General features: G+C 36.5%; 10 protein-coding genes and 1 long non-coding RNA gene across 12 annotated transcripts; 6 read left to right on the forward strand and 5 right to left on the reverse strand.

Moving 5' to 3' along the window:
- The first annotated feature begins 1011 nt into the window (after window positions 1-1011).
- Window positions 1012-1670, forward strand: LOC116167394. Its single transcript, XM_031482750.1, has 2 exons — window positions 1012-1144; window positions 1200-1670. The coding sequence occupies exons 1-2, from the start codon at window positions 1088-1090 to the stop codon at window positions 1566-1568; spliced, it is 426 nt and encodes a 141-aa protein (XP_031338610.1). The 5' UTR covers window positions 1012-1087; the 3' UTR covers window positions 1569-1670.
- A 30045-nt stretch (window positions 1671-31715) lies between these two features.
- On the reverse strand, window positions 31716-42306 carry LOC116181462. Its single transcript, XM_031501844.1, has 2 exons — window positions 42097-42306; window positions 31716-32882 (listed from the first exon to the last, which is right to left on the reverse strand). The coding sequence occupies exons 1-2, from the start codon at window positions 42104-42106 to the stop codon at window positions 32101-32103; spliced, it is 792 nt and encodes a 263-aa protein (XP_031357704.1). The 5' UTR covers window positions 42107-42306; the 3' UTR covers window positions 31716-32100.
- Window positions 42307-51220: 8914 nt separating this feature from the next.
- On the reverse strand, window positions 51221-51909 carry LOC116181468. Its single transcript, XR_004147255.1, has 3 exons — window positions 51834-51909; window positions 51602-51791; window positions 51221-51558 (listed from the first exon to the last, which is right to left on the reverse strand). It is a non-coding gene; the product is annotated as an uncharacterized LOC116181468 (long non-coding RNA).
- A 12319-nt stretch (window positions 51910-64228) lies between these two features.
- LOC116181452 (NADPH oxidase 5) lies at window positions 64229-69616 on the forward strand (the record flags this gene model as incomplete). Its single annotated transcript, XM_031501831.1, has 16 exons — window positions 64229-64347; window positions 64399-64510; window positions 64563-64660; window positions 64835-64955; window positions 65035-65185; window positions 65238-65448; window positions 65495-65721; window positions 65766-65954; window positions 66004-66197; window positions 66243-66564; window positions 67310-67796; window positions 67845-68068; window positions 68120-68259; window positions 68412-68621; window positions 68671-68874; window positions 68920-69616. Coding segments are annotated over 16 exons (3207 nt in total), but the record flags the coding sequence as incomplete, so codon positions are not given.
- A 253-nt stretch (window positions 69617-69869) lies between these two features.
- LOC116179276 (UPF0160 protein) lies at window positions 69870-71450 on the forward strand. Its single transcript, XM_031499032.1, has 6 exons — window positions 69870-70020; window positions 70085-70244; window positions 70293-70432; window positions 70481-70811; window positions 70855-71096; window positions 71147-71450. Exons 1-6 carry the CDS (start codon window positions 69959-69961, stop codon window positions 71310-71312), a joined length of 1101 nt encoding a protein of 366 aa, XP_031354892.1. The 5' UTR covers window positions 69870-69958; the 3' UTR covers window positions 71313-71450.
- Window positions 71451-76584: 5134 nt separating this feature from the next.
- Window positions 76585-79199, reverse strand: LOC116162424 (brachyurin-like). Its single transcript, XM_031476042.1, has 5 exons — window positions 79194-79199; window positions 79076-79147; window positions 78927-79030; window positions 77191-77357; window positions 76585-76985 (listed from the first exon to the last, which is right to left on the reverse strand). Exons 1-5 carry the CDS (start codon window positions 79197-79199, stop codon window positions 76585-76587), a joined length of 750 nt encoding a protein of 249 aa, XP_031331902.1.
- A 2447-nt stretch (window positions 79200-81646) lies between these two features.
- Window positions 81647-83733, reverse strand: LOC116162433 (brachyurin-like). The gene is given in 7 exon segments (XM_031476054.1): window positions 81647-82050; window positions 82103-82269; window positions 82321-82418; window positions 82478-82525; window positions 82528-82555; window positions 83550-83654; window positions 83705-83733. Coding segments are annotated over 7 exon segments (879 nt in total).
- Window positions 83734-87931: 4198 nt separating this feature from the next.
- Window positions 87932-88939, forward strand: LOC116162443 (brachyurin-like). The gene is made up of 5 exons (XM_031476065.1): window positions 87932-87979; window positions 88029-88106; window positions 88166-88263; window positions 88317-88483; window positions 88536-88939. Exons 1-5 carry the CDS (start codon window positions 87932-87934, stop codon window positions 88937-88939), a joined length of 795 nt encoding a protein of 264 aa, XP_031331925.1.
- Window positions 88940-92890: 3951 nt separating this feature from the next.
- On the forward strand, window positions 92891-96847 carry LOC116162453 (brachyurin-like). The gene is made up of 9 exons (XM_031476076.1): window positions 92891-92984; window positions 93038-93115; window positions 93177-93274; window positions 93326-93492; window positions 93545-93675; window positions 95246-95338; window positions 95397-95497; window positions 96223-96389; window positions 96444-96847. The coding sequence occupies exons 1-9, from the start codon at window positions 92937-92939 to the stop codon at window positions 96845-96847; spliced, it is 1287 nt and encodes a 428-aa protein (XP_031331936.1). The 5' UTR covers window positions 92891-92936.
- A 1430-nt stretch (window positions 96848-98277) lies between these two features.
- Window positions 98278-99398, reverse strand: LOC116180484 (chymotrypsin BI-like). Of its 2 annotated transcripts, XM_031500490.1 has the most exons (5): window positions 99292-99398; window positions 99154-99231; window positions 98999-99099; window positions 98754-98917; window positions 98278-98702 (listed from the first exon to the last, which is right to left on the reverse strand). In XM_031500490.1, exons 1-5 carry the CDS (start codon window positions 99334-99336, stop codon window positions 98323-98325), a joined length of 768 nt encoding a protein of 255 aa, XP_031356350.1. In that variant the 5' UTR covers window positions 99337-99398; the 3' UTR covers window positions 98278-98322. The 2 variants fall into 2 exon arrangements, with proteins under 2 accessions (XP_031356350.1, XP_031356357.1); XM_031500497.1 differs by lacking the exon at window positions 99292-99398 and having other exon boundaries at window positions 98995-99099; window positions 99154-99215.
- Window positions 99399-107712: 8314 nt separating this feature from the next.
- LOC116158960 (probable cleavage and polyadenylation specificity factor subunit 2) lies at window positions 107713-112509 on the forward strand. Its single transcript, XM_031471839.1, has 10 exons — window positions 107713-108013; window positions 108061-108326; window positions 108379-108624; window positions 108675-109086; window positions 111004-111156; window positions 111206-111483; window positions 111588-111865; window positions 111912-112056; window positions 112109-112299; window positions 112350-112509. Exons 1-10 carry the CDS (start codon window positions 107865-107867, stop codon window positions 112440-112442), a joined length of 2211 nt encoding a protein of 736 aa, XP_031327699.1. The 5' UTR covers window positions 107713-107864; the 3' UTR covers window positions 112443-112509.
- The last annotated feature ends 28127 nt before the right edge of the window (window positions 112510-140636 follow it).

Below are 140636 nucleotides of genomic sequence, written 5' to 3' on the forward strand. Positions count from 1 at the left end.
CTTTAAATAACAAACCTGTATATAGCATAAGGAGGTAATGTTCTCCAGTGCATACCACTTTATTTTTTTTATAAATTAAATGTTACTAAAATAGTTACTAAATACTAACAGAAGTAAAAAAAATTATTTCACTTATCACGACTGAAACAAGGAAAACGGCGCAAAGCATAGTAATACATGTACACATTATTCAATTGTGCTTATGAGCCAAACTTCTGATGGCTCAAGTTGTACGTATAAAACGCTACTTCGGTTTCGCTCCTCCCACCCCTCTACTCCCCGCGGAAGTCCACACTTGTAGGAAAATACGAGCCAGTTTCAGTTTGGCACGGCTCGACCGTATTTGACGTCCACGGATAAGCACAAATGAATTCTTCTTGGTACCTAATTTATCAAATCATTTATTTTTTTGTTTTAAGTTTTAAAACACAATTATGTACTCTAGTGAGCACAATTAATAATAGTTAATTATATTTTAAGAATTGATAATTAGCAGGTTCCTTGAGGTAGTGCCATGGCTCCTTGGCTCTTTATAAAGAGCCGCCCCTGCGGACAAACAAATTTCATATGGCGCCATTTCGGAATTATTCTAGATTATATACCAGATGGTATTTTTCGTGCTGATTTTTAAATTTCATAAAAATCGATGGGTTATATATAGCATACCACTTAAAGATTTCCATAACCTTACACTTTATTCAATGATATGGCCTTTACTGGGTTAAATGGTCTACCGAAAGCAATACAATACAAGAATACGATATAAAGTTTGGAGTATCTGTTTGAACTGCATGGACCAATTTGTTTTAATAAAACGATCAAGGAGAGAACCTTGAAATATTTATGACGGTAAAAATTACTTTTTTGGCAATGTGATCAAGCTTTGATAAAATATTAAGCAAACACCTTGAGCAACAAGCAAGTTTATTCAAGGGTATTGGTCGTAGTTATCTGATATACTAGAAACAAATAAAAATTTTAAACCACGCACCTAAACTCTTATACGATAACCTATCACTATCTTCGATGTATATACAGGTGTCAACTACTCTCACGCTAACCCTCTACAGAAAGCAAAAGCTACAGCATGCTATTGACAGTGTTGTGTTTGATGCTATTGGCTACTACTGCCACTTCACAGGACGTAAGGTTTTACTTTTGAACCGTAACATCAATTACGGTTTAATATTTGATTTCAGAGTTTCGGAGATGTGATTGCAAATATAAGACACACAATCAAGGATATTAAAAGCAACTGCTTCCAAACCGAAGGTGTGGATGAAAACGAGCTGGAACGTATACTCATGCTAGGAAAATATGACAGTACTAATCATGACTTAAAATGCGCCGTGAAGTGCCTGTATGTAAATACAGAAATAATGAGCTCAACTGGAGAAATTAATGAAGCAAATATGAAGACAAAAACCGGAACTTCAAATGTGGATATTCAAGATGCAGTAGTTGCGAACTGCAAAGGTTTTACGGATTCAGATCTCTGTGAAAGGACTTATAAAATTAGTAACTGCACCTACCATACTATCAAAAGTGGACTTACTGGACGCGAATAATTTTTATGAGAATAGTATTTGTGTATTTGTTATATTTGGTTTGCTTTTTGGATCCTTTTGTTCCGCTGTAGTTATTGTACCTTTATTATACATATTATTTAATATTATTTTTGTTAGAGTGGATTATGTCAATTTCATATTAAGTTGCGCACATATTTTAACAATACTTTAAAAGGATTTCCCGTTAAATAAATCAAATAAAAATGACGATTATTACTACCCAAGGATGTTATATAATACAGGATTGCTCGATCACTAAATTTTTTCGCCGCGTGTAGTGACGTCACTGGCGGACCCAGACGCACCGCATGCTTTGATTTTTCGATTTGTGCACCACTTTCATTTGTATTTTATATTATGTAAAATTCTAAGAGCTCCTTCTCACGATGCGTTTTGAAACGCTGCAGAGTGGAAATTTTCTTCGAAAAAAAGATACGCTTATGCGGAAATCCATTCCTCCCGATGAGAAATTAGCTTTATTTCTCAGATGAGTAAGAACTGAAATTTATTACAAGTCTTTTCAGTTCAATTTATGTTATAATTTTGGAGTTTGCTACACCGTGCTACAATGGATTTTACCACACAATATGAAGCGTTTAGCCTAACACGGCTTCGTTCGGTGGAACTACAACCCCCACATATCATCAGTAATAACAATCTTAAACATAACAAACTTAACTTTATATACAAAATATCAGTACACAAATATGTACGCTCTTTACTAAGGTAAATGATACACAAGTAAATGAACTCTCTTCAAACCAGACACCATTTTTTAAAAAAACGACGCCCCTTCTTGGTACGTGCGTTTTTGTTGCGTGAAGGCGCTTCTGAAAATCGCTTCGTGCTACTTATGGCGCTGCAAATCGCACCGTGTGAAGGGGTCACGCTACCAGCCGCTTCAAAAAACGCGTGGTAAAAAGGAGCTCTAATACATCCAAATGGATGTTATAGGTAGATATTTAAATTAGAAAATCTTGTCATTCCTCGTCTACAAGTCTACAAATTCTCCTTCGGTTTTTCGTATACTCAAAATTTCGTGAATCCATTTCATCCTGCGTTTTTGGTTTTTTTGCTCTTCATCATCCATGGAAATTACAGCTAAATCAGTTCATTTAAACTTTGTCCATTTTAAAATACCGATTTCTCGACGTTCTTTTTGCAACTGGCTAAAATAAGCACCAGTTGAGTGTAAAATGTGAATACTACCCTAAATTGTTATTACAGTCCAATACTGCACGTCGGCGTCCAAGCATTTTTGTTGCAATATAGCGTACACTTATACCCACAGTTAGGTATATCGCTAATGCAAAAACGTTGACAACTTAGCAAACTCAAAGAGTATGGTTACTCTTTGCTATAACTGTCAATTCTGACCCCAGGTCCGTTAGTGACGTAACATATTACTTAAACGCGGGCAACATTACTAGTATAGGGATCGAGCAATCCTTATATAGCATCCTTGATTACTACCCTACGAACTACGACTATCTATTGGCAAGTTGGTCTGGATCCTAAAAATCGCGAGAAGACAGCCTCTAGCATGGGATCGTCGGGTTTATGGCAATTTACCCTTTGCATTTTCTGTTGTTGGCCTGCCACGTCCGGAAAAGACTGCATTTGCCACAGTTGTCGCACATCTTAGCTTCAAAGAGCCATGGTTACAAATTCATAAAAGAGCTTCAGCTTCATCAATGAAGAAAGATTTTGTGTTAGCTCTAAACTGTCGAGTAAGATCCAGACTAAGAAGATTCACAGATGGTGGTCCGTTCAGTTATGATTTTATTTACATACCAGGATAAGAAAACCATGTTTCCAACAATTAAGAAGTCTAAAATTGAAGGAATTGCACGATCACATATAACTGGCGAAGTCCGACTCATGACAAACTGTCGCACTTGTGCAGATGTAAAGCCTAGGTTTTAGTTGATTTTAAGGACCCTGTCCCTATGAGTATACTAAAATATTGCATCAGTTGCATTTAATTTGTTAATTGTTGAATACCATTTTTAATGAAGATCTGCCATTCTGAATCCACATCTTGGAAAAGGAATTTTTGAGAAATATTCACTTAATCACAAATACAGTTTATCTCCAACGTCTGTACTCTATTAGAAACGTTCTCTGCTCTCTGCACTTCTCGGTTTATTCCAAAAAGCGTAGGTTTTCCAACCAAAGCAAATTAAATAGATACGGACAGACCTACGAATGATCTACAGTGTGGAACAGGATGAGCTGAATATGGTTTTTCCCTAGTAAAATTTTCAAAAGGTAGTTTTGTAATAAATCGATCAAGTGGGAGACGAACCATCATGGTTGCTTAAATGTAGGGATTTACATTGATTTAAATTAATGACGTCGATCTACTACTCCTGATTGACTTTACTGATTTCTAGTTACGCATAAGATAACACCGACACATCCTATCTAATAATTTTTGGATATTAATGAGCCAAGCTGCTGCATTTGTGTTGATAACATCAAACCCATTCGTAAGTTGACACCTACTAATCGCTACAGTTTCTCCGTGACATGTTAATTTCTTATCTTTATATTTAATCAAAAAGTATTACGGAGACATCTATTAACATGCATAATGTGGCTTCGTTTACATCCAGTGATCAATGGGAGATGATTTATTTTCCGACTAATACGATTAATTTGGTAAATATACTTGAAACTTGTTGTATCCTTAGAGGAGGCCACGCCACACCTTTATCCTTTGATATAGTATCGTTTTCAGTAAATGATTTTTGCAATAAATCTATAATATCTACCTATGTTTTTAAAAATGTTGAACTCGACAAATACTTTTTTACATTTAAATAATATTGATAATCACCTTTTCCTAGATTTTCCAGTTTTTTTCTACTTTTACATATGAAGAAGTGATTTACCTCACAACCGTTAGAGCCCCTACACTTACGAATATATTAGTGTACAAAATGCTGTCTCGCTTCAATAACAGAATTTATTTAAACAATTCCATTTTAAACAGATTCTAATCAGTAAAGGTTGTCGTTGTATTTAATAACACGTGTACGCTTAATTTATTTAAATTCAGAAATTTTACTTTCCATACTTTTATTAATTTCTTTAAAATTGAGGAAAGGCGTCTGGCACGCCCTCTACGGTATCATGCAGATAGCAGTGTGGGGCTCCCACCTACTACGTTGCGCTCTCTATCTACCTCGTCAGGTCACATTTTCTCCCCTGTAGCGCTTACCATTTCCCTTCCCTTACCAGTTTTGGTACAATTTCCCATTTCCGTTCACTTTCAATCATGATTGCTACAATATTGGGTTCCTCTGTTAGGTACCTCTCCTATCTAAAGGACCACCAGCAACCTCTTACTCTCCCATCTTGAGCACTGAGTACGACATGTCCTCAGTCGTCGCGTTCCCACAGTCTCTACATTTATCATCAAACCTCTGTTTGAATTTATTGAGGTATACGCTGTTTTGACCGTGGCCTGTGAGGAACTGTCACAGTAGTTGATGGTACCGTGTTTTCCTAGTACCTCTGATTTTGAGTCGCCTGTAATTGTCTTGAGCCAGGACTGTCCCTTATTCCATTCTTGCATAATTTTCGCCTTTGTGTTTCCTTCTGCTCTTATGTTTAATTACTGGTAACTACCATAAGGTCCTTTGCAAAGGCAGTGCGGTATGCAGCTGCCACCGTTAGCGATGTTTTCATGTGTCATTTATCAGTTAAGTCTCTGGCGGTTTGTTTGCAGATCGCACCACCTTCATACCTTCTTGCAATACCTCACTGTTATCGACAGTCGCGTCTAACAACTTTTTCTGCCCCTCCCATGGTACGCCTCAGTTCCACATAATCTACCCATTTGCTCTACGATTTTCCCAGCCTTCTCCACGACTTTTCTCAGATGTTCGGTATATGACAAGCATTTATCGACCGTTACCGCAAGGATTTCTACTTTCTGTTCTAACTTATTTTTTCTCCATCTATGATGATTGCTCGCGAAACAATTATTCTTCTGCTGGCTATCAGAGCGGCCTTGGTTTTACTGCCCACAAGCCTCAACCCTCTCACAACCATCCATTTTGTGACCTCATTTGCAGCTATTTCAATTTTTTCCCCGCACTTTCTAGTCGTCGATCTACCGCCATTATTGTTACGTCGTCCACGTACGCTATCATATTTATTCCAGGTGCTACTCCCAGTTTTAGCACCCCGTCGTATGCGAAATTCCATAATAGCGGTCCCAAAACGGAGCCTTACGGCACTCCCCCGTAAATCTGTATGTTGCTGTTCATGGTAGCGCAACATTTTGTCTTTCTGTTAGATAGCCATGTAGGATGACCTGAAGGTAGTTGGGTATTCTTCTCTCGCCCATCTCTTATAATAGCCCCTGTGTAAGTGTATGTAGGGAAATAAATGCCTTCTGCACGTGCGTCCTGACTTGAACATTTTACTTTACGGGGGCACAAACAAACAGAATAAACGGTGTGTTTGGAGCATTTTATGTGTTCGCCACGTCCCCGGATACTTTTAATTGCATTAATTTCCAGTATTCTGGCAGATTTGAACCATGGATGATGGCAGCCTTTGTGCTGATCCATTCACTAACAAAGGAAAAGAAGATAAATACAAAAATATGACCGAGGCGCCTATTTTCAAGGCATGAAATAGTGCATTACTAACAGGACAATGACTATTTCATTTTTCTTAACTTTGTTATAATATAAAGCATGTTTGGGATTCCATAATACAGGAAATGTCTCACAGAAATCAACAATTTCAAACATTTTTCTTTATTCCATTCCGGTGATTCACTCATTTTCGGACTGCGACTAGTCTTCCGAGCTAGTGACCACATGATATGTGTATTTTTGATCACTGAGCGTTTGGCACTCCTCCACCTGCCATCATGTTACTCTACAGGCAACCTACATGGAACACGTATAGGAGAGATGGGCGTGTTTCCTTCGTTAGGTATTGGGAGATCTACAACAAAAATGGGGGTTTCACAATACACATTAAAACACAACAAAAAACTTAAAAACCATTAAAAACCCAACTAAAAACTAAAAACAAGCAGACATCTGTGTAAACATAATGATCAAGCCTTCATTAACCGGAGTAAGATTAAAAATGAGGATGATCCTGATACACATTAAAATCTGATGTATAAAGAGTATTTAGTTATATCACAGCACACATTATAAATCACGGCTGACTAGATTGATTCATTGGTTGGCCTCTTCCTTTTTCGGCAGTTCGTATGACCGCTTTAACGTTGGGACACGCCATTGACCACAGTGCGTAACCGTCTTCTTCACGCTTGGGATTAGTGCATTTTTCCTTGAAGTGTCCTTTCTGACCGCAGTTGATGCACAGGTTCTTTTTGTTTTGTTCCGCACATACCGTTCCTTTATTGTGCAGATTCCAGCAATTTTGGGCATTTTGTCACTTATATCATCCGTAGATCGCACCTTGCCAGCCCTACCCATACCCGCTTCATTTTTCTCTCGAGCTCCCTGTGAATCAGCTGCTTTGCGGATTGCTGTCCACTCTCGCTGGCGCGGACGAGCTTGCCCTGTATTTTAGTCTTTGGTCTACACTACATCTGCCATAGCCTACTGAATTTCTTGCTCACCTGACAGCTCCTCCAGGTCCCGATATAGTAGGCTCTGTTCTCCTCTCTAACTTGACATGATACCTCGCCCATAGCATCTTTCAGTGTCTTTTTGGTTTTCTTCACATCCCCTTTTTTTCCATCCAATACGATCTTTAATCGCCCATTTCTCGCCTTCGTGACCCCTCGAAGTACCTTTCTGTCCACCGACCTTTTATTTAACTGCTTTCGTAAGTGTGCCTTACGGATGGTAATGTGCCACGGGTAGCGTGACTCATTCGTGGAGTGTTAGGAAATGCTATATTCCCTTTATCTATGCCACTCAAGCGTTACAATAGTTTTAATAGTGAAAGCGAAATAAAAAGCGCAAAATAAAAGTTGACTTAACTTTTTAATTATCGCATTCTACACTTTGCGATAATCACAAAAAATTGCTCTCCGATGTTCAAATTTGAAAAAAACTCGTTAATACGGTAATTGAGGATTACCTACTTTAAGCGGACACTTTTGCCAGAGCGCATTTAGTTTCGCAGCCGATCTGCGCTTTACTTTTATTTTCCGCTAAAAGGGATTCTCAAATTACATAAATTATACCACATAAATCAAGCGAACATAATTACTGAATAACTTTTAAGGCGACTTTTTACACCGCTTTATTTAATTTAATAAATAAAACTTAAAAGCTCAGGGCAGTAAAAAGAGCATAAACTGTTTATATAGGGTACTCACGATCCTATTATCACAACTTGTAATCTCCAAAGAGCTTAAGTCGTGTTTTAGCAAGCGGTTCCTAATTAGTAAATACCCATTCCTGCAGTGAAGTCTAAAAGATGCACTAAATGGAGAGAACTCTAGTAATAAATTAACCGCGTCCAAAATACATGTACTCATTATTCTAATTAAATGTATAGTACTTATGGTAGACGATTTTAGCGTAGAAAGCGAATGAGCTACTAGGTATATTAAAAAACGCCGTTGTAAATTGCGTCTGAATCTAGCATACTAAAAGATGTCTTACTATTTTGTGTCTTTAGCGTTTATTTTTTATATTCGAAAAAATCGGCTGTGCAGAAATAGGTATTCGAAAACCGCTGGCGATGCTATGTGGTAACTATTACCTCAAAAATCTGAAAAAATATATGAAAGGCAAGAACAAACTAATGCCTGCCCACTATGTGTTGTAGTTTTCGGGGGGTTGCTTAGTGTGACGTCGAAAAACACTAGAAATGTTATGTGCCAACGGCCGAATTTATGTTTATTCACTATTGCAGTCTTTTTACAAAAAAGAAAACGTGCATTTGTCGCAAAACAAATATTTTTCCCCATTCCGGGAATTCTTTGGGGCACTGGTCACAATTAACTTCGACCTATTTGTGAATAAAATGCATATACTATCAAATATGGTCCCCTTCAACAACACTTTTAATGAAAATAATAAAAATTCACCTTAACTCATTAATTAAGCACCGATTCTGTGCAAAGCCTCGTTGATTTCCAAAGAAGTCATTCAGAGGTGGTGAAAACTGTTCCAAAACTTCTATCTTCATGATTTTGATAGTTGTATTGCTTTGTACACTGAAATTACGTGGAGATTGATCTTTGAATACTTCAGTATCGGAAATGAAAGAATTAAGGTAGTTTTAAAAACAGCGAATATGGATGTTCAGAAATGTAGTGTTCATCTAAGCGTGTACGATATTTCAATTTGAGTGTCTGGGTGTCTAGAGGGTTGCCCAATACGTGCGGTACCAATTTTGGTTCTCCCTTACATACTACCAAAGTGGTTTTTAGTATTTTGCGATACCTTTTATAACAAGAAAGTGCCAAATCCGCCACATTCGCAATATGATGTACCTACGACAAGAGCCGCTGGGCACAAAAATTCCACTACAGATTCCCGGATTGTGAAATGTGGGGAAATTAATTCGACTGGTCTTGCAGGACGTGGTACATTGCTATACAAGCGTTTTCGGACTTTCAAAACGGTAACTTTCCAAAATGCATCCTTAGTAGTAACAACTTTTACCGTGGGCACTGGGAAATCAACCTAAATAATTATAGGCAGGTCATTAACATAAATGAAGCTAACTCCGAAATAGCCCACATTTACCTGTAATGACGATTAGATTGTCACCGTGTAATTATTGACATTCATAAATTAAGAAAACAACCTTCAGTCGTTTTATATTTAATTAGATATTTATGGGCTTTTAATTCATCACAACCTTCAATCAACGCGCTTTTCTAATGTTCGCTACCAAAAATTGGCGACAGGTACAATAGGCTAATGTACAAATTTGAGTAACTAAAATTAGCTATATCTGCAATAAATTATTTTAAAAACAATCGCATCTACCGTCAGACAAACAAATCAATAACCCTCTTCACGGATATATTCAAATATTTGACCTTTGCTATTTACCTAAATAGCTATTTCGAAAAAGTCTGTCCCTGTTAGTTTTAACCATTAATTGTAGGTCTTATACCAATATCGAGGCATAAATTTAACCAGTTTCTCTTACCTTCGGTAACGCAGAAGATGGTTTTAAAAATGTCTTTGAGTAACGAAAGTAATAACGTACCGGGGTTGGGCGCAAAATTTACAAAGCAAACCGCATCGCGATCGGCAAGTTGCAATATTGAGGGTGGCGCATCGTATCACGCGAATATTATAACAACGATACGAAGGTGTATATCGTTTAAAAAGGCGCATTGTGAAAAATGCAATAAAAGTGCGGAGTGCAGAAAAAGTGGTGAGCGTTGTAGATCGTTTGAACCCCTGTCGTTAATGGAAAAAGAAAATTTACGTGAAAATTTGTATATTACACCCTTGCGAATGTGTCGCCAAATTGTGAGCAAAGAAAAGGGATATGATCTGGATTCGTTTACGGTACTTCTTCATTCAAAGGTAGGTAGCATTGTATTCATTCGGATTGTTGTAACCACACTACAGACGAGTTCGGTGCAAGCAAAAGTTTGAGTTATGACTTGGAAATTGAGCGGTGGAAAGAGGACAGTCATCAAGAAGTCGCAAGGAGTGTGTAACAATCGATCTGAAAATATATGCTCCAAACAAATTTGAATTAGAAAAGAAATTACATCTTGACGTTTCATTCCTCAGCTATGAGGTATCACCCGTCACTAGTAAAATAATAGTCCCACAATTACAGAATATTTTCGACAACTTCAACTATCATGGCTTTTGGGCTATTTATGTACTCACGCATATGGGAACTAATCAAAATACTAGAGTAATATTGAAAAAAGTGTTTAAAATGACGACAGTTGCCCTGATATTATTGGCACTGTCGCCATTTCATTGAAAGCCGTAATATACCTACTACTTGTTACTGACGTCTTCCAAAGCTTCCCATATCCGAATATTGCCACGTATGGAACTCAAAAAACCATTTAATGTAGTCTTTTTGGATTTTGACTTCTAATTTATCAGTATCAATAAAAATTCATATCAATTTTAAAAAATGAACTGCTGGATCCGCAGGTAAAGCTTAAATCAAACATGTTTTGGGCCATTCCTCGATATTGGACCATTTGATGTCTCGTTTTCGGTCACCGTTGCGTTAAGAGAGAACTCAGGCCGCCTGAATGGAATGTGTAAAAAATTTAATGTAATTACAATCAAAAACGCCCTCTACTTGGAGGATTTTTTGTGTTTATTGACATATCGACTAAATATCCTTATTAATGAGTGACAACGAGTTTATGATTTTGTCCGTCTGCACGTCCGTCCGTCTGTGTACATGATTACCAGAGATCCGGACCGGACCGAAACCGGTATTTTTTCAGGACCGAAAACCGAACCGAAACCGTTATTCCTTTTATAGTAATGGACATTTATTGAGAACCGGAACCCACATATTTTTTTCTGTTCTTTTCGGTTTTTTACGGTTCTTAACAGGTTATTGAACGCGCCGGCAAACACGTCTTGAAAGTGTTGATAAAATATTACTCTATAATTGCCATGGTGGAATTATAAATTTTTAATGAGGTGTCGAAATTGAAGGCATTATGGGTGGCGGTGGCGGTAATTTAGCCCCTACTGTAAATGTAAATAATAAAAGGAGGGACGAGGTGTTAGAAAATAAAAATAAAAAACAAAAACTCCATACATAATTTTTTTACATTAGTGTCTGCGTATTTTTTCTGGATTTTTATTAGTAAATTAGATTTAAATACATATTTCCCTCTTCCTCCTTTATTCCTCTTGTCGTTGTAAATTTGCTACACTGACGAGACGTCACGTTTTGGTATTCATAACTTTTTACTTCTTTTTCATACCTATTAATTAACAAATCACTTTGTTATAATGAATTTCTTTAATGCCATACCTTCTAAAAGACTAGAACCGTTATGGACCGAAAAAAATGCGCAGAAGCAAACCGATATTTTTTTAAGAATCGAAATCGAACCGGAACCGTTATAAATATTTTCGCTTAAATATAAACAGAACCGGAACCGATGTTTCATTTGGGTCCAGGTCCAGGTCCAGGTTATCATTGATAACTCACGAACGGTTTCGAATTTTCCAGTTCTGTTTTCAATAATAGGTACACAATGGTCAAGGGACTAAGTGATTCAATTTTGGTCGATACTCGTCAACCGGAAGTGACCTTATCGCTCGTTGTCTGTATTGGTGCAGTTTATTTACGTACGAACGGAGATACCCGATAAATTATCATGCATAGCCAAAGGATGAATCTGTATAAGCAACATATGAAGACTTCATTACCTTTTTCCAAAAGTTACCTTGAGGGTATTCCAGATCCCCCGATGCTACACTCTCGTCCATAAAACGTTTAACCCTCTGAACACTTATAATAGCTTTTTTATTATACCTGAATCACAATCTCCGTTTTAAACACTCAAATGCGTGCGAAAAAAGGCCTTTAAAACACACGTGCTTTAAAGTTGCTAACTAACGACACTTCAAGTATGACTTTTGAAACTGTCATCTGGGTGAAATAAAAAATCTTCCTAAGTCGCTTTCTGTAAATGCAGAACATTTCTTTGGCTTGTATGTACCTATCCTTTGGTTGAAGCTTTTACAAATATATAATAATATATATACAATTTAGGGTATGCTTCCAAATCTGTTCCATATTTTAGTCCCAGCAATAACTGAAGTTTTGAATGGATGCACCAAAAGATAGAAGATTTAAATACCTTTGACATTTCCTTCATATATGCCAGCATTATCGATGCATTTAAGACTGTATTCGTAAGTAACTTCCTATTCATCCATGGAAACAACTTTTCATATGCTTGATAATAGGCTTTACTGGATTGAGATTTTACACCTACCAACGCTGTTTAGATTTTACAACAAGCGATTTAATGGACGGTGTATTATCTTTTTCAACGGAAATCGTTTTATTCACAAAGACGACAATTTTTATAAGCAAACGTCAAGTGACATTTCCATGGTAATTGTGAAATTACGAACACCCAGCCCACTTAATTAGACATGTATTCGAGTATAACGTCAATATGATTTCATTGAATTTCCTATTTTTAAATTATACTGCAGGTATAATAAAAATACTATAAGATACACGTGTATAATTGGTCTTTAAAGCACTTGCAACGTTAAAGGCACTCCGCTTTGCGTCGTGCCCTTAAACACGTTGCGCGTGCTTTAAAGACTTGATTATACACTTGTATCTTAATATACTATTTCTAAGACTACCACGTCCTCTTCTACTAAACAGTACAGCAGCAAACGTAGCACCGAGGGGTCTGGGGGTATGGAATACAGCCCCCCCCCCCCGTAAACGACGATTCAGTTATGTTTTTTCATATTACTATGAGGGTGCTAAAGTAAATAGAGAAGACATAATCTAGGCTTTCTTTGTTTAGGGTAGTGCTGTGTGGTTGGGGGTATCATCGAGTCCTTCATGAGAGTAGTGCTGTGTGGCTGGCGGTATTCCATACCCCTAAAACCCCCGATTCTATGTTGGTCCTCAAAAATGTCTAGCTTTAGCACTCATACCATAATTTGCGAGAAAACACTATCAAACTTCTCAACATGGTCCTTAGATGTATGGAACCCTCTACACTCTACAAGAAGAAAGATTAGTCTGCACGTTTTCAAACACTAGTATAAGAGTATTGAAGGTTGGCCGACCTTGAGAAAGAACGTATTACCGGGGAGTCTGGGTGATGTGGAATACCCTCCAGCATACGAAGACTTGATAGCCGAAAATCTATTAACTACCAAATGTGAATTTTGGCAATAAGTCCTAAACGGCTTGAGATATCAAAAATCAGAACAAATTTTGATTTTTTATATTACGCTTTTAACAACATTAAAATAAATTACAAGAGAGCTGCACATAGATTGACTATAATCCCATAATTACTAAGGAACGCAAAACTCGAAATCTCCTTTGGCACTAATTACGAAACATTTTAAGCTTTGACAGATTGTATTGAATTGTGTAACTGGTGGCTTCATAGTAAACTTGAACGAAAGTATGTCTGGGGGTAAGAGCGACAACGGCGCACATTTCGAGCAGATAAGCGCTAGCTCGATCGTATTGCCATTCGCAGCCTAACTTTGAAAGTGCACACGTACATATTGGTGCGGTCATTAATTTCCGATCCCGTAAAGGAAAAAATGGTTCTTACTTTAATTCTAATCGTGATAAAGTGCCAATTCTTGACGACGTTATTTTTTCAAAAAGAACGAGTATAGGTACCGTTTCTAGTGTTCTGGAGAAACACTGTGCCAAGTTCGTAAATCGCGGGGTGAGATAAGACGGTTTTGGGGTCTCATTTAGAGCAGGGCCGTCTGGGTGATTAAAGTATACGCGAATAAACACTTCCGGGTCTTCGAAACGCTTTACACACGCAATCAAATCAAGTAATACATCACTGTGATAAATAAAGAAATTCTCTCTAAGCACGGGGTGTAACGGCTAGTTAAACACGTAAATTCGCCGAAGGTTAAGGATATCAATCCGAAACGCACTGTGCCATAAATAAGGCTCGGTTATCAGCACCATGCTGTAAAAATGTAAAAACGAGGTGGTCTTTTCTTCCTGTGCATAAACAAGAGCTCGATCCATGCTTTCTAGAATCTGGTCCAGATTTTTCCTTGTTCGCAATAATACGGACAGGTTTATACTAAAATGTCCACTTAAAAAGAAGCTGGTCTTACTAGGGCTGTGCAGAAAGTTCAGCTGTACAGTCAGCAATCACGAACCGATCTGTTTCCATATCTCCACGTTGAAAGATCGAACATTGCAGTAAGGTATTTTTCGTGCTCGAAATTACTGAATATCCCGACTTGAAGAAGTCGTTGTTGGTCTCTTACCATGATCCATGTGTATTAAAAGATCGCAGATTGAAGTATTTGGCGAATCCTCCACAGACACTGGAACAACTCCAGCACCAATTGCAATTCCTTAGGACAATTTTATTTTGGCAATATAATAGGCTACTACATATTTCCCTGTCATACCTACAGTGAAATTAGGCGAAAATTCACTAACATTTCGATAAAACTACATTAATTTGCACTAGTGTTAATTACTGATGTAGGTATTACAACTGGTGTCCCCACAACGCAAGTAGGTACAACATTTCTTTATCCAAGTTACGGTTTCACTTAAATGAGTTAATTATGGTTCATGCCTCCCTCAAACCAACCCTGAATGAAATTTCCACTTGAAAGCCAAATTCACAAGCCTCCCAAGGTTCAGAAACCGGTCATCGAGGTGAAAAATCTGCTCATAGGAAGAAACGCTGGAAATGGAGTAAATGCACCGCCAATATTTTCCTGAGGGCACCCCAATCTGTTACTTTCACTCTTGTGGTTACTACCACAATATACTCGAATTAAACGCAGTGACTGCATCCATTACGTAAGGGTACCGACGATCTCAGGAAGGAGTAGTTAATATTTGCAATTAATGATAAACTGAGAGATGAGTAATAATAAACAAAGTGGTATTTACCCATTATTTGACATAACGACGTAATGCATACGATTATAAACACTTTTGAGTGGTGTTTGCCATGACATAATATTTTTTTTATAAGAAGAGAATAACTAAACAGAATTAGAGGCATTGACATGTAATTGAACATACGGACTTCCATAAAAATCTAAAATTTTAATTTCCTAATGTTTATTTAATGATTATTGCTGAACTCCTAAACGGGAAATTAATTCATTTTTTTTATAATGGTTCCCGCCATGTTTTCCATCTCTCTTACTTTTTGGCATGGGAAATACTGAATTATGTTTTATTTATTTATGGATAAATACGGTGAGATTTCAATTAATTCCACGAAGGCAATGCATACGTTAAAATGTTGAAAGTCTTGAATTTCGTCAGCGGACTAAATTCCAGGGATTCCTATACGGATTTTTGATTATATGCTACTCCATTTACTGCTCGAGGGGTTTCATTAACCTACCATCATTTCAAAATTCCTCCACCCATTCTTCTAAAGATTACGTAAATCTATATGCACTTACCTAAATTGAAATTTAAGGTATATAATTTATCAAATTCCAACTGCAAATTTATTTTCGTGCCAAGGAATTAAGGATAGTTTCAATATATTTTCATCCTGCATCCAACTTGCTAGTCCAAGATCACACAAAATTCAAGATATAATTGGCTTTACACTTTAAAGTAATTAATCATGTTAATAGCATGTCATAAGTTGTATAAAGTAATGTAGACTGCATGTATGATTGTACGTTGTAAATCACTTTCTTATTAAAATGATGTAAAACACATAGGGACATTATGAATGATTTAAGGAACACTCGAATCGGTGATTTACTTCACAGCTTTGCCTTAATTAGAATGTGAATTCTGAGTCAAAGTGGGCGTGGTGTTGGAATAAATTAGCGTAAATAAAAAATGTAATAATTTATTAAAGGTGTTAACTTTTTTACAGTGAAATAAGTACGTTTGCCTTTTCACAAAGGTCTCTTCCACTTACATCTCTCCAAGATTCGATTAGGTCCTCGCGTCAGTACCATCATTTTCTTCACCCTCTTCAGATAACACCCTTCTCGTCCCAAATATAACATGTTTTGACCATACATTTAAGAGAATTTCGAAATCAAATGACAAATTCAGCTTCATCCCTGCTCTGGTACGGGGGTTTTGGGTTGCGGTAATGCGGTAGTTTTGACTACCAACGTATCCTGATAAATGGACCAACGCTTCGTCATCCATAAAAATTAGATTTAAAACTTCGTTGTTGTTTAAATGATTATTAAACTAGCGACAATAGTTGCGTCTACTTTCGTAATCTCGTGCATGTGTAGTTGTTGTCATCTCTATTAAGTTACACCTATCAGCCTGATTCGATAGTTTGCGAATTGATTTCTTAGGGCTCTGCTCCATACATTGTTGTACATCTTCGATCGCTTCCACACTTCGAATTGACGGAGGACCTGTTGGTTTGACCTTACAAATATACTTCTTCTTCTCAAAACGTTCGATAATTCGGTGCTTATGTCAGGATATTCTTCGTTAAATTGCTGAAAGCAGGACCTAGTGGAATATGACCATCTTCTAAACGTATTCGGCTACGATAGCGCGCCATTTCGATTCTAACTAAAAACTGGGGTTATATAATTCTTACAAAGTGTCTTCTTTTACTACGTACTTTTGCAAAATGTTGCACTTGCAGGAGCTCTGAATAGAACTATTTGTTCTAAAATGCAAGGTTCGTGGTATAGAAATAGACGCAAGAAAATAAAAACACACGTCGTAAAAAAACGACGCCATGGATTGTTGTCTGTGATTTGGGGGAAAACCGTGACCGCCAACGCCTTAAGTAAAAAACGCTAAAATTTTCAAACTGTCTGAAGTCATTTTGGATCATCCGGTATAATTTTCCAATGCATTCATGTTAAAAAATGGTGGCTTTAAATGTGTAATAAAAAAAATCATAAATTAATTGCAAGACAAATTAATGTAAATTGTAAATATTAAAACACGCTCGTAGAATCTAAAAGGATATGGGTGAGTAATTTTATCTTGCTCATTTGGTGACTTGGTGGCTTTTCGAATTCCTTTATGGTCAACACTGCTCCTCTCTTCTATACGATTTTGAAAAGATTCAGTATGTGTACTACGTTGACTATAGAGATTGAGCACCAACAACCTCCAATTTAAATTTTAAGACAGTTATTTGTTATAATTGTCGTCGTACAAGCCCATTTAGTATGGCGAAGCCACCATAATAATCCTCCATGAATTAGTGGACGAATTCCTTCTTCGCCCACCATATTCCATTATTACCGTGCAATACTTTTGCTCCAAAATCGACTAATTCGTCGAATCTATGAAAAAATATTAGCCTTTTCAAAAACACGGATGGTTTGATTGCAAAGGCATAATCGGTAACCTCTATCTCTCGTTAAATTCAGACCTTAATGATCGCGTTAATTTTTTACTTGATTACATCAAGTAATAAATTGCGTATATAAGTATACGGATCACTTAATTAAAGCTTTTTTTTTCAAATATCATTTAAATGACAATTTATTCATGTATCCGATAGCATCAAATTTATTGCGAGCGGTTGCTTTGGGCGGCTGAAAAACTTCGTTTGTTCTCCTTCATTAAAGATTTTAGTGTTCAATTACACAATTAGACCAGATTTCGTAAAAAGCTTTAAGTGGTATTTCTCACAACAATACTGACTTCAATTACAAATTGTAAGCCCAGACTTGGGAATGACTTGGGTAAAGTGCGGTTTGAAACATTTATCCATTTATGTATTGTATAATGTCATTCTGGATTATTGAAAGAACGGAATATCCAGTTTGTCATTGGGTGCGTTCACCAGAACGTGTTTGCGCTTTGATTACGTTTGCAAACACAAACTGTTTAGGCGCTGGTGAACGATAGGGTGCGTTTGCCAGAACCAACTGTTTGCAAACCGTTTGCGCTTTTTACATAAGTACGTTTACTGAACGCGTTGCTGGTTGTTAAACTGTTTGCAAGCGGACGCCATTTTTTGAATCGCAATTTAAACTCGCTGAAAATCACAAACATGTTTGTAAGGCATGCATATTTGTTTAAACCATCGGCATATAGGGTTATGCGTGAAATTGGAGTAAATTACTAGTACCTATATACATCACGACCAAAAATTGGATAATTGCATATTGCACACAATGCGCTTTAAAGTTGTAAGAGATAAATCGAATAATTTAATTATAAATGAAGAAGGGAGCATTCCATGTATACAGGCTGATTCAAATTCGAGGGCCACCATGGGGATCTCGGTAACTGTAAGAAATAGAGGTTGGCAAAGTTGAGTAGTTTGATACTTAACAAAATGTCGTTTTGAAACTGAAAAAATTCCGACTACTTTCGGAGATATCCATAAAATTAACGTCATTTTGCAAAATCGTTTTTATTTGTTAAGTTATTTAAAAAGATATTTCAAAATAAACCGCACATAATTGTGACCACTTTTTTCCATATACAAGATGCTAGTTTTAAATTTTTAGTCTGACGTTTCGTCTCCGGTTAACCATCATCAGCTTTGTTTTTTCTTATGGAAGTCATTTTTACTTTTTGTGTCATTTGATAGAGCTTTTTCCTATCAATAAATGGTGCCGTTAATCCGTAAAAACGCAAGAAACTGCGAACGTGCACTGCCCACGACAAAGTTGCCAGACAAAAAAGAAGATATTTTAACAGTATTACTAGGCCTCCCACGACCAGTTTTCTTTTTATTGTGGACAAGGGTTTCATAATTATTCCAAAATTTCCGATCCAAGTCTTCATGTGACACATCATGCCCTTTTTCTTGAAACACGTCTTATATTTCTGACCAAATATTTTTTTTTCCTTTTTGGATCTCGAAAGTCAAATTTTAAATCCTCGGCGAGAACCTAGTAACTTTGTAGTGAAATCGTTCCACACCAAACTTCTCTTCGAATCTAATTAGAGCACATTATTCGTATACTAATGATTAACACAAGTATCTCCTATAACCTATAACTGATACTGGCTGAGTGCTCTCGATTTCATTTGGACTTGTACTGACCCCTTCATATGCGGTTTATGAAGGCTCCAAAACGGCACGAACGATTTGCTCGTCTCCTAGTAGATTGCTAGCCATCAAACTCTGCCTTGTAACACTATAACCTATAACCAACTATAACCATTTACTCAAGGATCCAGTGAATACGCATTTAATACTCCCACCTTGATTTTCTATAGGACAATTCAATTCATCTCGTATAGCAGGATGTATTTAAACTGTAGAAAGGTTGCCATATTTTTATTGAAATGTACAAAAAGAATACAAAACGGTTTTCTCAAAATTCACTCAAATTAAATTTGACGTGTGGTTTCCAGGCAAATTGCGCGCTTAGAACAAATGCGCATGCCCGATCAACATGTTTGTGATTTTCAGCGAGTTATGATTAAAAAAATGGCGACCGCTTGCAAACAGTTTGACAATTAGCAATGCGTTCAGTAAATATGCTTATATAAAAAGCGCAAACGGTTTGCAAACAGGTGGTTCTGGTGAACGCACCCATTATTTCTGTTTACCGAAAAAGGAGAAATTGGTCTTCGAAACTACACTTTATCTCTTCTAACTTTTTTATTAACCTTTTTCGCAAATCTGGCACTAATATCGTTGAACCACTAGGTGTTTTTATAGCCAAGTTCAACACCCTTATTTATTCAAATGTGCGGTACCTTAATACTTGATACTTTGGCATATGCCTGGCGTAGCTGCCTCTCTTTTTGACATACACTCTATAGTCTTAGTTCTACCACCTACCATAATGGACATAAGGTGCAATCGTAGCAGCTACTCCATTGAAAAATGCATGTCGTTACCGTATCCCTAGAACGTTAAGATGTCAATCTATAAATAAAAGTTTAATTTACTTATCTTGTAGTTCTTCGTTGGATTGGATTGGATTGTATTTGTTTGGCATTGGCGCAATATCATTCTACTGAACATTGTTGTGTAAACTAGGTACGTCATGCGCCCGTTATGTTGGCTTTAGCACCTGTAATAATGACGGACCACCCTGGATGTTAATAATTTCAATGCTTAAATCTGGTTGGTTATTTTGATTAAGCACGGGGTAAAACCGTTTCGTTTTGAATTTGAATTTCAGTGTTTATTTTTCTTTTGGAATTTTTAGACATGTGTAATTTTGTTTGTTTAAATTTATACCTAATGTTAAAAAATGTTTGGCATCTGGTCGTATTTGCGCATTTTACTAAAAAGTTAATCTGGCCAATGCGATAAGAATATTTGTTATCGCGTTGCGTAAGGTGAAAGTTAATTAATTTCATAATAACACACGTTTATCTCCGATAAGAAAACACACGTGTTTGTAACAAAATCACTGTTAGTTTACGAAATCTATATATGTGTGCTTAATCGAACCCAAAGTGCGTAGAGTTTTCGTGATATAATAGAAAAAGAAAATTCTTAATTTAAAGTGTTATTTGGTTTGAGCTAGCTACACAGGTGTTTTATGGATGGCTTAGTGACAGTCTGCTATTACACATAGAAACGTATATGTTCATAAATCATGTTCAATCACTTATTCTCTCCAAATTAAGTGATTAAATTGTTGAAAGCTATTGTCACGGATTTTACAATTACTTCATCTACTTCGTCCTCCCTCTGGTTTATCTTCCTATATCTTAATTAAGTTGGGTGTGGTTTTTGCGATGTAATTATATGTATTAAGTGCTCCGGCTAGCTGTCAATCTGGCCTCTTAAGGAAAGGAGAAGGGGATAAATAATACACTTGTAACAAGTATAGCAAACTAGCATTATTTTCTAGATTATTTTTGGCCGTCCGCCTGTGGACATAACTCGCGAACGATTTCGAATTTTCCAATTCTGTTTTCAGTATTAATATGTTGATCATCACCCAAGGAGGAAGTGATTAAATTTTCAGTGACCCAGAAGCTCATTACCTATATTTGTTACAGACAGATGGACGCCTGGGTCACTTAAAATCTGCTTCCTTGGGTGATGATAAACATAATACTGAAAACAAAATTGGAAAATTCAAAGCCGTTCCCGAATTATCATGTACACAGACGGACGGACGGACAGAAAGTCGCTTAAGAGCTCGTTCATAAGTTCATAAATCTTTATTAAAGTATGAAACGGTTCTTATTTTCTTTAAGACGGAACAACCCTGTAAAGCAAATGAGTAATGAATGTATTTTCCCATGCTATTTTTCTATGTCCCACTAGAAACTCTTTTCACTATATAAGTTATACAATTTCCAATTACTGTATGTCGAAATCACTGCATTTTTAATTCGAATAGGTTTACCTTCAAATTATGCATTAAAAAAATTAAAGAATTTTTAATTTACAAGTAAATGACCTCTACTTAATCTGTTCATATTGGTAATTACTTAATGTCGCTACTAAAGAATACTATTAAGATGACATAGGTAGGTCAATATAATTTAATTTAAAAAAAAATATTAGCTAGCAGTTTACATATATTTAAACTAAGACGTTGCTGTTTTGACAGGTTTGGGGTTTGCATAAAGGTTTCATTAAGCCGCGTTCTTTTACTATTTGTGCATTTTACGATCGCATGAAGCGAAAACTAGCTGGTCTCTCTAATACTGATCTTTATAATTAATAGCTTTCAGTCACGCTAAGGAAATAAAATTTCAATAAGCCGTCAGAGGTGTTAACTGGTTAAAAACTTGTAAAGAATCGTTTACGTAAACCGAGCAAACGTGACAGTTGTATTCTGATTTAGTAGTCGTTTAAATAGTTAAAATGTAGTCCACATATTTTAGGAAACATGTACACGAAATGTCATCGGTAGAAACCTTCGAATACATAAACAGTAGCAAGGCAATCATCTCCCCAGTAATTCTGTTGAATTATTATAGGTATGAATTCGGTAGCTACCTTACGAATGTTGTACTTTGTTAAAGAGGGGAGCTCCACGATTGTCCACGGAGATCCCTGGCTTTCATGGTACACTAGTGTTTTGGTAGGTAAAAATGGGCAGTTCTGATTTTTTATGAAGTTTTTTTTTATATTGACTTAAACTAACATAACAGTGGTTCAAGGAAAAGGTACCTACATAGAATGTACTCATAAAAAATGTAATTATTATATACATGCAATCAAATAACCTCTTTTTTCTTTTGTTTCAGGTATGGTTTCATATCCTTCATTAGGGATTTGCACCTTTGGTGGGATAATGGTGGCATGACTGGCGTAGTTATTTGTTCTTCAGCAAGTGCAGAGAACTTGAAAAATAAATGAAAGGAGGCACACCATCGCCTTCAACAGGGGGTAGCGCATAGGCAAGTCAGAGCAAAATTTCAAGGGGAAACCTTAGTAGTGAAAGTTTCATTCTTAGACCCAGACTGAAAATTCCGAATCTCTGTTAATATTAACGCCCAAAACGTGAGTGCACATTAGCACAGATCGAGCACAATTTAGATAGGATTTTTATCGCAATCCGAAACCTTCGTTCTTAGTATTAAATTGTGAAAACTCGGGCCAAACGAACACCAATCAAGGTCTTTTTAGTTTTATGTTTGGAGAAATTACTTCATACGCTCTCTTTATCGCCGTTTTTCAATGTACAACATTATCCGACGAAAGTAGAGCTTAGTTTGCTGGTGAGTCAAATTTACACCCAGTGGAGTAAAATATAACTTCGAAGTTGTATAACGTTTATTATAATTTTCCTATGGCTATCGATTTCGGCAACATTGCCATCATCAGGCCTAGCTATAAATATATCCTGTGTTATATAAAAGATAAACTTATAATGTGCTTACCGTCAATATTTAAAAGGCAGCATATTTATACATAGCATGAAGTGCGTGTTATTGATAGAAGTGGAAATTGATATGAATCTATTGAATTATAAACATTAGTAAAACTGAAACATCACAAACAACCAATAATATATAATATATAACCACACTTTAACACATTATATAACCACACTTTTTACACGTTTATACCAGTTTCTCATTTATGTAAGTTTCTTAAATTTAATTAATATATTATTGGTTGTTTGTGATGTTTCAGTTTTACTAATGTTTATAATTCAATAGATTCATATCAATTTCCACTTCCATCAATAACACGCACTTCATGCTATGTATAAATATGCTGCCTTTTAAATATTGACGGTAAGCACATTATAAGTTTATCTTTTATATAACACAGGATATATTTATAGCTAGGCCTGATGATGGCAATGTTGCCGAAATCGATAGCCATAGGAAAATTATAATAAACGTTATACAACTTCGAAGTTATATTTTACTCTACTCACAAACGTTTATCGAAAAATGGAGACGTACATCAAAAATATTACACCCAGTGAATGAACGATTTTATTTAATTGGTACATAAACAATACGCAAATAATAAATGGTTTCAAAATATTACAAATAGAAACTGTGTATAAATATTACCTTCAGCGAACAACTTAATAATAAGATAGAAATGCGACCTTACAAGTGAATAAATAAATGTATATTGTATAGTGTATGAAGTATGAATAAATTCATCGTAACGACAAAATTGAACGTACGTCAAATCGAAGGTACCGATGTCGAAAGAGATCTCGTTACTTAGATTTCAGCATGCACCACGGGAACTCCGTCACCGGACAACTAGGTCAAGACGGCGGGCGCATGGAATTTTTCTGTGTGTTATAATTCAAATTCTGCGAGGATCTTATAAAAAAACCTAAGAAATGAAATATTCAAAGTTAATTGATTATTGCGTCATCTGAAATCACTTACCCCAAATGAGGCTTTAACGCTTGTAAATATATCCGAAAATGCGTAATTAATGCAGTAGTATAACCACAGCGTAGTTGAAATGAAGCAATATAAAAAAGTTCAAATCTATAATCTAATTTTTGTCGATCGATGAATATAAATATTATGGGAAAATTGATACTTTCTGAAATCTTCCACGGATAAAACACATTTGCCATATACCCAAAAAAGGTAACAGCGGCAATTCATTCTGTATCAGATCTCCTAGCTCCCCACCCATCACGAATTTTTAGGGCAAGTGCGTTAGGTAATCTTTTCTCGGAGATAGGACCGCCAATTCACATGCATGGGAGGGAGAGTAATGAAAAATAGTAATAGTAAATGAAAAAACATTGGAAGAAATAGAAGAATTTAAGATAGAAGTAAGGATAGAATCGGATCACCAACCGATGGAAATCAGCTTAAATAGGAAGATAAGAAGAAAAGGAAAGAGGCAAGAAAAATGGGAGATACAGTTACGGACAAGAGACGCTGTGGAGGTGTATAGAAGGTGCTACGGGGGTTCCTTCTGGACTTGAAAATTACCATCGGTTCCGCCCGGCAAGGCAAACCGTCTTCTTCTCAGGCTGCTCAATCGATAAAAATAAATGCTCCGGCTAACTCAAATCGGTGGGCTTTTAACTCTTTTGAAACTGCGTAACAAACCTTAACCTGCCGCCTACCAGTCTCCTGCCTCAACTCCTACTCCTCCCTTTCCTTCCCCTCGTTCTTCGTTAAAGACAGGCACATTGAAACCAAATAGATAATATATTGAAATGAGATTAGCGATACAAACAATTTACAGGGATCTAGCAGTTCTTCTCTTCTCCTTGTAAAACACTAGCTTAACAATGACAACTAAACTAAATAAAAAATCCTAACAGGTGAGACTAATTTACTCAAGGGGTGGCCATCCTCTACAGTTTGAAAATTGTAGCAACAGGTAATCGGTTTTTAATCCAGCATGGGCTGGGACTTATTTAAATAAACACAAAAATTTATCCTACTCTTTGGTAATCGTTCATTGGACTTTAATAAACAATCAACTCAAAAATTTTTTTACTATAGCTTAATTACCAAAAAGTGGAATGTTACAGAATATTACAAATTTAATTTAGACTAACCTTTACAACATTTGTACAGCCGATCTTGTGAACTGCTCTTTCCTCTGGTACAGGGTGAATGTGATGAAACCTGACACTTAGGTCTCTGTGACTTCCTAGGGGGTGGCTTGAATTTAACACACGGAAACAAAAATCCACGGTGCCTATCCTTCCTCGGAACGAAAGCAAAGTTTAGTGTTTGAACGGAAACTTAGTCCAGGAAATCCTTCGCGTGGCGAGTGGGAGACGGCTAGTTGCCAAAGTTTCTACACAGCACGTGTATTTAATTTTATTTTATTAGTTTATTAGCTTTGACCGCCTGCGGGAGACGGATTTTTTGAGTTAGCGGTACGGCAGAACACAAACTTTTACGATCACTATCCGACGGTAAACCGCGATGGTTCAAAGTATTATTTCACCAGCTCTTCTTGGGGCAAATATCTCTCCGAAACGCAGCGCTCCTTCGACAAATGACCTTACGGCACTAGTAGGAAATTCCACCTGGGGCGGATCCCGAAATTCTGCGCCTTGAGGACTAGGGCAGCACTTTGACTTATATATCCTCGAGAAATCACAACGTATCCTAACGCGATTCACTGCATCCAAAGTAAACTGGGGTGAAGCTCAAGGGTTCGCCAAAATATCACCTGATTGGAACCTGGGTCTTCTTCGCCAAAAAATCAACGCGAAAAGAAAATAACACTTCGGAACGGGTGCAAAAAGCACGCAACGGGGAGCAACCGAAATAAGCCGGTGGCTCAAACCGCCAAGTGTACCAAAACGATCGCTCAAGGTACGTGTTGACCGCTTGACGTACTAACCGCGAGTCTCCTCAAAAACGATCCCCTTCTTCAGAATTGAAATGAAAAAACCACACCCAAATTACCATAAAACAAAAATGGCTCCCGCTAGAAATTCTCCCATTGGTTCAGATAAAGAAGACTTAACCCACTCTAACTTCGTCGTCAACCTCAAGGAACTGCTGACTAAACTGATCTCACGGTTTTCTGCTGATGACGTGAAAACTCCTTATCTCTTGACGGCTCGGTGCTACATCCGCTCCTTTTCTCGGTCTAGACGGCGCCAAAGTTGATAAACCAACGACAAAAAACTCGCATTACTCATGATGACGTCAATCAGCTTTGCACTCTTCCCACGACGAAATTAAATCTGAGCGAAATTAAATCTATCGGACCATAGTCTTGAGCGAACCGAAATGCCCAAACACAAAATTTCTAACCGGAACAAATAATGAAATATACAGGGTGACCTGCACTATCATGACAAGGAATTTCGAATTTTGTAATGAAATTTGGCGCGAAATAAAACCACTCGTTACAAAGGAGACTAGAAGAAAAAAAGAAGAAATAGGAGGGAGCACAGAGGAGAAGTGGAGTAATATCAAGAAGAGTATCTAAAAGGGAATTACGTGGAAACAAATAATTGAAAGGGAGGGGATAGAGAAAAGAAAAGAAAAGAGTGGTAGGACAGGTAGTGTACAGAAGAGAAAAACAGATATACGAGTATAAGAAATGACAGAAAAGGAAAGAAGAGGAGAAAGAGTTGAGAGAACAGAAAAATGGCATGAAAGAAAATATAAAGAAAAAAGGTTGAGAAACAGAAAGTGATTAACAGAGGAAAAGAAAAATAAAACGAGTGAGAGAGAAATACATTTAGATAGAATTAAATTTAAATAACATTTTATTAGTACCACCAAGAATGCAGGAGAAAGAGCATGAAATAGGAAATGAGGCTTGGATTTTCCCCACAGATAGGGTAAGGAAGCTAGTAAACAAGATATAAAAAGGAGAGGGTAATAGTGCTGACTTTCAAAAGGAGCGATAAGGGCTGTATGTAAAATTGTAGGGGTATTACGATAATGACCACGGCATATAGAATGAAAGACTAGAAAGAGACAGAAAAGAAGAGAATGTTGGAGAAAACACAAATTGGCTTCAGAAAAAGGAGAGGAACAATTGACTGTATGTGATAGAAATAGGATCGGAAAGGTGATTGCGTTTTTCATGGACTTAAAGACAGCGGAAAGACAACATTAAGAGAAGGAATCGTAAGTGTTGTGGACGTGTAAAGTACTAAGATTTGAAGTTAGCCCAACCTTTAATTTGTACATAAGAGACATGGGAAAAATTTTCAGACAAAGCCGAGGTGGGGGAATCGTAATGAGAAGAAGGAAGATATTGTCTCTGGCATATGGGTACGACGCCGTGACAATGGCAACAGAGGTAGAACAGATGAAGGGGTATTGAGAAAGGAAAGGAATGGAATTAAATGTAGAAAAGTTGAAGACGATGAGTGTTGGGTTGGGAAAGGAAAATTGGAGATGTAAGGAAAAATGAGGGATGAAAGAATAGGGGAGGTAAAAGAAGTTAAATACTTAGGGTATCAAATGCATAAAAATAATGGGGCAAATGCGCAAATAACAGAACTAAGAAGGAAGGGAGTAGTAGCGATGAGAAAGGCATAGGAATAGGAGAGACGAATTTCAAGAATGTCTTCAGAATAAGGAATAAGTAGCTGTTTGATGCAATTGTAACAAGGGTGATTATGCATGGAACGGAGATGTGGGGATGAAAGGAATGGGATGAACAAGAATACAAAGAAGGTATTATAAATAGGCATTAGGGTTATACAGATACGGAAAGACACCAAATTATATTGTATAAAGGAGGAAGCAAACGTGGAGAAGATAAGGATAGTGGATAGGGTTTGGACGCACGATAAGATTCAAGGAAGGGAATGGAAGAGAAAACGAGTTAGTAAAAGAATGCTTGGCGACGAGGAATAACAAATGAAAAATACTATGAAAGCACTAGATACGGACGAGCTGAGGTCGACCGGAGGAGAGAAATATGTGAAAGGATGGATGATGAGTTGAAAAAAAAGGAGATTGATGCACAAGTACACCAACAGAGGGTGAAGATGGAGAGATCACGAGGAAGTTACAGTAGTTACAAGGAACTATAATAAGCGAGTATGTATAATCTGTGAAGAAAAGGAAAACATATAGCACATGTTATAGGACTGCAAAAAGGTGGAAATTGCAAGGGGAAGCAGGGGTGAGATGCTGGAAGAGGGGAGAAGAGGAGAGAAGTGGATTAGATGGATCCAAGAGAAAAAAAGAAAAATTTAAATATAAACAGTTTTGTCAATAAACTTATTGGCCTATTTTCCGGTCCATATGCAATTTCATACATGTTTCTATACAAAACTAAGCCAGATTTACACACAAATTCGAATACCAGTTTCGCCTGCATTAAATGGTAATTCATGGACATTTTCATGGGAAAATTTCTTCCAGTCTTCGGGTTGCTTAATCATGTATTTAATCTCATTTTATTATTTACTCTGAATGCCGTTTAATGGATTGTGGCATTTGGCGCTCTGGTTAATATAGCGATATTCCATATTGTTGCTATTGGCGATATCGGATACTGTCTATGCGGTACTTACTTAACAGTGCGCAATTGTTTTGTCAATTTCAATCTAAAATTCTTACACATCTCCTTTGAGTTTGCAACACGAGCGAGCGAGTGGAGCCCGTGATCCCGGGTGAATAAGGCTTATTTGTGTTTACATATGGCGTTTATACGTTTATCATTTTCAACGTTTCCGATGGTTGCATGGATTGCGAAATCTGTGAATTTTTTTAATTAAAAAACTCAAAAGCTCAACTCAGAAGAAAATTCACAGCCTCTCAATTAATTCGATGTACCTACCCAAAATAAAAAGTTCTTTACGAATATCCAAAAGATAGAAGATAGAACCTTCAATAATGACAAATCTGTAAGCGTTTCCTTTCTATTTTCAATAAAATTTAATTGTTTTATCGCTTGCGCTCCTTTCGCAAATCTCTTTTATTCCCAAATGTGACTTTTGTAATTTTTAAGTGTTATTGACTGATTAGTCATTGCAAACAATGAGATTTTGGTACTTGCTGGTTTAATAATGATAAATGATCCACTGCTATAGTAACAAAAATAGAAAGTTAATAATTAACGAAAACGATACATAATCCAATGTATGGACAACTTTTTTACAAACGGTAATCAATCAATGAATTACATGAAATTAACTCAGATTAATTAAATTAAATCTTGCTGTACAGTTTCATTAATAAAGCTACCATCAGTTGAAACGATTACGTATAGTGTTTGGTACAAATGGCCAAAGTGTGTACACATTCTTTATCTATTTTTCAGCCTACTAAATCTACTTAATATTATAAAATTAGCTGTTGATAGGATGATTTGATGTAATGTATCTTGACTGAGCCATACAGGTAATTAAGTGTTTGTTAATATCAAACCACAACTAATAATTTATTAAAGTACGTTTATCATTGACAGCATGATTGATACATTCAGATTTATTCGTAATGATAACCAAAAGGTTAACCGAAGACTTATTTAACTACTATACCTGTTCGCGGCATAGTTCCATTCCTTTTTTAAGAATGTCACTGTAATCCACCTGTACGGTTTCTTCATGCGAGACACGAAACAAATGACAGCGTGTATCAATCATCTTCTTCATACCGCGAGGAAAAAGAAGAACGGCGATCTTCGCATACGATTGCTGATGGCCGGATTCATACCAGAGATTTGTTATTTTTTACAAAATCAGTCGTGTTGCACGCACGTAATTATTTTCAAAAGTTGGCGTTGAAAGCGTGTAATTCTCACTTCCACTTAGCTTTTGCTGTTTAATTCCCTTGCAGGTCACGCTGCGTGACTTCCTCAGGTCAATTCGTGTATTACACATTAATTTTAAATCTGTTCTTAGCTTCGGCATGATATGTAATTATAAATTTTGTTAATTAAAAAGGATTTGTGACCTAAATCTTATGTGCCCTGAAATCGAAATGAAAATGTAGAGTGAATGTGGTGGACTTACTTTTAAGTTTCAATTGAAAATAGGTTGTCGTAGGTACGTCAAAAATAGAAAGGATGCCCTACTGTCTGGCATACGATACAACAGAAGCTAATTGTATAGGAGTATATTAACAGCGTTTATGTAACCGAGTTCTTTTAAGAAAACCGTTCATGCTTATTGATTTATTACCTCCTTCAAAGCAAACCGATATTTAACAAGGTTCGTTTTAGCAATTCACTTAATCTGTAACGCGTTTTACATAATTAAACAATTTAGCAATGTCATGCTCATGATACTGCACTATTTTCGTTAGTTAATTTTATGCTACCAATCCTTAAAAGTTGCACGTATTTAATGTCTTCTTTATAAACGTCTCGCTGGATACAAATCTCGCTTTTGCTTAAATTTATACAGTCTGCGACATTTTGAATTATTCATGTTCCCGTTTGCTACGGAAGGTTAAGATTAAATGACGCAATTGTGTTATACTTACTTACTGTTAACATTCTTTGAAGGAGATGTATTAACATTCCTTTTCCTAGCGCAAGTCCTAAAATGGGAATGCCTTTGTGCGTTGAATTATGAGAGAAATTGCAATTCGCCGATCAAACTACTTGATCCAATGAAGTTGACCGGTAACCAGGTACAAACAAGGTAACAAAGGGGAAGAAAAAAAGAAATTGGATTTTCTCCCCAATAAATATGCCGATGTAACCCTAGAAAGAAAATTGAAAGTGTACTCGTTTTTATTGAAAGTATCCAATTTCACATTAACCCTGTAAAGGCATACAAACTGTTAACGCACAAACTTGAACTTATAACTATAGCACAGCTATAGCAAAATAACTTCCGGTAGCTCTTCCTAATCCAAATTTTAACGACGGCTCCTTGAACTGTCAAAATAACTAGCCTTCGGTTTATAGAACGCGATTACAGGTGATTTACTTCCAACATCTTTAGGCTTATCTTATATAGGATACACATCCCGCATCGGCCCTCTGACTAGCCGGTTTGCTACATTTTTCAAATAGGGGTTGCGTTCACATTGTACTTTTTCATTATTAAAGATCACCATAAAATATCGCTCTTACACTTATTTCCCCCATTCTATGAAATATGTAGGGTAGGTAATTTACAGTAGTCTTTTGCATGCCAGCACCCTACAGAAGTAATAAGGATTCATAGAAATTAATAAGGGAAAGTAAAAATGAGAAAAAGCATAGGATGACACAAAATAAGTAGAATTGACACGAGGTACTTACCAGAAGAAGTACACTTAGTAAGCTTACTTTTGGGCTTTTTTTGTCTTAGTAACATTTACAAGGACCGTAAACCTCACTTGCATAAAATATAATTGGACCTCTACGATGCTGGCAAAAATGACAATGATTTTTTTAATTTATCCACGGCTCGCTCAGTAATAAAAATATTTTGCGGAAGTTTGACCCTTCATCTCCTCTTTAAACCTGAAATTCAAAATCTAATGCTCTGGTTTGATGGAACTCGAATAAATACGCATATGACTGTAAGTGATTGAAATATATCACCACACAACACTGAATGCTAAATAAAATAACCTATATACCTTATTTGGATTCGATTCTTATCAACAAACGCAATACAAATCTGTTCCATTGCAAGTAATTTTCAGTGGTCGATTCCTTTAGGAATATTAAAATGACTTCTAACAAAATTAATATTCCTAACAATAATTGACCACTACTTTATACTTACTTATCTTGCCAATATGTGGCAAAACATGCTTTCTTTGAACAATCTCCCTATTATAATAATAATAAAAGTAATAACTGCCAAGGGCGAGATTCAGGAGTAGAAAGTCTACCCCTGCTCTTTCATCTAACCCATAATGATTATAACTTAATAGACAATGTTTTTTTTTTTTAGTTATTTATATATTTAGGAGCCCCTCAATTACATAGATTATTGGTGCTCCGGCTTGGTAAGTACAAATACGTGAATACACTAGTTTATGCAATATGATGTGGTAAGAAAGATAACATTATGAACATTGTGCATGATGGTGAGTACAGTAGAGGTAATGATGTAAATTACAGTTAAACATATTTCACATTGGTAGGTACATGATGTGTTGGTCACAGTCTGCCGAACAAGTTGATGGTTTTCAGGTAGGTTAAGGCTTTATGTATGTTGTCGTTTCCTAGACATTCCGTGAGGGTAGGCGGTAGTTTGCATGTTATACGTTGTTGGTCGAAGCTTCTACATTCAGTCAGTATGTGTTCAATGGTAAGTCGAGTACCGCATGTGGTGCATTGCGTTGGCTCAATTTTTTGGAAGATGAAGTCGTGTGTCAATAGGGTATGACCGATCCTTAACCTTGTGGCCGCTACTCTTTCTCTTCTGGTTCCGTTCATTTTCCATGGTTTTAAGCTTGGTTTTATTTTCCTTAACTGATTATTGGTAGTTTGACTCCATTGGTGTTGCAGTTTTTCTTTCATTTTTTGTTTAACTGTATTAACGAGATCCCTGGATGGTATAGGGAGGTGAAGTATGTCAGTTAGAGTTGCTCCTTCTTTTGCCAAGGTGTCTGCCTCTTCATTCCCTCTAATGCCGCAATGAGATGGTACCCAAAGGATAGTTATGGTATTGGATTGTGTGAGTGATTGATGTATACTGTCCTGTATTTTCTGGATTATGGGATTAGTGGGATACGCGGATTTAATACTTAGGATGGTACTTAGGGAGTCTGTACATATTACATAGTTATTTTTAGTTGCTTGATTAATGAACTGTACCGCTTTTAAGACACAAAATGCTTCTGCTGTATATGTTGATGTAAAGTTGGGAAGGTGGAATTGTTGGTTTGATGAATCCATTACTAGTGCTGCGCCAGTTTGGGAGTTTCGCTTTGATCCGTCTGTGTAGAGAAATGTGGTCATTAGTAGGTATAGCAACACGGGTTTTACAAGACATTGAATCACAGGAAAGATATAAAAATAGATATATAAGAAACAAAATAGAATAATGCTCTAATAATTATTTTTGCCGTAGCAACTCCGAAATAATGCGAGCTTTAAATGTTTTGAAAGTGTACTTACTGATGTCCATATCTAATGTATTAAACCATTACGTTAAATTATAACATCTCAAATGCCGTTGCATGAATTGGTGGTGTAAGTAGCCCTTTATAGCGTAAATTTAAGGTATGAACATCAGTTCGAAATTTTAACTTGTTACAGAGATAAGGGGGCGTTTTATTCATTAATAGTTTATAATAAAAGCAGGCTGCGTGCAAGTAAATGGGAACTAAATTATTTAATCTACTTCCATTAAATATTACAAGTAGTATACAACAATTTAAAAAAAACTAGTCAAGTGGTCCTTACAAAAGAGGGCATTTTACAGTATTAACGAATTTGTACAAGAGTTTCAAAACTCATTTGATCCTAATTAATCTGTGATATGTATGTACCTGACGCTTCTATAATTGTAACAACAATTTTTAAAGAAATAGATATTATTATTATACAAAAAAAATTTATATTGAGGTGGGTAATATTCTTTTCTAGTAACAAATTGATTTTTCTCTCCTTGGAAAATGCCGCTTCCTTTATAAATATGGAAAGAGAGGGATTCGATGGTACAGTTGACTTTTTGGCCTTAGCCCTGCCCCGGTAACGTTATCTTTGTGGGTTTCGTTGTGGGTAAATGCACCGATTATACAACATTTTATTTATCGCTCAAGGCGCTGTCCAAATACTTTAAGGAACTTACGTTTAACCAGCCATTACTGTTAGCTATCCGAGTACAACACCTCTTTTCTTATCGCAATGCCAGTTTATATAATCCCGTTTTTCATTTAAAAGGCGGTTCTTCGATTCGAAAATGTTCCTCGCTCGCTTTTCCTAATACGGTTCGTGTTATTAACAGACATACTTTTGTTCATGTTCGCTATAAAGCGGTATATGTATACATTTTCTCCTACTCTACTCTAAAATTTCCCGATAAGGGAAATCCTGAACAAGTGCAAAAACGACATTAATTGAGTGTATCAAAATATAATCAGACATGGAATGCATTAGACATTTTCACTAATCGTTTCGACAATGCAACTACGCAAGCAAGACATTCATTAAGGATATTTCAATAGTCATTGGGAGCTCTTATATATGTATTTAAAAACTCTTGAACTTTAAAATTCACTCGTAAATGGTTCGCTAATTGTTACCGGCGAATTGGTAGCCGGCTCCTGCCAGGCACAGTATTGTACCTACGTTTTAGTTTAGTCTATTATGGAGGACTCTACATCTGCGTATTTACTTGAACGATGATGACGGAAGGAGCATGCCATTGGTGACATTCCATTACAGTAACGACACCATTACTTGAAATTTTGTGAGATACATGATTGGAATTCTTTCAGTTATCTGAACCCGGCCCGTGTGGCGCAGTTCAGTTGAGGCTGGACTGTGGCGCTTAAGGGTCCCGGGTTCGGGCATGGATATTTGTTAAAGTATAGGGGGTGGGTTGGTAAAGCAGCTTAGGCTGAAACCCCATCCACTCAAAAATAAAGACAAAATAAATAAATAAAAAAAGAAAAAATAAATAAATAAAACTGATGAAAGAAATACAGATACGCACCTACAACGTTTTGAATAGTAATCGTTTACAGTTTACAGCAATTATGATTGATGAGCGATGATGGTTTCAAACGTGAAGCTTGTCCACTAAAATCCATTAAAGTGACAAATGCATGTGCACTAAAGGTTCCGATTTGTCGACTTATTTTGGCATTATGCCAATTCAGTGAATTTGCATTTAAATTCCATTATAATACCACGCATTGAATTAATTTGTGAAAGACACCAATCACTAATGACACTACAAAATATCTTTACGTAAAAGGAACTGAACAATTGATGCAAGTTAGATATAAACGACTAGTGCTAGTCCCACATTGTTTTATGTAAACATTGTACAACATCGCATAGTACATAGTTAACTATGTTGCTGGGTGTAAAAGACACTGTTATGCAGGTTAGTGCCGTGAAGGATTAAGCTATTTGTTGATGTGTTTTAATTATACTTTCAAAACTATGTTAATGAATTAAGCTGCCGACCATTAAAAACGTTTCTTATTAATTAAACTTTGACTGCCTAAGTAACTCAATTATTTTTCAGAAAGATTGAGAAGTGGACGATTACCATACAGAGCCGAAAAGCGATTGATGAATGTATTTTTTGGTATACTTTATGATATGTCACTTTATTTCCATATGTTTGGTGAGACATCTTGATATAATTCTAATCGTGTCTAATTCAGATTTTATAATTGAGATAATTAACTTTCAAGACTAAATTATTGCATACTTATTTATGGTCTGTTTTTATCACACTCCTGACGTATACAAGAAAGAAAGGAGTACCTTTACCTGCAATACGCGCCTTCAAGGATGGTAACTAAAACTGGAGCAGCGCATTTGTGCCAATTATTTATTGTTATGGGTTTTGTGATTTAATAAAAACGTATTGCCACACCTTGGTGATGGTAAGCGTAAAAAGTTGCCCATGTAGCCGCTCAACGTGATAAACTTCTTGATTTAATAGCAATCAACTTGTGAACGTATTAGCTCAGTTCAAAAAGCCTATCATTAACGTAAAGACACTTGATATTTGTATGTATTGAAGGGGTAACTACAAATATCAAATTCTTCACAAGAAATGTCGTGCCCATTGCCGAAGCACTAAGTAGTTTTTAAATTGTCTGGAACGAAATGATAGTGTCAACTATAAATAATTTGCGGCACCACCAATACGCCTCAATTTAACGTATAATGTAGGTTTGGAGCAATGCATATCTTAACATTGACAGTTGCAGATGCAGTACACGTAAAACAAGTTTCCAGACTTCTGTACACACTTTATGTCTCTCCCATAATCGACTAAGTGACAGGCAGAGGTATCAGCAGGCGACATATACGTGTAGGAAAATTTGCATAACTATTTCCAAATTGACAACCTCGCGAAATACGAACAATATTTGACAGTAATTATTTCGTTTTCTAGAAAAAGTCAGGTGGAACTTTGATTTGAACTTAGATCACTATAATTTTTGCACAATGAATCTATTTGGGTCAAGAAAACTTGTAATTACTACTTTTCTTATTTTTATTAGAATGTTTATACCTGAGATCATAATTACATATACGAAATCATGCTTTGAATCGTTAATTAATTTCTTCTCGTGAATGACATAAAAAGATGAATTACAGGGTATACGTAATTTATTTGTTGTTTCAGAACAACGAAATATTTAATATTACTATATGGCAGGTGTACTTTTGTCTATCTCTCTACTGTGGGTTCTCACTTTAGTTACTGTGGTCTAATCCTTTCCATTCGACGTGCAGATACCGCATTTCGTGTGCTTTGTGTAAAATTATTCAAATCTCGATGTGAAGCTATTACGAAGTTGTTTCTGACACGGAAATCTACGTGTGCGATACAATAAATATAATATCTATAAATCTGATAGAATTAATACTTCAAAAGTAAGCATTTATACATCTGAAGTGTTTTTTCCTGTCTACTATAAAAAATTTAAATTCGAAATTTTTTAATATGTGACGCAAAAAGCAAATCTTGCTGAATCTTTCCCTTTTCTACACAAGTTCAAAACGAAATGTTATGCCCAATTAAGTTACACATGCAGACATTAAAAATCTAGATATGACTTTTGGCAGGTTTTATCAATAAAACTTAATGTATAAATAAATGTTTAGTTATCTTTTTCTCAAAATTGACGTCGTCAAGGTAAAACAACAAGCTGCTATCTTGCGTATCTAGAGTATGCATTTCTACGTTTTCTTAAATAAAATTGGCGCATATTAATTTTGAAATTTTTGGTCAATTCTATTTATTCATATACACAGATTCAAATCTAGATCTCTCTATTCTGGAGCGATCGGGAAAATCATAGATGTCTATTCGATGATAGTTTTCGAAAACAGAATGATTGGGAGACACAAAAGGTTGATCAGACGGTCGTACGGTGGAATAATTGGAGGGCATGAAAGCTAATTTTGCGTTATAAATTTATTGGCAAGTATTAAATCGTTGATCTTTTTTTTCCCGTAATTTGATTAGTTGATTTATGAATTTATTTTTTATCTGCTAACATATCAGCACCCATAAATCTTGAAATGAAGTAATGTAATTTTACTGACGAGTTTTGTATTAAATTTTACCCGAAATATTATTTCAATTCTTATATAGAACTTTTGATGTTCGAAATGTTTGCCAACACAGAAAATGTCCTAGGATGACCTTCAAATGTGTGGGGTCAATGACCTGTGATGATAGTAAAAATGTAATTTGACAATCCAAAAAATGGGGACAATGTCCTCGCATGACCTTGAAATTTTATTGAGTCAATGGACCTAGTATGATTTTGCAATTTATGAGGTCAATGACCCTGGTTAACATTTAAAAGTAATTTGACACCCCAAAACAAATATAATCACTTGCCCTTTGAGCTTTACCACAACCTACTTTTCAAGGTGACGTGGCACACGACTTTCACCTTGACCTAATTTCCAAATTCACCGCTCACATGGAACGCGACTTTCACCTTGAACTAAATTCCAAGGACACGGTCACGTGCCACGTCACCTTGACCTGGGGGCGAGCGCCCTTGAACTGGGCTAAATTCGGTATAGTGTATCTACTGTGTGGTGAACATAAGCATTGTCACAGTCACAGGTGCGGCCAGTAAAGTGACAGGCGCGGCCGGTAAAGTGACAAGCGGCAGGAAATGTAGTCTGCTCTGCCTCTGTCATGAAAACTAAAATTTCCTGTCAGAAAGTAGGCATGAAAATGGAGGTTTCAAGTCGATTTTGGGTAGCGTACACTTACGGTTCATGTACGTACATTTCACGTACGCGGTACGGTTTTTTAGCACATTAGTACATTTTGTACATGCTAGGTACTTACTCTGGCGTTCGGCGTACTGTTATGTATGTACTTTTCTTGCTCCCGTACACAGTACGTAGGTACGACAAAGTACGTACCTAGTATGCACAAACTGATGCAAAACAACGTACCATGTACGTGTGAATGGTACGTGTGAATGTGCTAATTCGCTCAATGTGCCCTTTCCCGGTCAAGCGGGAGGAGGAAAAACTGGACCGTCTCCGCCTCGTCGAACCCAGCCTACTCACGAAGATTCAGCCTGTTATTAATCACTGAAAAAACCAAGGGGGTGGCTGCTGGATGTATGAAAGTAAAGACATACAGAGTATAATGAACTTTTACGATGTCAAAAACAAGCGTCCAAAATATATTTTATTTTATTTTGGCTTTATTTTTGAGTGGGCGGGGTTTCAGCCAAGGTTGATCTACCAACCCAACCCACTATACATTTAGAAATATCCATGCCCGAACCCGGATTCGAACCAGGGACCCTTAGCACCACAGTTCAGCTTTAACGGAACTGCGCCACAAGAGAGGGCAAATACAAGGTACATTGAATCTTAAAATCCCAAATATAACAGGGGCGTATTAAGGAAAAGAATGGTTCGCAAAGTTAAAAAAACAAGAGAAGTAGTTTTAAATAGGAGAGACGGACGTTAATCATTACGTTTTTGGTGGTGTTTTTTTTGTGAATCGCAATCAGCAATAGTTCACCGTATTTGGTTACAAGACAGCCGTCTTGTCAGTTGTACAGTTGTTATGGAAGAATGCGGAAGAAGTTCTTTAAAAGGATTTTACTTCGTCATTAATTGCAATCAAACTGAAGCGTTTGTCTACGATGAACCCTTCCCATATTCGTTAAAGTTTTTCCACAATCAAAGAGCAAAATTTACATCTGTAATTTAAAGAATGCCAGTGTCGTGTAAATCGAGATTCAAGTGCAAAGGAGGTTGAATATTTATCCAACACCGCTGAGAAAAGAGTTAGGTACAATAAACACGCTTTTAATGAACGTAAAACTGTTACTTATAACTTGAATAATTTAGGTAAAAACTATTAGTCAATATTAATCAAACTGGCATACATAGTTACTACTATTGTTCTTTTCTTTCAAGAAAATAAAGTCGTTGAATGCACACAAATAACTCCAAGTTCCCTCAACAAACGAGAAGTGAAGTTAGAAGAATTTGGTGTCTGAGTCTGTGCATCAGTTATAGAAAGCGCAATTGGCCGAATATTTTGGATTATATACACGTTAAGGTAATTAAGATTTCTATAATTAATTGTTTCAATCAGGTTTCAATCAATCGCGTGGGGTCTGGTATGTGTATTCCAGCCCTGGATGCCTATTTTTATTTCAGCCTTATATCATTGATTTTGTCTAATAGATTTGTTTCAAATATAAATGTTCTATGTTGTGTTTAATCGAGCTCAAATTACGACTAGGGCTACGCCAGGTATTGAAATAAACATTTGTGATACAATTTGTTGGAATTGTGGAGTTGCTCAAGGCTGTCGAGTTTACTCAAATTAATAAAATTAAAGCCTTATCGAGATTTTTAGTTGTCGTGGAGACTGGACGTGCCCTGGAAAAATTATATTCCTTTCGAATATAAGATTTTATTAGTACCTGCGTTTAATTGAATTAGCTGAACAGGTACTGCTAGCTTGAGGTAGATGAAGGTGGCTATTTTTTGGACATGTCAAAATTTCATCAAATGTCGACGTTTTAGGCCATTTTAAGCATTTAAGAATTAAATAAGGATGTAAGACTGCCAAAAAAGTTTTTTTTTTAATATCTAATATAAGCTAAGAAGCTATTCTGTCAAGAATTTGGCACCTGGTCTCGAAGGCTACACACCTTTTTGGCTGACATTTGATAACTGATTCTTTGTTTGTAAATCATTTAGGTATAATAACGGCTGTATCATAAAACTATAATAAATAATAAAATAGACTTTCGGTTGACTCTAAAATACGACGTAGGTCAGCCTGTCCATATCAAGTTTGGTTATAAATTTTTCATACTTTCTCGTACTTAAAAATCAGTAGGAAATTTTTAACTTTGATGCAAAAAGTGGCGCATTTATCAACAAAGATGCTTATCAAACTTCAAGGAAATGATTAACACATTCTTCCACATTAACACTAAAACAAATTAGCGTGTAAGGTTGTATAATAGTGGATGTAAGTATCTAATAACATTGCCTTTACTTCGCCATAAATTTTAGCATCACGATTATGCAAAGCCAAAGTCATTTCTCTAGCATATTTAGCATTTTTTGTACATAACGATTTAAATTAATAACCTCATGGCCATTTAAAAGAAATGATGGAAATATTTCTTCGGTATGTCGAGTCAATGAAACACCCAAAAAAACCGGTAGCATTTCAAAATATATCCACGATTTGCATACTGAGACACTCCTAATCAAATTTATGATTAGTATTTAGGTTGACAAATGTACCAACAGTGTTTTTTCTGTAACTAATAACATCTTCGGTTTACCAACCAGCGTTTCTAGTCGTTATGTTTGGGAAGCTAGTTTTTTTATTCAATGGTTAAACTTACCAACAGATACAAACGTGGCCACGGTTATTCGTTTCGAAGATAAGGGGGACTTGGCAAATACAATTTCATCTACTTCATCAGTTACGTTATTTTACCATATTATTCTACCATAAAAATAGAAAAACCACGGTTTCGTACTCAGCAAAGCGTTACATACTCTGCGAGTTTGATGACTCTATCTAGTTTTCTGATGTCAGATCTTGCTGGATATAAATTTATTGGATTCTAGAGAATAAAATTTATTACAATCTCACACACTTTTTGATCGTCGGATATGATGAAATAATTTGTAAGCACTACCTAACGTTGAGCTATTTTAAATAAGTTATAGCTCCTATACGAGTAGGTGAATGGGTTCAGCTTCAATGCCTTTTATGCTCTGCTGAGCAAAAAGCGAATATTGTTGACATACACAGGATTTGGAACATGCAAAGACATAAAGATACATTAACTCAATCTCGTTGTATCAGCGGGTCCACTTCTTTCTCTGATGTAAGGTTGTAAAAGTAGCAGTTTAAATATGAACTGTATCGGGACAGAAAATAGAAACGGAAACATTTACATGAATATGAGGTGTATCTATCCACGGCATAGTATACTCTTAATAGTAATAATCAACCCATATGTTAATTTTATAGTCTAAAATGGGGATAATGCGACAGTGTGATGTTTCTACTTGATCTCGGCATGCTGATGCTGATGAAAGGCTATTTCACTTGATTGACAATTACGGCTTATTTATATTTAATTTACTTGTGCATGGTCGCTTATTATAATAATTATATTAACAAGAATCGATTAACACACTACACGCCTTTTTTAATTTTGCTGGTTTACTATTGACAAATTGTTATTAGAATATGTAAATTTCCAAACCACAAAATCAATGAATAGCTAAACGCCGCCGCCGTCAAAATATATTGGTGAATTAAAAATAGCTTCACGACCAAATGCAGCTTTAACCAAAAGATTATTTAGGCGAGTTATATTATTTATAATTCAAAATAAATATTAACAAAATACGACTCAGTAGGGAAATTTTTAACCCGAATTAGGAACCGCGACTTTTAATACGGCTCATATTCAATAGCACTGATCCTTAAACTCGTACAAACCACTTGGCGAAGGTTGACATCGCTGTCTCTTTCGTTGTCGAGTTAGACGAGGAACAGACCGACAGGCCAACGGACAAAACGATGACAATCTGGAAATTTCTTTCGAAAATTTCTCCCCAAGAAGCTCATCGTTTCGGTTGGCCATTCTACATGACAGGTAATGCAGAAAAGTATGCGTGTAAGGGAAAAGCGCTATAGGTAAGTTGCAATGTGAGAGAGTGCGTATATCGACAACTGTCTGTGTCCGAGGACACCGGTGTAGTTATTGCTTCATTACAAAAGTGCTATAATAATAGCTAACGTTAAAATTTGTTTGGCCAAAAACTAAAGAGTCTACTAACTATTTACAAACTCAACAATAAGGTGGGGAATTATGTTAATCTAGTAATAAAGTCATTGAAAACTGGGTGCAGCTTCGGGATTAAGACACACCTTAATCCATTGGTATACAATATAAATATACTATTACGTACCTGTTACCATTAGCTAATATACAACATGCATCCATGTTTTCAGGTATTTATCAGAAGGAATGACCTCGTAGGTAATACGTTAAAGACCAAAGGGAACAAGTAATTTAATTTACGTGGGGAAATTGATTTAGAAACACACAAAATACACGTGTATTTGATAACTAGCGAATGTATCTTTGTAACAGCATTTTTAGCGCATTTTCCATTGAAATTGGGGGGAGGGGGGGGGGAGTGTAGCCACTTTCTCTGTCCGTCTAGTTCTCAATATATTTACTTCGTTCTTTTTGTATTCTGTAGCTCTAAGTTAGGAAAAATCTTGACGATTAATATGCGCACGCAAGCTGTACAATGTTAACTTTCTTATTTACGTATGACGTATTTCCTTAGTAATAGTGAGTTCATATTAGATATTGGTCACCTGGTAACAAATGAAACCGCTCCTTTGAAATTGTTCCTCCAACTGCATTTTACACGGACTGGCTACAGAATCCTATGTGGTGTTCGGCCGTGCATTTTCAACTTTCTTGGAAATGCTGCGAAAATCTTCATCCGCAGTGTGACGGTGGCGATGAAGTATAAATGCGTGCGACTGCGATTCCCGTAAAAAATACCGTAAGGATCAATAGGTGAAAGGGTGATAGACTGAGATCAAACTTTCCTTCTCTTTCTTACATTGCATCAATCACGATATTGCTTGACAATTTTTACCTGCGTACACCTTAGCCTGTTAAGTTCCCAAACTTTTAATTAATTGATTTCTTTATAGAAATGTAACAAAAACAAATTTTCGCGGTGAGTAAGAACCACATATGGTGATGGTGGTACTACTTTGTTGATCCAATTTTGTCTAATATCTAACCGTGAACTTTACGAAAACCTGGAAATAGATTGTATTGTCTGCCCGTTACAATGACATTGGGTGTGCTATTCATCAAATGGTTTACTGTTACCCTTTCAGTTTTCCAACGAATCCTTTTTCCTTAAGCGCACACTTGTCCGAATAAGTCTCTTTGTCCCAATAGTTTGCTCGAACTTCCCATATTTTAAAGATCATTGCCGGCTAATCTTGGAGACCTGTTTAGTCAACTAATCGTCATTAATTTCTCAAACTAGTCCTGCGAATAGTTGATTAATAGCTGCAATAAGCGTGCCATTTTTGGAATGCCTGATCTTGGTCGAGTAATTTAATCTTCAGGATTTTACTATACTTCAATATCTAACTGTCGGGAAATATCTCATTAGATGTACAAGTTTTACTCGATTATGAAATACGTTAGACCAGAAGGATATAATCAAATCCCTATTACGGCGATAAAACCAATTTCTGTAGCATGGCGTACGGATTAATTTATTATAATCGACAGGTAATAAATATTTATTTTTCTACTCTATCCTATAATTAAACCTCTTAAGTCAAACTGTCTTTTAAACGCAAATTATACCTAAAAAGCCGAAGACTGATTTTGTACGTACCGTTCTTGGTAGAACTACGTACTTATGTGCCAACAATTTCACTATGCCAGTTTTTCAGAATGCAAATTGTTTCTCTCAACTAGACCATGTAGTTAGTTAATTACATCTTGTCCTACAAGCAAATTACGCACTGGCCTGCCGATTACTTTTAGTGTTTAACTATATCATTACATGTAATAAAATTACATTTCATTGCCAATGCAACAATGAAGCTTGTAATTAACTTTTATAATCCTCTCTTTTAGTGCTTACAGTATAACAAGTAATAAAGTTGCAAACCCATGGATAATCAAAATTTTAAATGGTATAACAGTGTGATTAATGACTGTGTCCGTTTTAATTAAAACGTGACTAATTACCGGCATCTATTAATTGTATACAATGCTTTAATTACACAAAATGTTAGATTTAGTATTGCATGTTTCATTGGAAGCAGATACTATATGTCCATTAAAAAATCGCCCAACTTTGCTGTTTCGTAACTGCACATGCCAGTTGCTACTGTCGTCCTTATTGAAAGACGTGATCAACGGCAAACAAATTATCTACCTATGTCTTACTATAGAATTATGCTTCGTTTGTGTTCAGAAAGATCTCTTACCGTAGCGTTCGGTTGTAGAGGTCCAAAGTGTGGTCCTTGAAGTACCCCATTTAAAATATCACCATATAACGGTTGGCAGAGTTGGCGCTCCGTTTCCTCAAACCCACCGAATAAACAGCCAACTAGCTCAGGGTTAAACAAGAAAATACAAGCTTCTAATCTGTCACAGCGGTAGTTCGTTTCGTTCGTTACATTTACCAATGGTTGAGCGCCACTCAATTTCTATCTTAACTCTCCCCGTATGAAATTGAGAAGATACAAAAGTAGTATTAGCAGTAAAAATCAATTTAGGTACCAAAAGAAATACTGGTTTATTCAAACAAATGACAAAACTAAAAATTCTCTCCACAATGGGGTAGCGTAGCACACAAATATTCAAAATACTCCCCCAACTACTCAAAATGATAACTTATGTTACAAAATCTTATTAAATTCACTAAACGTACAATTTGAAATTCCTCAGTTTAGCAAACCCCCAAATCAAGAATGAACTAAATGGGTTACTGAATCTTAAAACAAGTTTCCACAAAGAAATTGTTATAAATTCGCACGTATAGGACCAAGTACAAGTAAAACATATAAGGCAACCATTACCCTGCATCAATTATACGTTGACGCCAAGAAGTGAGCTCAGTTCTCGCATCCAAGTCCTGCAAATAATAAAAAAAAAACCACTCAAGCCGCAGAGCTCGGTATATAATTAATTAACTAGTGCCTGAAAGGCATTGCTCTACTCGTAATCTCCTTCTATAACACGGACGGTACTTATTCGGCTAATCACTTCATAAAGAAGTTGGGGACTACAATAATATTCCCCTCGATCATAACTTAACCGAGGTGGCAAAAATATAAAATGCGTAAAAATGTTTACAAAATACTTGAATGCATTTAACCTGGAAGGGGCAAAATAGGTATTAACTAATACGCTAAAAAGTTACGGAACTTGTCTCTTTCTTGGGGATCGAATCCCTATATCAAATCTCGTTCATGACCCGATGAACCAATTCCAGCAAATGGCCGCTCGTTATGAGCATGTGGAAGATATGTCAAGGGTGTGGGCACTCGCAGGCAACGGTGAATTTAACCCAAAATTGCATACTCGTACGTCAACAGAATCGTAGGTGAAGGGTCTCTGAAGCTCAAGCTAGTCCTTCACTTAAAGTAAATTTGATTTTGAACTAAAATGTCGAGCCAGAACTTGAGCCTCAAAAGAAATCCCTCTCGTTGACACCATAAAATGTACATAGCTTTTAAATAAGAGGGCTAATTGTAGATGAAGCTGCAATTTTCGTATAACAGATGGCAGCAAGTAAATGAAATACAAACGGCGGTACTTACAATAAGGAAAAAAAACGCAATTACATCCACTCTAAGTAGTTAAAGGGGAATCCGTTCCCTAATTATTTCAGAATTTAATAAATGAAGTTGCCAGAGATTAATAAAATAGGGACGATGGCAATTAAATCTCCATGCGTTCTCACTTACGCCTCAGCTGTTAGTTTTAATGAACCTGATACGGTTCTCGACAGAATCAAACAATCAGCCCTGTGAAGCCTCACTAACGTTAAACGTAACGTGCAGGTCATCTGTAGAAAAGGTTATTTTTCCAATGTTAAATAACGCAAAATAACGTTTTTTGACCGCGAAATCCTCCGCCTAACAATTACCGAACAATTTCTTGGCGCGGTTAATTTCTCACCTTACTGTACCCCCGGTCAATTTTGAGGGTGTGACTTGGCGACCACGAGAATCCACAAGTAACGATTTCCAATCAATTTTCTTCAGCATTCTTTATATTTTTATAAATTTGCAAACAAGATGCAATAATAAATTCATTTTTGCACTCCATGCGCAATTTTCAAAAAAATAGCTCTTTCCTTCGTATTTTTCTGAACCCTCCATGCCGAAAACCGCGTGTCGATACGAACTGTTTATTTATATTATATTATGTTATTTACAGTTTTTTTCCTTATTCCCTAATTAGCTTTGTTGTAATTAGAAATGTAATAGTGGCTTTTTGGTGGTGGATAAACTTCATTTTATTGGGTATTAAGAAAAACGTTAGAGAAAGGCTCCACTTGTGCGACGCTTCCGGTCCAATTATAACATTCACTTTTACAACGAAATAATAAAATCTCTTAAATCACTATCTAAACTTTCTTCTATAACGACTTTACAACCACCAAGACTGACTGTCTTTTCAAAAAGCCACGTATAACGTCTGCTTCGTTTATTTAACGACTCTTCCCTTCTAACACCCTCCGACGCTACTTTATCATTTTGTACTTCAATCAAATTTCCTAGAAAAGACGTTCCACAGCCCACTCCCCTATTGTATCCAACAAATATGCGTTTGTGATAAATTCAACTGTCTTTACTTACGGAGGACACCTGCTTATCTTCAACTTAATTAGCTTTTACGCAATGGTAATGAACGCCTTATCCCAAGACCGGATTTAAAACAGATAAACTTTTGCAGAACACTACGCAATCATTTTCAAATGTCCCTAATAGTTCAGCACGAAATAAAACTAAACAATAAAATAAACAAAATACAAGGTGATTTTTTAAACAAAATTAAACATTTAATAATTCTGATACAAAACATTAACCTCGAATTCAAATGATACGATCGAAATTGTGTTCAATCTAAATTATCGACCACATTTAGCCTTAAAAAATTGAAATTCAACTCATATAGAGTGATCCATCATTAAAATAGATCCAGACACTCATTTATTCTGCATCGAAAGCAGTTTTTAGTTGCCTAGCCATGGGTGCTTTTTTTGTTTGTTTTTCCACTTGATTTCAGTATGTTCCTCTGAGAAGCTGCCACACTATTATATTAAATATACATTAATTCCTCAAAAGTTGTGTAAATTAAAAACGTTACCATAAATAGGAACGTAAGAGTAATCTGTGTCTACTTAATTTGTAATGGGTAAATTAATCGAAGAAATTTATTGTAGATAGTTGCATTTCGGTACCTTAAAAAGATGAGCAATAATACTTATTTATCTTGATGCTACCACTAGCCTGCCTAAGAACAATATTCGCATTATCACGCAGTGGGAAGCCAATGATACGTGAGCTCATTCTTACAATAAAAAAAATTCTTACAGAACTACCTCGTACAATTATCAATTGATTAATAACAACCATTCATCCTGTATGTAATAATTGTACTGCATCGCATAAATCAATTAACATGAATGCCGGGTACAGTTCCTTGTTTTATAATGACTAAATAATTGTTGATCGAACATTAACCAGTTGGTGGTCTTCATAACGTTATTAATTGCGAAATTCTATTAGCGTGTTGTAGTTTTTTGCGCTCAAATCATACGCTAATTTTGTGAAAATTGTGAATTCGAAGGAATTACTCGTACTTTTACGCAATTTCATAGATGTTCGTGAAATATTTAAATGAAAGTAGATTTAGCTCAAGGATTCCGAAGCAAGTTTTTGTTACAATTAAGATATAAATAATGATCCGTGTAACATTTAAATTAATATCTCGAAATTTCTTTGATTATATGACATGGTAATCCGTTGATTTATAGCGTATTTGATGCGAGTTTTTTAGATCGACTTTGAAAATTAACGAAGCAAATTTTATGAAAGGAAATTCGGCGGCATAATTTTTAATGCAACTAGATACATATCAGACATTTAAATGAGACCTAATGTACAGTTGTACTATAAATTTGTAACCGAAGTGGAATTAACAGCCTCGAATGCCGATGTCAATGATTATAATAATTATACTTTCGAGAATTGCAGGAGATATTTCTTTTTACCGCAAGAACTTGCGTCAAAACAAGCCGCCGAATGTCACAACAGGCAGAAGTGCGCATACAATGAAACCGCTAATTCATCTTTGCGAATGGACACACCAAAAAATTAGCGCTCAGATTTATGGCGTTCATTCAATTCTAGGAAATGGTATAAATTACAAGAATTAAGTACTCGTGCTTTTGTGTAATCCTCTTGTGATCGTAGGAATATAGATAGCTGCACAGCTGCTCTTCGGTTTTACATCATATAAATCTTGTACGGAACAATACACTTAGCCTAAGTAAGAGTAGGCAGTATTTAATTTATTGACAATGTATAAAATATAAAAATTCTTCAAGTTGGGCCAACTACCTCACCACCGAAATTGGAAAAATTAAGAATAAGTTAAGAGTATGTGGATAATGGTTTTCATATTTGAAGAGAAGCCATTAGTGAGATAAGTAGGTAATTCTGCAGACCCCAAATACATAAGCGTCGGGAAATTAAAATTGAAAAGCAGTCAGTTGGTAGAAAACACGTAATAACGAAAGAAAAAGTGACTCACTCCGAAGTTTTAATTTCAATCAGAGGCATCTAGAAACACTGCCAAGGTCTGTTTTTTAATGACCCGAGTGAAATAATGACCCGAGTGAATTGTATTTCACTCGGGTCATTAAAAAACAGATCGCAAGATTTTCAGCATAGGCTTGCAGTGAACGAGAAAGTTCTCGTCATACAAAGTGGCTTATAAAGTATCTAAATTTTTATTTAAGTGCAGATATTGGCAGAGAGCGCCCTTCTGAATTCAGACGGCCGTGGTCAGGGTTCAAAGGTGAAATATTTTAATTCGTTGAAATTCCGTGAAATAACATTTGTGCATAATGGCTTTCGATACAGAATTGTAAATAATCGTAGTCGCATTTAAAAAGTATTATAAGTCCGTTATTCGGAAAGAGTTCTCCTCGTGTAACCAGATTCAGAGTTTTTTTTAGGAAACGTGATGAGTGGTAGAGGCCGCGGGTATGGAACAATATTATTATTATCTACATGATATTATCAAATAAGATGACAAAGTAAAAATATGAGTGAAAACCGCGTTTTGATATCTGTTTCCTAAGCAGAGATATGGCCAACATGCGCACATTCACAAAATATATCACCAAGATGGCGGATGTGCGTATTTTCGCCATATCTCTCCTTAGGAAACAGATATCGAAATGTAGTTTTTACGGATATTTCCGTATTCTCATCTTATTTGATTGTATAATATATAAATTACATCGTTTAAATTTACGAGAAAATCTAAAAAGTTTATGTTAATGTCTAAGCGCGCCCTCTATCACTCACCACCTTTACTAAAAAGACTCTTAATCTGATTACACGAGGAGAGCTGTGTCCAATAAAACCAATTATGTGAAAATCGGTTAACCCATTACGCCCTCCACAGAAGCGTGTTCATCTCTTCAAATTCAGTACGAACCCTTATGGACTACCTCTCTTACTATCTCTTATCATTGCAAAATAACGTTATCCTTTCTCTTCATCAAATATTGACTTTAACCGCTCAGAAATGAATAGAATACAAATAAATGCAGTACATAATATAGAAAATCGACAGCCCAAAAACGTCTCCTTGATTTATACGGTGATCGTGCAAGCTCACATAATAACTATTTATATATCAAGTACATAAACTGGGTCTTTATGGACGAGCCGTTTATCAGCTCGCTCGGCACAAATAAACAAGAAGAGTCCCAATAAAGCCTATTTATGGACGCGATATATACAAAGCTTTATGTACGACTGCAACAACCCTTAAAAATGAAAATTTCATGGAATTCAATAAACTATAAAATATATATATATCATTGACAACAGATGTCAAGCATTTGTCAAGTATTTCTAAAATACTTGAGTTTACCTTGGATTGACACCTAAGAACGACTGGCACATTGACAGGCGGCCGTTTTACTTTATCATTATGGACTAGGCCATAATATTGCAAATTATGGCCACTAATTGCGACTGTAATCACCGCATTATCAAGCAGTCGTACTCCTTTTTGGGGTGGCATTAGGGAAACTATTCACGTAATTGACAGATTATCCTGTTTATGTACATAATTAAGTTAAAAGTTGGTCGATTGCGTAGGTTTTTAATTTATATGTATATGTATTAATAATCCCACGCACTCGGTGAAGATTTGGCGTTCATTGTTTCAATCGCGTATACCTACCGGATTACTTTAAAAGAAAATATCAAGACGTGAACAACATAATTACCATTGGATTACTAAAATGGGTTCCAGTCAATTACCACATACTGCTCACCATTGAACACACATAGGCTTTATATCTCAATATTATACTGAACAGATATTGTGCGAGCTTTAAATTTATTTATAATGCAATAGAACAAGCTAAAGTGTATTTTTATGGTAATCACCTTAGATTCTGTATTTTTTATAATGTAGCACGTGGATCGCCCCAATGCAGAGTTTTTCATCTCAAAAATAATTTATGCAGAAAGAACGCGTGGGCAAGATAACTCTAATTTGTCAGTAATTGAGTAAACTTGAAGTTGCCAGCAAACTAAAATGCACTTTTAAAAAGGTGCAACCTGAATAAAGGACCTTGATATCAATATTGACTTGTAGGTGGCATTAAAAGATAAAATCGTTTTACGCAAGTTATCGAGATATCAATTGAACTCATTGCATATGGACAGTATAGAAAGGGTCGTAAACCTCTCATAAATAATGACCGCGTAAATAGTACCGCCATTGGCTGCTCAGTTTTTAATTGGTACGTTCCTTAAGAACCTGCTACTTTACTCGACGCATTAATTATGTTAACCCCAAATTCAAATTAGTACACTTAAGCGTGGTTAGTAATAAAAAAAGCTGTCAATAAAGTACATAAAATATGTGAAAGATATAAATGCATACGATTAAATGGATATTATGGAATTTAAAATACCTACATCAATTTTGTTCGGGAGGATGAGATAATGACCGTTAGATTTATTTAAATCAGTGAATATTAATTAGAATATTAGAGTAAATATAACAGCATGACAACTTTTAATAATTTCAAAACTAAAAACTAATCGTATGAATAGTAATTCTACGTGGGCATCGTCAATCGGACAAGCACAAGTTTTTTTTACCTATTTTTTACTCAGCTCTGTACTTGTTCAACGGATTAATTAGATCGTTAAATTTTTTTCATTTTATTACACCAATATTTCAGAGACAAGACGAAACATATCTTCCTTTAAATATTCTCATTAGTATCTTATTCTCAAAAGTATTGTTGTCGTATGTAATTTAGACCATTATTCGTTTATCTTCAAGATCGTTCATCTACAAGAAAAAGCTCACTTCCACCCCTTTCTATCGGCTGTTGTAAAATCATACATCCAAAGATTAGGAAGTCACTTAGTTTGTGTAGAGAGGAATTGGTATAATATCTAGAAGCAAATCGATTACTTTTGAGGTAAAAGGTATTTTCTTAGCGAATTCGACCTCGCTGTATCCAACCATTGATTAACGTATACGTTAATCAATTATATGTTAATTTTATTTTATTAATCAATACTCCTCTTCGAATCTAAAAAAGTGTAACTTTGACTGTTCGGGTCACTGAAATATACTTAACTGGAACGCGCACTGGCGGATTTCACCACTCCAGACGGCGGCGGCGCCTGCCACCAATTCAGAGCAATACCATTCCACCTCAAAAACGCACCATCAACGTTTCAAAAACTAATAACACCCCGGCTAATGACGGAAATTTGCGATGGTCTACCGTGACGACATTACTCTAACACCTGGAAAGTACACCTGGCCCACCTTCGCGTAATCCGTCTCCAGCAACACACTTACGATCACATAATCTCCGCAGAGGATAACCAGCCTCTTTTGGGACCGGACCGGTGATGCCTACGCGCTTCCGAACAACCCACAACCCGCAAGCAGTTGCGTAGCTTTCTAGACCTAGCAATTGGCTGACAGACTACATATCCCGCTGCGCAGCATTACAAAACCCGCTGATCGACCTACTGAAAAAGGGGATCCGCTTCACTTGGACAGCCGCGGTATACGGAGCTTTTCAAGAATTAAAATCGGTCCTACAACAGTGGCTATCACGGCAACCCGCCATTCATCCTTCAAGCAGATCTCAGCGCAATGTAAGTAGGTACCACGGGGGCAAGCAGGTGTGACTAGCGGTGACGTGGACGATCAAGCGGTACATGCCGTACCTAGAAGACCGTCGCTTTACCTTACGCACCGACAGTCGAGCCCTGCTATGACTAGACTAGAGTGCAAGAGTTCACGTTCTGGGTCGAACACTGCGCTGGGGAGGAGAATCACCTAGCGGAACCCTGAAACAGCCCCTGAAGAAACAGGTCCGGATCTGAAACGAATGCTAGTCCCGGAACTCCCAATGCATCGGTCCAGCTATAGCTAACGTGGAAGTAGCGATCCGTGTGAAACACAATCAGATAACCAACCACGTCGCCCAAATATTAATCCGAGCATGGGAACAGTACCAAAAACACGAACCCACAGACAAGCAACAGAGAAAGTTCCTGCAAGAACACGTCCTGATACCGTACCCAAACGGCGTTGCTGAAGGTGGTAAACGATATCTCTCAAAATATAGACAATAACAAAGTTACTTTCATAGTCTTACTAGATTTAAGTAAAGCTTTTGATTTAGTTAACTTTGATCTACTGCTCTCAAAACTGGAACACCTCGGTTTTAACTCTAACTCTCGTGAGTGATTCAAGAGCTATTTAGTACAAAGGTCTCAATCGGATTTATATAACGACCAAATTTCACCTTCACTGGAAACTTCCGCAGGCGTACCTCAAGGCAGTATTTTGGGTCCGATATTATTTTTAATTTATGTCAGTGCACTGCCATCGGTAATCAAATACGCCCGTTATCACATGTACGCAGACGACTTGCAATTATACATCTCTTGTGATATACCTAGCATTTCTCAGACAATAAGCCAACTTAACATAGATTTAAACAAAATATCTGAATGGTGCTTACATAATGGGCTGCGTATTAATCCCGATAAAACAATTGCCCTATGCTATATGTTAGTAATAAAACTAATAAAAACTACGTTCACCTGGACAGTCTACATGTATATGTTAATAATGTTCAAATACAATGGGTTCAATCCGCCAAAAATTTAGGTTTAATATTAGATGATAATTTTAGTTTTTCGCAACATATAAATAAGCTATTTAGCATTAGTATTTGTAAATTAAAATCTATATTATAATCTTAAGTCGGAACTGGACGTGGCAACAAAGCTCATGTTAGTGAAATCGCTCATTTATCCACACACAGATTACTGTTCTGCAGTCTACTTTAATTTTCTACCGGACTACAATAAGGCAAAGTTGCAAAAACTGCAAAATGCTTGCTTACGATTTGTTCATCCCATTCCTTTCGGTCATCATATAACACCCATCTATACAAAATTAGGCGAACTCAAAACACGTGAAAGAGTCTTCCAACTTATGGCTACCTTCCTATGGAAGTTGATAAAGTATAACAGTCCAAGTTATTTAACTGAATGTATCGTAAAACGAAGCGGTCTACACAGCATTAATATAAGAAAGTTAAAATATCACATACCTAAACATAGGACTTCTAAATATAAGGGATGCTTTGCCTATGTGGCTCCCCATACGCTTAATTTAATTTTTGAATTTATAAATTTAAGTTACCCTAACTTCAAATCTAATGTCAATGAGTCTTTAATACTAGGAAAAATTAAAGTTTAACTTGCACTTAAAGCATATTATTACACTTATTATTTTATTATCTTTAATTTGTCTCTTTTTTTGTATCGTTATTTACTAATTATAATTATAATGTAAGTTATATTATAGCAAAGCTGTGCCATTATATTTAATTTACTTTGGCAGAATGGAAGATCGACCACGTCAAATTTTTGCCTTTTGTGTATTTGTTTTACATTTACGCAATAAATATATTATTATTATTATTATGATACAGAAACGGCGAACAAGGACCACACCTTGTCGCTCCAAAGGAAACCCACGACACAGTCCTATACGCGTGTAGATTTACTTATTTCCTACAATGGGCGCACTCGCCACAGACTACGTCCGCAGATGTTGGGTTTGCGCCGCAGTGAAGAGACAACGCGCATCAGTTCGCACACTCCAACCCACACAACGCTGGGAGTCCGTCTCTGTGAATATTATGGGCCCCTACAACGCTACACCCACAGCGTACCACCACATAATTGTCATCACAGACCTTCCTTCAGCATGTGAGTAGAAGAATTCCCAATGAGGACAGTTTTTCGCGAGATACAGCTTTCCTAAATAATCAACATCAACATTGAACAACGCCCACCTGGCACCCCCAGACAAACCCCTTCGAACGCCGTAATCAAGAACCCCGGACGCACCTCATAGGGAAGAATCCGGGCGCCTTCCGATAGTGCTTTTTACTCTGCGAACAAAGAAGAACACCGCCACGCCACGACCTACCCAGTCCTAGCAAGTGGAAAGTCGGGGAACACCACCCTCACCCCCAGGGAGGCGCAGAGAGGAGGCAATGTAAACCAAGCTCGATACCGCAGCCACTACGCGAATTACGGACCAGCCCGCACCCAATCTCAACGGGGACCAACACGCCGAGAACCTTCACTTGAAGTACACGGACCCATGCAAAATAGAAGCCCTGTCGGGCACGACCGCTTGCTAGATCAAACGACGCGACGAAACGATTTGATAAAAAGTACACGATCTAAAGCCGACACCCTGGAGAAACCCCGATCAGCCATCTCAACCCCGAGCGCAACTCCTGTTGGGCTCGAGAACTTCAGTCGCAGCGCTAATCATTTACCTAGCTAACCCTTCTACCCCGGCAGTCGGACTAGACCCCATCCCCGCGCACACTTCGACTTTATGGTGGAAATATTATGTTCCTGTATATGTATAGTTTTGTTACTTACTACCACTTTCAATCCGGTAACAACTTCTAGCAGTTCTATCCACTGCTCCCTATCTGGGAGAGTGACTTTATAATACTTCGGTCTTAGTAAGACAACCTGGATCACATCCCTTCTTGTGAGGATGGGATCGGATCCGAGGGTTTCCTCCCAGGGCCATCCGTGCTCAACGCTGCCTCGATTCTTCCACTCGTCCCAATGGTTTGGTCGTATGGAAGCCTTCCGTGCCTCTGCTCTACAGGCTCTAGTTCCAGAAGTACCACAAGTGCACCGTACAGTATGATTGGCCTTATCACTACAGCCAATATACCTATAGAGGGTTCAAGCCCGATGTACAACCTTCTATATGCCCATAGACAATGCAGTGGCCTTTTTGCTTATTCGCTCAATGTGCCCTTTTCAGGTCAAAAAAAGTTGCTCCATCAAACACGGCCCTCCTCCTATTCGTAAAAAAACCCGGTCTTTTCCGGGTTAACGAAAAGACCATGCCTACTGCACCACCTATCCACCCGTTCAAGAGCCCCCTACATGAGCTCTTTCACGGTGTTTGGAAACATTCCAGTTATGACGATCGCAAGATCGTCCGCGTATCCCTATGTATACGCTCCTTATTGCAATAAGTTGCATGGTTTCGTTTGCATTGGGAAATACGTGACACGGTATGCTAATTGTTGCACGGTTTCGTACTAGCGGTACAAGTACTTTGTCTATAGTAAGCTTGAGCGACTGCAAATTGATTTCGTTTACAATTGCGCAAACTAAAAATAGAATAGTGTATTCGCCCGAAATAAAGTATTTCTAATCGCGCATAAGTTCAGGAACTTTGAACTCTGCAGAATTTATACTATTATCAACCAAAACGCACCTAGAGTTAAGAAAAGCTGAAGGCGTATCAATCCAATAAGGAAATATTTTCAATCTGAGAAGAACGTTAAGGCGACTGGATTTACACATTAACTGGGAAAGGCGATTTTTTTGGAACTAGTCAGTATGGTTACTCTCTCCGTCTTCATCAGCCATTTCGACTATACCGTAGGTCTATAGGTAAACAAAATGGCACGCTAACTCAATGACATTTAAAAAGTAATATTAATAGTATCCTCGCACTCATTACAGTTACTGGAATTGTAATTACCTCGTACAAGAGGACAGAGTGTATATAATCTTTAAGCTTTATCTTAAACGATGCTGATGATCATACAAAAACGTACTTACTGTCAATTAACGCGATAACGAGGTAGATAATAATAATTAGTCAAACGTAAATTGGAGAGTTTCAAATAAATTTTTGGGAATATTAAAAATAATTTAGTATGATTTTGTATTAATTACAGCGGTCATAAATAAGATGATTATTAAAATATATGTGCGAGAGATAATTAGTTTCTTAATTAGAAACTGGAATTGGCAGAGAAGATCGCCTTATCTTTTAATACTTCGACTTATATAACTTTTAAATTAAAAGGTATGGAAATACGTGACGATTCAATACAGTTTAATTTTGAAATTAATTTTGCATTAAAAGAAATGATCGCGATGATTAAAACATTTAATAAACAATTTAAAAACACGTCTTTAATGAAAGTGCTTGGATTCATATTATCTGGATATTGAATGATCTTAGTTAAACACATTGATTTCCATTTTATCTCTTTTAATGACAAAGTCGAGGAAACAAAATTAATTTATAGTTAGGTAGGTACTTTGTTAACAGAGACAATGTTCCTCGTACTGTTTCAAGTGGTTTCATACGTTTTTTAGAGAAAATTTTTGCTTTTTTTTCCCGTGCAGGCGTTTGATGGGATGTTAGTTTACATGTTCAAATTGTGTGGTATATCTTCCAGTTACTCAATACGGGTCGTCTCACGCTGTGATTAATCCAGCTAATACTTTACGAGCATCCTTAACTCATAAACGCAAATTTCTGAGAAGTTTACGACTTTTTTAAAGCAGAAATGGCACGTTTTCAAGCATCTCAGTTTGCAGTAAGGCCAATCTACTATACCACCCGGGATTGCATAATTATAGACTAAACGAAACCAATGGGAAATTCACTAGTCCTGTTTGTCGTTTCTTATTTCTTTGACTATACCAGGAATCGGTAGTTCCATTAGGTATACGTGATTCATATTCAGTACTTACGACTGAAGAAATAGAGGGAATCAGAAACTTAGAAAAAGCTATACCGAATCGGAATTGTTTTAATGCGAAAGCACTGCACGTTTCGATTTAATGGTAGCAAAAAGATTACAATACCTTTCTATAATTGGGTTACAACGTTTGCTCATTATAAGTACAAAATCGGCATTAAAAACAGTTTGGGCTTGTCACGAAATGCATTCAATAAGAATCGATTTAATGATCTGTCACCAAGATCCAAGCCTCCGACCTTTAACAACCTGTCAATTAATGCCAAAATTGGTGGATCACCTGCTTCAGTTTTTTTCACGTATTTAATTGTCTTATTAAAAGTAATTACCTACGTTGAAGTTTCACACTATCGAACAACAATTTGCATAAAAATTTATAGTTTCCTTTATGCAATACCGTTAAGCTTGTAGATTTAATTAGCCAATACTAAATTTAAATCTGGACTATCTATAGCCATCGGTTATTCAGTACTTCTTAATAATTAATGTCCATCGTATAACTGATCGCATTACGGCGTCTATTTAATATTTTACAATTGATCTCCAAAATGTGTGGGCTTGCCAGCAATCTGTACACGTACTGAACTGAATAGATTCTAGTTCTCGGCTCAATGAAAATATTAAAGAGTTGTATAACCGGTAGAGTAGCTCTCATTAAATTTTATTCAATTACGAAACATTAAATAGCGAAGTAATTAAAAACTGAGTGTTTCTGTAAATTCGATAAATAATGTATGTAGTTTTATTACGCTTATACCGCAATTATTTTTCGTACTTCTTCTGGTTAAATGCAGTATTCACATCGATGTCATTACTCACTGTCGTATTCTAAATCAAAATTCATATTCAATCTCTAAAGTATTATGAAGACTTTATTTCTTGCCAACTGAAGAACACTTTTTGCACGATATAGCTTTCAACTTCATAGACAAGCTTAACGTTACAAATAAATCGACTACAAATGTGTACATTTACATTCACTGCTTTTGGACTTGAACTGCGGAACTAATGCTTCTTTTGAAACCTAGATTCCATATTTGAACGATTTGATTAAAGACAAGAATTCAGGGACCACAGTTCGGTATGAATGATAATTAAACTGCTTCACTGGTGTCGAGAACAATATTGGCAATGTAAGATCACTCCTCATCATAATATGTTATACAGAATTTTGGAAGTTAATTAAAAATGAAGGAAATGTCTGGACTTAATCTGAAAACTATTACCAAGCTTGCTCGTTTTATGTTGTGCGAATATGACTTCCATTTTTAGTTCGCGTAATTGTAAAACGAAATTAGTTTGCATTGCTTCAGTCTGGGAGGGAAAACCCGCTCTCCCGAAAATGCACCGTGTAACAGGCAATTTGGAAAATTGGATAATGAAACGCCTTGTACCATACAATCGGACCTGTTGTATCGTCAGATAAAAATTTAGTTACTCGTTGAAAGTGAATCTCGAAAGATGTTTGGGGTGGTTAATAGGTTCTCTTCTATGGCTAGCCAAAACAAAGCAAAAATAAATAAACCGGATAGACGCCACTTAGTCATATATAAATTTAAAAGGAAAATATTTACTGAGGGGGAACAATGTAGACTAAGAGATCCTTGTTCAGGGCTTGATAAAGCTAAAGGGTCAAACAAGTCGAGAGGGTAACAAATAAACAAACATTATAGTCACTGAACTGGTCAAAAAGAGACAGTAAAAATTGAAATATTCCTCAACGGTTAAACTATAATCTTGACTCTAATATATTATTTCACTTATAATTGCACAAGAGGTTTGTATTTTGCGGAGTAAATTTGGGTTATTAAGGTAATGAAAATCTGTTGCCTAGCAATTAGACGAGAAAAACTGTCAACTAATATAAATGCGACACCGAAGTGCAATTGCTAAAAGGAAACAGATTTGAATTGCAACAACACAAATTTACTCGGTTTAAATACAAACCTCGAGTGTAATTCGGCAGGACAATTATTTAACGAACAAGAAATTCACCAAACTAATCAATTATTGACAGACGTCAAACTAGTCATATGGGAAAGGATGATGCGATAGATAATTGGAAAAAAAGTTGCAGGTAACTTTTGCCGCTGTCAAAGTGACAATTGCACTGCGGCTTATGCGATTTTTTATACATGAGTTGAATTGTCATACTTAAATTCTACGGAAATTGTATCTAATTACCATAGCAACCACGGTGCTATAGCTACTATGATCATTATAAAAATGAAGTACATACATTGTTGAAATTGGAGTAACATAACCAAAAAATTTCATGATTGGGTACTTTTAAGTTGGTAAGAGTGCGCGAAACATTCCAACTTCAATGTCTTAAGAGGTTATGTTATTTTTCCACGAGTTTGAAATACTAACAAAATATACACAGTTCTGAAGATGTTCTACTACAACTTGATTGCACCGAATTTTTCAATTCTGTAAAGGGTCCCATATACGGTGCGACTGATCTGTCGAATCCATCGTTTCAAACCGATCGAAACGACGAATCGATAGTGTATGTCAAAATCATTAACGATTTTCTTAGTCAAATGGCCCATTCTCCCATTCGGAATGGGGTATCGCTTGCTAGTAGCACGCGGGTGTCATGCTGCAATCAGATTGACAATGTCAGCAGTTTGTACGAAAAAGAGATTCGAAGTTAATCGGCGGTCGCCACAAAGGCGCGGTCTATGGAAGATGCGAAAGATGTCCCTTCCCCTTTCGAATGATAAGGCGGTCGGTGCTAATCACCAGCTGATACGCGGAAGGCGTTCGAAGTTAATCGACATTCATTAATCTGTCGCCGTTTTAAAATGCTAGCCTGGATAGTAGTTTCGTTGTCACCCGTGGAGAATACCTCGAAAACAATCGGGGTGTGGACACGTAAAGTATGTGTGTAGTAAGTTGATTAACTAATCTGTGGTTGGAAGAAGCAACCTTGCTGTTCCACATGTTGCAATAGAAAATGCAACAAATTTTTCGGGAAAGATTCCATAAGCTTTGAAGCTTTGGTGGTATTACTACTAAAGATACATCAGATACATGTTAGCATTAGCGAACATAGTTAATGCGAAGATTTTCGCCCATAAGTCTTATTAATTAGGTTACCCAACATTATAATTACATTTGTAAGTCCAAGTATAATAATATAATGTGGATAACGCCGACAACCATAACCATCTGTTACAAACTATAAATTCAATAGATAATCGCAAACATTTGAAGTAAATTTACGCCCACATACGTATATTACATGAATGTACGGTGATATGAGGTCGTTTAACACGCATACTCTACGTACACTACAATATATTAGATAACGCATCCTATTAATAAAATAAAATGAATGAAATAATCTGGTATTCTCGACTTTCTATATCTTTTGAAGCCGTTAACATCAATATTGCTTGCAGGTGTTCCAAGCCCAAAGCAATATACAAGACTTACATAAAACATGATTTTTTTCATTTGGATTTATATATGAGCTATGCTTCGTTTGCTTGCGATCACCATTAAGTACCTGGTCTTTAAATAAAGTTTTTGAGGGTATACCACTTTATATTACGGTCGTGCCCGTATAAAGTTTTTCAAAATGTATCCCAACGTTGCTCAAACCGATGTTATGCGGTTGATACCTATACAGTAACCACAAACCATCTACAAGTATGGATTATTTTGAGCAACACAATTCTTGTATAAATAATAACTACTATTCGGATGCGTATTTAGGCGTATGGTCATATTTTTCGAACACACCAGTAGTTCGCTCTCTGTCACCCAGGATGAATGAAATAGTCACCAAACTATCCGCTAAATAACCTATGTTCAAAATTAATCTGAATATTTCGCTTAAATAGTAAAGTGGTTTATAGTAGTATACGGTGATCTTGTTGGGAAAACACCCAAACGTATTTTTGCCATGACCAAATAGTAAATTTGGCGCGTGTTTGATGTTACATTGACACGCGTTTCAACAACAACGCTGTTTATTCGCTCATGATGGCAGATTTTATATTGAAACCCGTTCGATTTAATGATAGTGTATTGGATTTCTTGTTTTACTTTTTTTTACTTCAAGAGTCACCGGACGTCCAGTGCTTCCAGTATATTTTATGGCATTTTGACCCAGACATGTCACAATCCTTATCCTTATTTTTATTACTGTGTGTATTATGACAAAAAGCCAGCTTCTTCCCTCTGTATTTCATGTCCGTACCACGTACCACTTCCTTTTTCTATTATTAAAATAAACAAAATTCTCTTATCTAAACGCGCACCTGCAACAACATCTGTTTACAAAATTAATTAAATTTTAGCAATAAGCACAAACCTTATCTACGACCGGAGAAAAACATGAGATCAACTTTTCAAATCTAAAATAGATACTTAATGCCAGCCTTTTAAAACAGGGTCTCTGAACGTTCGGTGAATTTGCTTTTTTTAACTAGCCCGCACGGTCGAAGATTAGAAGCGAGCTCTTGATCTATATCGCTGCATAAATCGTTTCAAAATAGTTTAATAGCGTTCTAGAGTGTAAAAGCGTAGCATCCAAATGGATGTAATTTTATCGACACAGTGTTTTTTCTCCAACAATTTATTCGCTTAAATGTTATACATTAACAATGGACCCTGGTTATAATTAAGATCCACAAACAGTTTATACTTGCCGAAAGCCCGCGCGTCATCATAGGCTTCGGTTCTTCTTTACACAAAAAATATAAACAGTATATTTAAATTAAATATTCAAACTGTTTTTAATTAATTAAGTCTTTCCCAGGCGTCTGAAAAATACGGGACCGGTGTCCACATTCTAGTTTTTCAAGAGCGCAACTAACTTCTGTAATCTCAATTTTGTAGGAGGCTGTTATCTTTAACCCATTCAACTAATTGCAGTAAATTATACTTATCCAAACAGTCGGAACGAAGTCTCCAAATTCGGCAATCCAGCAATGTCCTTTTTTCCTTAGAATTTTGGATTAAACGGCGGGGTCTTCTAGTATGTAGATATTTCCGTAAACTGCACGACCTCGCCTGTTTTAATGCTAAATTTTGTATGCCATTAAAAAATTAAAACGATGAATAGGTAATTAATTGATCTAAAACTTGATAAGATTGATTCTCTCTCTTCTTCCCTGGCAGGAAAGCTTCCGACGACTGTAAAAACAATTTAAATATTCCTACGGGAACGGTTGCAAACGGCGGATTAACTGCAGCGTGATTTACTGTAGCGGCGGCTGAAATGAAGAAATGAAATCAATTACGTTTAGCTTCTATCTTCAACTCTAGACTCTAAATCGAAGAGTTTTGTGTTAGCAGAGTCTGACTGCTAAGACCAGTAGCAATAGAGTCTCGTGCAGGATTTCCCAGCCTAAAGTTGAGATTCGAGAACAGTCCCGACATCAAGTGTCGTAACTCAAATGTGGTTACAGTTATTTACCACCCCCGTTACTGTATCTTCAAACCGAAAAATGTTAGTTTATAAGCAAGTCAGTACACATACACTGCACATCAAATTTCAAACAAATCGATGATTTCCACCAAATTTATATGAAAACGATTCCAAAACTATAATAATTAACGGTATCAAACACTTGATTCTGCAATGAGGTTAAATCAAGAAAATTTCAAGAACAAAGATGGCACATTATAGAAAAATATAAAATGTTGCATACAAAACACAAATAAATCATAAAGAAATGCAATGATTACTACCTGCAATAAATACAAAAATAACAGCAAACAAACTATAACACGATGCTTCCTCATTGACATCAAGATGCCAAACGTAACCCTCGTTGGTCCCCTCGAGATGGCGCAGACCGCTTTCCACTTCCAAAAATTGCGTGGTTGCTAGCTCTAAAAAAGAGTGCATCAGCTTGGGTTGTATATACAGGGTGGAACCTCTCAAGCATACAGTTTTCACGAACAAAATTGTACTTTCTGGCGGTCGAAGTCAAGCTGCGAATGCCTGCCCAGCTAAAAATACGACAAAGGAACCTAATCAAGCCAATGAGTTCGCGTTTTTTTTTCTACACACACCTCCATACATTTTAAAGCCCCCTACTTCTTCGTTACAGTGGTTATTAGACCAACACGTGGCAACACGGTCAATCCCGCGCTGCGCTTATGTTTTCAACCCAGATTTACTTGTAAACGCACTTCGCTTGTCATCAGACTTACTTTAGTTCACTTTCCGTATAAAGCGGTATAAATGTAAATTTCTCTATATTGAACCAAATGCAAATTCGAAAAGTTTTTTACTGCAAACGCAACCAAATTATTGTAAAGTATAGAAATATCCAGCACTGCGAACAGAAATAAATCAAATGATTTCACGCTTGGATCTTTGACATTAACAACTAATGACAGTTCGACAGTTTCGTTGGCAAGAGAAACTACCAGCTTCGTCACTCATTTTATTTTTCGGCGTAATACTGACTTGTGTTTGAACCAATCACAGTGTAGGTCAAAGCTTCCCCAAATCCCTACGTTTTCTACCGCTACCTCCCTAAAATGAATATAGTATAGTGCATAGTGCAAGAATTTGTTGTACCGCTTGGCGGACACTATTAGTTTCATTCGAAAATAATTCAAGCACTTGTATTTATATTACAAGAGCTCCTAATCAATATCTAAGTGCTGAAAGTTTTACATGGTCGATTATGATAAATTTTAAAAACATTTTTGTCTGACTTTCCACCTTTTTTTAAAAAAGGAGGAATCTTGAATGTTTAGTGTCTAAGTTCTGTTTTTTTTTGCGCACCTAGTTATCAGCATTTTTTGGGTCAGAAGAACTGGGATTTTGTAATTACGGTTCCTATCAACATATTGGAATAAGGTATCGACTTCTGTCCATTTATCTGTTGGTCAACGATACAGTAGTTTCCTTTGATAAAGTAGTGGTTGCGGACTTTTAATAAATGATAACACCGACAATATGGAGAGAGGAATGCAGTTCATCCCTTGTCAATAACTCACCTAGTGTTATGGTTTGTAAGTCCATTTGCCATTGGGTCGCACAGTATATGCAAATACATTATAGAATACAATCACATAAATTGAGGCACATACTTACCAATTTATCTTGTATGATAAGCGCATTTATTCCCATACAAAGTGACTAAAACATGTTTCTTCATTGCAGGAATTGTTGACACAACTCTTCAATTTATTCGATCAGGAACGAAAAGAAAAGCTACACCAAGAACATTGGATAGAATTTTTAAAACAGCGATTGACGTAAGTTAAAAATTGCAATTAACCCACCTCTAACATTGTGATGTTTTGCAGAAATGAAACGCAAATCGATTTCGCCGAACAATTGGAAAGTGTGGCGTTCTGCCTTTGCGGGGATGATCCGATAACTTTAGAGTACTTTTATCAAATTTTCCAAACGAAGGGGGTAGGTACGATGTACCACGGTGTTGTAATTATCACTGGATGCTTAATTTTAGATCACCGAGAAACTCTATAGATTAATTGATAAAGGAAATATCGGAAGTATTACGCCTGAAGAAATTATGGAGTTTCTAGCAGCCGTAACAAACACAAGGTAATTTACAGTGGACGTTCAATAAATTTCTAGACGCTGCGTGACATTTTCATATAAATCTTCAATTACTAACATAATCGTATGAATTAAGCCGTTTAATATTACTAGATATTTATTGCTTGTAAAATGTAATCGTAATATTGTAGTCATAATAATAATGAATGTTTCCTTCAGACCCCGAACGGGTTTTGATAAAGGAAGTTTAGAATGGCTCGAACAGCTCTTCAGGCAAACGGTTGGCAATGAAAAGGAAATTAGAAGAGAAGAATTTGAAAAAATTGTCGTTTCGAAAAATGTAAGCAACATCTTTATATAATTTTAAGGGTAATAATTAAAAACCGATATCATACAATTTCATTTTCTCTTTGTCGTAGCCGTTCTTCACGGAGCGGGTGTTTCACATTTTCGATAAGGATAATTCGGGCACGATTTCCCTTCAAGAATTTCTGGATGCAATGCACCAGTTCGCCGGCCAGTCGCCCGAGGACAAGATACGTTTTCTGTTTAAAGTATATGATTTGGATGGTAATTTCAATTTTTAATTGTGCCTAAATGTGGCTGCACGAAATGAATTTAGGGGACGGTCTGATTCAGCACAGAGAGCTTCAGCACGTTATGAGAGCGTGCATGGAGGAGAATGGAATGCAGTTCAGCGAGGAACAAATTGAGGAATTGACGGTGGCCATGTTTGAGGACGCCGATACAAAAAATCGCGGTACTATAACGTATGAGGCACTCAAGGCGCAGCTCGAGAAACATGGTGGACTTTTGGAAAATTTGTCTATAAGGTAGGTTTTCTTCAGTTAATTCGATTAAACTGTTCCGTCTTCACAGTATCGATCGATGGATGGTTCCGCCCAAACCAAACACCTCGTCAACGTCTTATATTAGAAAGTTGATGTCATACAGGCCGTATCAGTTGACAAAGCCTTACGTAAAAAATAATTACGTCTTCTTAGTATTTATGGCTGCGTTCTTTTTCGTAAATTTTGCCTTGTTTATTTCGAGGGCAGTCCAATACCGAAATACAAATTTTTACATGATTGTAGCTAGAGCATGTGGTAAGTGTACACTACTAGCAACCATTTTTAATTTCCTCTCTTAGGACAGTGTCTAAATTTCAATTGTATGTTTGTCTTGGTTCTAATGCTACGACAGTCAATAACATTTCTTCGATCTCGAGGATTCAGTGCTGTTCTTCCATTGGATCAGCACATTTATTTTCATAAACTTACCGGCTGTTTAATTTTCTTCTTTAGTGTTTTGCACACGATTGCTCACCTCTGCAACTTTGGTATGTGAACATGGAATAGTGAGTGATAATGTTACTAAAATTGCCGTAGCTGTTGTCGTGGTTAACGACCCGGAAATTAACTCGAACAATTTTACAACTTCCGAGTGGATTTTCACGAGTAAACCTGGTTTGTTTGGGTTGGTAGGTGGCATAGCTAACCCAACAGGGATCGTCTTGGTGATCATACTTTTGATAATGTTCGCTTGTTCGCAAACCTTTGTAAGAAGAGGAGGTTCATTTGAGGTTTGTATTCCTTGGTATATATGTCACTTCAAGTGTAGCCTCCAGGTTTTCTATTGGACGCATTTGCTTTACGTTCCGTTTTGGATTCTACTTATTTTCCACGGGCCAAATTTTTGGAAGTGGTTCATCTTGCCCGGCGTTATGTACTTGGCGGAGCGACTCTTACGACTGGCCTGGATGAAAAGTAAAAGGGGTAAAACTTACATCAGTTCTGGTTTATTGTTACCATCCAGGGTGACGCATTTGGTAATTAAGCGCCCCGCACAGTTCGACTTTCATCCCGGAGACTACGCATTCGTTAATATCCCAGCTATTGCGAAATACGAATGGCATCCATTTACTATAAGCAGTGCACCTGAACAGGAAGGTAAGTAAAGTACTTTTAGAATTGTTATCTATCACCTAAGTTCTTTAATAGACCAAGTTTAATAAATATTACAGTGCAATCTGATAGGTATAGTAAATATTTATCGTTCCAAAAAATGTATGTCTTGGTATCCAATATCTGTACAATATTCTCAAAGACAAATATGTGAAAAACCTATTTCAGACTTTTTTCAATTTTTAGTAAAAGAACCATTTATTGCACGAAAAATAACTGGTATAATATATCATTTATGAAGAGGATAAAATTTCCTACAATTTGCGATCAAAATTACCTCTGTAGCACCAACAGGCCCCGAGATACAGCTTTACAAATATTAAATATTTTTTCGAAAAATTGTCTCATCCCGGGGAATTTTTAGCACATTTTTTAAGAATTGGGGGGGAATGAAACTAGTTATATCCTTCATGGTACTCTAATGAAAGGTATAACGAACGGAATTAATTTCTACCAACTATTATAGCCCTCCTCCTCGACCACTTATCGTGATCGGGTATATTTCCTATATACCTCAAAAACGGATTGTCGGAAAAGGGTATTCACAAAGGGCGATTGAGACGCCTATAAAAAATATATCCATTGGTGATGTCAATACAAAAGCTATTTCGCTTTAAAAAATGCGCTTTATCTGCACAAGAGTTGTGCACAATTTATACTTGTTTTAAATTATGGGTGAAAATGTTGTCCAAAAAGTTGGTTGTGATCAATATTTACGTTAATTTTTTAGATTACATGTGGTTACATGTTAGAGGTGTTGGAGAGTGGACGAATAGATTATATGAATACTTCGACAGGGAACAGCAAAAGCTGCATAACGGCGATATTTCACCGCACCCGCCACCTAAAACGGAACCGGAAAAGAAGCGCCTGTCAAACGGAAGTATTAGTAGTCAAAGCCCTATTAAGAAATTACAAGCTACATTCACCAGAACATTTTCAAATGGAGAAGTAAACGGAAAAGGTGGCCCTCAATTGATTGGCTATACAAACGAATCGTTTGAATCTGATAATGGTCCCATATCATCGTCACAAGGAGAGTTAAATAATCATGCTTCGTCTAGTGGAACTGAAATGATGACGTATTCGCGGCCGAGGAGATTAACACCGGATAAGAAGCTTCATCGACTTCTTCTATCTACAAAAGTTCCGTTGGAGAAGTCGTTGTCTATGCCAGACATGCAAACGAAGGACAAAAAACGGGAACGGTTAAAAGCGTAAGTGTTACCCGGCTTACCGAACAAGACACCTTGGAATTCTTACAGCTTGCGCGAGTACATGCGTTCGGAATCAGAAAAGAGCTTCGATGAGTGCCAAATACGACGCGCCCGATTGAAATCTCTGGGATTGGCCTACTTGAGTCCTCAAAACAAGTCTCTTGCTCAAAGTTTCCGTTACATGAGGAACAAGCCGACAATTATCGCGTTTAAGACTCCCAGCCTTGAAAACTGCGAACAGAGAAATTCGAGTAGCTCATTGGGTTCAGTAGGTAAGTTTTGCTACGTCTCCATTCTCAAAATCAATTCTTTTTATGTTATAGGTCGGCAAATTAGTGGCTTTAGCCTTGCTTCAAGTATGGAACGGCAAGCTGAGGAGGGTCTCATCAATATATTATCTATGGGTTCGCCAAATGCGACCTTTTTAAAACCAGTAAATTATCCTGTAGGAAAACCCTTAGAAGTGAGTATTGTTATATCTGGGAGATAACAGTAGTTGGTATTTACATGACAACTCTGAAGGTATTTTAGGCTCCTAACGCTTTTGTCTCCTTTCCTAATTTTTCCAGGTGGTTCGATTTTAGCAAAGCTATTCATACCCACGTTTTTGTGTAGATCTACCTGGATGGCCCATACGGAGCACCGTCGAGTCATATTTTTAGAGCCCAACACGCTGTGTTAATAGCAACTGGTATCGGTGTAACACCTTTTGCGTCAATTCTTCAGTCAATTATGCACCGCTACTGGAAAGCGAGGCACACCTGCCCTAAGTGTAAATTCGCATGGGCTAGTGAAATACCCGCCTCAGTGATGAACCTTCGCAAGGTAATTACTTCACAAAATTCAAAAATGTTCTTGATTCAGCCGTGCTTAGGTCGACTTCTTTTGGATCAATCGAGATCAACGTTCATTTGAATGGTTCGTAAACTTACTGTCCCAATTAGAAATCGAACAAGCCGAACTGGGTAGCGCGATGGAAAGGTTTCTTGAAATGCACATGTACATTACAAGCGCGCTCCAAAAAACTGATATGAAAGCCGTAGGTTTACAACTGGCGTTAGATCTGCTACATGAAAAGGTTTAAAATGACAATTCATCTACGTGGTTATGACTTACTTTGCAGGAAAAACGTGATTTAATTACGGGATTGAAAACGAGAACGAATGCCGGGCGGCCAAACTGGGATAAGGTTTTTAAACAAATTCTTGATCAGAAAAAAGGAAAAGTTACCATTTTCTACTGCGGCCCTCCTCAGCTCGCCAGAATTTTGAGAGTAAAGTCAGATCAGTACGGATTTAGTTTTAGAAAAGAGGTCTTTTAGTCGTCATAAATTCTTTAACAGCAAAAATTTGTATTTATTTATTTCAATGTAAATATTTCTATTTATTTGTACATATCTTTAACGTGTTTTGTTTATTAAATTATGTACCTAATTCGAATACGCAATGTATGTATTTTGTTCTGTTTTGGTGGGATTTTGAGTGGAGGGCAGGATTTCTTTCTTCTTGTTATCATGAAAAATACTTGGAGCTCTGATTGCTTTAGTAAACTAACCTTCCGCAGTTAATTCTCCTCGCCAACACGAAAATATATAAAAAATCAGCACTCCGGTTAAGTTTAAATCAATCAGTCACCAAAAGATAATGGAATTTCTTTCAAAAACAAGAAGTGGACACTCGTATCGTTCTTTACTTCACCGACTCGTCAAGCATTGATCAATACCTATAGGTAACACCTAAGCTATCAATTGGAGCAAACTGGATTTTCGAAAAAAGACATTATTTGAACCAATTTGCTTACAGCTGATTGGGATAATTATTACGTCACGCGCTATGATTGGCGTTTGATATCACGTGACAAATGGCGTTATTTTTTAATCTATTTTTATTAAAATATATAATAGTTTCTCGTGTAAATTAACAAATAAAGTTATTATGCGACACCCTGGCCCCTTACTCTATCTTATGAAACAGAAATTAATTCATTCTTTTCCCACTGTCATGTCCCATATATATACAGTGTATGTATCCTGTTCTGTCCTGTCCTACGTTGGTACATTAGCCACATATTTTGTGCCAGTCCAGCCGGCCACATTTTAAATTAAGAATTGAGGTTAAGCTTTAGCAGGACTTTAATTTGAAAGTTATATCTACAAAGAATGCATGGCTTTTAACAAACTCTTCCTAAATTATCCTATTACAACAGCCACAAATATTTGGAAAGGGTACGATTGAAACACAACTCCAATTTGTAATACACTTTTTATTCATCCTAGTTGTCCAATTTAGGTTCTATAGAATGGCATCAGAAAGTAAAAGCCCTCGACTTGTCCAAACGATTGGCACTCACAGCGGCATCTTTCACTGTGACGAAGCCCTCGCATGCTTTATGTTAAAGCAACTACCTGAATATAAGGATGCCGAAATTGTTAGAACAAGAGATCAATCGGTACGTCCTTTATAACACAAAGTAACCTATCTGCTTACATTTGAATAGGTTTTAGATACTTGTGATATCGTTGTTGATGTTGGTGGTACTTATAATCCTAAAACAAATCGCTTCGATCATCATCAACGGAGCTTCACTGAAACATTATCAACTGTCCGACCAGATCTTGCAAAGGATAAGAAAATTAAGTAATAAATTTGCCGGTTTGCATTCCAATTGAATTTTGTAAATTTCAGATTGAGCTCTGCAGGTTTAATTTATGCTCACTTTGGAATGCAGGTCTTATCTGAAGTATTGATTCAAAATAAATGTGATGTTTCTACCACAAAACTCTCTGCAGTCTATCTACATGTGTACGATAAGTTTATAGAAGAAATTGATGCCATTGACAATGGAGAACCTATTTGTGCAGATGGCCAACAGTTGTATCATATTAATAGTCATGTGAGTGAACGTGTAAAAAAAATAAATCCTCAATGGAATTCCAAAGAGACCGCCTCGCCCGATAAATTGTTTCAACGTGCAATGGAACTTGTAGGTGGGGAATTTGTAGAGATTGTTCTAGAGGTACTGTTTCTTTGATTTAAGCTCTTTTGCATTTATATATTAGGCAGGTACAGTGTGGTGGCCAGGCCGAGAAATTGTCTTGGACGGTATAGAAAATCGAAATAATCTACACGCTTCTGGACAGATCATCGAATTAAGTGAAAGATGTCCTTGGGTGGAACACTTATTTGGTTTGGAAAACGAATTAGGCATACCTGGACTCGTTAAATTTGTATTATTCCAAGATCGTGATGGTTCCTGTAGAGTTCAGTCGGTACCAATAGTTCCGGGAAGCTTTATTTGCAGGTGACTTTACACTTTATCAAGGCGATGGTGATAAAGGCTTGCAATTTTAGAAATTTTCTACATGAAGATTGGAGGGGTCATAAGGACGATGAATTATGCGAGATTAGTGGTATCAATGGAATTACATTTTGCCACCATACCGGGTTTATTGGTGGAAATAAAACAAAAGAAGGTGCGTTGGAAATGGCAATCAAAAGTTTACATTCGTCTGTGTAATTTGTACTTAATTGTTTTACAGTCTTCTAGTATAATACTAATGTTCTTTTTAGTAGATAAAACATTTAATTTATTTTGTACTTCATTTTTAATGTAATAAAACAATAACTATTACTAATAAAATAAGTAAATAATGAAGACTACATTTTTTGATTGAATTATTTCAGCTCTAGGTGATAATCACTAGGTGAACGATTGTGATCAGTGTTGGAAAAACCATATAAACCCATCTGGATTTTTTTGGGATTTATGTGTGTTTTAATCCTTCCATTAGTTTGTTTTAGTTGAATTAAAGTAAAAATGAAAACCTAATAGCATAGTATAATACAAAAGGCAGCCAACCTTAATTGCAAAGATTTCATTAAATTTGCAATACCTATATGGGAGGATTTCAAATGAATAAAGCTGATTTAGAGGTGTTTAATCAGGTGGGGATTTCTTCTTGCAAGTGTGAAAGGTTTTTCATAAGCTTTGCTGGATTACAGCTTAATCGGAATTTTCAAAATTTCTGTCATAAAATGGCAGCCGCTGTTAACGGCCCCCGTTAAACAGAAAGCTAGCTTGGTTTCCTTGCTGACCGTGAACGGCGCCAAGGAATCCACAGCCATAATACATTACGAGGTGCAGTGGTCCGCCGTTGATATCTGATAGCGGCCGCCGACGGCTTCAGCGAAAGTGGGCGCGTCTATAAAAATATCGATCAACCGAAACGGGAGAGGGGACAAGGGTAAGCATCTTAAGTGGATAATAGTGGACACTGTAGAAACGGCTAAAGCCGACACGTGTATAGAACGGCTTTAAATCTTTGCCGGTGGAAGGTATAATGAAAGCAATCGACGCCACAGCGATCCCTGGGGCCTGGGTATCTGAACTAATTCATATTCAGCTATCCTACAAAGTGATAGGCAGTTCCGCGGGGGAAGTATTCATACAATCCGATTCTTCACTGTATCTGTTGCTCTCTCCTCTCGTGCGGACCGCAGCTTTTGCGTGTCTTAGCAATATGAGAAGGGACTCTTCTAATTAACCTGTCTCCTATTACTTTATGTGGTTTTACTTGTGTGGTAAAAAAATTTTGCATTATCACATGTACCTACTTTTCGTGTGAAATTAGCCGAAGGTGGAGTAGAGACGCACCATTTTGATGTTTTATATGTACATACATGCAATTTACCATTTTGTTGTTTGCCCTAAATTGGCCGTAGATTTGTATACTTATTGTGTTTTGTTCTGAATTGATCACGTTTTCTGTTTGCATTTATGATGTCTCTTGTGTTCCGTTCCTGTTGATTTAGCTGCATTTGATTCGATTACCTAATTTGATATATCGTGATTTCCACTTTTATATATGATGCCTCTTGTGTCTCGTTCTTGTTTACTTACTGCATTTGACTCGATATCTCATTTTTATTGTACACTTTCAACAATTTGCGATGATTGATTTGTGTATTTCTCTTTTGCATTTTGGTGGTCGTAGTTGATATTTCGTCTATTTGTTTTTTGTCCCTAAAAGGTTTTTCTGCTATCGCCTTGTTATGTGCGTACCTATTTTATATGTTTTTGACTTTTTGTCTTTTCTTACGCACAGGATTGTGGTATTTTTATTCATTTCCCTTTCCGATTAGGTCTCAAGACGTAAAAGAACCGACATTAGTGTACACAACTTATAGGAATTAGATTTGCAAGTTGAAATTTAATTCTTATTCCGTAATTTTATAATATAGTTATTTACTCAAATTCAATGGTTTATTTATTACGTATTTTGTCTTCCCAAGAGTAAATAAAAAATTGGTTTTTTATTAAGTACTTATTCAAATTTGAGAAATAGGATATCTCTAGAGTTAAAAAGTGAAATGGCAATTTCAAATTAAATTTATTGCACCGCTTAAGTATATATTATTGTGAAAAAGGAAAATACATTCTTCAAATATATATTTGAAGAATGTATAGTTAAAAAATGTATATTTGAAGAATGTATTTTTCTTTTTCACAATAAATTGTTCTTTTGCTCTAATATGGAAAAGAGGTAGAAATTAGGTACTTAGGTACTTAGCTAATTTCAGTGTGTAAAAGAAAAACAGTACAGTAGCATTGTTTAAATACTTTATAGTTGAACAGATCCAATGTAAAAATACTTGCCGTTATATTTCTTTTGATACAGCTGTACCTTCCGCATTTTGCATCCCGGCAAGTGGTGTACTCTATTAATAACAAACAAAAGTACGTTAAAAAAGTTGAGGATCACAACTTGACTACGCATTCCTTTATAAACAAGGATAAAGTATAAAAACATTAGAGGAATGTCGGTGTTGATAAGCAGATATATAAGGTGTCATTGTTTAGAATGATGGTATATCAAGTTACAGCTATCTTACATTATATGCCACGAGACGATTATCCCTTTAATAAAAGACTGCATACGTTTGCCGTTTCAGTAATAAAGTTCCATTTTGCCAAGTTTACTTAGCTAATTCTTTTTTTTTCAAAATATCTTTGAATTTAAACCATCATCATTTTGGTAGAAATTTTAGTGATTATGTACCTACTTGCATTCTTTTGTATTAGTTACCGTTGCATGCAAAAATGAAATTACAGTTACTTACTTATTAACCGTGCATGATGAGAGCATAACACTATTTGTTTGTATGCAAGTTACAAAAAAGATTATCACTTAAGAAAAACAGCCCTCGCCATTTTCCTACAGCTACTGCAAAGTGTTGCCAGGTGCGACGGGATTCATTGGTGCCGAAGCTATTTTACGCGGACAAAGTGCGGACTGCAGTGACGATGGACATTGGAAATGTCTCTAAATTACTATTTGTTAGTTCAAAGTGGTTAATAATGTGGACATTATTACCTAACTAGTAGTCAATAATGAGAACTGTCACTTTTAGAAAACACAACCCGAAATTTCGCTCAGTAAACGTTTAGACAAGTTCTCTAAAATGAATAATTGCCACCATCAGCCATTTCCAGAGAAATTACATATCTAAAATTATCACATTTTCAAAAAATTCGAACGAAATTACTCTTTGAAAATATCTGAATGACAAAAAATAGGGCCTGGTTGACCTCTACTTCCACGTACTTGATGGTTTTTGCATGTTGTTTACTCTAATAGCCATGTCACAACTGTTTTTCTAACCACTGGTAATTATATTCCAGAAAATGATGGCAAAACGTACAAGTGGACCTAACGCATATAAGTATACGCGCGGTTTCCTTTTAAAGGAATTTTTCAAAAGAAATTGCTGTGTGATGTGTGATGAAATGTGATGGTTTTGTCCGCCCGTCTGTTCGTTCGTATATCCATCTGTTCCTCGTCTAAACTTGAAAACGAAAAGAAACAGGGACGTTAATCCTTCACCAATCGATTTCAAGGATTAGTCCTAAATATTGAAGGATCCTTAACTCGGTCCACCACGTTTTTAACGTCCATTTATTTCAACCTTGCAAAATACTAATAAATAAATTCGAATTTAGGACATCATAATAATGCTCTTGGTCTATTTCCCAACGATCTTGGTGCATGAATAACGATTTTGACATGATTTGATCAGAATACATATGGTCAATAAAAATACATCAAATTCATGTTTCCGGCAATGAAAGCTTTTACAACTCTAAATTCATGTGTGAAGACTAATTTTGGGTACATTTTGCTCTAAAACTTTTGACCTAGACCACAGAGAAGAATATTGAATTGTTACACATCTAAGTGTCAGGGAATAATGTAGCGACAGTCCGAACTCGATACATGACCTAGGCAATGAAAATATGTTGATTTCTATTATACTGAGCCCACAGTGTTTCCTGTTCCCGTTTCACTCGAAGTCCTATAACTTTTGTTCCTGTTGAGCCAGCTTCCTGAAAATCAATAGCGTCCGACCCTCGATACGACCTTAATGTCCAAAGTATCTACTCGTACGCCATTTCAACATGATCGGTCACTTTTAAAAAGAGGTATAGTGCACACGGACGGACGGACAATACAAAACTATAAAGGCTCTGAAGATCCTTAATAAATTAGTGTAATTTAGAGTTTTGAACAAATAATAATAGGTATAAAGGTAACGAAATACATTTCAATTGAATTCAGCTTTTTTTCGACTTCTAATAATAGCATTGTTTAAAGACTTTATAATAAAATCCATACATTCTGGGTAAACTCCCATACAAATGAATACCGAACGATCTTCGAAATTGTTTTTGGCTCGATAGTCTACCTCTACGTAGCTGAAAAACAATAACGACCTTTCTGATTTGTGTTAAAATTTTCAAAGGGATATGGGACGTTTTTAAACAAAGTTATCGTGCACACTGAACTGACAGACAGACAGACAGCAATACAAAATTATAAACGATCTCGAGGATCGTTAAATGTGAATAATCCACATTACGTCAAAAAAATTGGGCAAATGTTACGATTTACCTTTTACAGGGATTGTATTGTAGGGACTTGAAATCAGAGTGTATTTACTGCACCGTCGCATGCTTTTTTTAATACAAAAAGTAAAGCAAAAATGCAAAATTTACTACCAGATTTTAATTATCGTAATTTATCTTGTTTGAACGCAACCTACTCACCCCGGAACAAAAATTATTATAAATGCGAATTCGCTTAAACACACAAATAGGTAAAAACAAGTAATACGCATAGGTACCTACGTAATTTAATTATTATAAGCGCAGTGAAAAAAAACGGTCTTTACTTTAGAGCTTCAAATAAAGATTAAATAAAATATGTGACTCTTTCTCTTAACAGTAAAGTAAAAGGAATTTGCTGTCGAACTAAACATCAGCGTTTTGTTTATATAGTATAATCGTAGCCGTATAGAGTTACAACTTGCATTCTTACTCAAGGTCGCCTCAGTTACGCTGTGCAGCCGATCGGGTTACATTGAAGGAGAGCCATCTGTTGACGATTTTTGCAGGCCTTACTAAAAAGTCTGTAATGATAAAGCGCAACCTTTCGTCGTAAACTGTCACTACTTATTTAGACCACGATAGTAGCGCCAACTGGATTTTCTAGACCAGAACTACTTATTTCGTTCAAGTAATATTTCCATATGGTTGTTTAACTATAAAGTATTTAAACAATGACAGTAGTTAGGTAAGTGGCAAGGAAATCAGGAATAAGGAAGAGAGTGTATGGACTGTTTACCGTATTACTCAATGGTAATACGACGAGAAATGTCTACGGATAGGCTATTGATTTTATTATAGTATACCTAACAAAAGTAAATTACAATCAACTATAGGTACATTGCGATTATTGAAGAGCACTTAAGTTTTGCATTTGCTCAATTATCCAACCATAATATGTAGACACTCTGTTATAAACAACGGGCCCTTCTTTACAATCTGCTAGTCCAAATGACATCACACCAATTGCCGTATAGGAACCGTAATTTTCTTCAAACACGAGTGCATTTCCAGAGTCGCCCGAACACGTACGTGATTGATTCATGCCTTGCGCACAAATGAAATTTTCTGCCAAATCTCCACCATAAAATGATCCACATTGTTCGTTGCTAATAGTAACGGCTTCCATACAATTTAATATGGTGCTTGCTTTGTTCGAATCGTCGTAATAACCCCATCCGCAACCAATTACTTCTTTATTTACAAATGTATTATTACCATGGTACAGAATGACTTCACGAATATCATCTGTGAAAAAAATTGTATGGCCACAATTTTATGTGTTCAAACAAATCTTTTATGTACTTAAGTATAATCAGAACAAGTAGAGGATATGTAGAAAAATTATCGACGACTTTAAAATTCCTGCGATCAAGCATGTTTCCAATACAAAATCAATAAAGGTAAGTACTCACCAATTTCTTCCAACTTTCATGTAAAAGTAGGTACTCACCGTTGTAGATGATTTCATGTTCTAAGAGAATAACTCCCAAATCATGCCTGCTGCTGCTCTCCACGTATTGTTCATGGTACACCCAAGCTTTTGACCTTATTTTTTGATAGCTTGCCGAATAATTCCGTAGATCGTGTGTTCCCAAAATAACATTAATTCGATTTTGCCTAAAAAAACAATATAATATTTTATGGAAATTTCAGACGCAGTTAATAGTTATTTGTACAGAGAAGAGAGTGCAAATATTCATCGATGCTGTAGGAAATAGTGATGTCCAGCAAACATTAAGGTTAGCAAGGCACGAGAGGACGGATAATTATCGCGTGCGAGCCGTGGACTAGCACCAAAGAAGAAGAATCCAATGAACTGGTTCGCAAATTAATAGAAAGAGTAGACCATCTTGATCAGAGTTTTTACGTTTCTGGGCATGCGACAAGGTTAAAATTGCTCCCAGCCTGCAGAGGCCAGTAGCAGCAAACTAGAAGAGGGTCAATGCGAAAGTGCAAAAATCATTCCCCGCGTACTACATTTGAGTTTGATTTTTAAAACACAAGACAAACCGTTTATATGTGGATGGAGCCGTCACGGGAAAAAGTTGTTCACTGTTGCTGCGACCCGACCTTGTGAAGAATGAGAAACTGATGGCATCCACCCTTATAGTCTCAACACTGCAACTGGTATCGCGGATGAGATGATCTTGGGAATGGACTCGATGAAGAAATTTGGATTTCCTATACAAACTTCAAGAATGAAGTGCTACAAGTACATGTGGGTAATGAAGAATTCCCAGTTCAAGGAGTTAATTAAAAGGTCTACCAGCTACCTACGTAGGCAGTTCGTTTTAAAAATCCGCCATTGACATTGCAGGTCCTTTTCCAGAAACAGACAATGGAAACAAATACACCTTGGTAGCGATGGACTATTTTTCGAAATGGACAGAAGCTTATGCCCTTCCTAAATCAAGAAACTGTCACTGTTGCGGGCATGTTGGTGAAGCAGATGTTTACCAGATTTGGAGTCGCATTGGAATTACACTCTGACCAAGGGTAGAACTTTGAGTCATTATTATTGCAGAATATGTGCCAACTGCTGGGCATCCGAAAAACTACCTTTTGAAGACTTTCTGGCACATTATTCCACTGTCAGGAAGGTTCGTAATGGCATTGTGCGCGAAGAACAACGAGACTTGCTCGAAGTTCCTCCACGATGTCCCGAGGAATTGCTGTTGAGTTTAAGCTCCGTTTTTGTCACCCAAGGTACCTGTAACGTCCACAGGTGAGAAAGACGTGTTTTCTGAAAAGCCAGGAAGATTCCTCTATTACCTACATCGTTAGTAAAGGTTCAAGTTCAGCGACCTTCCCTGTTATATGTGGATATGTAGATCGCCTTACATCAGGATTGGAAGCGACAGATGCAACTTCAAGACATCAGAAAACTGGCAATTCGAAAAATCGGCTGTGGGTTGGAGCGGTTGGATTGGTGTGTCGTACACAATATACTGAAGATTATATTTGGTCAAATCGATACGGAGATACCTACTAGTTCGTCAACCTGCAAGACTGTTGACTCCTTCTCCTTTGCCAAGGGAAGCTACCAAAGACGGTAAATAATAAGTGTCTTTACAAAAATAGTATTTTGAAAGTAAGTATATTCAGTGTTCCAGATAAAATTTTCACCCTGGTTATTCGTATTAGATTGTTTAATTTAAAAACGATATAATAGTAATAATTTCATACTCGCCAACAGTTGTCAAGCAGTGCGCCGCTGTCAAAACAAATCTTCTGCCAATTATACTTCCACTACAAAAAAACATACCGCTACTGTATTCGGTTAAAGCGGCCTAAAACAAATATACAAACAAATGATGTAGGTACAGTTTGTTTACCGTAAAAGGGTATTGTCCTGGTTTGCCCTCAAAGCCGTTTATAATTTTTGTGTCCTTTGAACGCCTGGGACTCTAGATTTAAATCGTTATAGTTGTTCGTGCATGAGCACAATATTACCTGCATACTCGTACATGCTAAGAAAAAAAGGAAGGTAATCTTTGTTAGGTTCATATCTCACATAAAATCACTTTGAAAAAGATCTGCCTTTCATAATGTATTTTATTATCTTTACTTATGTTTTATTAATCCTCAGATTTCAAGGAAAAGACTCATTTAATAATGTACTGAGATAGTTCTGTTTTCAAAAACTTAGAGTTTCAACGGCCATAACATTTTAAAAGTCAGATAAAGATCTTGTACTAATAAAATTAAAAAAAGGTAGGTAATTATCAAAATTTAAATAACGTATGTGTGTAATGGCGTAAGTGCTGTTAATTTAGACTGGCTGGAAAAACTGTTTGCAAAACGTGGAACAGTCTTTTTATTTTTCTGAGAAAATATACGAACCTACACAGGCTGTAGGTACTGAAAAGAGTTATGCTTAACAATTACAGTTATCAGATTATGTTAAGTGTTTAACGTATACAATTGTAAAAAGATAAAGTGCATGACTCTTTTTCGTATCACGTTATATCTCCATGTGAAAGAATGTATCATAACAAAGTGCTTGAGAATTTCTTCTGTGCAAGCACTGCACACTATTTGGACTTTGTCACGGAGACGGTGTTTGACCAAGACCCATAAAATGAAAAAAAAAGCTACTTACATCTATATTTTTCTAGTTATCTCTTTCCTAAATCAATGCACTTGGACCTAGTGGCAGCTGGGTACGGCAGAGCTCTGGAGAAGTGGAGAGCCGCCCGCCCTCAAAATAAAAAACAACAAAATGTAATTAATCCTTCAAAAAACAATAACATATTTCCCCCTTTGCGAAATACTTTTAAAAAATAATCAGAACAAGAAAAACAAACGATCATAGGCATATACGCCTCACTTTTGATAAAACTCGTGCTTTACAGCGCTGAGAAAGGATCTTCATCTCGCGCTCCAAATCTTAATGGAATGGATATGGGACTATTGATCCGTTGCATGTACAACATTTTTTAGATTTTTATTAGTTTTATTAGACTAAGACACGCTGAACTGCAAAGTGCAAAGGACATAATTATGGAGATGGTAAAGTTAGATTTACACAATGGCCCGTATGAATAAAAGTAAGCAAATGCTTATACTTGCAAAATTCAAAGTAAATACTCGTAAGTGCTCCTTCGCACTGGGCGACTTAGCAGCGCTTCTAAGCAGAAGGACAGGACGCAGTGCAGCGCTGCTAAACAGACCAGTATGAAGGGGCAGTTACGAGTATTTACTTCGAATTTTGCAAGTATAAGCATTTGCTTACTTTTATTCATACGGGCCATTATATGACTAAGTGAAGCTGAGTGGAAAGAACAGGGTGAGAGTACAGAGTGGTACACGCCGCTACAAAAAATGGTCACACAGGGAAAGGGCTTGTACTCAAGAAGAAGCTAGGCAGTATAATTAAAAATCTGCAGATAGGATAATACGTGATTGGATTATTGTAGGTAGAATAGAAAAACCCTGGACACGATAGCTGTTCAGGTTTATGTACCAACTTCTGGACACGAAAATGAAGAGATAGAGCAGGTATACGGAGAGCTAGAAAGCGCATTAAAGGGAATTAGGGTCGAAGAGAATGTAATTATCACAGGAGACTGGAACGCGGTAATAGGAGAAGGTAGGGAAGACAACATAGTAGGACCGTTGGTACGGCTCAGAAAACAGAAATGGGAGGGGGGAGACCGGTTAATACAATTTTGCGCTAAGCATAGATTAGCTATTACTAATACATGGTTAAACAACCATAGTCAAGTGACGTCACACGCTGCAACAAAATAATTTTCTTCTTGTAACTTTTTCATTTGTGTAGGCATTTTAATGATTCTTTCGCATTTTTGTTTCATTTTACTTAAATTTTCATAATTAAATGACAGCAAAAAACTGGAAACTTCTTCATTATGTTTTCAATCGCCCTCATTTCTGGGGAATGCCAGAGTACTTTTATGGACCTGATTTACTTGTAAAAATTATAAACTATAAAAACTGTGCACTTATGGAATAAGAAAGAAAGTGTTTCCCATCTTGTGCTCGGCATTTTCCTTTAGACGAAAATCACAAATTTGCGAAGGTACTTTTTCTGCAGAAGATGTTAATTTGGCCTCCTGGAATTGAGTTCACTAAAGTCCTGTCACAAGGACGTGTGTGCGCGATGTAAGCTTTATAGGGGAGTCGATGGGGTACGTCTGTTCTCCAAGCGCTTGGACCGATTCGGTTCAAACTTTTCACAGTTGACTTATATGCCACATGTCAAGCCTATTGAAAATGGGTCAAATCCAATGACCACGTAAGGTCAAACCGAGGTGCCCTGCCGCTTTTTTAGATCCGCTTTGGGGGTTGATTTTAATGGAACTGGTATTACGATTTAGAATAAAATTTATTAGAGAATACAATTACATTTAATTAGATCATTATAGAGGTTTGAATGCCTCAATTTAAAAAGATGCCAATTTTCCATCAATCCAGCTTCTGTATTTGGGAACGCTTGTGTATACAGATGGCCATCCCTTTTCGCAACCAAATATTATACCAAAAGATACGACTCCGTATTGAGTGAGCACACCATCCCTGGTCATTACAAGTGGGCCGCCGGAATCGCCCTGGCAAGATGATTTACCTTCCCATCCATTCATGCAGATGTGCTCATCGCGAATGTTACCGAAATAGAAAATTTTGCAGATACTGTTTTCTATAATGGTTGAGTTTACGTAACGAAGAACACTGCTAACGCCTTGAGCAGAATCTGAGTCTTTTCCCCATCCGGAAACTGTGGCTTGTAGGCCAGTTAGAACGGCGTCTTCGGTTGCAGGAGCCAACGCAAGGATTTTAACAGCTACACCTGCAGCGAAATCAAGTTAAATTTATAACTTCGACAAGGGTTAATTATTTACCATCAACTTGAATAGCTTCATTAATTTTGATGATCGCAATATCGTTCAAAATAAATAGGGGGAACCACTGTTCGTGGACAGCAAAGCTGGTGGTGTTGAATTCTTGGCGATGAGATTCTTCAGCTTTGATGTTGTGTGCTCCTAGCATAACTAGAGCTGAGGAAGCGCTGCAGTAAAGGCATTTTAGTGGGAGTTTGGGTAATTTGTAAAGAACTTACCTAGAAACGCAGTGCGCAGCTGTAAGAATGTGCTTGTCGGAGATAAGGGAACCTCCGCAGAAACCTGTTCCTTGTGGAACTTGGATGAATATTGCTACCTATTATGTAAAATGACATGTAAGTAAGGAACTAACAGCAAAATCATGTAAGTAAGTACCTGATACGGGAAACCATGAAGAGCGGCTTCATCGCCCCCAACAATTTTAGTTGGTGGGTCGAAGTGGATGAACTTAGCCTAAAAAGTATTTTAATAGAAGCAGAAAATACTTGAGAAATAGTATGTTCTCACCTGTACAAGGGCTAGCAGGAGAATCGAATACGAAATTAGGGTCTTCATAGTTTCAAATCAGACGAGTGAAGTAATTAACGTTCCAATTCTATGCCCTTTTATATGATTTTTTTTATCTCAAACCACTTCATAGTATTCAGAAACAGATTCGGATTGTTCACCTGTGGTTCAAGTGTTCAACGATAGGAGGTTTGATGTTAAAAAATTTCCATTAAGGAGCTTATAGAATATTAGTATATGAGATCAACCACTTCTGAGGTACCAGCGAGCAGTTTCCTGTAAAACTGCAGGGATAGGTATAGTATTTTCCAAAAAAGGAATTTCTTCAACACTGTAGATTTGCTATAAAAAGGATTGCAAAACAAAAAAAGTCACCACAGGGGCATACCTTTAAAGGAAATGCGAATCCTGAACATCTTACATCAAGAAAATTCTATTTATAGCAACATTTTCTAATTAAGGAATAAACTCGTACAAATGTGATTGAAAGATAAAAATCACGTAAAATGCCGTCTTGGGTGCTGTACTCGCCTTACACTGAAAATACACTGAAAATAGTTGAAGAAAATGGAACGATGCATGGATCGATAATCTGTAGCTTAAAGATGGCATTTGTATGATAAATTGTCATTTTAACGCACATGGGCACGTTTATGGCCTAGGGTGCAATCATTGATAAAACTAAGATATATCAGTACTTGCAGTTGTCTTTAAACTTCAATGTCCACATACACATTCTACACTGCTTGCGCAATAACCAGACATCTTAAGAAAATTATTTGGGTAGCTCGTCAGAATAGCCACTAAACAGCATCTTTGAGGTCATTATGAGAAGCAACCCTTTGGCTTTGTATAGGTGTTTTATCAACTTGAAGAAATGATAGTAGTCGCATGATTCTAAATCCGTACTATAGGCTGGACACATTCAGCGATAACATACAGTGATACTACTTCTTTGGTATAGTTGGGAGATCCTCCATGTTTTAAGCAAATACACCGGATTTGTAGAAATTGACCTAGAAACCAGGGTAACGAACTGAACTTGCTGGAAACAATTGTGGTAATAGCAAAATCGATCAATTCGGTTAAACAGACATATCGTAGGCCTCGGTTAAACCAATCATGCCAGAGAAAAACATTTGAAATACGTAGAGTACCTCCATACTAAAGATTGATTGTACCTATAGTTTTAATATATAGTTATCAAACCTTTTCAGTCCGATGACAACTCTATATATCGAATCTTCAAATATATGTATATATGATATGATGTATTAATACCACTAGGCACTTCTGTGGTTTGAGAGCCCTCGAAAGTATTTTCACTGCATGTATTGTTTAAAGTCCACCAAATCTCGACTTCTTAAGTATGATATGGCCAGTACAAGTCGTATTGTAATATCCTTGCCTAAGTGTTTATAGTTTGGAAAAAATCTTTGAGATGAATTTTAGAACGTAAATCAATTATTAGAGTAGGGTTTTTATGTTACCTGTTGTAATAGTGTAACAGCTGTTTATTTATCAAGTGTGACTTTATTCGCTCGAAAAAGGTTTAATTTCCGATGTCTTTTGTCGAGGAAATTGATTTCTCAAAAGGATAAAGAACCAATAACACACCAGTCAAATACAAGACTTTATCCAAAACCCCTCAATGAGCAAGATATTACTCAGTATTAAAATCTGATGTGTTATCCGAAATGCGAGTCGTGGCCGTGGTCGTGACTGTTAATGAAGGCGCTTAGGGCAGGTTTCCGTGAAGTTATTTATTAGAGTATAGGTACACTACCTCGAACATTTTGGCAACAAAATTCGTACGGAATAAATTTAATTCCTGAAGAAATTCGTGAGGAAATCAAAACTCCTAGTGTATGCTCTCGATTCCTTTGCAGTCCATCAAGACTGTGTACGAGAAGGTGCATGCGTAGTTTGAAACATTGTGCCTTTTGAAAAACGTGCGTGACGTCATGGAAGAAGTTTTATTCGCATATTTTCTGCATTTAGGAGAAAAGGACGCTGCATCCTCTATGTGAAGCAAATATTCGACGCTCAGGACCACATCGAAGATCCACAAGAAGCTGGATATTTCAAAATGTGGTCATTTGATCGTGTAGGTCCAGTGCTGCTCACACACAGTCAGCTTCAACAAGCAATTCACCATTTTTATTAAATAGTATGCAGCTGTCCTGGTGAAAAATGGTGGTTACTTTCGGGACATATCTGGCATTCTTAAGAATAATTTCATGCTGCTTACGTATATTTAATACAGATGATAGTTTATGGGAAATCGAGCAAGCGACCAATCAGGTCTAAAACTAGCCCCGGAGTCCACATACCACTCCGAATCATTGAAGACTGCATTGAACGCGTTAAGTACCTACCTTTATTTATTTATTTATTAGGACACTTGTTCATGTAATGCCCATGTTTCTTGCATCGGAAATAATGTCAATTTGCAAATTTCTTTACGGTCATCTTAATGGCATTTAGAACCGTTGCTGTCATTTCGGTTGTAGGTCCTCAATTGTAATTTAGTCGCAAAAGCATTTCCCCTTTTTCCGCAACTGCTGCCTTCTTTATGCGTATCTAGCAACTTTGTCTGGATCGAATTATCGCGTTATATGGATTCCGCTATACTCTATGGCCATTATCATTGGAGCTAATCTCTCGAGCAATTCCGCTAGTAGTAATGAGCCTATCGTCGATTTTTAAGACAGTTTTCTTCAATGTTGGCGATGCTTCTAGTACCTGATTAACATAGGATTCCAGAGACTCGCAACTATCTAGCCGAGGAGTCCTTAACAAGCCCATTTTCGAGTACAACCAGTACAACCATGCTTTTAAGTTTGTCCTACAGTTCTTGTGCAGTTTCAGCTTCTTTTATGGGCACGTAAATCCAGTGGCGTAACTAAGTATTTTTCGAAGCGGTGCCGGATCAGGTTTTGGCGCCCTACCAGATTTTGGCGCCTAATCAGTTACCATTGCGCTCTAATTAATAAAACACGGTACATTTTTGAGAGAAACTTTACACGAAATTTTAACAGCACTGCACCCTTTTGAATTTACACACAAATTTTGCTTACTTACATTTTAGAAAGCTGCCTTGAATAACGAAATCTTTCACTGAATGAAGAATAGAAATACATTTATTTATAGTGTTTCCAATTCTCGCGTCAAATTTAAGTAAGGCACGGGGCCCAAGTCGTAGAAATGATTGCGTGCAAATGCTGGTTACACTAATACAGACTATTGTATAGATCACAAATGAAGTATTATTATTATTATTTTAAATCTGCAGCCTTTTCCTACCGCTGTAACTTTGTACTACAAGGGCCATCTAGAAAGTAACAGACGTTTTGAAATAAAAAATTAAGAAAGTGTAATAAACAACTTTTATTATATACATTTGGAAGCTACACTCTTAGGCTATTTTTCAACACAGTCGCCATTCATATTGAGGCACTTAAGAAAGCGTAGTACAAGTGTTTTAATTCATACTGTGTACATGCGCCGTCTGTGGGGGCGTCGGAAGCGGGTACCGACAAAGGGAGTGTGGTAGCTTTCGACAAGATCTTACTAACGGTGGAGTCAAAACTTCAAACGCGAATTCCGGGCGAACGGGATGTCGGAGGTGGGTACCGACAAAGGGAATATGAGGCCCCCGACAAAATCTTAATAAAAGTACTGATCTGCCACACAAAATGCGCTGAAATCCCTTACATCTCACACAAAGACTTTGATATTTTTTTTTACTTTTTAACAATGTTCGGTTCATCCTAAAGGAGCGTAAATTTAGTTTTAATTATATTTCAGTGAACCCTGTAGTCGACTTTAGCAAAGTATTAGAATTTAAACTGCCGTTCTTGTCTTTTATGACTGGCCTATACGGTACACCACGTACTGCCCATCCCGACTTAGTGCCCTCGGTCTTTGAATATAAATTATATTCAAAACCTCGGTGCTTCAGCGCCTCCGGCGCGCCCTCCCCCATTCAGAGCGCGCTGCCTCGGCACCTTTGGCACCTACCTAGTTACGCCACTGCGTAAATCGAAGCATCCAATGTGAGCACCAATTTTGCTTCGGCATTAGTATGTAAGTGGTAGTGTCCTTGCCATTGAATGTTTGTGAAAGCCCTTCGAGCACCATGAAATTTTCTACGGTGACTTCCAACCTTCTTAGTTCTCGCGTCCTAATAATTTTGGTACACTGGACATGTAGTCAACCGTTTCTATATATCCGATAATCGTCTATTACTGGGTCCAATAACGCAATAACCTGTTGCAGAATTCTGTTTTTCCACAAAAGGCGGATGAAAATAGACACGCTTTCATTTGGCAATACAATTTCTTTATATTATTCCCTAGGAAACTGCGCTACATAAGTAAATACAATTATACAATACTTATAGAATGTTATTTGTTATTAACATATAAAGTGATTCGAAATCTAACATACTCGAATAAAATGTTGAAGCCTATTCATATAACATTTTGAACGCGTAGATAGAGTACCTTCACACTAAACATTGTTATTATAGTTTTAGTAGTTTATGTATCAATCTTTTCAAGTTGGATGACAACACTATAAAAAAAGTTAAAAATCATATATTATTTCAATTGCCATTTCTGTAGATAAATTATTTGTAGATTGCGGCACTTCAGAAGTTTAAGAGTGCTCAATAGTATTTTAAATGTATTGTTTCAAACGCAGCAAATATCGACGTCTCACGTATGATGGCTATCAGTATCACTATCTAAATGTTTATAGTTTCTCACCTCTAATAGTGCCTTCATTCGTCGGTAAAAAAATTCATCCCAACGATCTATATGGTTTAGATACACCAATGTAGACGGATAGTCGCGGTTGTTAATAAAAACGTTGCCTATCCAGCGTATAAACTACTGCTGTACATTGAAACCTATACAATGAACCCCAACAGACAAATCAAAGCTATTTACATAAACTTTGCTTATATGCTATCAGAGTGATAATATGATAATTAATGGTAGGTACTTAAGAATCACCGCTTGAATTATTCAAGTACTGCGAATTGTAGTTTTTCTTTGACTCTTGCATATTGGGTAAGTACAATGAAACTCAATTATTCAGTGTGTTCAACTATTTCGATGACCAGAATACCTATAAGCAATAAGTTATTTGGAGTAACTGTTAAACTTTAATCAATTTGACTATTTTAGGCAAATCACTACCTGTAATCAGCTAATCTTTCGACTACTTGAGTACTTTGAAGTGACTCGAGATTAAAAATCATATAAAAGAGCATAGAATTGGATGGCTAATTACTTCACTTGCTGATTTGAAACAATGAAGACCTTCATTACATTTTCAATTCTCTTACTAGCCTTTGCACAGGTACGTACATATTATTTATCAACTACGGTTCTATTAAAATACCTTTTAGGCTAAGTTCATCCACTTCGACCCACCAACTAAAATTGTTGGGGGCGATGAAGCCGCTCTTCATGGTTTCCCGTATCAGGTACTTACACGATTCTGCTGTTAAGTAGTTCCTTACTTACATGTAATTTTACATAACAGGTTGCAATATTCATCCAAGTTCCACAAGGAACAGGTTTCTGCGGAGGTTCCCTTATCTCCGACAAGCACATTCTTACGGCTGCTCACTGCGTCTCTAGGTAAGTTCTTTACAACTTACTAAAACTGTCACTAAAATGTCTTTTTACTGCAGCGCTTCCTCAGCTCTAGTTATGGTAGGAGCACACAACATCAAAGCTGAAGAATCTAATCGCCAAGAATTCAACACCACCAGCTTTGCTGTCCACGAACAGTGGTTCCCCCTATTTATTTTGAACGATATTGCGATCATCAAAATTAATGATGCTATTCAAGTTGATGGTAAGTAATTAACCCTTCTTGGAGTTATAAATTTAACTTGATTTCGTTACAGGTGTAACTGTTAAAATCCTTGCGTTGGCTCCTGCAACCGAAGACGCCGTTCTAACTGGCCTACAAGCCACAGTTTCCGGATGGGGAAAAGATTCAGATTCTGCTCAAGGCGTTAGCAGTGTACTTCGTTACGTAAACTCAACCATTATAGAAAACGATATCTGCAAAATTTTCTATTTCGGTAACATTCGCGATGAGCACATCTGCATGAATGGATGGGAAGGTAAATCATCTTGCCAGGGTGATTCCGGCGGCCCACTTGTAATGACCAGGGATGGTGAACTCACTCAATACGGGGTCGTATCTTTTGGAATAATATTTGGTTGCGAAAAGGGATGGCCATCTGTATACACAAGCGTTCCCAAATACAGAAGCTGGATTGATGGAAAATTGGCATCTTTCTGAAATGACGAACTAATTTCTCTAATAATGATCTAATGAATTGTAATTATATTCTTTAATAAATTTTATTTTTTTAAGTAACTCACATGCATTTTTATTAAAACAAAACTGCTACTATTTGTGAACTGTTCTTGTTCAAGTAGGTTTCCTGTCGAATGGATTAGGAACCCAGTTCCAAGCGAAAAATTGATATGTTCTGGAAAAAAAATACTTATCGCCGGATTTTTTTAAAATTTGATTCGGGATTTTCATGTTGAACGCCAACAAATATCTTATTTCGTCAAAGTCAACATTTTTTCGCCTCATTTTAGCGGTGCAATACCTTGCAATAGGAATTTTTTTAATATTACAAAATCAGAAAGAATGGAATGTTTCTTTATTATTTTTATTACTTTTATTTTATAGTGGGCGGAGTGTTAGCAATTTGCTACTCTTCCCACTCAACCCACTGTACAATCACAAACAGCCATGCCTTACCGGATTCGAACCCAGGGCCCTTGTAGCCAAAGTTAGAGCTTCTAACGTAAGCTCATCTGAGCTACGCAGGTCGGCAATGTAACGTAACGTAACGTAAATTCAATTACGGTGTGTTATTTATATGAAATTAATTATTTATGTTCACAAGCTCTATTAACAAGAAACTAAATTAAAACGGTCCTTGATAGATTGATTTTTAACAGTTAATTATTCTCTATCCCTTACTTATACTCAAATATATAACACGAGCGCGATTTTCACTAATTTAACTTCGGCATCGATGTTGAGACTGAAACTAAATCATTCCTTCCCGTCGACTAATCCTTTATCGACTTGATGGCGACTTAATATTGCTCTAGTACCTACAGTATTTGCCAAACGAAACGTCTCTCGGTTTATTTGGAAAACATGTTGTTCCTTTCGAATATGTAGCTAATTATCGTTATGTTATGTTACGCCTGGATTGTAGTAGGTAAATGTAGATACCTAAAGAGTTAAAGTGCGCATCCTTTGAAACACATGCGTAGAATTAATAAACTATGTAGTAACTAAATAACTGATGTCCATTGTCCACAAATGCCAAGAATTTCTAAAACTGTATCAGCACCAAATGAGATTTTTCACGAATCCCAAGTGTAATGTCATATTTTAGAAGTGTTTACTCATCAGGTGCCGCTTGGACGCGTCTTTGCGCCTATTGTAAAATATATGTTCAGGATATATCTGTCGAGGAAGCTTGCTATCCGCTGAAAGAAGGGCATATCTCTAGACTTTTAGCCTTTTAGACTATTCTTTAGATTCCAATCAGTGCAGTTAAACATATTAGAACATACTGTTGGATATACCTTTCCTGATGTGCAAATAGTCGGTGAACACTTTTGTTTTGAACGAGAGTAGCAAAAGTGAATCTCATAATTTTGAAACCAGCTAATTTACTATTATTGTTATTAGCATGGGCGTACGCAGCTTTTGGTCTAGGGAGGGACAAAAAATAAAATTGGCGAAAAAAAAATGTTTAATGAATCACATAATATACATTTTTATTTTTAGTAGGGAATAGTTACTAAAAACGTCTACAAAATTATTATATCTCAAAATATTAGTTATTACCCCTTTAATATCAATTAATTTTGTATTAAATATGCAAAAAAAACACGGGGCCAAAATAGATAGGTAGATATAAAGGCAATTTCGGTATATCGGTAGAATTTTAGGCAAATCGGTAGATCTACCGAAAAATCGGTAGACGGAACATCACTGGACTGACCACTGCACAGTGGTTTGTGTTAACGGGCGATTAGTGAACGATAACTTCGCTCAGCCCGACGGCAAGCGAGCCGGGCTGGCGCCTAGCTATGCAGGTGCCTGTGTACCGAATAATCCGATGGGCATGGGAACAGGGATCGGTACCCTAATTTATAGCTTAAAACCTCTTTCATTGCTTAAATCTCAAAGGAAAAGGTTTTGAATTAGAAGCCAACAAAGACAATTCTTACAGATATTTTTTAACAAACATAAAACGTAACCTGTGGCCAGGCCGGGGGGGGGGGGCTGCCCCCCCTTGCCCCTCCCTGCGTACGCCCATGGTTATTAGAGTTTTAGTTATTTTTATCAAACTTTTGAAGTTGATTATCGTCTACAACAGATTCAAGTAGGTACTTCTGTAGATAAATTATTATTAGATTAAGTATAACACTCACTGATGTATTGTCAAATTTTTCCAGTTGTGATGGTTCGTGCAACTGCACTGCGTCTGTTCATAGTATCAGAATTACATTACATACACTTCTCGTAGTGCTTCAAAATCATGACTTTTATGAAATGGAATAATTGAAAAGCAATTTTGAAACAAAGATTACATGTAGTTGATCTGATTACCTACTCTGAACCGCAGTTTTTCTTTGGAAATCTGCGGTGTTCTAATAGCATAAGAAGTTACAAGCTTGTAAAGATGACGTATAAGGAGATTATGTTTTGTTTTAATACTTCCATTTAATCATATGTCAATTTGACATCAATGCGGTTAGAAACAAGGATAGTATTATCGAAGAATGACGCAAACTAGTAAGAGAGGCAATTAGTCCATAAGACCCCATACTGAATCTGGAGGTGCGAACGCGCTATAGTATGAAAATAAGAATACCTAATATATGGCGTTTAGCACATTATTAACGAGCTCCGGCGAGTTTATAATTTTGCAGTGTCTGTACATCCATTCGTTAGCACGATACCTCGAAAACGTATGGACCGATTACGATGCAATTTTGCAGGTATATTTTCTATCCAATTTGTAGCTCGGGGTTCGCAAATTGGTAATGTAAGCCAAAAAATAAGTGACATCTCCGTTAGTTATGAACCGAATTGCATGAAATTCAATATGGGCATAGCTTTAGCCATATAACACGTAATGCCAAAAGTTGAGTCTAATCGATTCAACATTCACAGTGCCCTTTTCGCATCTCGACCATTTATGAACCGAATTGCAAACTTCTTTATTTATGAATGTATTTAAATGAAATTTGATATATAGGCACTTGGAATAAAAGCAAATCTATCGCCAGTTTCAACATTGCTAACATCTTGTTCTTTGTTTCTTCTCTTGTGGCTGAAAACATGAATTGTTAGTATTTCATTTTTACTTAATTTTTGGTTTTTAGGGACGGTGATCCCGTCCGACCTTTTTTTGTTTTGGGGACGGTTATCCAGTACTCCTTTCTTCAACTAATTCAACTTATTTATTAGTATCTTTAAAATACTAATTTTTTTTTGTTTGGTGAGGTTGCGCCATTTCCATGTCTTTTTGTTTTTGGGAACGGTTATCCAGTACCACTTTCTTTAAAACTTTCACTAACTCAACTATCACATGATAGTATCTTTAAAATACTAATAACTTTTTTTGTTTAGGGAGGATACTCCAGCCCCATTTTTTAACACTAACACGGTTTTACAACAGTAGAACAGTAGAATACTCAAGGCGATGTAAAACATATTCGGCAAAGATCATGTAGTATGATCTTTACATTCGGTTACTTAGGATAAGCTTCCATGTCAGCCACACTACCTAACATTTCACATTAATTGATGCGAATAAGAATACAATCATAAATTCATCCACACTTGTTGGAAACCCTCATTTTTTTAAACATAACGGGCGATCAAAAAATCATACCATCATGACCTAGCTGACAAGAAAAAAACTTTCCAACTGATGATCCTCAACGTGTACTTAAAACATATTTACATAACCTTTGCGTAATATCAAAACTACATGGTACTTCATATAGTTCAAGAATTATACCTAAGCGTACCACATAAGTACCACTTGAACTGATTACCTACTCTAAACTTGATTTTTTCTTTGGTTTTAATCCCTTTTTATCCAATTTAGAGTTTCATGCAATTCATTGTTTTTCATCTGCTAATCTTAGGATACTTGAGTACTATAAAGTCACTTGAGATTAAAAAGTCATATAAAAGAGCATAGAAATGGATGGCTAATTACTTCACTTGGTGATTTGAAACAATGAAGACCTTCATTGCATTTTCAATTCTCTTACTAGCCTTTGCACAGGTACGTACATAAATATTATTTATCAACTGCGGTTCTATTAAAACACTTTCTAGGCTAAGTTCATCAACTTCCACCCACCAACTAAAATTGTTGGGGGCGATGAAGCCGCTCTTCATGGTTTCCCGCATCAGGTACTTACTTACATGATTCTGCTGTTATAGTTCCTTACTTACATGAAATTTTACATAACAGGTTGCACTATTCATCCAAGTTCCACAAGGAACAGGTTTCTGCGGAGGTTCCCTTATCTCCGACAAGCACATTCTTACAGCTGCGCACTGCGTTTCTAGGTAAGTTCTTTACAAATTACCCAAACTCCCACTAAAATGCCTTTACTGCAGCGCTTCCTCAGCTCTAGTTATGCTAGGAGCACACAACATCAAAGCTGAAGAATCTCATCGTCAAGAATTCAACACCACCAGCTTTGCTGTCCACGAACAGTGGTTCCCCCTATTTATTTTGAACGATATTGCGATCATCAAAATTAATGAAGCTATTCAAGTTGATGGTAAATAATTAACCCTTGTCGAAGTTATAAATTTAACTTGATTTCGCTGCAGGTGTAACTGTTAAAATCCTTGCGTTGGCTCCGGCCACCGAAGACGCCGTTCTAACTGGCCTACAAGCCACAGTTTCCGGATGGGGAAAAGATTCAGATGCCGCTCAAGGCGTTAGCAGTGTGCTTCGTTACGTAAACTCAACCATTATAGAAAACAGTATCTGCAAAATTTTCTATTTCGGTAACATTCGCGATGAGCACATCTGTATGAATGGATGGGAAGGTAAATCATCTTGCCAGGGTGATTCCGGCGGCCCACTTGTAATGACCAGGGATGGTGAACTCACTCAATACGGGGTCGTATCTTTTGGAATAATATTTGGTTGCGAAAAGGGATGGCCATCTGTATACACAAGCGTTCCCAAATACAGAAGCTGGATTGATGGAAAATTGGCATCTTTCTAAAGTGAAGAAATGATTTCTCCATAATGATCTAATTAATCTAATTATACACTTTAATAAATTTTTAAAAAAACCTTCGTCCTTGCTCGATTGAATTATTAATATTCCCGCGAAGGTATATCCAGTGTCGTAACTTGTACATCTTTCGCATTCCTTTCACATTTAGTGTGTGAAGTGCACATTTATAGCGGGAACTATCCAATGTGTAACACCAGAATAGTAATTTAAGGTACACAGATTTTAACTGGAGCATATGAAACTTTTCCAAAGGGTCTATTTTGACTTCACTTTTAGAATACGATATGCTATTTTAAGTATTTGTGTTTAAAGTTTGGTCGTGAAAGAAAGATAGGGAAGAATATATAGATAGTATTTAAACATTTTTATATTCTTATCTTTTATACTGTATTTAGATACTTTTTGGAAGTATCAAGCTCTAAAAGGCAAAGGTTATTCTAAAAATCTATATGTATGTGTAACTATACATATGTATAAACATGAAACAGGGATTACAGAGAGCCGACGCGAGCTCCGTGAAGTTAGCAAGGTCATTAAAAGCACTTACGACGGTACATGATCACATCCTTGGTGCTTCGTTAGTGCCTCTTATTGCTTTATAACTTGTATCAGCACGACCGGCCGTTTCCGAGAAATCGACTCCCCCTTGTGTAATGCGGACTTCCTACCCTCGTTAGAAGCAATAACGACCGGACAAATACTAATCGTTAGTGCTTCGTTAGTGCCTCATAGTGCTTCATAACTTGCATCAGCACGACCAGCCGTTTCCGAGAAATCGAGACCCCCTTTTGTGCAGTACTATCTCATTGCTCTATATAACAGTCTTACATGATTATTCTCAAAAAAGAGATGTAGGTAAATAACCGCAACACTACCAATAATTAATAAAATACGTAGCTTAGCTTATATTATAACCATATCGTAGACATAGAAAAATGTCCTTACTAACCTAGTTTTTTAAGACTGCCATGAATTTGTAAAACAATAACGTATTCCATTAAGGCTGCATAGCACGCATGAACTAAAAAAACCGTACTTGACAAATATTATTATCTGCAAAGAGTAAACCTTGTTAGCTCCTAAAAACCAACAAAGTTATTTACCTATCGAGTAAATTAAGGCTATACATTCTCGTAACTTGTCATATAAAGGCAACTAAATTGCAAGGTAGGCCGCGTTTCTCAATGAAATCTTTCATAGGTACTGGTCCTTACCTTTGTACATTGTTCGGTGAGTTACGCAGCTTAATTCCAACGCGTCTTAGTGCTTTTTTTGGTTGAAGGCAAATAAGGGTTTCAACGACAGAGATGTTAGATCCTTGGGTTCCAAAATTGTCGGCGGATCGGAAGCATTTCCATGCGAATTTCCTTATCAAGTAAGAAATTGTCCATGTTGAGCGTAATTAAGTGCCTATAGTAACGTGTACATTTCAGGCGGCGATCTTCATTCTTGACGTAGACGATGAAGACCTTTTTTGTGGAGGTTCCCTTTGCTCAAGATATCACGTGCTAACAGCAGCGCACTGTTTATACAAGTAAAGTCTCTACGTACTTTGTTCCATTGATTTTCGACAGTAGGTAACATAGTAACATAGTGACAAACGGTTTCATCATAATTAACTTTTAGATAATGTTCTATATCTCTTATGTACAGTCATTGACAAAAGTAATGATCGCCGAATAGGCAGCATACGCAACCAATATTTGAATATATTGTGCAACTTGGAAATGCGAACCAACAAATTAAGGTAGAAACCACGGACCCCGATGTGGTATAGGTATGTTGGTTGCTTATCCTATTAGACGATCATTACTTATGTCAATGAGCGTACCTAATGAAGCGCTCTGTAGCATAACCACCACAAAACATGCATTCGCATCTATAGAAAAAGGTATGCAAGCATATTGAACATGCAGAAATACATTGAGCGTTATACATAAAGCATGAATAATAATTTTTGCTAACAAAAAAGTTTGAAATTGGTTAGTTACTAATTTAAAATTCTATCTTGAAAAAGGTTAGCTCACTCGCTTCGAGTCTGAATGAGTTGGAGTTGCTGCTCATTTACCTAGAAAAAGCTGCTGCTCAGATGAACGTTTTGTCTCCACGTGTTTTCTTTGCAGTGGCGGTTTCTAAGTAAGGCTCATCTGGAAAAACGGTCGTTGTATAATTCTGTAATTAAATTAAAAACGCTTCAAAAATGGATATACAAAAATTGTTACATTTTCACTCCATAAAATAAATGTTAATAATTTACAGTGCAAGAGAAAGTTTAATCCTGCTGGGAGCTCACAACATAACCGTCAACGAGCCTAACGTCCAACATTTTGTATCTTCAAGATTTTTTGTCCATCCAAGGTACAGCAGTAGCACGATACATAATGACATCGCCGTTATTATGTTGCCTAAACCTGCTGTAATTAACGGTATGCAACTTATACATTACTTAAATAGCCAGCTACCTGTACTTACAATTGCAGAATTTGTTCAAATAATTTCACTACATCAAAATCAAACGTTGTTATTCGGCCAGGAGGGCACTGTGTCCGGTTGGGGCCTACAATCAACTAAGGCTAGGGATATCTCCCCTGTCTTGAGACATGTATCCCTAAGGATCGTGTTTCACTTCATTTGCTCTGCAACATATAAGGATTTCACTAGCGGCACACAAATTTGTCAACACGAAGCAAAAGGTAAATCAACCTGTTCAGGAGATTCTGGTGGACCAGTGGTAGTGTACGATAGAAAGAAACGCCGTCGCATTCAGGTGGGGGTTGTATCGTTTGGTCACAGAGACGGTTGCGAGGTGGGAAAGCCTGTTGTACAAACAAGAGTTTCTGCTTATTATTCCTGGATAGAAAGTATAATAAAGAACGATTATTAAAACCCCAACTGTTTCTTATAGTCATTCAACAATACCAACAAATATAGTAACTGTGTTTCAATACATAATGCTACGTTTCCACGCTTCCGTTCAAAGCGACATTCAACGGGCACAATCACGAGCACGAGCATGTAAATGGGTTGCTCGCCTCTGCCCGCCTCTGCTTTCCTGCTTTTGCTTGTGCTCGTCACCGATCCGGACTAGTGTCGGTTTTTCGACAAAGATCAAAGGGTGAATCTGTCTGCCCTCGTGTACCTGTTTACATGCGTGGACGGGCTTGGTGCGATTTCTATAAATTTTTATCATCCACCACCTTCTCCGAGCTCTTCGTCTCTTTTCAATTCGTTGTTGTTGTTTTTTCCAATAAAAGTACGTATGTCAAACCGAACGGAACAGCTGCAATAACATCTACGTCCGCCATGTTTGGTTGTGAGCTTGTCCTGAGTTGTGCTCAGATGCGTGTATACAGCTTGCTTTGTACGCAGTGATTCGCCGAGCAGCTTACCGAGATGCTTGCCAAGCTGTTTGCCGCGTGTGGAAACGTAGCATAAAACTTCATGAAATCTTTGAATATAAATTATATTCAAAGGCAAAATCCTATACAGTAAGTAAATTAATATTTACTTACTGTATAGGAACATACAAATCTCCTATGTCCAACTCTTAAATATACATGTCAAATACCCCTTAAGATATGCAACCAATCTTACATACTTTCATCTTTTTCAAATGTTTTTCAATAAAATCCTTCTGTAAATCTTCTAGTGAAGCAAATGTTCTCTGGGCGTAGTTTTTTGAATCATAGTATTTATGGGTTACAGACAAGCAAAATTATATTAATACGACCGTTTGTTGTTAATAAGTTTTATAACAGTTCTAAATGTTTCTTATATCACCACAACAAGAGAGATCCTCACTAAGTAACAATTTTACACCCTGTTTTTTATTACTGTTTTGTCAACTGCGAGCGATTATAACAATTTTATCATTACGAATTCCGATGACAAAGTTTAATTCCCATTTTTATTGTTGCAGACGTGCCGGAATAACTTGGCACTGAAGGTAAAAAAATAGCCCTTTTGTAGCGGAGAATAATATGACACCGGCGCGTTTAATTGATTTGCCCTTCACTGGATACGGTAATAATTTTATACGCGATGATAATTCGCCTACCCAACCAGTATTTTATCGTCGTTTATTTAGCATGGATAAAACGCTGACACGTTCGAATTAATTCACTGCTATAATGTTACTTCATTTGACTGTAAACGCACGAAGCACGCGTAAAATTGAGACTCAAAAAAATACCCGCAATCACATCTTGGTTTTCTGGTGTCCAAAAAAAAACGATAACTAATTGGCAATAAAAGAAAAGTAAAAAATACACGTATGGAATTCTAATGGATAAGTTTAAATATTCTAGGCCTTTATTAATTTTACAGGTTAACTTAAACTCTAATTGATAGTGAAGAGTGTTATTTAGCCGCCGTAACCGCAGCTATCCAATCTCTGTATGGATAAATGTTGGTATGCACAATGGGCATACCCACTTTGCAACCAAATGAAATAATACCGATAAGCACATCGCCCCATCCGTCATTCATTACCACAGCGCCTCCAGCATCACCATCGCATGATGATTTTCCGTTCGGTGTGCTCTGGCAAAGTTGGGTGTCCAAAATCGGAATGCGGTAAGCGTCTGAGCACTTTCGGTTATCCACTATCTCCAATTCGACATGTCTCAATGCCAGTGCCATCGAAACATTTTTTGATTCCATTCCCCAACCTACTACTGTGGCATTCTTGCCAACTAAGTTTTCATTGGTGCATTGTAATCTAGCCTTGAAAACCTTTTCTGAAAGTGTATCAATGAGTTTCTATTGTTCCGCTATTCATCACTACCCACCACCGTACACTGCAGCCTGCGGCAATTTGATGATAGCTAAATTATTTTGAAGAGTCTTTCTACTCCACTGTGGATGCTTGATGAAGGTGCTGGAAGCAAACTTTTGCTTTCGAGAGATACCAGCGATCGAGTGAACGCCCAAATATACAGTGGCGTTAACGGCCCTATAACAGTGAAGGTTTTAAATTCAAATGAAATCTATTTGTGGTCATATAATAACAGTTCAGTTGATGAATTATACCTACGTATCGACACAATGTGCTGCTGTAAGAACAAATCTTTCTGATATAAGAACACCTCCACAGAACCGTAAACTTCCATTGGTACTTGTATAGTAGATGAGCGCCTAACGGTGTAACCTACGTTCAGTATTAAATTGACGGTATAAGATATTACCTACTTGAAATGGGTACTGATGATTCTCTGTCTCTTCACCTCCGGTAATTCTCCATTCTAAATGAGAATTGCTTGACCTTGCCTACAACCAATATTTAGGTATGCACGTTCCGCATCAAAATTAGGAAATATATATGAGTACCTTTACTAAAGCACATAAAATCATCAGCGCTACGATGCACTTCATTTCGGCACATATGATGTATAGTAAGCAATTTTTGAGACGCCATTATATAAGTACATCTCCTGGTGTTCATGAAAAGCTTAATGTCCACATAATCAAGATATTTGTGTTTATTTAATATGAATTATGGTTATTTTTCTTGGGTTTCAGCATGAAAAAGGCTAGAGTCTACAATCATGTTGAAACTTTCTATTAGACATATACGTACAATTTCTTTGTTTCCGTTTGCAAGTGAATAGACCACAACAAATGAGATTCCGACAGTGCAAATACCTAGCACCTAGTAATTTACCAACCTTGAGTAATACTCAATATTTGGAATTTGGTACTTATTTTATTGTAATTTTCGAATTAAACATAGCACATACCTATGCAAAAGAAACAATTGTTATGTACGGACCAACAGTAATGAATAATAATGATTATTTTAGTATTAGGACCCTAGTCCTAGTTGGATCTTGTACTAGGTACGGTGATCGTCATTCGTCGTTTACCTTTTATATATGAAGTAGCACAGAGACAGAACAAATTAAAGACGCGATAGGATATAATGAAGCTTATTCTTGAATTATCATTTTGGAAATGAACTCTTTTTCATTTACAATCTACTGTAACAGGTGGCCGCTTTAGGCTTAGTCAGATTTGATTTCGAATTTACGAATTTGCCAGTATAGGTAATTTTATACGTGTACCGCTTCATAGTGAAAAAGAACGGAACTAAAATGCTATAGAATGAAGCGCATTCAGATAAGAAGCAAAAAGGACCCAAAGTACCTACTCTTTGTAAAAAGCGAGCGTGCAAGTAGATAAGATTCAAAGCACCACAGGGTTGCCGTTTCTAAAGATCGTTCTTACGGAGCATGAGGACCGAACTTTCAGCTATACCCCTACATGCCTAAAAAAAGCGGCCGAAGTTCCGTTGGGTCTGTTTCGGTTTTCGATTTTTGAACTTGGCAACTGCATTAGGAAAAATTAGGTGGGAGAGAGAGATTCTTCGGTAAACCTTCAAGACGAACCTGTCTATAAGGCTTGCGCGGCATTTTAGATCGCGAACCATTTATTTTGCACTGAAAGTTTCAAGACGAATCCGTATAATCGAGATATACAGAAGGTGTAACAGCCGCGGTTTTACTGCGAAAGTTGAAGTTAATTGCCGAATTACAAGAAAAACTCTGCCGATATTTCGGCGAAATTATTGTAGGGTGTGCTTCTATTTAAGTGGCGTAGCATTTTCGTTTTATTGTATTATTTGATCAGCGTGATCGCGTTTATATAAATTATTTGCGCGAAAGCGTGAAACATTTGATTTTGCAATTTTTCTTGTAAATTTATATAAAATTATAGTGTGCACGTCATTTTTTTGTCCTCTTATCTCTATCTCATTCTGTAAAAATTCAATATGACGCCCTAAAAAATAAGAAAGTAGTAGCCTGTAGCTGTAGCTTTTACATCTAGGGTGTTATGTAAATTCTAATAAGAGATTCAGAGTCTCTGATAAATGTGCCCATATAAGGTGCTAACGGGAACCATCTATTTCCGACCGAGAAAATAAAAACGAAATTTGATATTTCTGATATTTTAGTTATTTTCAAAGATTTTTCAAAATTTTGTTCCCATTTAACCTATACTGTATCTCCAACCGTTACGGAGATTCCAATGGTGAGCCACGTATTTAAACCACCCTGTACATCAAGACAATGCAATATCCTCGACGAAATTAGTAAATTCTGTTCTACTGGAGGTGTACTTCTGTATAATGGTTACTAAACAATCTATAACCTTCACATTTTTTATTAATTTATTAACAATTTGTGCCTTTACCTGCAAATACATCTTTCTACGTAAAATTTAAAGTTAAGTGAACAAAAAGCACAATCTAAATTGCATTGCACAGTAGATATCACTTCGTTAAACGGTGTACAATGAACTCTCCAAAAAAAGCTGTGGTAGATAATAACAAACCACAAATGAATACCACAAAAACGCCACTGAGGTGCTCAAAAGAGAGAGCCGCCACCTCCTATTCAGAAATGAACTTGCTCTTCTCCTTCTCTGCGTAGAACTTTCTATCTTGTTCCAACTTGTCGTACAATCCACTTTCAGTCAGCCTATCAATAAACACGTCCAAACTATCAATAAAGTAAAAGCATTTCTCACTCACAAATACATTCGTGATAGTCGGAAATAGTTCAGTGTCAACAAAATAAGGTGGTGGGGATACCTGTAGTCTCAATTCAATAGATTGCAATGTCTTGAGAAGCATGTCGAATACGAAACTTTTATCGGCATACCAGCTTTTTGTTAGGTTGTACGGGTCATCATTTTTACGCAGAGGCTGTTTGAGCTCTTTAATTGGTACGTCGTTAGAGATAAACGAAAAAATTCGAAATATCATCCAGGACTCAGCATCTAACGAAATGGAAAGATTGCTCCTCATCAGCTCGGTAAAGCTCTCAATGTGTTTTCCCGTTGGTAGCGACACCAACAACCGCATTAATTCCGCAACCTACGCGGTTTGTATGTGTATACTGTATATGATGTAACACATGATTGAGAATCTTGCAGTTGAACAGTTGGGAATCCAATTGGAACTGCCACACAATGTCATTCTGACAGTGTTTGTTATAATTGTACCAAAGCTCACTTTAAATCGACAGATAACGTACCAAGTTGCAGCAAATAACACAACAGCCACAAGAATCGATATCCAAACTTCTTTCCTGAAAGTAAGTAATAAAACCTCAATATACGAGATTTTATCTGCTGGAGGGACAACGAACACAACGTTATCCCTTGCAAATACACGACTGACACGATACAATATATGTATTAAAAACGCCAGTGACATATCGCCAAATATATTCGGAATTGGCCATAGTTCATTGATATCAACAAAGTCGAAAGAAATGTTTAATCTTTCCTGCGTTACATTCAAGGTATACGATCTAGGATCAAACTCGTAACGCCATTTAACTGCGACACCGACAGTTGCGGGGCAGCCATTATAGTTCCTGATAGATTTAGGAATTGTGTCCGTAATTGAACCTATACAGCTTTGATTGTGGATCACGTTTACTTGTTTTCCGCAATAATTCAACGAGTGGTTTGGATCTCCCGTAAATAAGAGCGACTTCGTGCGGCTTTTGATGTCGATCTCCAACACTGCAACGTAGACGACGCCGTTCTCCCAAAACCACTTCAAGATGGCTTTGGATAAATTATTCTGGTCGGTTATCACTAGAAATCGTCCATCGAGCAATTTATGGTCAGTTTTGTTCAAATCTTCCATGATTCCCTCAAATATGCTAAAGTTGTTAGCTTGAATTACGCAATTGTAGATTTTCCAATCGCATCCAAGCACATCACTTTTGGTGTCATCAAGAACCTTGGGATTAGTTACGTGTAACGGTAAAATATGGTTCAAGTTGGATAGTAAACGAAGTTAACGGGTTCTTTTCCATAAATCGTTTCAATAACCATCGCGCCACATTCCTCTACCCATCGCGACGATTGACAGATTCCAATTCGCGAATGAGTTTCGTGCAGAAAAATTGCGAAAAGGACACAAAATAGAATATCGCCTTTCATTACCGCTACCGCTACCACAGATTATATACCGCGACTTATTACGACGTTATTACGAGCACGTTCACAAATTACGCGAAGTAAAGTAAAACTCGAGCTAGAACTTTTTCATGGAATTGATTAATGACTTTAATAGCCATTTATATTCTTTGTGAAACCTTGCAGTCTATAATTTCACGTTTTTCCGCCAACATACAATGACATAGTAAAATATTTACTGAACAAGCTCGTATTTACCTAAAAATAACAGAGTAACAAAGGTGACACGACCTTTCATACTTTGTTGAATTTGCGATCGTTATTTAATAGCAGACGTGAATATCTAGATTTGTCAATTATTTCCATAGACTTGGAATAATTTTGAAGGGTATTCAATGTCCAAATTGGGAACACCCTGTAAGATTATTTATAAGTTTTGATAATGTCTAATTCATTTAATGGTCGCGTCGTTCTGAGCATTTGAAAGCTGCCAAATTGCCTATTCTTCTAAGAATCACAGAGGGTTGCTAGCGATCTGTTTTCCGCTTGTAACTTGCAGAATCTTCTCCAAGGACCCAGTAGTAACTTTCCAGGTGCGTACCAAATAATAAATCATCAAAGGTAGCTAGGGGTTTTCCGGGGCAAACTTCCATAAGGCGATTAAATCTACGATACAATTCGATTTAGTGACCCTTGAGCACAGAACAAGTGCACTTATTTTTAGAGAAGTGGATTCATGTGATCCTTGAAACCGTTACTAGTAATTTTGTTTTGTGTTGCTATCTGTCTGGCTGCATACAATTCATTGTCAGTTTAGAAACATTCTATATCGTTGAAAACTTGATATAGAGATATACAGGGTGTCCAGTTACAATAAAAAATGTTCGTTATTTCAGATACGTAACTAATTTGTTAATATTTTTTTGAAATTATCCTTGATATATAGGTAGGTACCGATTTATTATTCAATGCTAATATCGTAGAAAATATTTTGCAAACTCCTATTTTAAGTAGGCATCCCAAATAAATATAACTATACAGGGTGTTACATGACCGTATATAAAAAAAATTGGGTGATAAGTGCAATCAAGGACAAGCACTTTTTCCAAATAAACTGAGGCTCCAACGTGTTTCGTTTGGGAGCCATCCCCAAAGAAGTGGTGTAATTTGGATTTCTTCTTTAATTTTTTTCTCAGTAAGCATAAGAGTTACAAAGATGGGTGGTCTTTGAATAGGTTTTCGGGTATGCCCTATCCGATTTTGAACAAAATTTTTCAAAATTCCTTCCACGAAAGGGCGCACCCCACCTTGGGGATGCGAACAAAAATTCTGATTTCGACGAAATTTGGTGTCTGGGGGTTTTTGAACATGGAAATCACGAATCTGGAATTAGTTTTTGAAAATTGGAAAAAAAGTGCCACTGCAATTTTTGTCTTGACAACGGAAATGGAGAGAATTCCACGAAATTTGTTGTGTACATATGAGTTAAGGAACAAAATTGTCGAACAGTTTTTTAAACGGGGTAGGAATTTTAAAATTTTTTTTTCCAAATCGGATAGGGCATACCCGAAAACTTATTCAAAGACCACCCGTCTTTGTAACTCTTATGGTTGCTGAGAAAAAAAATTAAAGAAGAAATCCAAATTTCGCCACTTCTTTGAGAGTGGCCCCCAAACGGAACACGTTGAACCCTCGGTTTATTTGGAAAAAGTGCTTGTCTTGGTCTCCTCTATCACCCAATTTTTTTTACATACGGCAATGTAACACCCTGTGTAGATTAAAGCTCAAATTTTATGTTGAATTTATTAGCGCGCAGATTGAGAATTTTTTTATATCTTGCTTCATAAAAAACGTAAGAAACACCTCAATCTGTTTTGCTGTCTCGTTTAATATTTTTTCTTTACTTTGGCCAAGGTTTTGCAATCACTTATAATTTAAACATAAATAAATCATTTCTTATCTATATGTGCACGAAGAAACATTAAACAACTGGGTACAAGGTGAAGTCTATACACTTTTAATATTCATACAACTTCACTCCCTCTCAAAAGGCTGATAAAATTTAAAATAATATAATAGATAAAATATCGGCAAAAACGTACCCATATACGTCTTCCCAATTACCTAACAATGCTTGTTGGCATTTTTAATAGGAAATATTTTGGAAATTTAGGAAACGAAGACCTTTCATTTGTCATTCCTGGGGATTGCGGTCCTAGCTCTAACTGGAAGCATTGAATAAATTTTTTACTCACTAGTTGAGGTAAAGTTTAGTGAGTGACTTTTATCGTACTTACACAAAATCCCTCGTGATTGATTATTTATGTTCCGAAAATAGCTCTTTTTCGTTTTCATTTGCCCAACTTATAGGTATAGGTCTCATATTCCATATTCTTCCAATGTTCTCCTGTGTTAATATGTGTGATTTCTTCTGTGGCCCAGGGAGAAATGTCTGTATTTGTCTATGGCCATTGTTTACTATGGCCTTGTCTGTTACTGAAACTATTGAATAATAATTAATTATATTTACTTATTCAATTCTGAAACCAAAGTTCGAGTATATAGGCACCTTATCTTACGTTTGGATCGCCCTTTCATCGCCGCACATCAAACAGAATTGAGTCATATCCGTCCCGGTACATCTCGCCTTCACATGACCCATCTCCCAGTACTTAAAACATTTAGCCGATCTCCATTCCCGGATGCTATTCCTGACCTTACCGTATTCTTGTATAATTATCCTTTATGAGGACCATCTCTCGTTCGACCGTGACTAAGTCCGTTGCTGTTGTTTTTCTATCTTGGTAACTCTGATTATGATAGCTGACCATGGATACTTCTTTGTACGAGTATCTCTCTTGAATGTAGTGTGTATATTTGTCTCCTCATTCACTGCATTATCCTTCATTTTCCTTAGTACTTTCGAATGACTTTGATCCGGGTTCACAGAATCGGGATTCCGGACTTCTTGTTGCCGTTTGCCTCCTTCTCCTCCTGCGTGTGTTTTGTTCCGATCCTCTCCCCTTTTTGATACTCCTTTGTTTCTCTGTTTCTTTTCGACCATAGTCGTTATGTTAACTTCGACGTCGGCTTTGTCCAACCGATATGGTACTGCCTTATTGATCAGGTCGATGTCTCCTTTTTCACAAACCACGATGAGCAATTTCTTCTTTGAACTCCACGCTCGCCAGGGGGCGCATATATATGGCCACTTTTTTACCTTCCACGATCTGTGTTGTGTTTGCCCATCACCCCTGTCGTACCCCATGTCTGATTTGGTATCTTCGTCCATTTTCCTAGATATATGAATTGGTCCGGTTCCTTTTCGTCGCCGGACGTCTTGATCCTCTATTACGGTACTCGATGCACATAGGTCTTCCATTGCTTCATTCGTGCTTTGCAACAACTTGGAAAACTGGCCGAACTTGTTTCTCGCCTTACCTTCTGGGTCCTCAACGTCTCATGGGCCCTTATTTACATCCGTCCGCACACCACCTAAGAAACTCTTCTCCACCTGTTCTTTCCGTACCCACTTGAATATTTGGAGTTGCTGGCACCCTTTCTGCGTTATGAGTACTTATTGCCCCATAAGGGACACGCTTCCATCTTCGTTGCTAGCAGTGCGGGATTCCCGGCCGAACGAAATTAGTTCATAGTAGCCTTCGAACAAAGTAATAGCATCGGAATCAGAAAAAAAATCGGGTTTAAAAAAGACCATACGATATGAGCGGAAGGTTGCACAGCCGAAAAATAGGAAGAGCCGCGTTGGTAACGAAGCTCACATGTTTTCGCATATGGAATCCATCTACGAATCTGGCTGAATATCGGGAAGGTCGGGAACATAAATCGAACTTAATTTGTAGCCGTGGTTAGCCGCACAACCGAACTTAATCCGGAAAACAGTAAGATGCCAGTATATTAGCGCTTAATTTACTTCAGTCTCTTTCAATGTAAGTTTTCCCGGATTATTGTTACAGCGTCCGAAAGTTCTCGTCCTTTGGCAGAGGAGAGAAAATTAATTATTTTACAATTTCAATTCCCTTGATTGGGTTGCTGATTGTAGTTTCGCAATGCTAATTTGAAACTAGGATAGAATTGATCTGAATATTGGTATTAACTGGACTACCGAATTTTGAAATTTCAACCCGGCCAATTAAGTAAGAATAGACTAACTAATCAGATGTGTTGCAGCAAACGGTGTCTCGGCGTCTGATTGGCATGTGTTTGGTATCAAATGAAGCGCGCTTAATTAACATGAATTTTAAGCCGTTTCCAGATTTGTGGGATGACAGGAAATCGAGGAATTAATAAAAAAAGGTTTTAATTTTGAGTGTTATCACCAGAGTTCGCCGTGCTGCTTGGAAAATCCAGCATTCCCTTTCCGAAATTGCAGAAATTTATAAAAGGAAAGTGATTTAGAGACTTTCTTCCATTTGCTTCGTGGTAATGGTAACGTGTAACGTGTGCATTTTTTATTACAGTTGTAAAAAAAGGCAAGAAAATGCATCACTTGCAGAATATGTAACAGCATTGAATTTATAGTTATAAATTGAATGGCAACAGTAACACAAGCGTTGAAGTGGCCCAGCACAATCCTAAAAGCCCAACTAACGAATTTATTGCTCGAAATGACCTCCACTAACTCCCATGCAATAATAAATGTTGATTCAAACCTAAATTTTCCATTTCTTAAGACTTCAGAGTTATTCTAGTCTACAACATTCAGCATTAATTCTTTTACACCGTGTATATAAACAGGCGAATGGGTAAACTCGCTCTTGACGGTTGGCAATCCTGCATAATACAACAACATAACGCTGGTGTCGTTTGCGAACATAACCTAACCTGAAAGTTTGGGAACTCCTCAGTCCTCATAGCATCAATACACTTACAATGAAATTGCATTCAGTATAAGTATGTACTAAAAAAGGAAGCGAATGTTAACATAGGCACACACACAAAAAATTATGACCTCAATTATAAAACTACAAGCTCTTTCGGGAGCTGTAGGCGAATCACCTCCTTGCTACATCTTAGATGTGGACGAAGTGAGAATCTTGTTAGACTGTGGCTGGGATGAGAAATTTGATCAAGATTTTATGCGCGAATTAAAACGGTATTCGACGTATTGTTTTCAGATTTCATTCGAATATAAAATTTCAGGCACGTAAACACGATCGATGCTGTCCTCATATCGTATCCGGACACAATGCACTTGGGTGCTTTACCTTACTTAGTAGGGAAATTGGGTTTAAATTGTCCTATCTACGCAACGATTCCGGTTTACAAAATGGGGCAGATGTTTATGTACGATAACTATCAATCACATCATAATATGGAAGATTTTGATCTTTTCACTTTAGATGATGTAGATGCAGCATTTGATAAAATTATCCAGCTTAAGTTTAATCAGAGTGTCTCTTTAAAGGGTGAGTAATACTGCGTTTTAGTTTTGTTTATTACTCTATGTATTTAATGCAGGAAAGGGTTACGGTCTCACTATAACACCGTTACCTGCTGGTCATATGATCGGAGGTACTATTTGGAAGATAATGAAAGTTGGAGAAGAAGATATCATTTATGCTAATGACTTCAATCACAAGAAAGAGCGTCATTTAAATGGTTGCGAACTGGAAAAACTGCAAAGGCCCTCACTTTTTATTGTTGATGCTTTTAACGCTAATTACCAACAGGCACGGCGGAGAGTAAGGGATGAAAAACTTATGAGTATGATTGTGTGACCTCCATCAATAAATGGTAATGAGGTTGTGTTTTAGCTAACATATTACAAACACTACGAAATAACGGCAATGTACTGGTCGCAGTGGATACAGCTGGTAGAGTATTAGAATTAGCGCATATGTTGGATCAGTTGTGGAGAAACAAAGAGTCAGGCCTTTTAGCTTACTCGCTGGCTTTACTAAACAACGTTAGCTACAATGTCGTCGAGTTTGCCAAATCACAAATAGAGTGGATGAGTGACAAATTAATGCGCAGCTTTGAAGGGGCTCGTAATAATCCGTTTCAATTTAAACATCTGCAGTTATGCCACAGTATGCAAGAGTTATCGAAAGTGCCCAGTCCAAAGGTTGTATTGGCCAGTTCTCCTGATATGGAGAGTGGATTTTCCAGAGAACTATTTTTGCAATGGTGTTCGAATAGTAATAACAGTATTATTATAACAACAAGGTAGGTTGGGGATTTGTGATATGCCATTAAACTAAAGGAAAACCATTGAGGCAACTTTTGATTCTGAATCAGATTGATTAATAATTGCCTTTTCTCTACAATTTTGTATGGCTAACTCCATTTCTTTAAATCTGAAATTATGTTTCATACTCGGTTTCATAATAGCTTTTGACCTAGGTATAAGTAATTATGGGTCTATAATTGTACAGAGATCATTTTCAAAGAATACATATGTATAACTTCTTTTTAAATGGACCACATCCAAGCATTACTTATTTTATTGTAATGCCTGAATTAAACAAGAATACACATGCAAAAAGTATCATAAATGAAACATAATTCAACACAAAAAAAATAAATACATTCCTCCTCTCATCCCTCACTGTGATGTAAAATGCAGATTTCCTAACACTATGCTAAACATTTTTTAAAAAATCTTCTGATCTTACCACCTTTTGGGTACGAGAAAATTTTAAGTTTTTCTACCTTGAAGATTACAATGTATTTCTTATGGAAATAATTCCATGGCCGATTGTGATTGAAATCAAATTCATTCGTTTATAGTGTCACATAGTCACCATCAACACAGCCATGGAATTATTTCCATAAGAAATATATTGTAAACTTCAAGGTAAACATTCAAGATTAATTCCCAGATGAAATACCAAGTGTTTAGTATCTCTGGTTTTGTAATTTTTTTCTATGAGTGACATTAATATCCAATATGGCGTCCATAAGAATGTTGATGTGAGTTACTCGAAACCCACAAGTCATAGATTTTGATTTTAGCACCATCACCAAGCTGAGAAAAAATAACGATATAGGTACATATCATTTTATAAAACTTTGATCTGCTAGACAGTCAGTTTAAATAATTAAAACGTACAAACATTACCACGTCTGGGTTCACCCAGAATACGTAGGTACACTATTCACTATAACCACCTGTTATATAACTAATTAATCTTTACATCGCTGCACCGACATCCTTCATCCAACTATCATCTGCACTTAGTTAACCTCGATCTGTTTATTCAAAATAAAAAATAAAAAAAGGCCTTTAATGGGTCTTTTTGGGTAATCTTCACCCAAAAGAATCTCAGAAACGCCACCTCAACTACGAAAATCGGTCAAAACTTTTGAATCTTGTCAGACGTTAAAGATATCATACAATCGGCCTAGATATGATAAATGAAAGATGCTTCCCACACAGAAATTAGCTTTGGATATTATTTTTGTCATATTCACCGTCGGAAACCTCGTAAACGTCACCCCAAACGTAAAAATCGGTCTAAAAACATATATTTCCTGAAATTTTAAAGATTGGCGCCATTTTCAATCCTAAGGGACGGAACTTTCGGCTTTGCGACTCAAATCACTCTAATAGGTCTAGTGAACATGTGTTCCAAGTGGCACAATTTTAATACGAAATGCCGTTTGTTCTCATGGGCCGCTCCCACTATAACAAATAGTTATATTATACTATAAAGGGATATTTTAACCATTGAGTGAATTAACTTTCACGAGCTTCATTTTATAGCTAAAGCCATATAAATCATTGTGAAGCTTTTGACAATTCTGAATTTAATTTAGACGTCAAAAATAGCAAGCTTAGGCTCTACCGTCGCGGTCGTTTCCATAGAAACAGCATTGTTGTAGGTTCTGAATATGATTTTATATCGTGCTCCACGTCCCACTTGAAATAAGAATGGCAGATGACATTAGAATGCACAAAAATCTGTTTCACTTTATCTACCCTTGTGGTTAAAGTGATCACTTTACGGTTCAAAAGCGGCTTAGCCTACTCATTCAAACCTATTAAAATGTCAATTTTACCTATAGTATAAAATAGATTAAATAAAATAAAATATGTTAGATTCTACACTACTTTCACTTCTATAAAAAATTGTCTTTTAGAACCTCGCCTGGTACTCTTGCGCGTGATTTAATTGATAACGGTGGCAACAGAGCGATTGATCTGGTTGTAAAAAGGCGAGTTAGATTGGAAGGTTCAGAATTGGAAGAGTACGAAAGAAGGGAAAGGGACAAGGAGGACTATTATGCTAAAGAGTATGTTTTTTTTGCAATGTCAACCGTTTAAGATTTCCCAGTGTTTTAGTGAGGACGTAGAGTCAGAGTCAGATGATGATATCGAAATGAGCATAATATCAAAGGGCAGGCACGATATCGTAATAAAACAGGAAGGCAAAGTAAGCACGAGTTTCTTTAAAGTAGCAAAAAAGCAATATCCCATGTTTCCTTTTCGAGAAGAAAAAATAAAATTTGACGAGTATGGGGAAATAATCAAACCAGAAGATTATAAATTAGCAGATGTGGTAGCGGAGGGAGAAGACAATAAAGAAAACATAGTTATTAAAAAAGAAGAGGAAATTGTACGTAAGTAGTTAAATTAGCAAAGTTAATAATCTATGTGTTCTGGTACCTACTTTATATCAGTTTTTTTATTTGATTGTTTAGTAATCATTTCAGTTTCTTTACAGCTGATGTAACGGAATTCCCGTCAAAATGCATCATACTAAATCGTACTGTGCAAGTAAATGCACAAGTGCAGTACATTGATTTTGAAGGAAGATCAGATGGAGAATCTCTTCTGAAAATCTTATCGCAGTTAAGACCTCGAAGGGTTGTTGTCGTCAGAGGGTCTATGGAGAGCACAGCGACAATTGTCAAACACTGCGAAGAAAGTATGACCTCAAGAGTGTTCGCCCCAGCTCAAGGGGAGATAATTGACGCTACTAGTGAAACCCATATCTACCAAGTATGTGCAGCATCTCCAGCTGAACTGAACTCACTCATATTTTTAGGTACGTTTAACAGATGCCTTAGTCTCCCAGCTCAATTTTCAAAAAGGTAAGGAAAGCGAATTGGCTTGGGTGGATGCCCAAGTTATGTTCCGAGAAGCACAACATGACGCTAAACGATTAAATGTTGACAACGAACCAATGGATGGTACAAACATTTCCCATTATGAGTAACATTATAATGACTTGTTTTACTGTAGAGGATGAAGAGGAAACAAAAATTCTGACGTTGGAACCATTATCGAGTGCATCTCCCCCCTCCCATGACACAGTGTTTATCAATGAACTAAAATTGTCCGAATTTAAGCAGGTGTTATTAAAGGGAAATATAAACTCGGAATTTTCAGGCGGAGTTCTATGGTGCTCTAATGGTACTATAGCAATTAGAAGGGTAAAATGGTGCAAACGAAACTATTCATATAAATAACTGTCTTATTTTAGATTGAAAATGGAAAAATTATTTTAGAAGGATGTATCTCCGAAGATTATTACAAAGTAAGGGAACTTCTATATCAACAATACGCTATTTTATAAGTGCAAACAATTTTTTAATACAAATTTGTGGTTTTAATTTTCAATAAAATTGAGTTTTATTAAAGAAGTGTGGACAATATACCTACATACGTGTAATATGAAATTTGTATGACAATCAACCTTGCATGAACCTATTCAAGATTTCTAAGAATAGGTATGATATAATAGACGTTGAACACTTTTTAAATGTTAAATGTACACATTTGCAAAGTTTGTTGGATTCTTTCGACCAAACTAATACCGAATAAGCGACTTTTACGGCACGTAAACTACAGGAGTAAAAATTGACGATTTTTGAAGTACAGTAGAACTTCGATTATCCACGCCACGATTTCCCTTCATTGAATTTTTTAACTTTACATTTTAAATTTACGGACCATGCACTGGAAGATTAAAACTGATCAAAGATTTTCACACAGACCAAAGTAACAGACTTTTTTTCAAAAGTACCTATAGCTAATCTAAAAATATGCGCTTTTTTGCAAAGTTAATTTATTGGTGTAAACATTTTGGTTGCGATATTTAAGTACAAATTTTCTTTTGTAATAATTTTCTGATTTCAGCGGACTTTCCAAAAGGAAAATGAACGCTGTTATCCGCGCTTTGTCCGTCTATACCGCACTAGTCCTCCAGTTTAAGCTTTTTCGGTGTAGCACGGCCCCGAGACCAGAACGACAAAAGATTTTTTTGGACTACTCACTTCCTTTGCGAGATATTACTGATTCTATGCTAGGAATGCGCTTTCGTCAGTAGCGCGTGACCACGTTTTTAACGTGTTTATCTCTACATGTACTTAAAAATTTGCTGTGGCTAGCACAGATACCACCTGCATGCACGTTCTGCTTTTCGGTCCTTTCTTTCATGTCTAAGAATATGTGTACCAAATTTGGTTCCATTCAGTTTAGGCGGAAATGACAGTAGAGATGGACTGACATCATCGAGATTTTGTTTGATTCGGAATCCTGGTGCTTTTATAAAAATGTGTTTCCTGTGGAGCACGGATAATCAGGGATCTCTCAATTGTATTTCAGAATTAAGCTTTTATGATTTAGGTATTTTATATTTTACAAAAAAATTACAACAATTAGTAAGCCCCTATGCTGTTACTACGTGTAAAGAAATGGGTACACACATATCACGCAGACAGCTGTTATCATAGAATTACACATAATTCTATGGCTGTTATACATTTGCAAAACTGCTGTTATATCGTGCCATACATTTATATTGAAAAGTAGTTGGCATATTGTTTTATATAAAAACAGATGTTCGTTCTAATATTTTGTAAAAGTGTCAAAATAGAACGAGATCCTTAACATTGCCTTTATTTCCACTGTTTAAAGCGTTTCTGTGTATCAGTACAAAGATTCACATTCGTGAGTGCTCAATAGAGGCATAATTATAACAACTGCATTATACATACTACTATTATTACAATTTATAGCTCCTGGTGAATGGAAGGTAGCATGGAGCTTCCTTTTTGTCGACCAGGTTGGTTCCATACTTACTTTTGCTCGTACTTTTGTATATACGAAGGACCATAGCCCACTGCTCAGCCACCTAATTGGAGAAAGGGGACTGGAAATTAGAATTACGGTACGCGACAACTCACCACTTACGACAGCTCGCCAGCGCAACGAATGATTCGCCACTGCGACAACTCGCCAATTAATGATCTTTTTCCTGTTTAATGTGTCAAGAAAAGTTCATATAATAAGAAAATCCTACCGTCAACATTTTATTAATTAAAGTGTAATTTGGACGTATCCACTTGAGATTATACCATATGCCATATACTACACTATCAAAAGTAGGTTTCAACGTAGCGGATAGTACTCATTCTTTCGATTTACTTGAACAATATAAATTTGACAATCAAATCCTTACGATTTATTGTATCGTGTTAACTAGCCTTATAACCATAGAGGAAATACTATGACAAAAGAAAATTGGGGTGGCAGACGTTTACTAATCATCAAACGAACTGTCGTTATCTCTCGGTCTATAATAGTTAATGCACTTGTACGACACATTAAACAGGAAAAAAAGTCGTGTGACTTACAATCCCTCGGGCCGCAGGCCCCGGGGCCCTGTCGCCCTCGGCATAAATGATGATGATAAATAAATATTACCTAACCTACTTGTTTTTTTTTAAATGTTGGTGTTAATGGTTTATATGAATGTCTTTTATTAATAACGGGCATTGAACTATATACTCTGTAACTGGAACGACATCGAGCGCCAAAATCGCGTGCCGCAATGATTTTAGGCAACCAGCATAAAGTAGGTATTCTCATCCTTGTCTGGCACGTTGTTTTGTATTGCATATGCAGCACCGATCACACGTATTTGGTTAAAAATACAGATAAGTACATAAATTGGGGGGTGGGGGCCTTGAAAGATAAAGATAAATGCTTGTCGAAGCTTTTATAAGTGTCAATATTTATTTGATAATGGAATATCTTAAAATATATACTTATAATAATGTGGTAAACTGCGCCATTTCTCACTCACACACTCACATACTTGATTCTTGAAGTTACAAAAGTATAATGTCAATAATGTCATTCATGGTGGTTCCACTCATTCCATTTGCTTATTAACATAAAATAAAGTTAGAAACATTGGTTGTGTTCGTTTGTAACGTACCGTTTACATAATATATTAGCAGGGAGGTAGGTACCTAATATATTACAATTGGCGTCGAGGTAAACGTAAATTTAAAAATTACTTTTTTTTTAGAATAAAATGAGTTTAAGAATCATGGTTACTCTAAGAGCAAAAATTCAATTTACTCGAAGTGGTCACCGCATTGCCATTAGATGGAAACGAATTGACACGAATGTCTTATGCTGGTCTTATGGAACGTTTGTTTCTTGTACGAGACTGGAATTTGTCTAACAGTCCGATGGATCCTTTGTTTTCGGAACTATACCTTGACACATCCAACGTAACTACCAAACACACCAGTTGTGAGTGTTGGTGGTGCCATCGACAGTATCGAAGAATTCAGGACAAATGCCCATTGGAACATCCACAGTGAGCGGCTTGAGTAATGCATAAGTGCACATTTCGTTGATGAGCAGCGAAAGGTTTCTGCGCATCTAACCACGGTAATTGGACCAGAGAGGGTTTATAAGCAGAGTTGGACTGGGTCAACTGGGTCACTTGGGTCACTAAATTAAACTGGGTCGCTGGGTCACGTCATACTCTTTTCAGTTAGACCCAGTGACCCAACTTGACCCAGTTTGACCCAGTGACCCAGTTTGACCCAGCGACCCAATTTCATCCGGGGACCCAATTCGACCCAGTCACCTAGTTTGATCGAATAACGCAGTTAAGTCAGTGCCCTCGGTTCAAGTGTACAGATTATGAAATAAATGAAATGCTGGTTTGTTAAATATAATACTCGATTGCTTGACAACTGCCATTTCTGTGATGTTTGCTTTAATACTGCCGTAAAAAACTTTCCATGTCCCGAATTGTATTAGAATAATGTTATTTCTTTGCTTCAGGGCTTACCAGTTTGCTTAAAGGTGTTCATTCACATTTAATTTTTTTCTACTAGTTAGCTTAATCCAAATAAATCTTTTCTCTAAATACTTTCATTGACTACAAACTATAAACAAATGCATTTGATTTTTTTAGGTATTAGTTCTCTTGAATGAAATTGGGCTAAGTGCTTGTTGCCGAATATTATTGAGGAATTTTTTTTAAATTAAAAGTTACTTGAAATTGTTTTGGATGATACCTAACAATAATTTAATTACTGGGCCACCGGGTCAAGACGGGTCACTGAGTAAAGCTGGGTCAAGATGGGTCACTGGGTCAAGCTGGGTCACCGGGTCAAGTTGGGTCACCGGGTCAAACTGGGTCACCGGGTCAACTGGGTCACCGGGTCAAGCTGGGTCACCGGGTCAAGCTGGGTCACCGGGTCAAGCTGGGTCACTGGGTCAAGCTGGGTCACCGGGTCACTGGGTCAGTAAACGAACTGGGTCACCGGGTCACTGGGTCACTCTATGCTTGACCCAGTCCAACTCTGTTTATAAGGCATTGCGCTACTTATATAACCCAGTTTTGTCCCAAGATGAAACGTACGCCGAGTTATGTGAGGGCAGAATTACACCTTCTACAAAAGCTCTCCCATATTTTCCAGAACTCACCTTTATAACTTGGCCCCAGAAAAACCATTGTATATACATTGGAAAAACTCAAGACCTGCAAATCCTTCGGAATATATCGTAGGGAAATAAAAAAAGTTTTTCATATATAAAACCGCTTCTACCCCATTAAAGCATATGTGGATGGATATGGATGTAGAAAATGCAAACCGTGATATTTTCTAATTTAACCTTTGTGATATATGTACCTGTGTGATATGTGTATGCTTTTATATGTTTACACTTTGACGCCTCCTAATGTACGTTCAGTGTAGGCCGAACCGAAGGAATCGGTAATAAATAAAAAAATAAATCCTTAAAGGTATTTTTCGCCCCATTGGTGAGCATTATCAATAATAACGTTGAGTGAAAAATTAAATAATAAGGAACTTCATATTCAAATTAGTAAGTCAAAACGGCTTTATAGGTTTTGACGGCGTTAACGCTTTTCTTCATATGATGCTCTCTAGCGAGTGGACAGTGGAATGCCCTATTGAATTAGTATTAAAGAGTGCGAAAGAAAAATTATCATTCATAAAGACAGTGTAAATGAGTGTGAGGTACATTAGTAAAGAAATCTGAGCGATGCAAATCCCGTCATGCGCAAAAATAATAAATGCGCGCGTCGAGGTTGGAAAATGTTATCAAAACGTACCCATGAAATTGAATATTTGAATTTTTATTATGAAAATGATTGCACGTATATGCAACACAATTCATGACTATTTTTGCAAGTCTCTTAATAACATATTTTAGACAAAAATAAGCAAAATGTAAGACGTAGTATAAGCCATCCCATAAGCCCACATGAGTAAAACAAGGTAAGGGATACCTACCTCTACCCATCTCTCTCTCACAAAAATTCGCCACGGCCCCTGGCAACGGCTGATTACGGGTGATGCCGTTCCAGTTACAGAGTATATAGTTCAATGATAAAGGGTGATCAAAAATGAGTTGCTGTCGAGTGTCGAGTCGCCTTTGGAAGTTTCCCATGTAAACAAAAATTCCAAAGGTGACTCGACAGCAACTCATTTTTGATCGCATAGTAGTAATAACGTAAATAAAATATCACATTATAGGTACTTTTATACTCTACAATTTTGAATCAAACATAATTTTACTTAAGCATCGCCATTGACGAGTTATTTTAGAAAAACCTAAAAAAATCAGACCTTTTTGTTCATTTTTGACCACAGAAATTTCTCCCGACATAAGTTGCTCTGGCAAACTTGTTTTTTTCTGTTCCCTTACCATTTACAAGTCGGAAAAATAAAATTTTCTACCGAACCTTTTGTAACCATTTGGATTTAGCATTTTTAAATCTAATTTGACTGTACTAATAACGACTCGACCGATTTTGTTCAAATTTTGGACATATATTGCTGTGTGGAATGGGATGTGGGCACTCGACTACCCACAAAACACCTGTCCAACTCGCTAAAAAAAATCAACATTGAAACTTAGAATTTTAATATTTTATAATCTCTCCTCGTACACATCCGGCAGCTGCATCTGATATAAAGGTAAACCCTAATATTGACTTAAAATTATAAATTTGAGAGACTCGGTGGCTTCGACTGACATGAAAAATCTATCCGCGGGTCGCACAGACGATTCAAGTCAAATAAACGCACAATTCATTGATGGTTTATTCCGGAACACTTCTTTGTAACCGTAAGGGTGGGTAAAGTGAAACAAGTCATTGTGCATTCCAATGGCATTTGTCATTCTTATTAAAAATGGGACATGGAGCACGATATAAAATGGTTCAGAACAGAATACAATATTGTTTCCATGGAAACGACGGGAGAACCTAAGCTTGCTATTTTGGACGGGTAAATTAAATTCCTACAGAATGTTCGGAAGTTTTATAATGATTTATATAGCTTCTCTTATAAAATAAAGTTTTGTATTATACAACGATAAATAGCAACTAACCATCTCATGAAAGTTAATTCAGTCGATGGTTAAAAGACACCTTGATCGTCTTGTATAATAAATTACACTTTAATTGGAAACCGACGAACTGCATCTTCAACAAAATGAATAGGACCAGTGGCGTAGCGTCCGGAGGGGCGGTCCGTCCCGGGCGCCACTTTAGTAGGAGCGGCAGTGTCATACCTACCAATAATATCCCGGGGCGCTTTTGAAAATAGCTAAAAGTAGGAAACGATAAAAAAATGTTGTGAAAATGCATTTAAATTTTTATTTCGTACGCAACGACGATGACCATCGACGGACTTGAAGATGCTTTAACTGACAAAAACTGAGATGAAAATACATGACGAAGAGACTTCTGTAAGGTTTGGATTTAGAGAGTATAGGCAACTAGTGATGCACATGTAATTCAATGGGGCGTGCATTGCCTCTGAACTTCATTCACCATTCCATAAGCAAGGGGTGTATATGATCGGAAAAATATGCATTAGGTAGATAGATGTACAGAGCATAGTTTCCATACAATATAAACTGATATTTTGTCCACTAATATATGTTTAAAAAATCCAGAAAACATGCGTCAAAAGAGTTCATAGTTTAGGAATTAATTGCAAAAATTAGGGAGCAATTTAAGCAATACGGGTGTATGGGATCGGTAGCGTGAATACTTATCTATATTTTGGCAATTCATGTGAAGCTCAAAAGTTTTCATAAAAAAAGTGGTGAATGAAGTTCTGAAAAATGGGCATGTAAACTGGAGAAATGGAAATAAACTACGCAGCTGTGACTAATATCGCGGTCAACAGTGTAGCTTCTTTCTCACAGAGGGTGCCACCAAGAGTTTTAGGAAGTCAGTAAAAAATACGATAAAGATATGAAATAGGTAAGCGCTTTTATCTTGCGATGGAGTTGTTCTTACTTTTTAACTAGGCTAGTACTAGTACTGTGTAATGGGGATAATAAAAGACCAAAAATTTAAGAGCAAAAAAAACTAGCAGGCTATGTAAGTTGCCTATGCTAAATCATTTAGCGATTCTCTTTCAAGGTTGAACAGAGCGTGAGTGTAATAGAATTTGCTGACAGCAAGAAAAAGATCGTTCACTGGTATATTATTATTTTGTCAACTACTTGCTTCGAAATTTATTTGGTTTCTCTTTCCTATTCATTGTAAAAGGTACCTCCTCTACCTATCGTTTTATGAAATAAATAATAGAAATGGGGATAGGTAACATTCCTTTACAACAAATATCAAAATTATACCTAATTTTTAGAACAAAGGGCTGTTGTATATTGTTGTTGATGTCTGGCAAGATGCGACCTTGTGTGGGTGTTTATTTGTAATGCGATTTGTTTGACCGTCTTCCCTATTCTTTATCTTTGCTGATTGCAGATTAAAATACCGTAATTTATAATCCATACCTTGTTGCAAATTAAATTTTTTGAACTTCAATAGTTCCATTGAATAAAGCTCTTTATTCAATGATAGTACCTATTACATATTAGTATTAGTTTAGTCAGTTTAGTGTAATGTGTAATAATTGACCTATACAGGGTGATTCAAATTCAAAGGCCACCATGGGGATCTCGGGAACTGTAAGAGATAGGTAGAGGTAGTTTACATTTGACAAAGTTACCCTTGATGGTAACATCATCTATTTTTAATAAGAAATAACATTAATTTGTAAAAACACAAGAAACTACTTACGTACGTTACTTAAGACAAAGGCAAAAAAGATATTTTACAAGCATTAAAAAAATTGATGTGTACATTTTTGAAATCAGAAAAAAATTCTCTATCAAATGACACAAAAAGTAAAAATTACTTCCATAAGAAACAAAGTTGATGATAGTTAACCGGAGACGAAACGTCAAACTTCAAATTTAAAAGTAGCATCTTGTAGAGGGAAAAAAGTGGCCATAATAATGTGTCATTTATTATTAAATATCTTTGTAAACAACTATTAACTTCAGTAAAAAACAAAAACGATTTTCAAAATCTCGTTTTTTTCCGGATATCTCCGAAAGTAGTCAGAATTTTCAGTTTCAAAACTGTTTTTGTTAAGCATCAAAATACACAACTTTGCCAAATTTACCACCTACCTATCTCTTACAGTTCCCGAGATGCCTATGGTGCAGTGCCGGATTTAGGGTTTCTGCCGCTGTGGGCAAACATTTTTTGCCGCCCTTGACATATCACTATATCACCATTATTACAAGGTGGGAAAAGTAAGGCATTCATTGGCTATATTTGCAATGCAATGAATGTACTAACAGATTTTATTTTTGCTTCATTTCATTTACCGATTCACCGTTTACCTAAAAAATTTGAACGCATTTTAATTTTTCTGTTTTCCTCCAAATTTGCCGCCCTTACAATTTTGCCGCTGTGGGCAATTGCCCACGTTTGCCCCTTATATAAATACGGCACTGCCATGGTGGCCCTCGAATTTGAATCAGCCTGTATATTACTAATTTACAAAAGACCATCCCTCGAATGTAAGACATGGGGAACAAATGTATATTTAGGTATAAACGGCTAAAAAATTTAAAAAAAAATCGGTAGATATACCGTATGTCCCCGGATTGACCTTTACAAGAAGAAAAACTTTTACTATACTTTTTGACAAAAATACATTCTCCATAAAAGCTTTTGCTTGTTCTAATTCGAAATTTCCCTACCGTTTCAGAGAAAAATACAAAAAAAACGAAAATATGGTTGAACTTTTTCCAAGTCCTAAAAGTCAAAACGCGTCTCTATATAACACACTTCGTAATGACATTGAATAAAAACCTCTTTATTCAATGGTAACAATGAAAAAGAATTGAATTTCCAAAGGTGTTTTCTTTAAAATGTCGGAATCAAGAGTTTTACTGAAGGCCCTTCCAAACAAAAAGCCCCTGTCGCCACTTGTGAACCAATTTGACGATCTTAATTTTGAAAGTCCCCCATGCCAATAATTACGCGATTTTTACTTCATACGTTACAAGCGGTTCATTATTCTCCTCAAGTTATGTGTGGTAGAGCGCTAATTATAATTTTGTTAACCTAGCAGTCTGTAAGGAGCCGTGAACGACCTTGCGTTTGTGTTTTGTATTTTCTTGTCGTGTGGTTATGCAAATCAAATTGCATTTTTTTTAAAGCTCCCTCTGTGTTGTTTGGGGCCCACTTAAAGAGAGTATAATGATTTAAATATTTGTATAGAAAACTGCTGTAGTTACGCTATTCATTATTAGGTACCAGCACATTCTAACGAAAAAAACTTTGTCCTTTACTATGGGTACTTCTCTTTTCAGGCAATCCCAGCCTTAAACTGCTGTTCTCAATATAGGTACTCCAATCTTCTGTCATGCAATTCAAATATCATTATTGTCTTTGAAATTCTTGCGTTTCTAGGCTCGACTTCAGAAAGCAGTGTTGGTTATATCCTCTTTACCGCATTATTAAAAAATACGCTGTTTTCGGTCTCTCTTTATAGTAGCGTGTGTTGTTTATCTGTTACATGGATCATCTAGGTAGCAAACGAAAGCTTATAGATGTAATGTCAACAGCCCCCCCCCCCCCCCCCCCTAAACAATAGCTCGCTCTAAAACTAGTCAAATCCAGAATAGAATAAGAAATTGGGAATCTTTTTTTTAATAAACGGTAGGGAACTCAAAATTTACACCAGCTCCTAAAATATAGGGCGACAAACCTTGACCGCGCCCCGGGGGCCAACGAATTACGCTACGCCACGTTTTTTTCATTTTTCAAATAGCAAGGCAAAATTTTTATAAAATTATTCGAAAGACTTTTTTTCTGCGCACAATCTACATACAATACGCTAGGTTTTATACACAAAAAAAGAAGAAAAAATGTCACAGTACTATCGCAAATTAATTAAATTATTAACTATTACCGGCCGCATCCCTGACTTAAATATCTATAATGACTCCCGTCATCACTGACTCTGACAGATTGACATTAATCAAAAGTTCTAGGTATATAGGTAAAAATGAAAATTTTATATTAAAATACGGTTTGGGGTAAAATTTAATACCAAACTCGTCTACCTAGCTGACTTCAATATTTCCTCGTCAGTAATGTAATCTGTCATTTTCCTGACTTTTATGTAATTAACTATTAATTAAATAAATTCGCTTAGCCAGCTTTTCTGCTGGCTCTTTTCGAGCGTGTGAACAATTTCAAAACAGCTGGATTATGAAAATAAACGGAGAAGCCGGTTCTGTATAACGTTAGAAAAAACATAAGATTCGGATTTATTCAAATAATTGTGAAATAGATAGGGGTAACGAACTTGTGTGAATTACACCATTAAACAGGGAGCTTTTGATTGGAGATTTTGTATAATCCAGCTCTGAAAACAGCTGTTCCACACATAATCCGTTTGTACCGTTTTGTTAGAAAATGCAAATAAAACGAATGGAATGTTTCCAGATAAGTAGCTGCTGCAGCCTTGAACTTGCCGCGACGATTATTGTTATAAATAAAATATTGTCAGCTACTTTATACTTTGCCGATTTGTTGAAGAAAAAGTAAACGATATAGAACGGTAAGAATATCAAATAAAATAGAGATAAGAGAGCGGCGCAGCCCGAGCTTACGCCTTTGGCGTGTGTGGAGTAGTGGGGAACTCGTCCCTTCCACCAACTTCATTCATACAAACTGTCTTAGTTTAAGCAGTTTTAAAAGCATCATTGTTGCCATCTCACTTTACTGGCTTCGACAGTTCAAGAATCTTTCTCGTGTGTTGTGTTCGTTTGTTTATAAGTTTTTTTAAACGTGGATTTTAGTGCACGTTGAATAATCAAGTTGGCTTTATAAAGGTACGTTCATTTCTAAATTCATTGAATAATCTTATTCGTCACACCTGAAGTTGTTGTATTATATTCTAGGCTTACAAGTTTTTCATTATAGGCATGTTTTCTGCTTGCAAAGCAAAAGATTCGCATTTATTTAATGTCAGCAAAAGTCGTAATGAAAAACAGCAATCTATGAATGAATTAATACTACACCGATGGTGTTTTGTTTCTTTGAATTACGGTGTCGATTCATGTGTTTCTTTCCACGCTTCTAGGATTCGTCTCTTCCAATGCCAGAAATCTATAAAATATTCGTCTTAATGAATACCAATGATACGCTGCAGCTATCTCATTTAGGCACCGATAAGATAAGCCGTTCGATCATTGTAAACCACTTTCAATTGTTTCTCTTTCGTTCATTCATTCATTCATTGTAAATAATACGGAACTCACTGCAGTTCTTTAAGGTTATAAAAGAATGGCTTGATTGCATATCGTGGTTAGTTCATTCACACCAAATAATATACCTTCAATTAATAAAATGATAAGATAACTACACGAAAAAGTAGTTCGGTACTCGAGAGTAAACTTTGCAGGTATGAAATAAAAGACCACCCTCGTGGTTCTACTTACAAGGTTGCAAATTTGCAATGCGGGCTTCTAAAATGCCCTAGTCAATGAAACCGCGCTAGCCGCTTTTTTACAATTAAAGTGGCATTTTTGTCATAATCATGTTCCTCTTTGCCCCTGTGCTCATACACTTACGAGTTACATTACCTCTTGGCACTCAACAAAATTCCAAGAATTGTGATATCTACTTAGATAGGTACCTAGGATCATATAAGTCTGAATCTGAAGGTAATAGTTGTATGTTGTAATTGTCTGCCATATACAAGGTTAATTGCTACAGGATGTCCCAACTGAAACTTGTGCTCAGTAATAATTTCTTACAACGTTAGCAAAAAAATTATGTATTTCAAATAATAAAATGCGAGATAAAATGAATAATTTTTAAAATATCAGAGCCACTCTTCTCTATTATGCCTTAGGCCAGTGGTTCTCAAACTTATTTCCATGTCGCCCCCTTTCATAAAACTAAAATTACTCACGTCCCCCATCCCGATTAAAAAATAAAATGCTGTTACTACAAACGTATTTATTAAAAAATTACAGGGTGAGTTTTTTTTTTCATTATGGGGACTCGGCAACCGTAAGAGATATACAGCCATTTGGGACAAATTTATGCAAAATTGTATGGTGATTAATTTTCCTCTCCAAAAAGTCTTGTCAAATAGCGAATTATGGCCCAAAAACCGAAAAATGTCATTTTCGAGAATACGTTGGCGTCCATTTATTTTCAAAGATAATATCAGCAAATACTTTTAACAAAAGGTTGGTAAATTTTTCTCAACTTTCTGAGGGTACTAAAAAAGTTGTTATGGCCCATAAAATATTATGTTTTTCAATCAAGTTGGATATTGCATCCATAACATCAACGGCTTTTTGAGGTCGTTTTTGGTTCATTCGAGATCTCTTCTTTTATAGCACATTAGCAACATCATATATCGCACACTGGCAACATTGCGCAACATCAATGCTTTCATCAGCATAAAAAGGCGAATTTACCGAATTGTAGATACCTTCTTATTGGTGTAAGAATTGGTCAAATACAATTGTACATAAAAATACCTAATATAAATATTTTAAACGTAAATATTTGCTTCAAACACATAAGGGATCTCGCGCCCCCCCCTTAACAACGCCTTGTGCTCCCCAGGTCAGTTTGAGAAACACTGCTAGGCCAACCAGATGACAATGTATTGTTTGGAGGGGGGGGGGGCACCGCAACAAACTGTACTGTACAGCACACACCGTATCTCGATAGCTAAACGGTTTTACGAGTTCAAGTAAACATTCGTTTTGATTTTTGGAAACAATGCATGGCTGACTGAATAAAGTCATTATTAACGGCGTGATTTCGGCAAGATTGCGGAGAATTTTGGCTAGAATTAGAGAGATGAGATTATAGGATGGTAGTAGCTTACTTCTTCAAACACCCGAGATTTTTCATGCGTCGGTCCTTACTTTGACACAGGCGGTGAAAAGGCTTCTACGACGCCTTGATCGCCAGATGCAATCCAAGTTCAGCGTTTCATAAACAAATCTGTGGCAGGGAAACCCGAAAGAAAACCGAAATGGAATTTTGATTTAATGCTCTCCGAAATTGTGGAAGTAACCTTGGAATTACAAAAAAGAATACTGGAATTAGAGAAGATCAAAACAAACAAAAATAAACCGATTCTCCAAAATGTTTTGCCCCCAGAAAAAATAACGTGTGTACAAACTCCATCACATACCGAATACAATTTTTAAAGAAATAGAAAAATTAACCTACCGATTTTTGATTTTTTGTAGCTATGGCTTGAAACTACAAATTTATTTCGTGCATCGTATTCGTACGCTTAATGTTTTGCCGGGAAACGTATTTTAAATCGTTAGCTCCGCCTCCTCCTATATAGCACAGATGTGTATATCTGTGCCGATACGTTCGAAAGTGGTCCATGGGATGGAAAATGATGATAATATTAAACCATTCACGGAATTTGTAATTTTTGAATTTGATAGGGATGGAGAGGAAGTACTGTGGATGGGGTATCCCAGTCTACGTAGAAGTATAAGATTTCTGGCTGTTCGTCACTACGGCAGGGGAGGAGCTGAAGGAATTAAGAGCCTCAGGAAATGACTGATCGCTGACTTGTCTTTCTAGAGCAATCCATAGTCCTCCAAGGTTTTCTTTGTCTTTTGTGACACCTGTTTAAGACCAGTGCCCTTCCTGTGCCTTTTTACACTACACATTTTTCAGGCGTACCCACATTAGTTGATCACCACTCTCACCAATAAGACGGTCAGAAACTATACACAGACCAGCACCTTCACGCCAGTTATGATAAAGGAATATATCTCGCAGTAAAGCAGAAAACAAGCGAACCAGGACCGTCCTTATGTACCTATTTATACATGATGTTCAAGATAAGGATATGTGTACATGAGGATCTCCGTAACCCTAGAAGATAGGACGATGGTCAAATTAGAGAAAAGAGAAAATTAGGGAAAACCAGAAAGTTCCGATTACTACCGAAGATATGCCAGAAAAACCGAAATTTGCCGATTTCTTTTTTTCTGATGTTATCTGAACCGATACAAATACTTTTTCATTGCCACTTTTTGAGCTCTACAAGATAGCGTTGAGACCTCGGTTGAGACATTTTCAATACAACGTTTTGATTCGAAAAAATCATCATCAACTTTATTTTTTTATACGGCCCGTAAAAAAAGTACATACTGTAGCCCAACAAATCGATACCAATTCGTCACATACAATGGTTTTAAATCGGAAACCTTATAAGCCTGTTCAGGAGTTCCGCAAGGATCGAACCTGGATCCGCTCTTTTTCTTATTATTCATTAACGACATCTCCGGCTGTAGCCACTTACTTTTCTCTGATGACCTGAAGATATACACTGAAGTAACTTTGTTAGAGGATTGTATCGCCCTTCAAAACCAATTATGCGTGGTTCACGAACGGTGTAAATTAAACAAAGCTAAATAGCAACAAATGTAAAGTTGTATCCTTCAGCAGGAAAAAAACATCGTTAATTTATAATTATTTAAACGATTCTACTGCCCTTAACCGTGTAACGTCGATCAAGGATCTTGAAGTAACGTTCGATTCCTGATTGCGCTTCCTTGAACATATAAGAGGTTATAGCGTTTCAGCTTCTAGAGTGTTAGGCTTTATCATAAGAAACTGTAAGTCGTTTACTCTGGGCTATGTCACTCGTACGATCCAAACTCGAGTGTGATTTGATCTGGTACCCTACTTACTTATGATAATAAGCATAAAAATATAATTGAACGCATCCAATGTAAATTCTTAAAGTATATCTCTTTCAGAATAGACGGTGTATATCCACAAAGAGGTTTTGACCATATTGCTGGCGAGATTTCAAATGGTAGCTGTCGAAAGAAGTATTAAAAGTTCGAAACTGTTGGTTTCAACAGGATGGTGCACCCGCGCACAACGAGCTAATCGGGCTAGAATACCAATCTGAAAAATAAAAAATTTGTCTGATAGCATTTCCCAAATGATCAAAACAAACATCCAATTTGAAAGTTTTACTTTTAACTAACATAATTCAAAACTAATTTTAATATGAAACGTAGCTACAAGATTTGTTTACTAACTTTTTCTTTATTCCAAAGACACAACACAGTTTACGGAACAATGATTTCCTAAACATTATGAATAGTTCATTTAAATTTGTATTGTACTAAGAAATCAAATTGTGCAAAATTTCTTCCTGTTTTCAAAACGGTTTCATCAAAATTTCCCTGGAACAATATTTTCTCGAATTTCCTAAAAACTTGCTTATATTTTCCCAGATTTTCTCTTAATTTCCTGTGATCGTGTTGCCTGAGCCACAATCATGTATGGATCTCTGATATTATGATTATATTATCAATTGTGCGTGATTCGTGGGGAAATTCACCCATTCGGGTGCGCTCCTTTATTTGTGCTAGCAATTTTCTTCCATTCTGTTTATATTGCAAAGTAATTATGGTAAATCTGAATCGGATATTTTAATTCGACTTGGAATTGTGGTTTCGTTTCGTGCCCTTGCTCTTCATTTTTCTTTCCATCTTCTAGCTTCGAAACTTGCGTGAGTTCACACAAGGTTAAACTTGTTATGACTGCATAAATTTTGTTGAAAGTATGGACCGTTTAGCGCATTAATTATTATCTTCATTTAAATAGCAACTTTTTAACAGAACCCGTTATATCGCAGGAATATTCAAATGAGACACCGCAATCGCTGCTATTTATAGATGGCCGGTGGCACCAAGAGTTGCACGTATATTTAATATTAATTTGTAATTGCGAAAAAAAACACTGGTGTTCAAGGCTGTGAATTAATTTTTTTTAACTAACGTAGGCTTTGACAAACTACCATTTTCGGGACAAATTGCTTGTGGTGGCGTCTGCTTTATTACCATGAGCCAGTTTTAGGCGCCAATGCGTTGTTTCTAGGAAAGAATTGACATGATAATTATTAACATTTAATATAATGTCATTCAATGGTTTGTTCTGCGTTTCTAATCGAGTAGGATCATAATAAATTATATTTTTGTTGTACGATAGATTCTTTTGTTGACATACCTACAGGGTGGAATATTTTTCTTACGGTTTCTTTAAATTCTTTGAAAAATGTCTAATGATCATTTCTTTGACATTTGTGTAATATTTTTAAAACAGAAAGTAAGTAGTAGCACACACCAATTCCTTTTTCCAATTACACTACCCCTATATTGGGTGGTTTTCTGCATCTTTGATGTTTGATGCCAAGTTCATAATCTGCGCTGATTTCATTGTACGCAATGGGTAGGGTGTAAAAACTCATTTCTCTTGAACTGTGAAATAGAATGATTATTATGATAAATAAAAGTACATATTGCTAAATGCCAACTTCCCTGATCGCATTGCACACATCTATACATTCCTCCTTCCTTCTTTCTGTCGCACATATGGAATTAGCCCCTCATTAATAAAATGTTACCATTGCATTTAGAGTTTTGGAGGCTCCTTGTACAGTTCTTCCGCGAGTTCTTCACACATCTTAGAAAGAGCTGTGCTGAATATCGCTGAACACGCCCAATCACTGAACAAAATACCGCCTGTTTTTATTTCCACGCACTTAATTGACATAAAATTATTTAAAAAAACAATTCTTATCAAACCGTTCACTTTCTTAACAATATAATCTGTTAATTTCGAAGACTTCCAAGTATTAGTAGCGAAAAAGAATAATATACAGGGTGTTCCTAAATATTAAATCTTTGCCCTATTTTATGATTATATGATATAAATGTAGGTGCACAAACAATTCGTTACCGATCTACAGGGTGTTAAAATTTCAAGATTTTTTAAGTTTTTTCTTTATATCTCTTGCAGTTTTTAAGATATTTCCCTCAAATTTGAAAAATAAGTTACACCGACAGGCTTACATCATTGGTCCCATTAATGGCAGTGAGAATCTACAGGGTGTTTTTTTTGGGGGTCATGTCCCATTTTCCACTCCTGAACTTTTTTCGGTGCGCTACTGGTCGATTGTAAAAGAAGAATTTAATTTTATGGTTTGTTTAGACACTTTTTGGTTTTATAATTTTTTCGTATCTGAGACCGCAATAAATAATCCTAGACTCTCTACCTTGGTAGAATACTAGTAAAATTATTTTTACACTGCATGGTTATTTTCATTTATAAGTATACAAAAACAATTGTTAAGCAAAAAGTCAATATTTCACAATTGATGCTGTATCGCACTTTTAGATAGTTAAATGATAGTGTTTTTTTTAATTCTTTATCAAGCGATGAAAGATAACCTGTGCTCGACTAAAGAATAATTACTTATTACATAATTAAAGATTAGCCCAGCCCATTTGACTAAAATGCAATCATAATTTTTATTTTACTAGTATTCTTGAATTGTTTACAAATCGGCGTTTAAAAATTTCAAGCGAGTACGATTTTAAAATAGGGCAACCGGAATTTTAGTCAGCACACAAAACTGAAAAATTGCGTTTAAGCTAATCTCTATCTTCAATAGTAACAACGTTACCTATGCCATCACCCTGGATCTGAGACACGATAATTTTTTATGCAAAAACTGTTGCGCAATACATAAAGCGTATACAGTGAGTTTTTTTCTTAAAAGTGAACATACCATGTAATTATTCCTATTTTAATTTAAACAAAATCGGTAAGCCGCTTTTGAGCAAGAGGCGAAGAGTGCACATTCAAATTTGTTTTTTTCGATTTTAATAGCCCTTATGGACATTTCATACCTTAAAGAGAATACAAACATGAAATAATTTCTGATCGAATGACACCAATCCCAAGCATGTAAGTGGTGTAGTTCATCAAGTAAGTTGTCATTTAATAGATTTGATTTCAGGAAAAATACATTTTATAAATTAAAACGTATCATTGGCGTTTATTCTTCTCTTCGAGAGCAAAATGGGCCATAATTTGTGTTTGATCTGTACTTATCCAAAATGTAATTTATGAAAAACTACACGATTCCCGATTCCTTCACATTATTTGCATAATATGACGCTGTTGTATACGTGCGTAAAGTCTTTGAAAAATTCATCACCGAAGAATTAAAAAAAAGGTCCGGTTTTGTTTTTTGTGAACCCATCATTTCTCACCAAGATACTTTTCACCACACAGTATGCTAATGCTCGTGCTAATGACTTAAAATAAACAAACTGGATTTTTAAAACAAAACATTAAAATCGAGTGCAAGGATGATTTACAAACGGGATACATTAAATGGCGAACCAATCGAGTTTCGATCCACGAATAATTTAATTATCATCTGAACTTCACACGTTATTCCCAAGCTTAAGAAAATAAAAATAGCTGCAACAAGAGACCAGCTTGAATCCTCTAAACAAGTCTGTGTGCCACCTGTTACTTCTTGTCCTATCAAATTACACAAGATCCGATCCTACAATTCCACCCTCGCCAACGTTGTAAAAGTAGCTTTATGAGCGCGGCGTGTACGGCATGTTAACCTACTGCTTTTTGAAATATTTTATTACATTATCACTACCTACCCTTAGAACAGAATTCTCAAAAGCGGCCGACGTTTTAATTTTTCTTATAGTGTGTGGTTAATGGAAAATAACCCTGGAAGAAAGTCAAGTGGTTGAAGAGACGAGGGTAAAATTGTTTAGATAATATACCGTTGTGAACTACTACCACCGCTTTCAAATCTGGAAAGTTGAGGTTAAACAGCCCCTATGCGAGACAAAAACAACCTTAAGTGAAACGAAGTGAGATGGAGCGGGCGACAATCATATTCAAGTGTTTTAACAAGAACTGGAAGCTCATTGCAATTCTGATTTGGTATCGTCTAGAAGCAAAGGTGTTTATTCTGTTTTTGTAATCATGTATTCGACACAACGACAGAGAGTGAAAATCCGATTTAATGGTTTATTTTTATTTGAGCACATGTGGACGAAAGAATGCATTATAATGGAATGGCACGGCATAATTTTAATGCACAATGAATGGGCATAATTTCACTGTACACATTAAAAAAAATTAATTGCACTCGAAAGGTCTGGTTATAATTTAAGAACCATGCTTAAAATATCTCTTTGACTTGAAACTGAAATCCTTTCATTATACTGTGTAATTTATCTTATAAATTGACAGCACTCTTGTTTTTCATATTGAAACTAAAGACGAGCGCCCTCTTAAGCTTTTTTTTATAAAAAAAATTAATCGCCATCTATCTTTGGGACACCCTTTGCAGCGAGGTATATTTTTGATTTTAGCTTTTTGTGACTAGTAATACCGTGTTAGTACATGTTTAAGACGTTTAAGTGGAACATCCTGTACATTGTATATAACAATGGAGTACATTTTTTCTTTGATGCGGGCTTTCGCTTTAAAATACAACAAAGTGCACTTTCTGAATTTATTTATTGTTTGATTGACAATAACTTGGAATTTAACTGTAGTTGAATTGCACTAATTACAATAACTCTTAATCGACAATTGGTGAAAGCATATTTTGGACAAACTCAATTTTTAATGCATCGCCGGCGGCTCATTTTTGTTTAATAATTAACTATCATTCAAAACCTCTCTGAAATTCAATTAATGGAATACATAATAGTAAAAACGAGCAAAATTTCTATGAGATAGATATCAGTACTACGATTTCAACCCTCGGACGGTCCGAACGCAAATATTAAAAATGAAAACATCCATGGCGCTGCATTTTGCATCATGTAGGCGCGTCGGTGAAATTTTTGATATCTTTACCAAAAACGTGTACTTGCTAATAAATCCAAATTCTGAATGAAAAAAATGCTATAATGCACCAATTTTGATACGAAAGCAGTAGATTTGCTGCACTTGACCGTGGGAAAATATTCCGGTCTTTGGTCCCGGTGAAATTTTGGCAGTTGATCCGGGGTGCAAAATCAAAATTTGGCAGCTGGTCCAGGGTGCGAGATTTCGGCAGATGGCACAGGTTGCCGTATTTCGGTAATTGGCGCCTCGGGGCTATTTTCGCAGTTGGCCCCGGGGTATTTCGGTAGTTATCCCGCGATCTTGGATGCCATTTTGAACTCACAATATTGGATGCTATTTCCGAACCGCCACCTTGGACCCGTGGAGGATTAAATTTCTGGAGCCATTTTTTTTATTGACTTTGGGATTCGAAGCCACGATACCTGAAATAGAAGGTTTGCGTTCACGTTTGAGGTTGCGTTCACGTTCGGCTTCGCATTCACCTTCGCGTTCACGTTTGGGTTCGCGTCCCAAAGTAAAAAAAAAATTCTCCAGCAGGAGATTCCCGATAATGTAACCATAGGTAATTCAAAAATATTCTAGGTAAAATTAGTAAACAATTTCCAAAAAAAAACAGACAAAGAGTCTGCTAACAACATTTTTCTTTTTTTGTCCTCTATCTCACTCTAAAAATCCAATATGACGCCCATAAGAAAGTAGTAACCTGTAGCTTTTACATCTAGCGGGCTATGGAAATTCCGAACAGATTCAGATTATTCGAAAAATAAGTTCCCATAGAAGGTGCTAACGAGAACCATCTTTTTTCGACGGTTTGAGCTAGGGAAAATAAGAACAAAACTTGGCATTTTCAGTTTTTCGGTGATATTTCAGTTATTTTCAAAGATATTTCAAAAATTTCAAAAGCGTTTTTTACTCACAAAAAGGGGTAACTTTGCCCCCATTTAACCTTACATTGTATTTCTCCCACTAGTAAACCAAGAATTTAAACCATCCTGTACAAAGGAAAATAAGTTAATAACATAAATATTCTTTTACAAATAGACTTAGTATGCGCACACCTGATGTTTAAAATATGCGACACGTTTCGTTCAAATTTCAAAAACTATCTGCGGTTAAAACTACGAGTAAAAAAATTTTTACTGGTAGGGTTAAAATTTCAAAAAAAGATCTCTTTAAATAAGAAAGTTGACATTGCGCATGCGCACATTAATCGTCAAGATTTTTCTTGGTTCAGGCGCCAGAGCTATAAGCTACTATAAGATTTTAAAAAACTTTGCAATGAGTTAATGAAGGCAATGTTGACGACACAAAAAGGTTACATACTTAGATCCTAATTAGTACAGCTTAAAAAAGTTTTAAAACTCCAGGGATCTCGAACTCGATGATTACTATTTCAACATTATAATGTTGAAAAGATTGTTTCAAAAAATTGCAATAATTTAAACAATTTAAAAGATTACAGAAGGAAAGGGGGGGGAGGAGCACAATTGAAATTTTGCGTTGTGTCAATAACTGATCTCTTAAATAAAAGATTTTGAAAATAATATCAAAATTGCAAGAATATTCCCAAAAAAGTATTTTAAAAATGACTAGGCTCCACGTAGAATTTTGACATTCAAAAAGGGGATCGCAAAACGATTTCGTAAAGGCCTTCTAAAGTTTCAGAGATAATTTTGTTTTGTTTTGGCCAGCATATGACGCCAATCGTTTTATGTAACTACCATAATTCTTCCCCTCACTGTCTTTTGGATGCGGTAAATCAACCCATGGATTCTTATTTGTAAGGGCCGTCCCCATCGGTCTGTAGTTTCGAGGACAATCCGAGATCACCTCCTGATTGTGTCCTGTAATGTCGTATTGTTCCTTCATTCTGCTGCTTGCCACTTGAATTCCATCTCGAACTTCTTCGTGGATGGCTGCCATTCTGAGGCGGAAGTTCTTCACGTACTCGTCATTGACTACTTCCGTTTTCTCGGGTCTGCCGAATTTCTAATCGCAAGGTATAGCAGCCGGATTTCCCTACCAAAGAGTACCGAGACTGGACTTTGTCTCGTGATGTACTGCAGATCTATTCGGCATTAAAATCAAATGCAAATACTGATTCCAGTCACGCTAATGAGACAACCTGTGATTCGTTCTTTCCACCATTCCGTCAGATTGTGGGCGGAGGGCTGTCGTCCTAGTTTTTCGGATGAGTCATCGTGCAAATGAAAAAAGAATCTTCTATTTGATATTATGTTCAATTATCAAATACCTCCCATGTGTGTATAGGTTTTTGCATTGCATTTTCGTATTTTGTGTCAGCATTTTTTGGTGAATCTAATAAACATTTACGATACGATTTTGTTACAGATGGAGGAGTTGGATAGCTTTGATCTTCACGACTATGGAATGGAGGAGAATTTTTACGATCCCAATCCGCCTACTAAACCCAAACGTAGGGTTACTTTCGGTAAACGGATTATTGCAAAGGTAAGTCAAATATGCATTATTCATTCATTTTAAAAGTTGAAATAGTTCCTGCAATGCCCTAAATTTCAAATCTACGTGAAACGTGCCCCCTTTTGCTATAAAAAATCTTGGAAAATAGAACAACCAACAACGTATCGCACTTTGGTACAATTTCGCTTCAGATCTATGATCTGGAGACAGCTTTTGGCAACATTATCACAGTAGGTATATTCCATATAGAAGGATATATTGTGAGATTATTGTCAATTTCTTGTCTATAATATACTGAAACAGAAAATGCAACAAATATCGCGCATTTTCATTGGACCGTATATTCTACAAGTATGTAATGTAAGTATTTAAATAAGTGATTAGGTACCAAAAAAGGTTTGTATAATATAGTATAATGTAATTTGAATATCCTACTGTATTGTGTATTTTCCAAACTGTTTCAAAAACTTACTAAATGTAAAGAAATGCTCGCTGCACATTTTCTTTCGGTTTCGGTTCAAAACGCCTAGTAATTGTAATGAACAAAAACTTTCTTATAATGCAGTCTGTATAGTGGAGTGGAGATTTGTATTTGTTTAGTCCAAATGTGTATGCTTTTAATGGATCGCTTTGATTAAATACTACAAACTGTTGAGAACTAGCTATATTTAATATCGCTGGAACGACTTTTATCGAAAGGACTGATTACATACTTGGAAGCCCTACTTTTGTTGACGTATCAGATACACCCTTTAACCACTTGTTCAAGGGAGAATGAGCGCACTTCCTGTGGCACGGTGATGTATTTACTGGTCACATCTTCCGGTGCAAATTATCTTGGTCTAATGCACTGTTTAATTAAATCGTTTGTCCTCAGTACCTACCTACATAATTGTTTCGTAGAAGTTTAACGTATGTATACCTACCTCCATAATCTTTAGGTATCGTCTTGTACCAATGCGGTATTCAGTGGTAATTAAAAGTCTTTATTTGGAAGGATTTTGTTGGGAAAATAAAGTATGTCATCAGTTAAAGATGTTGTAGATCTGCCACCAATCATTAAAGTAACCTATATTGAAATCTGGTCTTTCCTTTACCTTTATACATGGTGATTCGATGAGGAAAGAGAAATATTTTACAGACATATCCAGGAAGCAAAACAAGCTCATATGTTCAAGTTCGAATTTCAATTTATTTCAAAGATATTTTGAACAATAGCAATTTATAAAATTAAAGAAAAATGTATTATTGAACAAAAAATTATCAAAGTCTGATGTCTTCATCCTGGGATCTATCTTTCTTTTTTATTGAATGCACAGGTAAGAAAAATTTTCTCGTGCAGTTCTGATGGTACCTCTCTCTCTTATTAGGCCATGCCTCTCCCCATCGGCAATCAAATCACTTCCCAATGGGAATGTGCTTTCTGCTGCACACTAGTCTCCTCGGGCAGCTGTAGTTTCCAAAACATTTAGTCCAAACTCTTTAGTGGTTACGATACAGCAATCCGCCGATGGACATTTACTTTTAGTTGTTTGGAAATAAAATCATCGTAAAATCATCACTTGCATTCGTCCTACAAAGTGAACATGTTTTAAAATTTAATGGTGGTTCACCGTATCGGTATCCGTGACGGACTAATAAGACAGCGAAACTACTGGGCGTAGAAAGCTGAAATTTGGCATGTAGGTTCCTTGGGGATTGTAGGCGAGCACTAAGAAATTCCTAAGGGAACGGGAAAAACGGGATTTAACGTTTTACAGTCTGCGGAAGATAGACTTTACATTTAAAACGTGAGTTTCTTTGTAGGTGTTAATGTGTACTCAGAAAGCACTTCCCGAAATTCCCACGGGAACGAAGAAAAACTGAATTAAGACAGATGGTAATGTTTATGGGCGCACGAAGTCGCGGAGGCAAAAGGTAGTTTTTCATAGATATGTAAAATTTGTTCAGCGTCGATGAGCACTAGTATGGAAAGGGGTGGTCCAAAAAAATTTGCGTCTGGTCTCATTCAATGCAAAATTTAATGCCCTAAAATTATGTTTGCGAGATTGTAAGTCTGTAACTGTAAAACTGCAAAAATTCGATTTGGATTTTAAATTGGTCTAAGCTTCAATGTCAAAGGAATGTTTTCGAAACTGTACGATCAAAATAAAAAAATGCCGTTCCAAATGCAAATGATAATACATATCAGTATTATTAATATTATTAATCCTTAACTGAAATGATTCCGTTTTGTTTTCGATGTGCAACCGGGTCTAGGACACTTCGCCGAATGCCCACAACGCCGACACGATTTTTTGAAGGTCCATATCGCCGACTAGGGACACTACGCCGACGGACACTACGCCGACCGTGCCCACATCGTCGACAAGTGTGCAAGGGACACAACGCCGACCATGCCCACTTCGCCGACCGTGCCCACATCGCCGACAAGTGAACAAGGGACACTACGCCGAACGTGACCATAACGTCGACTCATACAACACTTCTTAATCAAGCTGGACGGTGTGCAACACCAAGTAGCTTTTGACGTTAGGTTATTGTAGGTTCAGAATATTTTTTTAACTTTTTTCGAACTACAGACTCATACGAAAATTCTTAATCAAACTGGACGGAGTGTGAAGCAAAGCAGCTTTGGATATTAGGTTATTTGTAGGTTTAGGAAATGTTTTTTAAACTTTTTAAAATGCAAACTCATACACTGGACAGAGTATGAGGGGCCTGGATTTTCGAACAGTCGGCGTTGTGGTCACGTTCGGCTTAGTGTCCCTTGCACACGTTTCGGACAGAGTATGAGGGGCCTGGATTTTCGAACAGTCGGCGTTGTGGTCACGTTCGGCTTAGTTTATTTTGAAAGATATCGTCGATTATAGTCGATAGTGATACGACCATCAAACCGCATAATGTAATCTTAATCTTTACGTATATAAATGGTATGGGTAGGTACTCATAAATGCAGCGAGGAACGAAAATGCGGCTCATTATCGATAAGATATATACATTTAATCATATTATCGTAATAGCATAACAAGAAGAAACAGAACCAACGTGGCTTTACAATTCGCGCGTGCTGGTGCAGGTTTTCCCGACCAGAATAGATGGGCTTAAAAAAATGTTCTATGCGTTTATTTTATTTTTTTTTTAATAATAATTGTACTTTAATGACTGAATATGTAAACATATAATAAAACGCGTAACGCCAGGCTCACAATTGTTTAAAGCGCGTTTGCCCATTTGAAAGGAAATATCACACTAAAATCGTCGATGTGTCCTTGAAAAATGAAATTGATATATACATTTAATCTATTTAATAGCTTCGGAGTAAACAAATTTAAGATGCATTCTTCCATCTCTATGGCGAACGGGGAGGCCGGTCATCGTAAAAATTGTTGTAGGTAGGCCATGGTTGTAGGTACTGAAGAGTGACTTTTGGTGGGTTTCTCCACCATCTTGCTGGAAATACTCTTGTCTAGGTTCGTCATCATGAAGTAGATTCAGTAACGTATCCAGTATTTCAGTAACGGTATCATTGAAAAAAATTGGACCTACCGTACGCTTCCTAGAATGCCAACCCAAATACCAATCTTCAAAGGATTCAAGCTGGTTTCTTCAACGTTATGGGGGTTTTTGGCTGCTCACGTCTGGTAGTTTTGACTAGTAACATATCCTGATAAATGGACACACGCGTCGTCGCTCAAAAAAGAAACAAAATCCTATCCTGTGTACCGCCACATTTAAATTTAGGAGTCCATATTCCCACGACTCTAATTAAATGTAAAGAATCCTTATACATTTTTATTGGATTTTGAATGCTGTACTGTCCGTCCGGACCCACTTCTGCCGTTTCGACCTACTTTTAGGGAAATGGTCCTGGACTTTATGCAGTAAGTAACCTATACCTTGAAGGTGTCAGATTTTGCATACGCATGCCTTTAGTGGTGCCAAGTTAAATTTTAGAAAATGGGGGCGGGGGGGTCCCTTCATGGTATTCTAATGAAAGGTCTCTTCGAAATAATTGGTTTATACAAACTATAACTTTCCCGTGTGACTCTTTTTCGAGATCAGGGAGGGGTTAAAAATTAATGTTATCTCATTGTGTTCTAATTAAAGGTCTTAACAAAAGGAACCGTTTTCTACCAATGACAGCCCTTCTGTCTGTCCTCTTATCAAAGAACGGATTGTCGGAAGAGGGTACTCACAAAGGGCGATTGAGACGTCTGCAAGAAATATATCCATCCAAATGATCTCCATTTACGATTTCTATCACGTGCCTTTTTCCATTACATACCTCTATGCGTACATGCATAAAAAACCCCGAACACTTTTTTTATCAATGGACATAAATAAGAGGTGTCATTCATCTTACAAATTGAATTCAATCTTTCATAGCTTGTACTATTCCGGAAACATTGGGTACTTGTGGAATGTAAATGAGTCGTGAAGTAATCTAATGAGCGAAAAGAAATCCTTTAGAAAAAAACGGAACCAATAGTGACGCTTGGCGTTATTTTAAAACTTAATTTAAGGGTACGACAATTTAACGTAATTATACGAAACGCATCCGGTAGGTATACAGTGTATCTATGTTTCCGTTTTATTAGCTATAGAATGACTTCCAATTTTCTCTATTCGAATTAGTGAACTATGTGTTATGGTTGTCTGTGCGTTTGCTTCGAATACGAATTCAAAAGGCGTTTCTATTATTTTCATTAATTTATTCATGTTTAAAATGCATGCCGAGTTTTTGATGTATGAGAGAAGAAGACATTATTGCATGTAAATGGGAGTTAGTTACCTATCGTGAATACTACAGATTTACTGTCCTATCGATAGCCAATCGTTAAATGGGTACAAGAGTGTTCTATTGGAAAATTGACACAAAAGCTATTTTAAATAAATTGAGAAACTAAAAACATTTTGGTCTGAAATTCCTTTGCGTGTATCGTCAAGCGAATGCACTTCTTAGGGCCGACCATTCATTATCTTGTCACATTCGGTAACAAATTGACTATGACGAAAAGGGATTATGTGTATTTTAGACGCAAATTTGGTCGAGTTTTTGTCTACTTTCTACACTGAGACTCAAATATGTTGTGTCGAGGAGGGAGAAATTGAATTGGGTGTAGTAAATAAAATAATGACTTTTGATGAATCGGTACATTTTTAACATTTATCAAAACTTTTAACTTGCTTCTATGTTAATTGATTTAATGAGTAATGGTCTTACGTGATGTATCAATTTATTTTTACATATTTCAAACAACGGCAATTTATATACTAAAAAACGAGGCAATAGATAAAACATGGAAAAAGGTTTTCGCCTTACGGCGAGTAACTTTAGGGCACTTAGCAATGCGCAGTGTGTGAAGCGCACATATGATTAAATCTGGTTAATAATATGCGATATGTTTACCAAGACTAGACGAATCTGGTTAAAATTTCAAAAGAATATCTGTATAAATAAGAAACTTAACATTGTGCAGTCTATGCATATCAAAGTTAGCATTGCGCAAAACAAATTTTTTGATCGGCATCAGTTTTAATTTTGTTTGAGGTGCCTACGTACAAAATTTCATTGAAATATCTTAACGGATAAAAAAATGGGTTGCGCATGCGGAATTTGTTTAATATGCATAAGTGCATAGTTACCTGAGGTTTAAGGAATATTTACTAACACAGAAAACCGGACATTCATATATGTTCTTTGTAACAAGAATTATAAAAGCAACCCTTTTTGGAGGTTTGGGCAGTTTTTGGGTTATAACTCCTTGGCCCGTTCGGACGTCTCTACACAAAGTTATCGTGCACACGGACAGACAGACAGCAATACAAAACGGGACGGACGACAAAGTGCAGCCAATACCGATTTTTCACTTTGAGGAAAATACGCTAAAAATACTAAAGGATAGTTCTCGTTTTTTGAGATTATTAAATATTGTGGGAAAGATAATAGGCAACCATTTT

Source organism: Photinus pyralis, unplaced genomic scaffold, assembly GCF_008802855.1.
Source record: "Photinus pyralis isolate 1611_PpyrPB1 unplaced genomic scaffold, Ppyr1.3 Ppyr1.4_LG1, whole genome shotgun sequence".
Classification (NCBI taxonomy): domain Eukaryota; kingdom Metazoa; phylum Arthropoda; class Insecta; order Coleoptera; family Lampyridae; genus Photinus; species Photinus pyralis.

Coding starts and splice junctions, on each gene's coding strand:
- LOC116167394 (XM_031482750.1), top strand. CDS start 1,088: ATGCTATTGACAGTGTTGTGTTTGATGCTATTGGCTACTACTGCCACT. Junction 1,145..1,199: donor CTACTGCCACTTCACAGGAC/GTAAGGTTTTAC, acceptor ATTTGATTTCAG/AGTTTCGGAGATGTGATTGC.
- LOC116179276 (XM_031499032.1), top strand. CDS start 69,959: ATGGCTTTTAACAAACTCTTCCTAAATTATCCTATTACAACAGCCACA. Junction 70,021..70,084: donor GCCACAAATATTTGGAAAGG/GTACGATTGAAA, acceptor TGTCCAATTTAG/GTTCTATAGAATGGCATCAG. Junction 70,433..70,480: donor GCAAAGGATAAGAAAATTAA/GTAATAAATTTG, acceptor TGTAAATTTCAG/ATTGAGCTCTGCAGGTTTAA.
- LOC116162424 (XM_031476042.1), bottom strand. Junction 77,358..78,926: donor TGCTTGACAACTGTTGGCGA/GTATGAAATTAT, acceptor TTGTTTTTTTAG/GCAAAATCGAATTAATGTTA. Junction 76,986..77,190: donor ACATGAAATCATCTACAACG/GTGAGTACCTAC, acceptor TTTTTTTCACAG/ATGATATTCGTGAAGTCATT.
- LOC116162443 (XM_031476065.1), top strand. CDS start 87,932: ATGAAGACCTTCATTACATTTTCAATTCTCTTACTAGCCTTTGCACAG. Junction 87,980..88,028: donor TCTTACTAGCCTTTGCACAG/GTACGTACATAT, acceptor AATACCTTTTAG/GCTAAGTTCATCCACTTCGA. Junction 88,484..88,535: donor TGATGCTATTCAAGTTGATG/GTAAGTAATTAA, acceptor ATTTCGTTACAG/GTGTAACTGTTAAAATCCTT.
- LOC116162453 (XM_031476076.1), top strand. CDS start 92,937: ATGAAGACCTTCATTGCATTTTCAATTCTCTTACTAGCCTTTGCACAG. Junction 93,676..95,245: donor TTAGCAGTGTGCTTCGTTAC/GTAAACTCAACC, acceptor TTTTGGTTGAAG/GCAAATAAGGGTTTCAACGA. Junction 95,498..96,222: donor GCAGCGCACTGTTTATACAA/GTAAAGTCTCTA, acceptor AATAATTTACAG/TGCAAGAGAAAGTTTAATCC.
- LOC116180484 (XM_031500490.1), bottom strand. CDS start 99,336: ATGAAGTGCATCGTAGCGCTGATGATTTTATGTGCTTTAGTAAAG. Junction 99,232..99,291: donor TTTTATGTGCTTTAGTAAAG/GTACTCATATAT, acceptor TATTGGTTGTAG/GCAAGGTCAAGCAATTCTCA. Junction 98,918..98,998: donor GCAGCACATTGTGTCGATAC/GTAGGTATAATT, acceptor TCACTGTTATAG/GGCCGTTAACGCCACTGTAT.
- LOC116158960 (XM_031471839.1), top strand. CDS start 107,865: ATGACCTCAATTATAAAACTACAAGCTCTTTCGGGAGCTGTAGGCGAA. Junction 108,327..108,378: donor TCAGAGTGTCTCTTTAAAGG/GTGAGTAATACT, acceptor TATTTAATGCAG/GAAAGGGTTACGGTCTCACT. Junction 109,087..111,003: donor AGTATTATTATAACAACAAG/GTAGGTTGGGGA, acceptor ATTGTCTTTTAG/AACCTCGCCTGGTACTCTTG.